The sequence below is a fragment of the Amphiprion ocellaris genome, chromosome 8 (assembly GCF_022539595.1).
Source record: "Amphiprion ocellaris isolate individual 3 ecotype Okinawa chromosome 8, ASM2253959v1, whole genome shotgun sequence".
Taxonomy (NCBI): domain Eukaryota; kingdom Metazoa; phylum Chordata; class Actinopteri; family Pomacentridae; genus Amphiprion; species Amphiprion ocellaris.
Window position 1 is genome coordinate 32,519,015 of NC_072773.1, and position 144,179 is coordinate 32,663,193.

At 39.8% G+C, this 144,179-nt stretch overlaps 2 protein-coding genes and 1 long non-coding RNA gene across 4 annotated transcripts in view; 1 reads left to right on the forward strand and 2 right to left on the reverse strand.

Annotated features, from left to right (window-relative positions):
- The first annotated feature begins 11,818 nt into the window (after positions 1 to 11,818).
- On the forward strand, positions 11,819 to 21,048 carry dclre1b (DNA cross-link repair 1B). The gene is made up of 4 exons (XM_023285846.3): positions 11,819 to 12,577; positions 14,590 to 14,755; positions 15,690 to 15,872; positions 17,269 to 21,048. Exons 1-4 carry the CDS (start codon positions 12,380 to 12,382, stop codon positions 18,429 to 18,431), a joined length of 1,710 nt encoding a protein of 569 aa, XP_023141614.2. The 5' UTR covers positions 11,819 to 12,379; the 3' UTR covers positions 18,432 to 21,048.
- An 18,467-nt stretch (positions 21,049 to 39,515) lies between these two features.
- cpne5a (copine Va) lies at positions 39,516 to 120,703 on the reverse strand. Of its 2 annotated transcripts, XM_035955310.2 has the most exons (21): positions 119,802 to 120,702; positions 105,972 to 106,012; positions 105,078 to 105,124; positions 97,800 to 97,903; positions 96,773 to 96,812; positions 95,806 to 95,820; positions 95,570 to 95,646; positions 79,297 to 79,360; positions 75,210 to 75,313; positions 74,887 to 74,991; positions 72,765 to 72,806; positions 72,197 to 72,272; positions 70,229 to 70,282; positions 69,646 to 69,707; positions 54,755 to 54,801; positions 53,542 to 53,723; positions 50,764 to 50,891; positions 48,314 to 48,416; positions 44,320 to 44,377; positions 44,017 to 44,090; positions 39,516 to 42,324 (listed from the first exon to the last, which is right to left on the reverse strand). In XM_035955310.2, the coding sequence occupies exons 1-21, from the start codon at positions 119,909 to 119,911 to the stop codon at positions 42,136 to 42,138; spliced, it is 1,722 nt and encodes a 573-aa protein (XP_035811203.2). In that variant the 5' UTR covers positions 119,912 to 120,702; the 3' UTR covers positions 39,516 to 42,135. The 2 variants fall into 2 exon arrangements, with proteins under 2 accessions (XP_035811203.2, XP_023141615.2); XM_023285847.3 differs by lacking the exon at positions 95,806 to 95,820 and having other exon boundaries at positions 119,802 to 120,703.
- Positions 120,704 to 142,261: 21,558 nt separating this feature from the next.
- LOC129349415 (uncharacterized) overlaps positions 142,262 to 144,179 on the reverse strand; it is a 10,829-nt gene continuing 8,911 nt past the window's right edge. Inside the window, exon 4 of the long non-coding RNA XR_008602416.1 lies at positions 142,262 to 144,179. This exon is cut by the window's right edge and continues 2,560 nt beyond it. This is a non-coding gene — a long non-coding RNA (uncharacterized LOC129349415).

A 144,179-nucleotide genomic window follows, 5' to 3' on the forward strand; every position in this document is an offset into this window, starting at 1 on the left:
TATATGATTTTTGATTTGACAGTTTCCAACCTGAACATATCCTTGTCGAAACACCGGCCTCTCATCTTAATGAATAAATGTACTACAGAGCAACAGCAGAGCGGTTTCATCTTCCCTGTAACCTGTATAGTCTGCTGTCATGCTATCAAACCAGTGAATGCTGCAGTGCTTCAGCGTATTTCTTTAACTATATGCAGCCTTTGAAGTCTGTTAACCCAGACAAGAGTTAATGGAGACAAATGAAGGCTTGCTGTTAAGCCTCATTATTGGAAATCACTCTTCTGTATAAATTTGCAGCTCTGGGCGTTTAGACTTCAGAGGGATCGTCTGCAGTTGTCTTATACATGCAAGGTACAGCAATTTAGTGCGTGGAGGAGTCATATTGGTTATTTTATTTCATCTGAATGACAGACTGACTGAGCAGCTAATTGGAGACGCTGCCTTTTGCAACCCAATGCAATAGACCTGTAATAAAAAAAACAGCTTTGTAGTCATGTAATGTTCGAGCCGTGTTGACAAGGCATCAGAACGGAGATGAATCATCTCTGTTATTTGATGTTGTGGTGTTGTAATGAACAGCACTACATTTCAAGACACTTGTAATGTTTTGTCCAGCCCTGGTTATATATGGGTGAGGGGGACAGAGCAGTAGACAGGCGTCGCAAACCAGCTCAGGACATAAACGCTGTGGTATGTGGCATCGGTCAATGCCAATAAACGTTAATTAAATTGGAAACATCTTTCAATGCAACGCAGTCCTGCATAACAGCACCACTAACTAGAGCTTTAAAATGACCACAGAGCTGAATCATTACAGCTGTGCAGTCAGCAGAGACAGTCGAACTCTCCACAAAGGCTGGATTCTAGCATTTTTCACAGGGTATAATAGACCGGTCAGTCAGGTCATCGGGTCCTGTAGGTTCATGTTAACAGGACGACTGTGGTCATGTTTAAGTGTCCGGTACTTGCTGCAGTCCACTCTGCCTCTGCCTGCAAATGAAGACCCAGCATGACCTTTAAAACTGTTGTATCAGCCCTCTCAATCCTCCAGAGCCGGAACATGTGCTGTGATTCACCTCATTTTAAACTGGCTCTAATTGATGCTGAGCAGGCCATCCATAAGCATTAAATACTGGCATCTGGCTGGTGCACTGGCAGAGCAGAGAGAGATGAGATAAAAGAGCATTTTTCATTCACTCCCCTCTCTGTGGTGGAAGCACTCTAGGATGTTTACCTGAGCCTTTTGCTTTTTTCATATGTGCACATCTGGCTCTTGTACGGTGAATGCAAATTTTGTCAACTGTGGGCTCTTGAGTTTGAGTTTTACCCGTGGCCTTTTCAGGAGATAATAGAAATAGAAGATATAGTTATTAATAAATATAATATAAAATATAGTTATTACAACAATACAAAGGGAATAAATGTAAAATTTAATCTGTCTTTCTGTCTAGATAGATAGACAAGTTAAACAAAACAGCTACACTAGCTACAAAAACAAACCAAAAAAAATTAGCTTTGTGGATTTTTAGTTTTTTATTTTACAGATTTTTTTTAGTTTTCATAAATACTTGAAAATATTAAATTGTAAAACTAGAATGTTAATATAAATTTATATGTAAGATAACCCCCCAAAAATCCCTGCAACACAAATGATATGAGATATTAAAGGGAAAAAAAAGGCTAGAAAAATATTTAAGGCTACAAAATGACTGCGTTTTTACAAGATGATTATTTTCCATTAATTTACTGCATTTTTTTCATTCAGAAAATGTAATTTCTGTTTGAAGATGACTATTTTTTATTTTTACAATTTGCTGCAGTTAATTATATATATATTTTAAAAAGACAATAAATACTAACAAAGAATGAATTGCTTCCTACTGTGTAAACTACACTCTAGAAGCTGCTGTATGTCTGGCAGCAGTCGCACCCCTTAATTACCTGCACACTTCATTGCATTGCAGATTTCTTTTAAATTAATATAACTGGCATTTTTCTCATTAATGAAATGAGTAGGTGGGTGCCGCTTTGTTAGCATTTACAGCTTTGGGTCTTTTTCGGCAAGTCTCTTCAAGCTTTGCACAGCTGGATTCTTGCAGTTTATCCCAGTTCTTCCTGGTGGTTCCTGTCAGGCTCCATCAGTTTGGATGGGAAACATCTGTGAACCACCACCTTCAGGTGTCTCCACAGCTGTTCTGTGAGGTCTAACTCAGACTTCTGAGTCTTTCAAGGACAGTCAGAGAATTGTCCTGAAACCAATCCGACATTGTCCTGGCGGTATGTGATGGTTCATTATGGTGGTAAAAGTTCTTAACAGAGGGTTCCCTCGACTCAATGACTGGGTTCTTGTCCTTGGAACTTTATATATGCAGGTGTGTGTCTTTTTGTTTTAAAGAAAATTTTTATTTGCAATAATGTTCTTGTCAAGATAATATAACATTTTAAGGTCAGCATTCAGAGGATGTTGTCAGGAGCACAGATTATGTTCTATGGTGACAAAGAAGAAACTTTCTCAAACCAAAACTTAAAAAAATGTTTCCCCAGTGTTATTGAGACCTCAGATAAGAGTGTTTGCTAATGTTCCTGTGATGTGATGTATTAAAGGTAAAACATTTTGTCTTCTTTTTGTTGAAGGAATGCTGGTTTTCTGGATTCAACTGATGACAAATTCTTGATCTTAATTTACTTAATCCACGCGGTAGTCCGATGCAGCTTTAAAAGGCAATAATCAGATAATTGACCAGACCTGTGACTCTAAAAGTCCACCTTAAAATGCAGCTTTATTCTAATGACACGATGCCACTGATGATGAGCGAAAGACAAGAACAGACTGTTGGCATGTCAGCTAGAGCTGTAGCCAGACACTTTAATATCCATAACTCCACAATTTCTCATCTAATAAATGGTTTTAGGCATCATGGTACAACAGACAATCTGCCACATGATGCTCCGGATGTCCAAAAACACGATGATGTCCCCCAAAATGTCTGCCAACCTCACTGAGCTCTTCAGAAAGAGCATGACAATGTTGCACGAGCAAAATCGACAAACTCATTAACTCCGTGCTTCACAGATGTGTGACTTATTACTGGCTTGTGCTTTCTGGTCAGTGACCTCACTCTCCATCTGCCTATTTTCATTTCCAGTATGGTGCATATTTGGTAGTTTCATGCTTTCATGCTTTGCTTGTGTTTTCATCTTATCAATTAACGCTCCCCTTGTGACAATGAGATGTAAATGTGGTGTGTATCACGATGTGGGAATTTCAAGTAAATTGCTGTATGAAAAACAAAGCAAAACAAGAAGGGGAAAAAAGGAGAGAACTGAAGCCAGATGAAAAAGGTTGCAGTTGAAAAAGACAACAGAGGCATCTGGAAAAAAAGAGCAAGAATAGAAGCATCCTGGGGATAAAAAAACGACTGGGAGAGATGCCATAAAAGTTTCTTTTATGTCAGCTCAATTGGAGCTGCATAAATAATTTCAACCATTTTCTATTGCACTGTGTGAATCCACAACTTTGTAAATGATAACAAGAGCATAACAGAAGTGGGTTAGCCAGAAAGCAAACTAAGAGGAAAAGCAGAGGAATCATCTCATTTTTGTGCTGAAAACCCTAAAACTCATTTTAGTTGGCCCTCAGCCATCTTATGTCACCTCAAAATATCCACTCATGCATGAATAAGAACTGCATCGTCAATGTGGTGACAGCATAGTTCGTTCATAGTGACTGAATTCACTATTTACCTTTTATTTTTAAATCTGTTGTCCAACCGAGACACAGTCCTTGAAACCTCATCCTACTTAATCCACAAACAACCTCCTCGTTTGTTCTCTTTCTCTGTCTTCCTTTGCAAATATCCTCAGATTGTTAATCCACAGGGCGAGTTAAGACTTAAACTGCTATCAAAATGAGTGGTACTCACCTCATATTTGATATTTACAGACGTTGCTTTTAAGTGATTGCAAATCTCATAGATAAAGGTCACATGAATCGCCACGGTGGCAGAATATTTTCAGTAAAGGTCTGGGGAACCTGCAAGGCTTTGTGATAAAATTAAAACGTCCCACGGCTTCACTTCTCGTTTGTTGCTGCAAAATGTTCCTTCATTGATTATACATGAATTGCTATGAGCTGCTTTTTACACTATATTCATATTACGGAGACAGAGCATTGATCGTCTTGCAGTCCCATGAGAGGGCAGCGGCCATTTAATTTACTGCAAATCAGTCGGTAGCTGCAAATACATGGGAGTGTCCCCTGTAGAACGGCCCTACTTCCACATAGTAGATATAACGAGGCAGCTAATGAGGAGTTGTTACCTAGTACAGATTGACACGCTGACACCTGGATTTTCATGCCCTGTTAATAAACTCTGGACCTTTTGGCACAAATACTCTCATCAATTTAACCCACTTGACTGAGCCTCAGGCCCGCTGTGTGTTTGTGTGGCGCCTCATTAGCGGCAGGGCGGACTATTGTTCCGATGTTTGTCTGTTTTACCAGCCAAACTGTAATAGGCATAAACAAGGTTACCCCCCTCATTTTTCTGCAGCTGCTCAGTGCCAATCCCTTCAAGGCTGCTGTAAGCAACTAACCAACAAAACACACACCACACCTCCACAGCCACCCACAACCATAGCAGTTTCTATATGCTCCCAACGGACCATATCGCTACGAAGGTGTGAAACGAGAAGAGAAGTACCCAACGGTGAAGTCTTGCAGCCTCATGGGTGCAGTCACAATGCTGGCAAATAATCGAGCAGTCCTTCTGCAGTAAATGCGGCCCTTTGCGATCCTGTTCCATACATGTATTATTCACATGGGCACCACTTTGCTAAATCATGAGCAAATGCATAATTTGTCATGCACATTGATACACTAAACCATATTGCGGCTCTGTGAGTACAGTTTCTTTGGGGCCTTTGTGATCAATTATTCATGACGTCTTTTATTATGGTTTGGTGTACAGGGTACCATTGGCACGAGTTAGTGCTTCTTTAGATCTGTAGCATCTGTTAACAAAAATACAACTGTCACATCTGATAATATATAAATTGTAATTAGAGATCTTCCCTGAGACAATGGTTGTTGCTGCCATAACCACCTTACATGGAGAGTTTTCTTGATCATGTTCCCACATTCTATAGTTTCATTCAAACCTTGAAAACCATTTTTCCCAACTGTATAGCTGTGGGTCTCTTCAAAGTAAATGATGCTTTTACCGCAGTTTTTTTCTAACCATCATCTCATCTTTGAGCCATTTTAATCTACCTGCAATATTAGTTCTCTGCTGTAGAGAGAGAAAGAGTGTCTTTAAAAGCCTCTTTTCTTCCTTATATCCAATTTGATCTATACACCAAAACACTTCAGTGGAATCTTGTCCTGATCTATGAGAAAAAGAACACTGAGTAGTCCATAGTCAACAGAACTGACATGAAAGCAATTGAAAAATGGTCACAACAGCAGCAAACCAGTCGAGCGAAACGTCTTACATGCACAATCTGAAGCCATGTATATAAATCTGATGGCGGGACGGTCGCATTCTTCATCGCTCATGTGGAAAATAAAATGATACACGGCTTGATGTTCTTGTTGACAGTGTATTTGTGAGGAGTTGTCAGCTAGCTGTCAGGGTGAGTCGCGTGGGGATAAGTGGAGCACTCTAACAAATAAACCTGTCTGCTACAGCAAAACTGCAACAAATCTGGAGATTCAACAAAAATCTTTTCTTTTTGTTTGTTTTTTACGTGAAAGCTTTTACCTATTGCTTGGGGCATGAATATCAGATTTGTCTGCAGCAGAGAGAAATTACACAGAGCATTACACAAATTCAGCACAGCACCAGAGACACATCTGTAGCATCGATGCTGTAAATGTTACATCAGTGCTGCGTCTCCACCTGCATCCACCTTTGTCCTGAACACCTCTGACCTCTGCAGCACATTCATTTTGTACAGCCCCACATTGAATCACTGACCATAACATTCTCTGTCTGCTAGCCTTCATTCCTCACCAATGTACACATAAATTGTATACAAATTGATGTCTTTTCATTATTTTTACTGAACTACTCTAAGCAGTGACTGTGAGCTGGTAGATGAAAGGTATCAAGACATTTAATGAATGCTATTGATTATGCATTGAATGTGGATGTCTGCACTCCACATTTCCTACAGATTGAAGAGGTAATTGTATATTTCTAGGATGCGTAGTGTGAAAAAAAATGACTGGAAAAGTACCTCAAAGCCTGAATCATTTCGCTTGCTTTGAGAAGCTTAAGAACAAAATGCATGCTTTTAATGCCCCGACTCCAGTTACAGAGTGAGCACATTTTAGTCACTTCACATAAATCCAAACATTATGGATTTATACACTCCAACCTTCAGCTACTCCTGTTTGTTTAGTCCAGTGCACTATAAAATTAAATCTGGGTGTGTTTTTTAACATTAAAGCGAATGCGCTTGGTGTTTCAGCATGATTCATATGTAGTTTTCATGAAGTTCATTTGGTTATTCTTTCAATATCAATTTATTAACTTTCCCTTTTGGAAGCACAGGTTGCATCTCATTAGATTAAAGGCTGAGATGGCTGATAAATTGACCGGTGCCCAGCCTCCACCTACAGAGCAAGAGAATTAATGACCGTTCCCAGCAGTATGAAGCTTATTAAGACGGTACCGTCTGTGAGAGCTTTCAGTCCTCATGATTTCCTCCCACCCCTGCATCATACCAAGAGAATTTCAAAAACACTTGGAGCCCTCCAGGAACACAATTAGAGTCATCTTCCTCTCAGTATGCAGCGCTGCCGTGACAGCAACCCACCAGCACATTGCTATACATTATGCAGACCCTAAAACTGCACCCTTCGTGGGTCCGTGGGGGGTTTTTGCACCAGGCTGCCTGCGTGCCACATCACCCGGCTCACTCCCTGAAAGTCTAATGAACTGAGCCAATCAAATCTCACGAATGAGAGGGGGAATCAACAGCATTTTGTGGCTCATCATGGCTCGGAGCCTGGCTGGAAATAGCAGCTTCTCCACCTCTGACACTGGGTGTTGTTGCAGCAGTGTGGAAAAGAGGGTGGTCACAAAGACGGGCTCTAAAAGCGGGTTAGACAGCAATCATCGCTGCCGTGCTGTGGCATTGTGTAAGTGTTTGTGCTGGTGCATCAGAAGTGACAAACAGCAAGAGCACAAACAGAGACATCATGGAAACCCCTATTGAGGAGCTGAAGAGGATGAAGTCAAGAAAATGAAACAAAGACACATCAGTGCAGACAGACGGAGTGGAACCAGGACAGTGACAGAGAGATAAAGAGAAAAAGCCAGATGGAAGTGAAGAGTGTCTGCCAGAAGGAGGATATGTGTCCTCACCAGCTTGTTTTAGCCAAACTTCCTCTGCGCCCCCATGGGACATTTTCAGCTTCTCACACGTGTCCATAAATATCTCTGCAGGAGTGTGCAGCACCACTGCATCATCCCAGGGGGGATGTAAGACATAAGCTGCCATCACCTTGACTGCACAAATTTGTTGACTCAGATAAATGGAGGTAGCTCACACTGCTCTGTATTTATGTTGAATTGATTAATAGTGATGTCAGGGATAAGAGAGAGAGAATTTTCAATGCAATTCATTTCACACCCACAATGCTTAGAACAGGTCAAAAAGAAAATTTAGTTAGCTGCACATGAGAAGGTATACGGTCACTTTGGCATGCCGATGTCAGTAAAAGCGCGAGGAGGATTTAAAACTGTTTTTAATAACAGCAGTGGCAGATCACAGACTGTGCAGCCATCTGCTTTCGTGGCATCACTGTTGCTGTCTGAAAGCACACTTGTCTGTTTTTTTTTCCTGCATAACAACATGACAGACAAGAAAACTCATCTTCCTGACCGTAGCAACCTTTGGCATCAGAGCTACTGATGTTTTTCCTGTCACCATGGTTATGCTCTTATCATTAAAATAGAATAAAAACAGTGCAGCTTGGCTTTCTGCATATAAATTGCTGCTGCTGTTAATGAGGATTTTTAATCATTTGAGGAAAATGATGCAGGTTAATGATATTATACCATGTAATGATAAAATGTGCATTCATTCATGAGTGATTTTTGTGGGTATACAGCATGTAAGTTATCAATATTTCACTCCAGTCAAGACGCTGCTACTGTACTGCAGCTGTCAGGTAGGTGCTGCATGGGAATTTCTGTTTTTCTGATGAATTTTGCATCAGTACTCTAAAAATAAAGCAACAGGAGGATTATTCTAATTGACCATCTTGCGCCTTGACTATTTGAAGTTACCCCCAACAGTGTGCAATAATCTAAGGGTATCCCAGCTGTCTTGACTTATCGCAAAGTGTAAGATGTGAACAGTAACAAGGGCTCCACTGATTTCCTGCAGAGGTATTTGTGTATGCATGAGTGTGTCTGTGGAGAGAGATAATTAACTGTAAAGCAGGGTGTGATTAATGCGCTCCTAGGTATGGGAAGAGGACACACACTGTGCGATAAGAGAGGACTGTGCTGCAATCCCAGGTATAATCCTGAAAAGTGAGCAGTGTGCAAACAGAAGGGTGGATGGGGGTGGGGCGCTACAATGGCTGCTGTCATCGCCATAGCAACGCCCCCATTTAGTAGTACCCCTTTCCTCGTATCAGACAAAAAAAAAATAAAAATGATACAACTGTCAGAGATAATTGGCTGAGATGATGTTCAGGATGGTTACCTGCACGGTTATACAGTATATTTATATAACTATCACAAATATATACTCATATACTATAACAGGTGAGTCAGTCTGTGGTTTTAGAGAATCTATCATTCAGTGTCTCACAATCACATAAACACCATTTGAATTGTGTATTTTCTGCAAATAAAAAGCTTCCATATATGTGAGAAGGATGATTCTGTTGTTTGGTTGTTGGGCAAATAATCTTCTCCTTGCATTCAGAATATCTTCTAATTTAGGCAGCTTAAAAATAAATCTACAGACTCATTTTCTTTTCATGGAAATCTAATTGTCATTGCACAGCTGTTTGCTCTCTGTTGGCGCCATCTAGTGGAGAGTAGAGCACATTTCAACAACTTTCAGCATGTGGACACTTTTTTGTTGAATAAATCAAACTCTAAGGTGAATAAAACAGCACAAACTTTAATTTATGGTACAATGTGTACAATCTAATTAATCAGTTAATTAATTAAATGCGTAGCCTATATGTAGGCTGTTGCTTTGTATTTATTATTGTTTGTTTTTCATAAGGTATAGACTGAAACCAATCAATCAACTTTGACTAATGTAATTAATAATCGGATTAACTATATTTGCACAACACTTACCAAAGACAAGTTTATAAAGTGCTTCATCGAGACAAACACAAAAAATACACAACAAAATTGTGACATTTCATACATGCATGAATCAGCTGTGACTCAGAAGACCTTGGACTTGTGTCATTGGTCCTCGCTTTTTTTGCTACACTGAAAAAAATAAGTGTTATAATAAGTGCTAACTGGTGCCAAAATTTTGTCTTTGCTGTGATGCTATAGATGAAACAGAAAATCTTTTAACAGGAGGTGGTTTTGAAGAGCCATTTCTGCAAACAGGTCTTGAAACAACCCCAAAAGGTACTTAAAAGTAGCATAAGAAAATGGTTTCTTTAGGTGCTATAAATGACTCACTATTAGGTAGAACATAGACCCTTAAAACCTTCAATTTTAAGAGCAAACTTGTGGATCCACTCTAAAAATAAAAAGACACTAAACACATTTGACAGTTTTAGAGACAGTGAACTTTCATGTGTGAAATGTAAAAAGAAACTGCAGAATTTCTACATGTTGCATTATAATACATTTAAATATTGCATCTCTTGTCGAGAAAGTCCAGAAAATTTTGCCCTTTCTGTGACAGATGAGAGGAGCACAACTCCATCCTCCCATCCTCATCAGAGGCACTACAGAGATTGTTCTGACCAGGAGCATCTCTGTCTGGTTTGAAGCCTGTAAAGCCTCAGACAGGAGACAGAGAGCAGTGAGGACAGCGGAGAAAAACTCTGCAACCTCACTTCCATCCATTTAGGACATTGCACACAAACACGGTTTGACCACCAGCATCATTTACGACCCCACACCCGGCCTCATCATGGACTGTTTACCATGTTGCCCTCTGGCGAGAGGTTCTACAGCATGTGGAGCAGAACTGTCAGGTTCTGTAGCAGTTTCTTACCTCCAAGCCTAACCCTAACCCTGTATTTCCTGCGACAGATGAAGAGACATGCCCTGCCACAGCTGTTGATCCAGTTCTACACTGCAGTCATCGAATCTGTCACTGTGTGGTTTGGAGCAGCCATACAGCAGGACAGAAACAGACTACAGTGCTCAGTACTGACTGCAGAAAACATCATTGGACCCCTCTGCCTTCCATCCAGGAACTGTACTCCACTAGAACCAGGAAGAGGGCAGGGAACATCATCAGAGACCCGCTCATCATGGCTATAAACTGTTCTCCCTCCTCCCCTCTGGCAGGCACTACAAAGCCATGTACACTAAAGCCACCAGACACAAGAACAGCTTCTCCCCCACTGCCATCACCCTAATAAACAGCTGAGCCATCCCTCCACACCTGTCAATGGATATGTACATTATCTTTTGCACTAAGAACAGCATTCTCTGCTTTTTGCACTGTATTATCACTCTAGCAATTACCATTTTGCACTTCTGTGTTTATATATTCCTTCTTTGCTTTGTAAATATCTGTATATATTCTGCTATATTTGTTTTTATTACTACTATTTTCCCCCTGTTCTTCTTTCTATAGTTTCTTTTATTACAAAAAAAAAATAGTACTCTCTTTCTGTATTCCTAGGGTGACACCAACAGCCGAAACCCATACATTGCTTGTATGTTGTGTACGTACTTGGCCATTAAAGCTGATTCTGATTCTGACTTGTAGGGTATGGAATCACAGGAGTACCATAATAAAAGAGAAATCTGTTAATAAATAAGGAAATAAATGTGTAAATATAAAGAGGAATAAAATAAATAAATAAATCTGTTAAAAATAAGAAAATAATTGTGTGAATAGAAAGAGAATTAAATAAAGTAATAAATAAAAAATTAAATTTGTTAAAAAAAATAAGGAAATGAATTTGTAAACATGAAGAGGAATAAATAAAAAAATAAACAAAAGCAATGACAAAAGGAAAAAGCAATGGCAAAAAGGAAAAATAAAAGGAAAAAACAAAGGGAAAAGCAAAGAGAAAATTTACCTTTATATTTCCATATTTTTTATTCTGTCCTCTTGATATTCACACATTTATTTCCTTATTTTTTTAACAGATTTATTTTTTTATTTATCCTTTTATTTATTCCTCTTTATATTTACACATTTATTTCCTTATTTTGTAACTGATTTATTTATTTTTTATTTATTCTTCTTTATATGTACACATTTATTTCCTTATTTTTTAACAGACTTGTTTTTATTTTTTATTTAATCCTCTTTAAATTTACACACTTATTTTCTTATTTTGTAACAGATTTATTTTTTATTTATTCCTCTTTATATTTACACATTTATTTCCTTATTTTTAAACAGATTTTTTTATATTTGCTATTTATTCCTCTTTATATTTACACATTAATTTCCTTATTTTTAACAGATTTTTTAAATTTATTCTTTTATTTATTCTTCTTTATATTTACATATTTATTTCCTTATTTTTAACAGATTTGTTTTTATTTTTTATTTAATCCTCTTTAAATTTACACATTTATTTCCTTATTTTTTAACAGATTTGTTTTTTTATTTATTCCTATTGATATTTACACATTTATTTCCTTATTTTTTAAAACACATTTAACTTTTATTATGACACTCCTGTGATTCCACCGGTAGGTGGCCGTGTGCTACAAACAACAAGACAGTAGTTACCGAACAAAACCAAAGAAGAAGAAAAAGGAGGAAGGAGGTGTTGAAGCTATAAATTGAAAACAGAAATGGCGGGTTGTGAAAGCTGCTTTCTGCACGCTGAAAACAGAACGACTGACCAGCTGATTATGTTCCACTCGGTTGGAGGGTTTTTAAACATCAACAGCGTCGCGAAGCATTAAAATAGCATGTAGCTAAAACATGCCAACCAGAGTTGCAGCTGTGTTTATTAGCAGGAATTCCTTCCAGTGTTGGCTAACTAGAAGGCGACTGTCTTGATTTTTTGTTTGCCAACATTATCGCTGCTGTTTTGGCTGTAGTTTAAAAAGTACACTTTAACAGCCTTACTGTGGTCAAATCTTTACGGAACACCAGTGCGACAGTCAGTTAGTCGAAATAACTGAGATGCGCAGCTGCTAAACATCTGTTAAGAGTTACTAGCTCCGGAGAAACCATGTCCGTTAATGGGAAAGTCATCCCGCACACCCCGCTGGCTGTAGACTTCTGGTATGTTCGGAAATGTCCAGGCACCCGGCTGTTCTTTCTGTCTCACATGCACAGCGACCACACGATAGGTTTGACCTCCACCTGGAGCAACAGGCCCATCTACTGCTCCCCGACCACCGCCACCCTGCTCAGACTCAGGCTGCAGGTGAGTGAAACATACTCGGCACTCTGTGCATCACATTGAACAGGTGGACTGACTTCTTCACGCAGGAAAAATAGGAATCAGCTTTAACGATCAAGTACAAGGAATTGGGTTTAAATAGGAATTAAAAAAAAAAAAATCTTAAAAAATGAGGAAATAAGTGTGTAAATATAAAGAGGATTACATAAAAATAATGAACAAATCTGTTAAAAAGTAAGGAAATAAATGTGTAAATATAAAGGGGAATAAACAAAAGAATAAATAAATAAATCAGTTAAAAATAGGAAATAAATGTGTAAATATAAAGAGGTATAAATAAAAGAATAAATAAAAAATAAGTCTGTTAATAAGGAAATAAATGTGTAAATATAAAGAAGAATGAATAAAAATAATATGGAAATATAAAGGTAAATTTTCTCTTTACTTTTCCCGTTGTTTTTTTCTTTTTGTTTTTCCGTTTTGTCGTTGCTTTTCCTTTTTGTCATTGCTTTTGTTTATTTTTTTATTCCTCTTTTACACATTTATTTCCTTATTTTTTAATAGGTTTATTTTGTAAAATTTATTCTTGTATTTGTCTTTATATTCGCACATTTATTTCCTTATTTTTAACAGATTTATTTATTTATCCCTCTTTATATTTATATATTTATTTCCTTTAAAAAAAAAAAAAAAACAGATTCAATATGAAAAACAATATGATTGAGTGTACTATATTAGACTTCTTAGACTTATCGGACCTGCTGTGTATCGAGCTTCTTATGTCACACGTGCAGTAACCAGTTTTGCAAAGGTTACATTGAGCATCCACTTGTGCATCATTGGTCCTTCGGCAAACCTCCACATTTTAGGAATTTCGATATCGATATTTCAATGGCGTCCCAAGATTGATTCCTGGGTCATGGGCAGGAGGACAGAGGAGATGAAGAGGCTCAAAATTGTGAAATGGGATTTGCCTTAAAAATTTCCACAGCAGAAATTTTAACTTAGCACATTTGGGAAACCACATGATGGCTCAGTCCCAGCGAGGCATGACAGTGAAACAGCAAATGCAAGAGCAGAACCTTCTCTAAGTGGAATGCAGCTGTCATTAAAAACATGTGATTTCCCTTCTGTGACATGTTGAATAATATGCTGTAAAAAAGGTTATATCACATCCGTTTCACTTGATTCTGATGAGCCAGCTTAGCGTCTCCTCAGGATTCCTATACACAACATACCCATTGTTAAAGGTACTATTAGCAGTCATAATGATCACAAGTTTTCCATATGCTATGGAAAAGGCCTGTAGTTGAAACCTACAGAATATATGGTAAAGTCTAGTCAGGGTCCTAAGTTTGTATTCAGCTAATTAGTGTTTAATTTAATGATGATGTATGTCAATGTATGGATGTATATGTGTCCAAAGTTTCTCATTTAATATATTTTAGTCATTATTATGAAGTCATTTCCATTTTGAATATTCAGTAAATATGTCTAACATACAGAAAGGTGACTAACTAAATTACCAAAACACCCAGAATATCTTAATGTGTCGAGCTGCTATCGACCAGAACAGATTTGATGCTTCTTAGTATAGATTCTTCATGACTGTCAAACTCCAAGAGTTTCCATCATGTGATGCTTTAGCGGTCTTCCTTCAGTATTCAGCTGGGTTTTGCTGTGACTGTGAAGGCCACAGCATAAGATAACATAATTTTCCTACTCCTCAAAGCATTTCCTGACCTTGTGCTTGTTGGCAAATATCAGCATTTCGTGCTTTGGTGTTTCTCCATTCATTTATTCAAGGCTGTCCTTGAATTTGTCACTAACCTGTTGCTTTAATAAGTAATAGGAATTACTCTCAGAGGATGTATTTCTATAATTTTTTGAAGTCGACAGACTGTGTGACATATATTTTTGTGTAACATTGAATGTATTCTTGAGAAAATTTGAGGTTACTGGAGCTGGAGGGGATATATTGCAGCACTAAGATATTTTTGTGTTATTCTCCACTGATCATTTCTATTTCTGCTCAGGTGAAAGAACAGTGGATCCATCCTCTAGAGCTCGGTGACCCACACCTGCTCCCACTGGACGACATCGGCAAGGAGAGGCTCACAGTCACACTGATAGATGCCAACCACTGCCCAGGATCTGTCATGTTTCTCTTTGAAGGCTACTTTGGCTCTATCCTCTACACTGGTGAGTTTCTCTGATGAATATTTTCTGATGCTGAGTTTAGTTACACACTCCCGATCAAAATCTTAAGACCAGTTGAAAAATTGCAAGAAATTGCATTTTCCTCTGTTGGCTCTCAAGAAGTTTCTCAGTAGAGCTTCAAAATGCAAAAAGAAGAAATGAGAGCGAGAGGGAAAAAAAATTTGGAGCAGGAAATTTATTGACAACAACAATTAAACTCAAACATGCTTTTGTTAGCTGATCAAAAGTTTAAGACCACAGCTTTTAAAAGCCAAAATCGGCACAGAAGTTTGGATTCCATGCCATTTCCTGTCAGATATTCACACTGTCATGACCTCCTGATGACAACGGTAAAAAAGCTTTCTGTCTTTGAACATGGGAGGATTGTTGAGCTGCATAAGCGAGGCCTCTCGCAACGCACCATCGCTGCTGAGGTTGGACGCAGTGAGACGGTCATTTTGAATTTTTTAAAAGATCCTGAGGGTGGAACAAAAAGGTCAAGGGGTAGACCCAAAAAAATTTCACCAGGGCTGAGCCGGAGGATCCGATTGGCTGTCCGTCAAGACACGGGACGATCTTCGACCCAAATTAAGGAATCAGGAGGTCATGGCAGGGTGAATATCTGACAGGAAATGACATGGAATCCAGATTTTTGTACAGATTATAGCTTTTAAAGACTGTGGTCTCGAACTTTTGAGTTCAGTTGTTGTTTTCAATAAATTGCTCAATTTTTATTTCTCTCACTCCCATTTCTTCTTTTTACATTTTGAAGCTCTACTTGGAACCTTCCTAAGATCCAACGGTGCAAAATGCAATTTTTCAACTGGTCTTAAGATTTTGATTGGGTGTACTTGTTTTTCTTTTTAATTTTTTGTGTTGCTTTCTGACGCCATGTGGCACTGTATTAAATTAAGTATAAGCTTTTTCTTAATTTCAGGTGACTTTAGATACACTCCTTCAATGCTGCGTGAGCCTTGCCTGAGGACAAACACCACTATAGATGTCCTGTACCTGGACAACACCAACTGTGACCCCAACCGAACTCTGCCAACCAGACAGAGAGCGACTCAGCAAATCAAAGAGATCATTCGCAGGCACCCTAACCACACAGTTGTTATAGGTGAGTTCATATAGTCATTAAGAAACACGTATTTTACACATAAATAGCTAGCTTTCTTTAGATGGATAATTGGTCATTTTTCAGGTAAGTGTGTGTCAGATAATTTGTGATTTATTGTTGCCCTATGTGCCGTCTTTGACACAACTTTGTAAATGCACAGCTGTATATTTAATATGTCCAGCCATAGAATTACCTTCAGTGCAGTTCAGTTATATTTGTATAGCACCAAATCCAAACATATGTGATCTCAGGTCAATTTTTGTAGTGAGGTCCAGACCTTACAATATACTGGACCCTGACTTGTATGAACATTGAGCTTCCAGTACCTGGTACATCTGAGAAATTTGTGTTTATAACAATTGTACAAAAATTATAGAATTATTCCTCAGACCTGGTATTAGGCTCAACTTCAGCGGCTGAACTACAAAGTCATCAGATTTACTCAGCTAATATTAACGTGGTGCTACTTTGCACAGTGTTCCAAATGACTGTTTAAACACGATGCAGTGGTGAACTCCTGTCTGCTGTATAGCAAGTTTCAGCTCATTACTTGGCTCTCCTGCCAGCAAGCTGCACCATATTGATTCACAGTCAGAGCTATCATAGCATCATTTTCGGGCACTACCGGCAGCTGTTTTCAAGGAAAAGCACCTAAAAACATCCACTGTACAGACTTGTTTGCTGCAGGCTTTGCAGCAAACAGCAGACAGACACAGTTAGCAACTGGGTGGTGCACATAATGGTGCATTCAACCACCAAAGACTGGTATTTCTGTCAAGAGTTAATAGAGAACAGAACGGCTAGAAGATGGTGAACTTACATTTGCAAGGCTTGTTTGCATGGCAGCTCTGGCGTGTGAGTGTGTGTGTGAATGGGTGAATGAAAAATACATTGTAAATCATTGTGTAGCACCTAGCTCAGGTTATAAGGCGACATACAGGTGCAGACCATAATGTTCTGCCTTAACTGCTGGAAGTTGTTGGTTCCAAAAGTCACACCATCATCTTACCAGGTGATATGTTCGTGCTATATTCACAACTTGTTTCTGCTGCTTCTACATGGAGCTTCAAATACGATGATTTTTTTTTGGATTGTGGAATAATCTGTCGATTATTTTCTGTTCAATCACTTAGTGGTTTTGCTTATAAAATATCAGAAAACTGTGTCATGTCAGTGTTTTCCAAAGCCCAAGATGATGTGAGAGTAGTAAAGAAACCAGAAAATATTCAGTTTAAGATGCTGGAATCAGATCATTGTGACTTTTAAAAAAAAATAAAACTCAAATGGATTTTTAAGTAGTTGGTGATTAAATTAATACTCGACAGGTTTAATTTTTAAGTCCTTGTTGTTGCTCAGTGCACTTAGCAGACACACAGACCCTCATTCTGTCTTGTAGGCCTGTATACGCTCGGTAAGGAGTCGCTGCTGTTGGAACTGGCAATGGAGTTTAAAACCTGGGTGGAAGTCAGCTTTGAGAGGATGGAGACCCTCAAAGCTCTAGAGCTGCCTGATGTCTTCACTACTGAAACGGGTGCCGGTCGTATCCGAGCCGTGGATCAGTCAGAGATTTGTTTTTCCGCTTTGCACCAGTGGAACAACGAGCAGCCCACGCTGGCCATCTTGCCCACCAGCAGGCCTTTGGTCTCCTTTCACCCCAACGTCCACGTAGTGCCCTATTCAGACCACTCCTCCTACCAAGAGCTGGAGGATTTCGTCTCTGCCCTCAAACCTACCTCCCTCGTTCCCATTGTGGGAAACTGTGTTCCTGGAAGTCTCTCTGCCTTAATGCAAGGTAAAAAGCGCCATGATATCCTGGTGCCCGAGTCAGTGCGACGCTACATGTTGAGACAGCCTGAGATTCAGCTCAGCTTATCGACATGCACAAGCCTTCAACGCAGACGCTTCCGACCTCTTGATCCCAAAGGTGTGATATTTGAGTCTCCTGTAAGGGGATCTAGTAGGTCATCTGAGGAAACATTGGAGGCAGAACGCCTGGAGCAAGATGCATATGAGGAAGAGATAGACACAGAAAGTAACGAAAAGGATTCTGACTGCATCCTTGTAGACCTGAGCACACAACTGAGCCCTGACAAAAACAGAAGAAGAGACATGTGGAACCTGAACATCGTTCAGACAGTCTCTGAAGAAATGATGACGGCAGATTTGGTACCACTCCGTTCATTCACCCAGAGCAGCTTTTCTCCAGTGGAGATTCTAACCAGCACCAAGGCTTGCATGAAGCCTGTCAGGACCCCAAAAAGGCTTTCTGAAACTGACGCCAAAATAACCAGTAATCAGCACAACGGACATGGAAATGTTCCGAACAACCACACGTCGTCAGATGGAGATAGCATGAGTCAGCACAGCAAGGCTGATCAGAATGACAGCGTGACGTTATTTCACAACAGCCACCATAACGATTCCAACACTGCTTCCAGCTCCTCAGTTGTGCTGCATCATGAATACACAGAGGAGCTTGAAAACAGACTTTTAAAGAATCTGCCCTTCTCAGAGGAGGACATTAAGGGTCATGGGCTTCTGCAGAACAGCTTTGTGTAACACTTTCCCTTCTCGCCTTTGTATGATTCAGACAAGGAGACACGTATTTGGCAAATTTTTCCTTCTTTCAAAGGCCTTGTTGTGTTTCTGTGAGTTAAAATAATGCACTTTAAATAAGTGTTCTTTCATTGCTATGTGTATTTTATTATTTTCTTTGTAGTGCTGCTATTCTTTTGCTGACTTTAAAGAGAGTTGCGATCAGAAGGTCTTTGGACTGAAACAGTTAATGTGATTGACTAACCTTTGCCCTTACTTTTGCCTCCTGATTGGAAAAAACAAATCAGTGTAATTTATGTTTAGAGTGTTTTTCCACTTTTCTGAGTTGGCCTGCTGTAGCCACACAGAACAACAAAGACATTTGCGTCACAGCTGCTTGGTGGGACGATCGACCACAGCCAACTCTTGCTGCTTTTGTCCAGTGAACTGTGTTTTAGACAACAGAGTTTAAAACTGTCTTTGTACTTTTAGAGCTTCCCTCTAAATCTGTGTGATTTAGAATTGGGTTTTACTCACGTGTCCTTGTTTGTACGGATATGAGCCTTAATTTACTGGTTACTGATGGTTAGCTGATGTTGGTGGCACAGCTCAGCATGACTAACCATTCCTACTGGAAAATCCCTAATTGTCACAATGTAGACGTGTACTAATGACGGATTTTTGCCTTCACCCACCATCCTCAAAAGCTTCATCATTGTTTGTGTTTCAACTGTGATCACCTGAAAATCATGATCAGTAAATTTGGGACTTCTTTGAGTCATCAAAGGATGGAATTTTTGCATCAAAGTGAGTTCAAAGCCAAAAGTCTGTAGATCAGTTTTAGCCTAAAACTTAAAATGAATTGAAAAAATGTTAAACACAGTCATGTTTTTGCCTAATTCCATATCAGCCTTTTCACTTTCACTGTCACTTTAATGTTTCCAGTGTGTGAGAAAAGTCCTTAATAGGGTAAAATTGTCACTGTGGGTTTGTGTGGGAAGCTACATTTAAATAGGAATAGTAATGTTAAAGATCCGTCCTGGTTTTGGTGTAATCTGTGTTTTGCATTTTTAAGCCAAGAGGTTGTTGCTACACTGGTAGCTGTGATTGTTTTTGTTTTAACTTTGGTGGTTGGTGGTATTTAGCCACCATGACAATGTTCTTTTGTCAGTTAATCCACTACTAAAGACAAATTAGTATGAAACTCTGCTCAGAAGAATCCAAAGTGTTTTATCCCCAACTTGAACTTGGGGTCATTCAGACAATTTCACGTTTTCCATGGAATGTCATGTTTTTATTCATGTGCTAACATAACTGCACAAGGGTTTTCTAATCGTCAATGAGCCTTTTAACACCATTAGTTAACACAATGTAGCATTAGAACACAGGAGTGATGGTTGCTGGAAATGTTCCTCTGTACCCCTATGGAGATATTCCATTAAAAATCAGCCGTTTCCAGCTACAATAGTCATTTACCACGCTAACAATGTCTAGACTGGATTTATGATTTATTTATTGTCATCTTTGTTGAAAAAAATGCTTTTTTTTCAAAAATAAGGAAATTTCCAAGTGATCTCAAACTTTTGAACCATAGTGTATATAATCTGGTCTTGATTGAATAAAGTCATCTGGATTTATATGTGAGTGAGCAAATTTGAACAAATAACACTGAAAAAATTGTGAAAAATCACCAGAAGGTCCTTGAGACTTGACACTGTTTGAAACACTTTGTGAATATCTGTGGAGAGTTTTAGTCTTTCAGGTCACGGTGATCCTGGCAGCTTCAGTAAAAAGGCTTGTCTTTTAGGTTTGTTTCACCTTTTGTCTTCTCTTGGATGAGAGGTGAAATATCTTCAAGAACATTAAAGGGAAGTCCATTTGAAGCTGCTTGAAGAATGTGAATTAACTTTGTCCCGTTAAAACCAATAGGTGATTTACCTGTTGAATGGTTTTCCCATTTCTGTCTCAGTTCTTTACAGGAAACTCAGTAATAAAGATATGAAATGCATCTAATGTAGTACCCTGACTACCAGCAAAGTAATTCATAAGGATCATGTTTTAAATATAATTAGTAAACTACTGCATTGTAGCAAAGGACGGTGAATAATCGACTGTATGCAACACTAACTGTGGCGTCTTGTTGCTATTAAAAAGAACAAAAAAATTGATGGCCTTTACTAAACCCCTGTGACTTTAAGTTCGCTGGTCTGAATAGCTGCTGACCTTTAGTGTGTGAAGCCTTCAGTTTCTCTCTATTGTTTGGTGTGAATTCTCTTTACACATGGGAAATGTTCAGCACATATATATCAAAACAATGTACTTGGAACCCATTTATTGCCGCTTGCAGCTGTACTCCCTAGTGTTAGACTTCAGTACGCTATAACTGCTATGGAACTGCAAATATTGTGAAGCATTTTTGCCTTTTTATTTAGGAAAAAATAAGACTTTAGTTTGTATTTTGTGCAAATAACTAAAATGTTAACCTACATATTGTCTTTTCTAAACACTCATTTTGACTACTCACTAGCATGAAAGATTTATTTCTTGTCAAAGAAGATAATGGAACACTTCGATACTTGTAACTGTTAGATACATATTGAATACAGGCTCCTTTTTTCAATAAACTACACTTTTCTCTGCATATGAAGGTTCTTTGTTGTCTCTTTTAAAATAGGTGGTTTTAAGCACCACTTGCTATCACAGAGGTTAGTTCAGCCGATTCTGCTGTAAGCTAAAAAGGCAGTTGTTTCCTGTTGCAGTGCTGTTATTCTACCCTAAGATGGCAGTAGTTTGCTAAAGAACTCAGCAGATGCTTTTTACTTGATGTCTTCCCTCTCATTAAATTTGGGTTTTATGTTTTTGCAACAGATATTATTCACATAAAATATAAAAAGTCATGTCTTTTGAACAAAATCTAAATTTCCCCCTCGCAGTTTTATACTAAGATAATAATCATTATATCACATGAAATAATGAAAACGTTACATTACAGGAGTTAGCACATACCACCATGGCAACTGAATGTAGAAATTACCAGACGCCTGCAGTGCTCTGATTGAAAACCAAGCTTTGACCAGTTGAATCCCCATAAGACTGGATTATTGTATGAGAGCAGTACTGAAGCATGAATGCAGCACCAGCAGACTGCAGAAAAGGACCAGCTGTCTGTTCTTGTAGTTTGAAGCTCTGCGTGCTTTCTGTTACCCTGACAAAGACAGAATCCACTAATGAAGCATCACCTGAACCTCTTACACCAAAATCCTCATTCCAGTAGCACTACAATCCACAGTAATGAATGGACAAATGTAAGATGGACACACCAGAAGATCAAAACTCGAGCAGCACATTGAGCAGAGTAGCAGCTCTAAACAAACCACCTCAGATCCAGCTGTACGAACATTTTTTTTATCTTCCCATGTCCCATAAGGCTGCACTCTGAAAAAGAACCCTCTGTAAAGTCATCTGTGTGTGAAGTTCAGATATCTCTGAGGTATCGTGTTGTGACATTACAACGTCAGCATCAGTGGGTTGTCACGGTGACATGAGTCTCCTCATGAGCTCATAAAGGATGAATGGCCAGATCCTGTCACTGCATGTGGGAGAACTGGCAGCTCGGGGCTCACAGGCAGACAAATACTCATAACGACTGCTAATGAACAAAGTATTCACTAATACAACACTCTACAAATACTCCTAAAAATACCCTTACCAGTAAAAGTCATGCATGGAAAATCTGCTTAAGTATAATTCAGTAAAATAAAGCACTATAGTTAGTTATTTACAGCCGAGACTGAAGGTATTTAGACAGATACACATAAACTACAAAAAGATTTCCATTTTGTGAGATTTTATATCTATTTTTTAAACCAATCTTGATCTGACATATATCTCAAAAACCTAGAAGACACAAGGCTAACAAAGTTTCAACTTGTGGCTAAATGTCTTTGCTTGTAGGAGGGCTGAGTATAAATGGAAGAAAAACGAGCTCCGGGTTTCATATAAAAGTTTATATGATTGCTGAAAGCGTTGTTGAACCTCTGTTTAGACAACTAAGGGTCAATAGTTTGCAAAACTAATCGATAAAAACTCCCAAAGACCTATAATACAAACTTTTTACTTAATCAATTGTAGGTTAGGTTCACTTCGAATTGTGCTTGCTTTTAGATAATCTCATTTTCCACGTCTAGTTTTTAGCTTTAATTTTTCAATTAGGCAGGTAAATCTCCATAATTGTTTATGCGTCAATAAATAATTGAATATGTTTTTATTAAAGTTTAAAAAAAGTTTTTATGTTCGTTATGATCATGTCTTTACAAATTCCATAATTATTTATTATGGAAACAATCAGTTATTAATAAAAAATGACTGGATATCACTAAAATGTCAACTAAATAACTGCCCCAAATTTAATAACAACCACCTTCTAATGAGCTAAACAATAATAAAATGAGCTGATTCAAAATTGTTTTGATTGTGTTCCTTTTATTAAGTTGAGATAATCATGACAGATATTTCTTTTTTGGTAATATATCAAATTTTATATGGAAAATAACAAATTGTATCTGTGTCTGAGAAATCACTTTCCCCATTACAAAAACACCTCTCAAGGAAGTGTGTTAATTCCAGATCACATGACCTGCTCCACATGATGTCATTTCCTCCTGAAGAAAAGACTGGCCAGACTCCAAGGCTTTCTGAGTTATTTAATATAAAGTAGTGTGTGAGTCAAGTCTGGATTTATGGCATGTCAACAGGTTTACTACAATATCTTTACAAATAACTTTCAATTTAAATTTTACTCAATTGTATATATAATATTTAGAAGAATCTTTCTCTAAAAATTCCATGTGGTGTTTGGTTATAGGAGGCTATGTTGATTTTAGGTCTGAAAACAGCAAAAATGTCAACTATGTTACAAAAAGTCCTGCAATTATATATTGACCCTTATACTGTAGGGTCTTTTTTTTAATGTAATTTAGTCACCTAAATTAGTATTTTACATAACATTTGTATTTTTTAAACTGTAATATTCAACATACTCATGTAAATTCACATCATAAATCACACTGATGGCCTTAACCTCAGTATTTAGACTTGTTAGGTCAACTCACAATACAAGTCTTATTTCTCTTCTGGAAAGCACTTTGACTCAATAGCTGTTGTTTTAAATTGGTTATATAAAAAAAAAAAAACGTGACGACTTTTGATTTGACTTTCTGTCCAGTTACCACTGAACATTACACTTTGATCAGGCTGTGCTAAAAGACATTCTGTATTAAAACTCTCCACCACAGTTCTTTTTGTCTTGATGTAAACCTACTGAAATTAAACCTGGCATATCAATGCAGCATCCGTAATTTTATCCTGGCTGTCCTGAAGTACAGAACCTGAAGAACAAACAAGTGTCCATGTGTAGAACTTACAGTCTGGGCTGCTTAGCATCATTAGAGTATAATTACTGTTGTTCACATGTGTATGCAACATTTTTTTGTTGTAGCAGCTCAAGTTGGAGTTAAAAGTAATTTATGCAGAATTGTACCTGTTTTCTTCAAAATTTAGGTCTCAGCACTTTAAATTAAATTGACTCTTCAGTTTAGAAAACATGGTTGGACAAAAGCAAGGCATGAGATACCTTCACATGCTTCTTTGAGTTTTAGTCCAAACATCAATATAATAAAAATACATTATTATTGAAGTCTAAAATGCTTGAAAAATGACACTGTCAGCCACATAGCTCCCTTATCTAATCATTTAATCGTCACTTGTAGAGACTATCAGTAGACCCTCATACTCTGGTCTTATCTATTGCAAAGTTTCACATTTTATCAGTTGTTTGTAGGAAAAGTAGTGGAATGAAAAAATACAGTATTTCTTGAGTAAACATACCCTTAACAAAAATATAAACACAGCATAGGAATGATCATTTTTCTGGGCTTAAGGAAAAGCTAAACATCTCATTTCTATTGTTATGGTTGAAAAAGTGTTTAGTCAATTGTGCACAAAATGTTTTTGAGCTGTTCAAGTGGTAACAAATTCTCAACCTTTATGTTAATCAGCACTCTGGTGAAGGGCTTTAAAGTGGCTTTATAGAACAAGGATCAGATTTCAGACACTCTTGACCAGACCACCTTAAAATGCAGCTTTAGTCAAATCGCATGATGCCACAAAAGACCTAAAAAATAGCCAGGCACTTTATAGACCATGGACGCCCAACTTGTTTTCCAAGTTGGGCGTCCAGATAGTTTTCTTCTGACTAGATCCTTGCATGTGCTGTATCTACTCTCAGATGTACATCGCTTTGGATAAAAGCGTCTGCTAAATGAAATTGTAGAAATTGTGACTCCATCGTTTGTTGTCTAAGAAATTGTCTGACAGATAATCTGCCACATGATGCTCTGGATGTCTGACAACTAGATCCTGTCTTTAAACATCTCGACCAACTTCACCGAATCCTTCAGTGAAAGTGGGACAACGTGAGTGCCCAGATAGCTCAACTGGTTGAGCAGGTGACCCATAAACAGGACCTGTAGCGGTCATGGGTTCACATCCAGTTCATGGCCATTTACTGCGTGTCATTCCCCGACTCTTCTACCCACGTTTTCTGTCTCTCTCTCCGCTGTCCTATATATAAAACATGCATAAAGGCGAAAGGCCGAAAAAATAACTTCAAAAAAAAAAAAAAAAGTGAATCTTTCTTGGAAATTTTTGAAGACTCCAAGTTTTGATCCAGAATTGATTTTTGACCATGTGTGTGACAAAGCTTCCTGATCATCACTGGCCCTTAGCAGGCAGACTGAGTCACAACAGTTTCCTGCCGCGACCAGCTAGCAGTTTGGTAGAACCATGCTGGACTTGTTTTTTTCTTGGTGTAATAAACAGCTGTCTTGGAGAGCTTCAGTTTTATTGCTACCTGTTTCTCACTCATGCCAATTCCCAGCAATGCCAAGATGGCTGCCTTTGTGGCTTCACATAATTCTTTAGTTTTAGGCATTATGTGAGAGCTGACAACTTCTGAGTTGTGCTACGGCTTGAATGTCAGCAGGAAACCACTCTAGACCTTTGCATGTGCAGTGCTGCTTATGATGTGAAATGTCCTCTTATATATCATAGGAATACAATGAAGCTTAAACATGTCAGATAGGACATAAAGTATTATGGAATCAGCTACATTTTTGTCATGCTCTTTGTATTCTTCAGGTAATATTCCTTTGGTGGTACCAGGCATTAAAATGAACAAGAAATTGATAAAACAAGGGTGGTCTAATCATTTTTTCATGACTGTATATAGTGGCACATAAAGAAAATACAAATACCTCAAAATTGTAGTATAGTGCAGTACTTAAATGACGTAAATGGACAAACACAGTGGTTAGATCTTATTGATGCTGTCTGCACCTGACAGAGAAGCATCACAGGACTCCCTCACAGGTCAAATGTTAAAGTCAGTGAGACCCCCCCACCTTCCTGTGCATGACCAGGATGCAACCTGCTCTGTGGGGAGCCAACAAATCAGGTCACAGGACAAATAGGAACCACGAATGAATTGTTTCAGTGTGCTGATGTGGAGCCTCAGGTTATAGCCATTTGCAGTCTTTCTTGGCAGCAATGGGAGGATAGACTCTTGTCCTCCTGAGATCGGTTGAATTGTACTCAGGACGAGACAACGCCCCAGATTGAATTTGCATCGACATTCCTGCATATTTAACACAAACCTGCTTTTTCCCCGCAGTCCCAAAATCCTATTTTAAGCCAGTGCGCTTGTACTGCAAAAACAGAAAACATGTTTGTGACTTAAATAATAATAATAATTTGGGGGTGGAGAGGAGAGAGGAGGGATGCATTTGCTTTTTCTTTTTTATTTATTTTTTGCATTCAGAGAATATGAAGCTCTGGCAGTGAGGGCAGGAAATGAAAGGAAATGGAGTGTCACATGCCCCCACAAACATCGCAGCAGGGTATTAGGGCTAAAGTAATGGATTCCTCACACACACCATTACTTCAAAGTGGAAATCATGAGGACACTGCCACCTGCAAGGCCAAGCCCTCTTACCAGGAGTAAAACTGCTCATAGAATAACGCGGCTTTTGCAAGTCACTCAACTCAAATCAATGTATGTATGAAGGATGACAGTCTGATTAGCGCAGATTCCAGCTACTTCGTCGTGCATCTGATAGATCACATGTACAAACAGAAATAATTGCTGGTCCAGGTGTACGCCAACAACAAAATTCACCCAGAATCCCAGTGTGGCTTCTCTCCTCTCCAGCTGTGTAATTTATAGCTCCGCTCCAGCCTGACATCTCAGTGCAGTCTTCATCTGTTACCGGGGACAGAAATTCAGCTCCCCTCAAGACCCACAAATACTAAAAAAGTTACAGCACATGACAGACGAGCACACCCAACTTCTGTTTTAAGTATCAAAGCACTAAATCACAGAGAGTCCCAGATTCTGGCCGGCAGACTCGCTGCTGTAAAGCCTTTGAACTGGACACTGGGATGATTTGTTCATAATTTATTTGCATGGATTTTACAATAGCTGCATTGTTTTTTGTTTTTTTTGTTTTTGTTTTCCCCTCCCTGTAGTCACATAGCTACCCGTCCATTTTCACTGAAACTCCTATTTTATACCACATGCCTTGTCTCACCTACAATTTATCCAAAAGATTCAAAGAATTTTCATATTTTTCTAGTAATAATAATAGTAACTTTATTTATATAGCACCCTTAAGAACAACGTTCACAAAGTGCTTTGACAGTTAAAACATGCAAACACAGAGATAATCAAACAAACTATAGGAGACAAGTCAGAGCAGTCAATTAAAAATAAATAGTAAAAATAACAATACATTAAATGAATAATTTGCTAGATCGGCACACATATCAAACAAGGGAACTGGGTAGTTTGAAAATTACAGAACAAGATCGAGGGTTAAAATTAAAAATCCAAAAAATAGAGAATTAAAGAATTAGAGAGATGACATCACAGCAAAGAACCAGGCAGCTAAAAGTAAAATAAAACAAGAGAGAACATCTGAAATAAACAGGATATAATATAGAATAAAACACTAAAACTAATTAAAGCTAAAAGGAAACCTCACAGATAAAACAGATTTATTTTGCATCTATCTATCTATCTATCTATCTATCTATCTATCTATCTATCTATCTATCTATCTATCTATCTATCTATCTATCTATCTATCTATCTATCTATCTATCTATCTATCTATCTATCTATCTATCTATCTATCTATCTATCTATCTATCTATCTATCTATCTATCTATCTATCGAATATAATATATAATATAATGTAAATATTTATTACAAATGTAGAATTGTATAAAAATAAAGACAGGGGTAATAATAAAGTGAAGCATTCCTATTCCACACTGCCTTGTCTAAAATAGATATAAGGCACAGCGTCTAGAAATAAAGAACTACAATGTAAGTTGTAGCTATTTTCATGAAGTCAGATATTATTTTCTGTATCTTGTTTGGAGTTGAAATTCATGTCACGCTGTGTTGTTTGTCTGTTATGAAAGGATGGCAAGAAGGGTCCCCAAGTCTTACAGCATTTCTTATTAAAGCGACTCAGTGAAAAGCGTAGCATCTCCTATTTAAGGCAGGTCATTATATCTGGAAGCCAGTGACTCAGCGTGGGCAGAGCAGCATCTTTCCATGAGTCAGTCACCTTCTGAGAGCGAGGTGAAGGCAGCGTGAGGAGCTGGTGTCAAACGAGGATCATCTCCATCAGTAATGCCAAACAGAGCTACCAGAGGGTCTAGTTTCTCTTCTTGCATAAACGTCTCTTCTGAAATTTTTGTAAGAGCACAGCTACTTATATTTTATTTGTCGATTTGGTCCATGTGTCTAAACAGCTTATTCATTACTTTTAGCAATTTATTTCAACCATTTATCCTCTTTTGGTCATTTTTCTGCTCATTTAGATTCAGAGTGCATGACGACTATTCAGCAAACACATGATGTTCAAGTAGCTCAAAGCTGAATTAAGATGTTGATGCAAAAGTAACCTTGAAGGTGGATTTGTGGTTCTGTATTGGTGTCTGTTTGCATAGCTCCACGTGCACAGAGTGAAGTATTGTGGGAAATAAACCACCACAGTGGCTACAGATAAACGCTTCCATGCAGGTCTACAATAAGCCAACAGGTCCCCTTTAGAAACACTAATTGGGTCCTTTCAGTTGAAAGAACTTTTTTTTTAATATATATTATAAAAATGTTCTGAGATAATTTTGCAATGTTTTAGTGATGTTTTCAGCTTGTGAAGGTAGAATAACTGAAGTCGTAAAAATGTTTGAAAACACTTTTGACTGTTATGCTCAAACGCTCTCAAAACTTGTAACACCGTCAACATTGTGGGAATGTTTTATAGATTCTCTAATGTTTTATATCAGCAACACACCCAAAGTATCCTCAGAATATTGCAACGAGAATGTTTCACCTTTGCTAATACATCACAGTACAGTACCGTCTCATAAAGAAGGTTCTGTCGTTAGATGTCTTGATACCATCTTGTAAACATTATATGAATGTTGTGTTTAGAACATCCATTCTTTGTTATCATTGGAAAAACATTTAATAGAGAAATATTTTATAACGTGTTTCCTTGACAAAAGGGAAAATGTTTTATATTTACTATATCGCATTACAGAAACATTATACAACGTTACATATATGAAACATTCTGGAAAACATTTTTTTGAATGTTGGTTTGAAAACGTTCCTCCTTTTTTATTTGTTATCCAAAAACCTTCCATAACATGTTTCCTCGACATCATCCTGTCAAGCACTGTCTGTCATCTGAGATCTTGATATCATCTTGAAAATATTTTCTACCTGTTGGCTTGAGAACTTACTTTCTTATCATGGAACATCGTAACAATGTTTTATAGAGCAACATTTAACAATGTAACAAAATGTTCTCACTATAATACATCACATTTATCACAGAACACTACAGGAAGAATCTTCCACCTTTGTTGATATACAACATTACAGAAAAGTTTAATAAAAATCCTCTGAGACCTTGATAACATCTTGAAGGTGTTTTTCAAATATTGATTTGAGAACATTCTTCATTTGTTATCAAGGAACACAATCTGTAATCCTGACGACATCCTCTGAATGCTGACGTTAAAACATTGTAATAACTTCATAGAGAAATGTTTTCTAAATGAAAAATTTTTTTAACCATCACAGGAAACCTTACTTGATTAAAAGTTTTTTTGTTGTTGTTTTTAATTATTAGAACTCGGCAGTAATGTCAGCCGGTGTTGTGGGAACGTTTCCTGCTGGCTGGGGATGCAGGCGTTTATCAGCACTGCTGCTGACTTCTGATACAACAGCCTCACTCCATGAATTCTGTTTTTCTGCAGTAGGGGCAAAAGCAAAAGGACAAATAATGGCACAAGCATAAGAGTAGCCGACCTGTCCAGCTTTTTTACAGGATTTTGACACTGCTACCAAGTGGCAGTGGACCTAACAGGTGGAAGTGTGTGTGCAGTTGCATGTTTTAGCCTGGAAGTGAAACTAGACCTGGTTGACAATCACTGTCAGATCCAACTGTAGTACGGAGTGTGGTATTTCAGCACCTTGGACAGCACCCAGTGAATGCAGCCATGAATAGAAAATCCACCGTATGTTAATAGAAACTGGGGAGTAGTACAGGTTAGAAAGTATTACATATGAATGTATTTTCCACAAGGATTGGGTTTGAAGGTTCAGTGAAACATTTATCCATGATGCAGAACAGAGTCCTCGCCCCCCAGTGAAGCATCGCATCTCGACTGCACGAGTTAAACCAAACATTTCAGACTGCTTGACTTGATGCAGGACTTTCCCGGAGCAACAGGACGATATTTTAACTCCAAAAAAACCCCCTCTTATTTCTCTTTTCATTCGTCTTGTAATGTCTCAAATTGCTGAGTCTGTCAGTTATTTCGAGCCTCTTCAAAGACGTTGTGACGGAGCTGTGTGGGAGACAAGCAGCTGCTCAGAGCTCAGCATAGGTGACATCAGAAGAGCAGCACAAGTCTTTCAGCAGGGTGGGACACACAATAAGGACGCCACTGCTTTCTGCACTTTGTAGTGATTTCTCTCTCGGTCCCTTTTTCCCCGACTGTCGCAGGGAGTTGGAACAACAAACTGTGTCACACCCACACAGCAGCAGAGCCTGTTATCTTTTCGCTCACAGTCTACCGCTATTTCTGTTGCCCCTGCCAGTGTTTTTGTGCGCGGAGGTCTACACACACACACACACACACACACACACACGTATGGCAACGCATGTGTTTGTGTGCTTTCTGAAGGGGGTAAATACACAAGGATGAGGAGTAAAAGGGATGAGACTAACCGTAGTAGTCACAAAACATCTCTGTTGACTGGAGAGGAGGCAGAAAGGAAGGATTTGGGGTGCAGGGGTAAAAGCTGCCAAACTCCAAAAAAAAGGCAATTATTTTCAGAAATGTAGCGTGTGTCGTTTTGTGACTTTCAAAGACTCTCTTACCCACAAACCATCATTAAAAATGGGAGTTTTCCGCATCCTTATACCGGAGAGATGTGTGCAAATGGATATCATTAGATGCTGCACAGGATTTTCTGCATGCATAGTCGCCAGAAACTACAACATTACTGCGTACAGTCTCAGTCATTCATCACATTCTCTCACATCAAAAGAGCCTCAATCAGACAGCCTTGAATTCACAAAGAGTTTTCTCATTTACTCTCTCTTCATCCGAGGAGAAGTCGGTCATTACTCTGCCTCTGTTAACATCCCATAAGGCCATCGTAGGGAGTAACTGGCTCACACAGGTTCAGATCCTGCTGCTTGTGGATGACTCATAGGACAGTGTTTCCCTATGGGGGGCTCCATCTTCTCCTCCTCAGTCCTACTGTACTCTTCTTCTCTCTCCTGCTGTCTCGCCTCCTCGCTCTGTTCGTCCTCCCACCTCTGTGCTCCCTCTAATCTCCTTTACGCCACATTACAGCCCTTCCTCTTTCCATCTCTCCACCTGCCAGCCTTTCAATGCACCCCTTCTCATCTTTAAAGTCGCCATCCTCCCCCATGATGATGTCCTCCCTCAATATATATATATATATATATATATATATATATATATATATATATATATATATATATATATATATATATATATATATATATATATATATATATATATATATATTGTCTCCTCTCTGCAGCCATACAGATTAGACTGGCTCCAGGTCACCGTAAGAAGGTAATCTAGGGAAGGATAGTAAATGCATGCAGCGGGAACAGCAGCAGAGAAGCAGCAAATAGAGCAGTTGTCAGTGAAGGGAATTACTATCCGAGCGCTACGTGAAGCTACCACCTACTTTCACTTATTCTAAATCTGGTCAAGTCGAGCGTTGGGTGTACTTTTCAAGATGATTCTAAATGGCACATGTCAACCAGGGAGCTGCTCTCCTTGCTGAAATGGTTTATGGCTGGTGGCAGCACTCAGAAATGTAACGGCCCTTTGATTTGCATGAGGTGGACTCATTAAATCAGCCTTCTCCTCCCTAAAGAGCAAAACAGCAAAATGAGGGTTGCATGTGCCATGATATCACTAGAAGTTACAAATATGACCAATTCTACAGGTGCACTTTCAAGTTTACTAAATTAAGTGACTAAATATTTTCCTCTTAAAAATTTTTCCCATCTTTTATTTGTCTGCAACTTCCAAAGCTGACCCCACAGTCAAAAAATTAATTTGATTTGTGAATAAAATTATTGTTTTGGCATTTTTTTTCTCTCAGATCATGCAAAAATAAATAAATGAGTTTAATAAATAGTTTTTTTGTTTAAAGACTTTTGGTTTATTTGGAGACTATCAAAGTTGTTCCTGATTGATTCAATTAGTGACTAAGTTTTGAAACAGTTTAGACAGCAGTCTGTGCGGTGTTCAGGCAATTAAAACTGCATAGACAATCAGTTTATTAGTTTCGGACTCTGTTATTTTTTAACCTTCTCAGTCTTCCTGTGTTATGTTGGTGTACAGAATCAAATGAAATTGCCAAAATATCCCTGACAGTTTCAATTTTGTGCTGTTTTTGGGCCATAATGGAAATGCATTTTTATGGGGAACAGGCTGTTCCAGCTTGCAGCAAAAATAAGTAAATAAGACTTGCTGTGCCACATGTAATGATATTCAGGACAGACTCCCCCCTGAGAAGCCAGAACCCCCGTACTGTGAATACTCAGCGCTTTTTTCTATTTGCTGATATCATTAACGTATGTGGTCAGTGTGTATTAGCATTTGATATTTATTTCAAAGTTACTGCAAAACCGAATATCTCCACTTAGTTTAAAGTGAGCAGGTCAGTAAAGTATGAAACTATTGGGTGTCTTTTCTGTGAGTTTGACCTAATAATTAAGTCGATTCATCACAGTTATTTTCTGAGTGGACGCCTTTCCCAGCGGACAAATCTGCAGCACATTATCTCATATGGGTGGTGATAGGAAACCACCCACTGCTCCACTCGTACTCCATTACAGTGCACAGAAAACTCACTTATTCCTATAATACAATTCCTTATTGGACGCCTAATGGTGATTTATAGCCAATGCAAGGGGCGGCCAGTGAGTTGTGGTAGTGGTGAGTGGGTTTGTGCTGCCGTGTTGTGGCCCCAAGGTGAGAGGAGTTCATTTTGAACAGCAGAGCACAAAGCTCACTAAGAGCGACAACATACAGTACAGTTAGCAGGAGAAGCATCCTTCCTGCTCACTCCAAATCTGAAAAGAAATAGCCGTATGTTTTCATCTGACCTGACCTTAGCGCAACAAATTGATGGCTGCTGTTCCACCTTCCACCGCCGACTCGAGGCTGCTCAGAACCCGAAGGCTGTTTTAATTGGCTGACACACCATGAAGACATCTGGTTATGGGTGGTTTCCAGGTCAATACTCAAACTGCAGTCCACCCTGATGTCTGATTAGTCAGGGAAAAGTTTCTGCACACCTCCCTCCTCACCTTGTCGAGCAGATTATAAACAGACACCGAGTCCTGAGTGGCAGGCTACTTACTTTATTGCTGCAGATTCTCTGTCAATTAATACATTTTTAAACAGTTTAAACAGCAGTTTATTTAGTGTACAGGCAATTAAAACTGTATAAACATTTAGTTTATTAGTTTCAGTTATTTATCTTCTTAGTCTTTCTGCTTTGAACTGGGACGAAGAATTGAATAAAATTACCAAAATATCCCAGTTTTAATTTTGTGCTGCAAGTTTTTTTTATGCATTAATTTGTTTACATTTTTACTTTAATAAAAAATTGGACGTCTTAATTTTTAAAAAATATTTATATTTTTATGATGTATTATTATTATTATTATTATTATTATTAATAATAATAATAATAATAATAATAATAATAATAATAATAATTTGCATTATTAATGCAGTGGTGTTTTGTGTTATATTTGAGTTGCAAATGAGCATTTCCCCCTGTATAAAATCAGAACTTGTCATTTTTCTACTTAGTTTTTAGATAGATTAGCCAAACAAGACATAATGCATTACTGAGGGAGGTTTAGAGGTAATGATAAGTACATTTGTTTCTCATCTTTAACCATGTGCTTAATATTTAACAGATTTCAGAGTCAATCTTCTCATCTAACTCTGAGAGAGATTCCCCAAAGTGCTACACCATTCCTGGCCAGACAGGCTTTTAATATGTATTTTCAGCAAAATGCTGCCTGCCTGTACCCCAGAGTGACTGGTGTTATATATTCTTAGCAGAGTTCTCCTGTGAATGATTCCTGCATATTATAGCCTACATGTGATGTTATATACAATATAAGTAGCCTTTAATTCTATGCCATTAGCGCTTGATTTTCTTCCTGGCTGCCAGTTGGTGGTTATTGTTCAGGCACCAAGAGGGTGGGCAGGGGAGGTGTTGGCTCTATCTTAGGCTGGTAATTTATGGCTCCAGCTGCTGTCTCCCTCTCCCCAGGTGGACATCTTGATTTCTCAGCAGTACATCTAATTACGGGGGAGAAAAACACATTTCTGAGGGGAGCACATTCTGTGAGAGGGCAGCGCTAATCCCTGATTGGACACCAGTTTCCCACAGGAGTAAATTTGTAGATACAAATCAAACATCCTATTAAGAAAAAAAATCTTCAGTAAGAATCTCATGGCAGCTATTTTTCTCACATATGAACCCATAGTGACAGTCTTATTTATCAAAAAATATGATTGGTGAACTTCATGAAGTTTACAGTTTAGTTTCAAGTGTTGTACATTCTGCGTCGTGTTTGAAAAATGTTGCATGGAGTCTTTGTTGCTGCAGAGAGCTGCATGAAATCTGGTGAGCAGCTGAGTGTAAAGACAACAAATTTGATAACAAGAAATTGTAGAATCAGAAAGATCAGACTCATTACAAATAAGTTTGTGTTTGTAATGAGTTCTCGGGAGGAAAATCCGATTTTGAAAGCAGATTTCCACCCAGGCAGGGATGTTTTAATCTTACTATATGCAGATCTGATAAGATAGTTTATCATTTAAGGTAATGAGATAAATAGGTATAATTCTCAAACTGAATATTTTATTGAGTTTCAATGCAAGTCCCACTAGAAGTTATAGAAGTGAAGACTTGAGCACAGCACAGACCATTGCACTGAGTCTGAAACTGCCATAAAGATAAATTCCAAATCCCCATGCACTTACCAATGCAGAGTAGTCAGCTCTGTAACTGGACTGCAAGTATACAAAGAAGTAAGACAACAACATGTGCCTGTGGTGTCTATCTGTCTGTACATTCATATGGAGGTGCATCCAAAGCCTTAATGACCAGTTCATTGTTTTACTAATACGTACTTTAGAAGCAAATAGTGGACATGAATGTGGTTCAATTCAGAAAAACCTGAAATTCCTGGGAATGCTGCTGAAATGCAGGTTGTGACACTTTGTACGTTTGAAAGGACATATAGCAGAAGCTAGTTAGAGGTTTTGCTGTAGCCCCGTGTCAGTAGGATTATTTCTGATGTATGTCGAGCGAGTTCACAGGCAGCACAGGATTTCTGGAGAATTTAGAACTTTCCTGCTGTGTTTGGGCAGCAGCTGCTTCAATCACAACTTTTTTAATGAGGAGTTATATAGGTGTGAATGATGGAAATTCTCTTCATATGGTCTCTACTTATAACAAGCATTTGTTCTGAGCAGGATTTGTTTTCCTGGTACATGTGTAGTCTGTGTGTTTGCAGTCCAGACAGTCCTCACAGTCAGGGCAGACTGTGGCAGACTTCAGTGAAATATGAAATTCGTGTCATGCGTACACTTGTAGACATGTGAATATGGAGAGAGCAAATTGGCCTTGAATCTACATTAGCTGCTACTAGCATAACATCCCCAAATCTGTGACAGAATTGTTGATGCTCCAGCTGCATTCTGGGTAAATTTAGGCACCATGTTTTGACAATAATGTAAAGAGATTTTTTTTTTACATTCGTAATTATTCTTATATCTTGTTTTGCTGCATCTGTTGTGATGCTTTTTGTCATAAATTGACATGAACAATTTTGTAAAAGAGTTATGCTAAACAGAACACTCTACCAGGCAACTGGAAGTTAAAAGTACATCCATCCATCCATTTTCTTCTGCTTATCTGGGGTCGGGTCACGGAGGCAGCAGACGAAGCAGGTCATTTCAGTTGTCCTTCCCCCCGGCGACACTTTCCAGCTCTTCCTGGGGGATTCCGAGGCGTTCCCAGGCCAGACGAGATATATAAACCCTCTAACGGGTTCTGGGTCTACCCCGGGGTCTCCTCCCAGATGGACGTGTTCGGAAAACCTCCAAAGGAAATCTCTCTGGACGCATCCGAATCAGATGGCCAAACCACCTCAACTGGTTCCTTTCAATGCCAAGGAGCAGCAGCTCTACTCCGAGCTCCCTCTGGATGTCCGAGCTTCTCACCCTATCTCTAAGGCTCAGCCCAGCCACTCCGCGGAGGAAGCTCAGTTCAGCCGCTTGTATCTGCAATCTTGTTCTTTCGGTCACTACCCAGAGTCCAAGCTGCAGCGTTTTGGATCACACTCACTGCTCTCTTGTTTTCTGCCACAGCAGGCAGCTGTTTTCAGCAAAGCTCTAAAAAGCCAGTAATCCAGCAGCACAGCCAGAAATCACATTGTGAGTGGGCAAAGAGAAAATCAGTTGGGCCTACCTCCAAGACCCTTAGGCACAGTACTTTAGGAAGAACTGCCATGGAAGGTAACTTGTTAAAGCACTGGTGCAGCCACCTGCACAAACAGAGAGAAAATCAAACGACATCTGATGGAGGGCAATGCAAAAGCCTGGCCAAATAGCCTCAGAAAGCCTCACATGTACAGAAGCTCATCCTCTCCTCTGGGGCCACAGAAACAGCTGCAGAGATGTGTCCATAGACACTATCAAGTAAAACAGGCAACCCAGTGGGGATATGAATCAACAACTCACCTGGAAATACTGAACTGTTGGTCCAGTTTGGTTGGTTTGTATTTCAGAGAAAGTTTATATCATATAACCATGGGCTGCTTACATGCAACCTACGGTCACCATGCCAGTGGTGTCTGTGAGAGGAGGGATATTGCTGTTATTATGGTGTTCGTTCTGAAAGTTTTGTAATTCTGGCATCACGTTGAACGATGATGAAGAAAATAGTACACCTTTTGAAACAGATACCTTGTAGTGTCACGTGTCACTCCATTCCATTTCCCACGGTTATCCACTAATCTTTCATCTTTTGTTATTTGTTACTGTCTGTCAGACCTCCCTCTTACCTTTTGTTGTCTGCCAGACCTCTTGGTTCAATTACCTTCTGTTCTTCTCTGTATTATCCTCTGTTACTGATTAGCAACCATATGCAAATGAACCACTATTCACCCTTGTATTTACGTACAGCACCCTCCCTACCCTCTGACCATCCCTATAAATTGTGAACTCTGCAGATGTTCTGGGTCGGCTTACCTTCACAGACTCATGCTCTGTGTTGGTAAGACCACCATATGCCGGAATACCATTAAATACCCCACTACAGCAAACTTTGAAAGACTAAGAGTGAAATTTCTTCGACTACAGTGATACCAGCATGTGGACAATGTCTAGTTTTCCTTGTTCATGCATTTACACCATAGACTGTACATGATCTGTACGTGGTTTTGTCAACTTCCTCACAACATTGACGTAGGTGCTGGTTGGTCATGTGAGATGGCACCGCTATTCCTACGTTTTGGTAAATTACACTTTCCTGTACATAGATAGGCTCATTTACAAGTAGACTGGCCTTTCTAGTCTTGATCAATATGATAAAAGACTTCATTTCTGAATTCTAATGTTGAAAACAAAACCTTTAAGTTGAATACCATACTTTAAGTTGGTGAATTTTATGTAAACAAGATCTGATTCCTTCTCGATCACTGATATTTTTCTGGTTAAATTAAATTGTGCATAGATTCCTCACTCTTTTGGTGAACAGAAAATGTAAATGTACATGGTCATATTTTTAAGATTTATTCTTTGTAGACCCTGATAAAGATTTAAGAGTTTGACTATTTTATTTGTATGTGTAATTTAAATGTAATTTTAACTCTATTGATTGGCACAGTTGTAATTCTACACAAAAACTGCAACTCTACACCCATAAGCTATATGTTTGCAATATTCAGTAATGATAAAAAAACAACTTTTCCCTGTCTGATGGTGTTCAGCTTTAACAATGCCAGCTGAACTTCAACTTTTTCTCTTCCTCACATCATCAATGCACTTTGTCTCACTGTTATTTAGACTCGAGGCAAACTACAAGCTCCCCTTTCACTGCTCTGAGCTGTAGACTGCAAGATAAGGAGGATGGATAGATCAAATCCTGACAGATTTACTAAATGTTGCTGCTCCGGCTTTCTGTTAACAGCCACTTTTAGAACACGGTGGAACATTTAGCAGCTAAAAAGTTTGATTTTTTCCCTCAGGAGTTGTTGGAAGATCAAAAGCTGAAAGGAGACTTTATGCTGGACTTTGCTCATAAGATGATCATTTGAAAGGTTATGTGAGTGTTAAGCTAATTAAATGTGGTTATGAAACAGCTTCATCTCATAGTGACACATCAAAAAGCCAGCCTGTATTCTGCCAAAGTTGTCAATATTTTATTAATCTTCAGTTAAGGCAATCCATTACAAAGCATTTCACAAACCACAGTATGACGACAATATCATGTCCAACACCTGGTTTGGAAATTATTCAGCATGCAAGTCAGAGACCAAGAGAGGTATGTAAACAACCTGGGAGAAAACAGGAGCAGTGGCGAGAAGAACCCATACAGTATGTGTCTCATAGGAACAGAATGGAAAGAAACCAGAAAAAGCGACATGCTGCTGGTGGTTGTTATCTCCAAATTACATCCTAAGAAACAAACGAAGCATGTGGCAGATGCACTAATCAGGTGAAATGAGGGCAGACTACCAGACTTTCCGCCACTTTGGCACAAGCATGCACATGGTCTAAGGAAGCCAAGTTCAACAACTGAATACATGTTGGCACTGAGTATTCTTCACACGGGGCTTATGTACATAATTAGAATTTCTAAAAGAAGGGAAAAACAAAGTCATTTCCACTGAGAGAAAAATAATTCTGTTGTTGGGGGGGAATAATTTAATGTTTAGCAATTGCATAAGTGTCATTACTGTGTCATTTTCATATTTAGAGATGATGTCTTAACTACTGAGAATAGTCGTTTTCAGATTTCCCTGGGGGGAATCTTGCAGAGGTTACAGACCACAGAAAGAAACAGTAGCTTGAAGAGCCAGAAAAAGCCATTTTGTTGCACATGAACTGACTTTGTGTTGCATGAGATAAGTTTGAAAAGTGTGCTCGACACCTCCAGTTCACATGTTCGTTTCCTCTTTTCTCACAGACATTTGCAGTCACATTCACAGTAGCCGAGCTGCATGCTGATGCTGATTTAACGAGCATCACGCCTGCCAATGTACTTTCACTCATTAATTTTCTGTGAGCAATGAAGAAAATCCGACTCACTTTGAAAATTATAATTTAAAAAGGTTACTTGCAAAGTAACATATATGATATTTATATATGATATATGATAAGTTAATCATAGTTAAGGTTATAATGCATAAATATATATTTCATGACAAGCATATTCAGTGTATACTGTTTATCTTCCTTTTGGTATGCATGGCTTTCTGTAGAGGTATACTAGTATTTATGAGCGGTTACGTAAATAAACTTATTGACCTCTTTGCGGTTCTGATGAATGAGTGAATTTGGCAGCAGACTAAACTCTGCTTTGTCATCTGAGGGAGAAATGCCATCGCTAATGAAAAATTTAAAAAAGGAACCAAAAAAAAAAAAAAAAGAGGCCAAATATGGATCTGGGCTTGTGACAGAAGGAGTTCAGTGTCTCTGGATTGACTTTCTGCAGTTTCATCGGACTCTTTCTGGGAGTCAAAAACAGTAAGCGGCTGACACAGAACCGAACATGATATATGTAAACACATTTGTTCCGGACACGAAACTAAAACCCAGCAGAGCTTCACATTCTCAGAGAACAACACATCCATGTAAACGCTCCTGTATCATTCAATGAAACCCCTTTTCAAGTACAAAATAAGACTGAAAAAATGCACAAGAAAACAAAATAGGACAAAAATTAAACCCATTTCTCAATGAAATCCATGAATGTTTACTTTTTTCCATGAGGCGATGGAAATAGCCACAGATGAATTGTAAACAAGTCTTGACTTTGAATATAACAAGGCTTGGCGACACTGTTGACTCTCATTACTTCAAAGATCATTAGTGAAGAGCTGTCAGTATAAAAAGTACAGAAGACTGGCGGAGACAGTGTGTATCAGAAATAGACCTAATCTTGCAACAGTTTTTAGCATCTCCAACGTTTTCTGCTGTGTGTACATCTTAAACATGAGACCTGCTGCTGCTGGCAGAGTGACACCTGGGAATTTGGATATGTTTCCATATAATAGGCACATTTGGATCGAGATATTGAGTGACTGAGAGATAGTAGTGAAAATAATGGCCATTATATATATCAATAACTCAGGATGTACGCGACTGGGCCGCGGTGGCTGTAACTGTCTTACAATAATAAATTTATACACAGTCACTAAAATGAAAAAGTCATGAACAAACGTGTATATATGCTGACAAGTGGATTGAATTGCAAAACAAAGCTGTGCAATTGTATCTTAGGTATTTAAATAGTATCCCACTGAGTTATAAAGGGGGCTGTTGTGCATTAGTGTGAAACAATTTTATCTGAGAACAGTCAGTGTTAATGGGAGAGAAGTGAAACACAACACAACCGAACAACCAGACTGAATATACAAAGATGGACTCGTTTTTTTTTGTTTGTTTGCTGCAATCAGTTGTTTTCTTTTAGATCACTATGAAAAGCAATCATATATCTCTCTTGCAAGATTTGTGATTGAAAAACAAATCAATTTAAGGAGGTAAATAAAGGGGGGGTGGTTGTTGACATCAGTATTTCAAAAGTACATTTGAAGGGTCGAACACAATCCCAGCTAATAAACTGTAACCACAACAAATATAATGGAAGGAAAAACAAACAGAAAGTCGGCAAGTAAGATACGGCAGCAGGACTTAAGCGGTATAATTTTCCTCTTTGCATACTAATAGGGAAAGCAAGTATGTGCTTTGAATCTGTTTCTCTGTAAACACACTGTTTTTGAATGATAAATATAGGTTGATTTTTATATATCTCAGTATAATATTTCTCTTATAAACATTCTTCCTGTTGTCATGCTTTTTAAAATGATTGTAGAAGACAGTGTATGCTGAAAACATAACTCTCCGTTATTTTCATTGCAGTTGCTTCTATCAGCTTATCAACATTGTTTGTGGTTTGTGCTTTTTATTTGGACAGTAATTAGTGCATTCTGTTAATATAAATATACGAAACACGTACATAGAAGACATGGTGCTGAAAAAATCAGTATGGCAACAGCTCACAGGAAGGTCCTCTACATTACAGCTTGCCATCCAAAAATTATCCATTAGTGAAAATGATTCATACACTGCTGAATAGGGTTTTTTTCTTTAATCACATGCTTTTATATTACAGTCCTTATCAAAGTAGAAACGGGGGCTGTTCTTTTTAGAACACTGGTCAGAAAATATAGGATGGAAAACTACAGGGGAAATATGACTTCAATCCCCTCCCTCTCTAAGGAATAAATTATTTCTGCAATAAATAAATAAATAAATTAGTATACATATGATTTCCTAGTTTAACACACACCGATTTCCGAAAGGTATCACAAACTTGATACACACTGGCACGTCCTAATACATTTATGCCTTCAAACAGGCCCTCTCTACGGGTTTACTTGCTATCCATTACATCACCACTTTGACAGGTTTGACAGCGAACAACTAAAACCTCCTTTTACATCGGCCCCCTCTCAGCGCTCTCATCCTCAAGCACTCAGAGAGGACAAAAACATGAAAAAAATAAAACCTCTCTGTTCATCAGCAGGTTTGCCCCCTACAGCGGCCTCCCTGCTCCAAACCAGAATGGAGTCTCACCGTGCGTAGCTGGATTAATATTTACGGAAGGGTCTCGAAAGCATTTTCCCCCTCAAAGGTGGATGCAGGTTCCCGTCAATCTTTGACCTCGTACCCGCCCAACATAGAGCTGTGTTGGGGTCGGGGGGATCACACTGGGTTGGTCTGGGGGTCGTCAGAGGGCGAGTAAGCCGGAGGGACGGGGTTGGGTTTGATGGTTTTGCTCTTCATGTAGGAGATCAGCTGGTCGGGGATCTCAGCCAGTACGTCTTTAGCCAGCCGGGCCATGCTCAGCACGTGGTTACCTGTACGGTCCATGTAGTCTCTGAATGGGACAAACTGTTGCAACAGGGAAAATAAAGGAGTTACTTCTTGAATAAGTATGCCATCTTGCTCCACACACTGTAAAATTTGTCTTTGAGCTGCAGTTGAAGCGCTGTTTGAAGTGCTAACAGTTAGATGTGCTAAATGTTAGCAACCCTGAACACAAGACAACAAAAGCTGAAGTTGAAGTGCTGTCTTGAATGAATCTCTTCTTATCATACTTTCTACATACTGAATCTTTCAGTTTTGTTTTACAGTGCCCTCCTTTGGAAGTTTTTCTCCTTTAATTTTAACATTGAATGCACACTACCTTAATACTGTAATTGTGGCCAAAAATGAATCTTCTAAATACTGTCTTGAAGGGGGTGAAGGCAGTCACTCCCTTTACATTTTAATAAATTTGCAGAAATCTGTTTTCTACAGTTCTACAATTTCATTTAGCCGACGCTTTTATCCAAAGCGACGTACATCTGAGAGTAGATGCAACACAAGCAAGGATCTAGTCAGGAGAAAACAACCTGGATAAGAGCCATAAAACAAGTTCAAGTATGTGTGTTTTCACTTTGATATGAAAGAGTCTTTTTAAATCAGATTCTTGTCAAAAAAGACAAATTAAATTAATGATGATTCAATGTTTAAAAACAGAAAAATGGGAAATTTTCCAGGAGAAATTGAACATTTTGTACAGTCTTGTTCTAGTTAGCATCAACTGTGCTGCATGTATATTTCCCACAGTATAGCTTTGTGTACATTCTTCCATTTACTTTGTGGACTGAGGACTTGCTTGAACAACACACACCAGATAATTTCATGTCCTCCTTCGTCATTACTGAGCAGGAGACGTGTTCATGCTGTCTCTTTCGCTGTGACAGACAGCAGGGATTGCGCTGAACAGAACACTTCCAGTGGATATTTCTGGATTTGTGTTACTGAATCGCAGGAGACTTCTGAGTCTTCCTTCAAGTCCCTTAATGTCATTTTCCCTCTCAACAAGCAACCAAAGTCGACCAATCAGAGCTCTGAGTGTCACCATGAGCTTTGTCTGTAGCAACAGTAGCCCTGAAGTGTAATTACATTTTTTAGAAGGCTATCTGGGGCGATACATGCAGAAGCTGTGTACCTATGCCAAACTCATTAGAACTCATTGGTGGCACTAGAGAGGTCAGGTCTGTAAAATCTAAAGAGATTAGCCTCTTTAGTGCATGAATGTGTTTGGAAATATTTGCATGTATTACTGATATGAGACTTTATGTTAGAAACAGGTGAAGAGGAAAAACAAGGTGAAAAGTGTTCACCCAAAACATTAATGGTTATCCTATGTGGACTAAGAACATGTCGAGTAGATCTTATGGAAATCAGTCGCTTATTTTCTGGTAATTTGTGCACAAAGTTGACATTTTGGTCTGCATATGGCCTGCTGAGAAAAAAAAAACCCTGCAAAATGGAAAGGCTTCATGTTTGATAAATGTGTTTGGTAAATGTCATGGTAATGTGCTCATTGGATTTTGATATTATGGAGATCAGAGGGTCACCAGACTGATTAGATGTTATTTCCTCAGGACCCTGACAATCCATGGCATATTTCAAGAGACATTTTGCTTTGGAATTAAAAGGGAAAAAAAGAACCAAGATTGACATCTACCGTACAGGCATGGCCACTAATGAGCCAAAAAATGACTATTAAGCACAACATTAGGAGCATCTTACCTGCACAATGTCTCTCTCTGCCAACTTCCCCCGCGAGGAGATTCTGATGTCGTCACCATCTAGCTCAACCATGGCTACAGAGAGAAAAAGTTTTTATTAAAAAATAATCTCCTGTGTGACTTGGTGTCCAAATGGTACACAAATTTATCAAAACATGAGCCTGGAGGGAAAATATTCTCATTCTGTGCATTGACCAGATTCTTTCAAGTACAATAGTTGTTATTCTCCTGTGAAAAGTCAGAGCTGATGGAGAGTCAGCAAAGTCATATCTTTCTCCTGACAAACTTTAGTTAGTATTCTCACCATCAAACTCAGCTTGGCCAACTCCAACAATGATGATAGACATGGGGAGCTTAGCTGCCTGTCATGAACAAAGAGAACAGACAGTCAGTTGTCACTCACATGCCTGGAATATAATATTTTCTGAAAAATAAAAAAAAGAACCCCAACATAAGAGATTTTATCAGAGCATAGAGGGGTTACATTCCAAATTATGTGTCTTTTTTCAACCAATGCACATCTCATACTGCAAAGTCAGTATTAACTTGCAAGCCCAGATCCCCAGAAAAGCCACAGACAAACAAAATAAAGGATAAGACAAACGTGAATTATACATAGCATCATAGCAGACCGTGTTTCACATCACATTCTCTTGCACAGTTTGTGTCGTCAAGGGGCCAAGAGAAAACACAAAATACATTATTCAACTCAGGGGGCTTCATGGCATACATCAGTTAGCATGTAACAGAGTATTTCAGCTAACAGCTATACAGGTTTATAATGGAGAATATTTTCCTGGTTGAACTACACAAGGTTACATAACGTTCGTGCAGTTTATAGAAATCCCACACACATCACTGGCATTATTTATTCATGACTTTTGCATATAGAAATGTTTGAAATACTGTTAATATCAGAACAGAGATGTCCTGCCTATTCAACGCCAGTCGAAACAAATGTGAACCCTACGTGATAAAGGTTTCATAAGGCTCATTTTCTAAACACTTTGTGGTGTAGAGGTTCCTGTTCCTGCATGATATCAGACCACAGCCCCGATGTGCAGAATGTGAAAGCTCTGGGATGGATGAATGATATATGCTTGTGGTAGAAATGCATTTACAGGGGTAAAAGTAGGTCAGCTTTCCTGGAAAAACCTCCCGAGAGGAGAGGCCTGTCACAGATAGGAGTAAATAGACTGAGAACGACCACCACCACCCCCCACTTCATGCTCTCTATCATTCTTCTGCCTCCGTCTCTTTTCCCATTTTGTTTTTCCCTCCACTCGGCTCATTCCTCATGACCATCTTCCTCTCACACAAAAATACATTTTCTGTGCTCCCCTCTTCCAGCAGGTCAGAGCCCACAAGCGTATACCTATAAATGCCAGACCAGATTCTGTATCCAGAAGTGAATTATTCAGCCTACACCATTTGTTACTTTGCCTGTACTGTAGAGTCACTCAGGGGATCTGTCTGCACTCAAACCCCCTCCTTTTCACAGCATACAACCACAATAAACATCCAGACACTCTGTAGGTTCATTTCATTTAAAATTAAGTAACGATAGAAGCGTTTGACCCATTGACCAGGAGGATTTAGCACTTAAATAATTTCATTTTCTGACAGATAGACGTTTCCACTGCACTTAAAATAATCCAATTTGTCCTGTATATGTAACTTTTTTGTTTATTTTTTAAGGTCATATTGGGGAGTGTTGCTGCATATGTGAGAAGGGTTGTCTAAGTTTACATTTACATGTTGAAAAATGGAAAAAAATGGCAGCATGGAGTAGAAAAAAGCCACTGCAGCCACTATTCATCTGTGTTTAAAGCCTGTGGCATGACTAGAATAATACCCCCAAACCTGTGATGAATTTGTAGGTGGTAAATTTGCATTGCGGGTAACACAGATGCAAGATGTTGACAAAGGAGGAGAGTATATCACTGGTTCTGCTTCATCAGTTTAGATCCTTTTTGGGGAAACAAGCTGACTAGTGACATTTGACAACATTATAAAGCAGGATTCATTGAATAAATTCTGAAGTGGTAGAGTTGTCTTCTTCCCCTGCAGTAGCTTCAGTGTTAAAAAAAATCTTTTATTCTGTCCATCACTATTACATATTCTGTATCAGCTTGTTCCATTACATCATTGGAGCTATAAGATGACACTGAGTGAAATACTGCAACCCCAACACTTCATGTTTTTCTGGATGCACCATTACATCAAATGAAAGTACACTACTAGTCAAAAGTTTGGACACACCTTCTCATTTAATGGTTTTTCTTCATTTTGGTGACTATTTACATTGTAGATTGTCCCTGAAGGTATCAAAACTATGAATGAACACATATGGAATTATATAGTAAGCAAAAAGTGTGAAATAAATCTAAACATGTTTTATATTTTAGATTCTTCAAAGTAGCCACCCTTTGCTTTGATTACTGCTTTGCACACTCTGGGCATTCTCTCCGTGAGCTTCATGAAGTAGTCACCTGATGATACCTACAACACTAAGTATATTGTCAACAAGCATCAAAGTTGTACACTACCAGTCAAAAGTTTGGACACACCTTCTCATTTAATGGTTCTTCTTTATTTTCATGACTATTTACATTGTAGATTTTCACTGAACTCCTCAAGAGAATGCCAAGAGTGTGCAAAGCAGTAATCAAAGCAAAGGGTGGCTATTTTGAAGAAGCTGAAATGTAAAACATGTTTTGACTTATTTCACACTTTTTTGTTTACTACATAATTCCATATGTGTTCATTCATAGTTTTAATGCCTTCAGTGGGAATCTACAATGTAAATAGTCACAAAGATAGGACAAGAAAATAAGAAAAAGCATTAAAGGAGAAGGTGTGTACAAACTTTGAAATGGTAGTATATTTTAGATGTCTTATGGAATATTTCCCCAAAATCAAACCCAACATTTTGTAGGTCTTTGGAAATGTTAAACTGTAACACTGAATAATTAATTCAACAAAATGTAAACTGCTGGCTTAAATAAGAATTTTGACAAAATAAATACGTTCAGTATCTCTTCTTGTTACAATCTGTGCAGAACAAGTAGCTTATTGTCTTATTTTAATAGAAGCTTCACAAGTTGGTGAATCTTTAGCCTTTTCTGATTCAGAATGAATAAATTCCACCAAATGAAGCCCTTTGAGTGTTCCACAAACTTTAAAATATTCATGGATTTTATGAAAGTAGTGGTGAGCCAGTCTTGCATCCAAAACATCAAATTGACCACTGCAGACTTAATCTAATACCTGCATACAAATTAGTGGTGAATAGGTCAGACAGTTACTCTCTTTTATAATTTATGATCCCAAAATGATATCTGGAGCTTAAAGGAAAAACATCAAAGCAAGGAGATGCAGTTTGTATTTACCCCAGAGGCTGTTCTGTTGGATATGTGAACATATTAGTCACTGAAGGCTTAAGCTGTGCTGGTTTGGGGAACAAGGAAATCAGAATAAATACACCCGTACAGTTCGGCCATTAGCATTAATAGCAAAATTACCAGCCAATATCTACTCTGTGCAATGTTTAAAAATAGCACCAAAGATAAAGCACAGTCTATAAGAAAGCAAAAGATGCAGACATGAGTGTTGCACATAACTCCTTGTTTATGATTCATCTCTCCAGGGCAGAGTGAAGCAGGCCATCCAGTCTCTAGCTCTGTACGGCAGAGGAGGCAGCAGCAGAGTGCAGAGCAGCAGACAAGATCTTAAAAGGAAGGTGTGGCTGTTCGAATGGTGTGATTAACAGTCGCAAATTCCCTTTAAACCCAGTCTGCTGGGGGTCGGAACGCCGTGTTGCCGTGAGGGTCTAGCCGGTCGATGGATTCCAACTACAGGTGAGCTGCAGTGTTGTCAGGACACAGCAAATAAGCAGCACAGACATCATAGGCATTAGACAAACACAGTAAATTCTAGCATAAACTGACAAGCTGGTGCCTCAGTTAGTGCTCCGGTTTGGGACGATGACTCTATTAAAGTGAACCTATTGGCCTGAGAGTGAATCTCAGCTGAGCCCCACAGCCTCCTGAGGGTTTCAATAAGAAGGAGAAATACTGGACATCCGAGCACATGGGGGGGTGAGACAAGTGGAGCAGAAAACATCCCATAAATCCTCAAATCTAGTGCTACTGGCTTATAAACCGTCAAAGTAACAGAAAACCCGAGAGCGGTACCATAGTAAGATAAAAAGGACCTGCGATGCCAACAGCCTGCAGAGCTGAAGACAAGGGAGAGAGGAGTGAACCTCTCTGGACTTGTATCAGAGCAGCACTTACATTCACTATGGCCTCCTTGGTCTGAGCCATGTCGGATATCACACCGTCAGTGATGATGAGCAGGACAAAGTATTGGGATCCATCCTGAACCGCTGCTGCATACCTGGTGAAAGAAATCATCCGTTGGAAAAGATGCAGACAGATTGCATATTCACGGGTTTACATAAAACTGTGGCCTGAGAGAAGTGAGTACTATGTCAGTGTCAATACATGAAAAAAACATCCCTCAGAAACAAACTGCCCCTCTGCCCAGTGTGCGACACAGAAGTTTAATATAGGCATGTAAAGCAGTAAAGTGTGTTGTGTAGCTCCTCACGTCTCAGAGGTCTATCCAGACACTATTACGAAACCCATCAGAGACACCACAGTGAGTGTGGCCTAGTTTCAAACGCCCATCGCTGGCTGCCCTATGCATAATTTATTAAACTGTTTATGCAAGTGCAGCAGTCTTATTCTTTCAGAACATTATTGATTGCAGAGGTCTCATTTGACCAGACTTGATGAGCGAGAAGAGGGGAAATAAAAAACGTGGTGGCTCATCGCCGGAGCCAAGGACAGGTGGGAGGTGACCCCTCGCTCTCGCCCTCAGCCTGCTAAATTTGACGTTTTAATCAGAGACTGTGCCCAGTCAGTGACAACAGCAAGAGCGATGTCTGGTGTTTAGCAGATTAAGCATACATTTGTCTTCCTCACTTGCCTCCCAACAATGTGGAGCGCATTCACTGGAGGCAGCTGAACATTACAGCTTTGTAGTAACTGTAGCACTAAACTCCATTCTGTATTATAGATCCCAACACACACAGAAGTGGCGCATTTAAAATATTAACCATTTAACAGCCTATGGTACAGTTGGTATACAGTATACATAATGCATCAACACCTTTCACCTCTTCAGCAGCATTTCTTGCTTTCATTAATTAATCAGCTCTCAGCTTGTGATGCATGAAAGTATCTGAAGTGAACTGAGCGCAGCTGCTCAAAAGAATTGCATGACCTGCTCAGCATCTGATGCTAAGTGCTGTTTTTTGGTCAGGTAAATAGCCATTTTAATCTTTTCATCAGTGCTTTTTTGGATGACCTGTTTCAGTTATTCTGGATAGTGAAGCATCTCTCAAGGCCTCCACCATCTTTGTGAAAAAGCATTTTACTGCATTCGTATTATTCTGCACCCTTCGGGCATGAAGAGACTGTATGAAGTGAAATTTTATAAATACATATACAATTGCTTTCAGCCGGGACTATTTCCTGCCATAATGCTGCATTTTTACTAAGCAATAAAATCCTTAGAGGAACTTTTAGTTATTATTAATTTTTATTCCTCGAAATCTTGAAAAAGGTCTGCAGGGGACTTTTATCTTTTAGGATTTTTATTGGTGGATTTTAAATGGAAGTGATTTAAGCTGCAGATTGTGCTTCCAGTTTTCTCGACACCCTTAATACCGAGCTCTTTTTTTGCGTTTTATTACTTAGCTGGGCACATAGTAGGATTTTAAGCACTGCGGAAGTCGCTGAAGGTTATATGGAATTTTAATCAAGAAATATGAAAATCTAATGGTAAAATTTCGTAGACTAGTTTTGTCTTTAATTTCGAGGTATCTCTTTGTTATTGAGGACGTAATCAGTCTGCTGCAAGATGAATTTTCATGATGTAAGTGTTAAGAAAAGCAGAAATACATGTAAATACTGAAATACTCAATTAATAAAGTGCACAAAGGTTGGTCATTAATATACAAGTCCAAGCCAAGTTCGAGTTGTTGTGCACCTACACCTTAATATAAAAAACCAACTATTGTTTCTACCATGACATAATAATTATGTTTTTTAAAGATTATTTTCAGGGTTTTCCTCTTTATTGTAAGGGGAGCTGAAAAGAGAAACATGATAGAGAGAGGGGAAATCATGCAGCAAAGTGACCCAAACCCATTCTACTGCAGTAAGAACTCAGGCGTAATGTCTGAGGTTTTCAACATCTATGGCTTTTCAATTTGTCTTGTGCACGTAGTCCATGTGCAGTGACAGGAGGGTTGTCATGGGGCACTAAAGCATGTAGTGCCCCTTTGGATTAAAGCTCATTTACTGAATAGTGTGACTCAGAAACACATGTCATGAAAGGCTACATGACATGCAGCCATTTACCAGCCTCCTGCCAGTCATGCCATCTGAGCTTCCCACTTTGACCACATTATGTGTCTAATACATAATGTAGCAGCTGAACTCTACGGAATCAGGGCCCCACATGTGCCTGATTATCATTTGTATTCATGTCAGCCTGGCAGCTGATTGTCTCTTTTCCCTTTATTAGTTCAGCTCAACTCACAGAGAAACCATCACTCACTGTCTTAATACCTCCGATGCTGCGGCTGCCTGCTGGAGATTATTTACAGACTGACTTTCAAAGAAAGCACTGCGTGCTCTGATATATTCTCTGGGACCGATGTTTGTGTTTGTACCTTGCCACGTGATTAACAACAGGAGCGAAGTTGGTAGGTCCATACAGCTGAACCGTCTTAAGGCTTTGATGGTAAGCTTCAAGAATCCCCTCCATGCCGTTGCAGTACGGGTTCTCAACGTTGCCATTCTGAAAGAAACAACAACAAAACATGAATGGTACAAACCATATGATGAGAAACAATCTTCGTTGCCAATGAAATCACAATGTGAGGGATAACCTCCTTAAACCGTATTCATTTTTGACAGTTTGGCCAATATTTGTGCAATACTTCTGTCACTGAAATAGGAAATGCTCTTTTAAGATGCATTTTCCATTGACTTTTTTGCACAAAGTTACTTTTTTAATGTTGAATACAATCTTTTTAATTTTTCCCCTTTATGGTAATTGTCCATAAACACTAGTTTGACAGTGTTGTGTCAAACTACAATGAGTTAAACTTGTACTAATTGGATTTTGTGGCCACTTTGGGGCAGCAGAAACAAGCTGTGAGCACTGGTATATTGTCAATGTTTAAATTTCTATGGTGAACTTGTTAGCAAATAGTTGATATTTTACATATCCAGCACTTACACACAATATCACTCCTTTAGCTGTTTTTCAATCATTTTTTGTTCGTTTTATTGAATTCTATCCTGCCCTTTTAACATAGAAGAGTAAGTATTTGTTGTTCCAACCTGTGTCATCTCTACAACAGAATATGCACTGTATTGGAAATGATAAATGTCAGATTAAGAGTGGAATCTTGGACCAGAACAACACATCACTAACAAGCGTGTTTGCATCACGTAGAGCCACATACCTGCATTGCATAGTTAATGAGGTTGTCAATGCTGCTTGTGGATTGTCTAACCGAAGGTCTTGGTAAAGTTGGCGGACATTTTGAGGGACAGAACCATGTTGTCGAACATCCAGAGCATCATATTGCAGATTGTTTGTTGTCTGGAGCGGTTTCTTAGATCACAAACGATGGCTTTTTCAACATTTAAGTGTCTGCTAACATGTCATGCTAACAAGTCCTTCTCATCTGTCTTTTATCATCTGTGGCATCAAGTCATTTGAATAACGCTGTATTTTCAGGAGGCCTTTGATAATCACATGTCTGTATTGGTCACATTATCTGATCTTTGTCCTTTAAAGCCACACTTGATGAGGACATAGTTTAACTTAAAGGGGAGAATTTTTCCCCAGTTAAACAACTTAAAAACTAAACTTTTTCCAACTATGACAATAGAAATCACCATTTTTTCGAAGTCAGAAAAGATGAGCATTTACAAGGTGCATTTATATTTGTCCAGTGTAACATCCACCATCTCCTCAGGGAAACATATGTCCTTTTAGCTGCTAAATGCTTTGCTTTGTTCACCAACCCGTGGTTAACTGTGTGCTGCTTGTTGCTCAGCAGGTAGTCTAAAATGAAATGAAGCCAGTGAAGTTTCAGTCTGGGGAGCTTCACAGTGAGCCGAAACTGTTTTAAAGATCTGTGATTCTGACTTAAGAAGCAACTGTAAAGCTAAAATATGGATGCTTTAAGAGAGGAAGCAACTTGTGCCAAGACCATATAAAACCCTGAATACAAAATAGAAGACAAACATTTCCACAAATAAGCGCTCCTCTAAATAATCCGATATTCTCAATGCAATTATGCAGATCAGCATTGCTCCTGCCTATATTGCCCTCTTTGGTTTTCTCCAGGAGCACTTAGGATTGTGATTAGGTCTGGCTCACTCTTCTGACAACCCGGAGACTTAAGTGCTGCCATTGTTTTAATTAGCTTTGCACATCACGACGTTACCCGCTGGTGAAACTACAGAAAAAGTAGACTTTAGCTGAGAGCACAAAATACTGTGCCCAAAGTTTTGAAAGCTGCTGATGAAAGTTTCTTTTTCCACACAGGCAGGATGGTCAGTCTCCCTCTGACTCCTCAATCAAACACTGTAAAGTAACGTTCTAACATGAAAAAATAGAATAGAATCCATGAACTTATGCCTCCAGTGGCCATTATAGTCAGGGGTTGAACTTAAACTGTTGGATTTTTCGTTTAATTAGAGGCGACTCCATGCTCCCCCTCAGACGCAGTGAAGTAGTGATTTAGTAGTCTCAAGTACCACACATGTTGTTCTTCTATAAAACATACAGCACAGAGTTTCTCTTTGAGGGCTGAATGACATTTTCAAAAGAAAACAAACACTTTTTGCCCCCAGAGATGTGCTTCTCAAACTTTGCTTCAAAGGTTAAGTTCCTCAGCTACAGGGCAAATTTCTATCCAAACATGTAAGAGATATTTCACCCAAGACTGAAACTTTACTTTGAAACTCGCCTACATGACTACGGCATAAAAGAAGAAGGCTTCAATTATATGGTGAGATGAATCTTAATTTGCAGATTTTAATGGAAACATGGAGTGATGCAGACGTTACCCTGTAGACACACTCCTCATTAGGCTGCACTGTGCACCAGCCAGAGCACATTAGCTGGCTGAGAGAAGCTAAATTGATTTAAGAATCTTTCAGCCTTACAGAACCTAATTTGCACTATAAAAGATAAATGGAATTCAGTCAGAATTATGCATGTCAGAGATATACAGTGGCAGGATTATTTTCAAAATGCACACATTCATATTGCACCTAAAAAAAACACGCTGACCCATATATGGAGGGAGAATAAACTCCACAGGGAGGGCCAAAATCATCTTCACATGGGCTTACGTTCGTTTTATCAAAAATTCTCACGGCGAATTACAGCTTCAGCGTCAGAAATAATCCAATGGTTTACTCACCAGTGGAAATTCATGGGAAACCCTCCCATCAGGGGGCAGCTTAGCACCAAATCCCAGCGCTGGGAACATCTTATCACTGTCATAGTCCTGGATGATCTCCCCAACAGCCTTCAGGGCCATGGCGTAGGCATTCATCTGGTATGGGTTCATGTAGTGTAGTGAAGTGGACTGGGATGGATTTCCTTTCAAGACAAGAAGAGTCAGAGTCAGCGATGCAAACCAGCAGACTGAGAGCGAACTGACAGCTGCAACAGGAGAGAAATGAGCGGACCAAAACTAAATTGGATGTCTCGAATCAGAAGTGGGCCTCGACCTGCCTTGTTAGCAGTATCGGAATTCTGTAAAAAAAAACTGACGGCTGCTGCATGAGGATAAGAGCATATTAATATTTTCTGTTCCTGGATTCCTTTTAATACTTGGAATAAATCAAATGGTCAAAAACGGTTAATTATAAGCAGAGAAAGGAAGACACTGTCAGGAATCGGACTGAACTGATCTTCAAAGATGTTGTTTCATGATGAGAACCTCATGCTAAGTCCACATCATGTTGGATGGACACAGTAATAACACTCTACAGCGCTACATCCACTAAGTTTGGTTTGTAATTACTTTGAGATAGGTACTTAGGAGGAGATAAAACATCTGTATTTTCTTGGCATGAGGTGCCAAGTATACATCAGAGCTTTCAGAAACAGCTAATTTATTCAGTTGCATTTAGTTTTCACAGGTCAGAAACTTGTAATTACAATGACTCTGATGTGACATGAATGTGACATTATGGGAAGTCCTTAAGTGGGGAATTAGAGTGACAGTTTAGCAGATTTGATACTTTCCTTCCATTCATCCATCTTCACTTCAGATGTTTTAATTGTTTCTGTTTTGAGCATTTCTTCATTTGTGCAGATGCATGTGGTTATAACGTGATCATGCCTATTTATTAGTTGTATTTTAGATTAGACACACTTTTTTAAACTTTGCTAAATTCTCTTTATAATAACAGGCATTGTGTCCTCTCTCTGCCCCAATTCTGATGCACCTGTCAAAGTCTAGCATGCCAACACTCCCAATAAAACTACTTTAACTATATAAGAAAGAGACACTATCATAAGCAGGGAGAAAACTCCAGCCCCTCGTTGATTCATGAAAAGTGTCACAGTCATACATGGGATGGCAAATGGAAGCAGAGTGAGCTGAAGGTAGTGGAAACACTCACCATTTGATGCCGTGAAATCAATGGCCACCGTGAAGTGAATCTGAGTCCTGGAACAGATGAATAGAGGAAAAGGATGCTGTTAACAAAAGAGAGGTAGAGAAACTGCAGTGTAATGAAGCTCTCCTAGGTTTCAGTACGATCTCTGCTCTGCTTCTCATCATGCGACAAAACTAAACCCCAAAACAGTGGCGATGATACACCTCCTTTGTCGACTTTCACAGCTGCCGCAACACGGGACCTAATCAAGCTTTTATTATTAAACCCGAGGGTGAAACATACAGTACTTATGGTGGAACTGTATCCACTCTTCTGATCTTTGAATCTTACTTAAAGATTTAACACCACAGTGGCAAAAACACAAACACACCCGCAAAAATCTGGATTAAATGATAATGGCACAGCTATTTCCCAAATGGTTCCCACAAACATATAATGAGAAGCTGCAGCTGGCTGAAGGATTAACGTCACACTGTGAAAAGATATGAGTACAAACAAAGCATGAGAGCCGCAAAACACAAATATGTACATTTACACAAACCAGCTTCAACCTCAGCCACCGTCACATTCGTCTGTATTGCCTTCGGTCAGCTTGGTCACTGCTGTGTGACCAATAGGTGGAGGTCTTCCATTCACCGCCTCACGGCTGAAGAATCCGCCTTAAAACATTTCCAGAATCTATTGGATGCTTTTTTTTATTCATGAGCCCATAATGATAGCCAAAGCCTTGAAAATAAACTAAACACGACCTAACTAGTCTCCGCTGGATTTGCCTTTTTCCCCGAGAGAGACAAATGAAGAGCAAAGGAGAGGGAAGCTTGGATCAAAGTGTGTGCTCTTTCATTGTGATTAACACTGATTGCCTCTTCTTGACTTCACCTCCATTCAGAAAATTCCCACAAGCACAGTATTGGAGATAATGGCGACTTCCTCCTGGGGAGACTCTGACCTCAGCTCATTAATCAGCATTGAGCCGGACCGCTCAACTGACAAAGGGGAATTGTTACTGTGGCATGCTGCTCAATTTGAAAGTCTCTGCTGATTTATGTGGTTACTTTTGAATGTTTGACTAGAAAAGCGAGGCGGTGAGTTGGATTCGAGGCCGAGGGCAGGACAGAAGGAACTGACACGTGAGAAGTTTCAAATTGCCAAACAGATCATTAAACAGAGGTCCGTCCTTTGACATTAACTGCTGCCACGAGTTGAACTGTGATTTATTTTAACAGAAAGTTTACAGGGACAAGAGCTCAGCAGTGTTCTCTTTCCAATTAATTAATCAATTAGTCACGTACTGTGGAAATCAATTAAGCTAGAATGACAAACATTTTTTTGTGATCAGCTTTTGAATTATGAGCAGCTGCTGTTTTCTCTGTTTCACACAATTTGAGTATCTGTGAGCTGCACACAACTGGTCAGACATAAGCAATTTCGTCCTTTTAATACAGTAAATACCTAAAAATGAAATAATTGTCATTTTAGCAATCTAACAAAGAAAAAATTAAATTAGCAGCTTGTTAGTCATCTGTAGTTTGCAGGTACAATCTTAAAATGTGACAAAATCCTAATAAAACCCCAACAGAGGGCATTTAATCACCTGGATGTACATCATCTGCAGTTTACGTATGCAGACAAGCGAGAAAGTGGTGTTTCCAGAGAACGATTTACAAAAGAGGACTCTACAATTCCCCATGATTATAACAGATTTGACAGATACTGTGGCTTTCCTCAAGTCACTGAGCTTTTCAGTATCCTGGTTTTATTGACATTTATTGGTATTTAGTAGTGGAAAACAGGAAATTTATTCAAACCTCACCATTTTCAGCCTATTACCTACTGCATTATACTCAGATTTTAAGATTCCAGTGACTCTGCTGGGCTCCATATCAAGGCTCCGGTAGTAATTAACATTTATTCAAGTTCAAGACAACCAAGTCCGTAAAAATACATTTAAACCCAGAGGAAGAAATCATGGTGTTTCCCTGCAATCAGCTGCATCAGTGTGACCCCTGAGCTCTGATGCATTAATACACCACAAACATCACATATTGCACATTAAACCGAGGCACATATTTATTTCAAAGTCATGCATATTCTTATATATACACCAACACAGTACAAATAGTACTCTGGAGAAAACCAGACACTTTTTGTAGGTGCAATTTAGGTGCTGAGAGCAAATTCTGTGGTGTAACGTAGATGCATGAACTCAGCAGCAACGAAACACAACACTCTGCAGCAGGTAACATTGCCATGACAACAGTGTCAAAGATAGGAAAATAAGCCACAATTAAACTTCGTTCATCCGGTGGACAGGATCGCTGTGAATAATCCAGCTAGTGTATTCAATGTACACTGATGATTTATTTATCAACAGGAAAAAAGACACGAGGTACAGGGATTGATTGTGTCTAAGAGCTTTTCTGAAGTGACAGTTACACATATCCAACAATTACTTGCCTTTTTATTTACCCTAATTCTCCCAAATCAAAAACTTCACTAAAACCGAGTGTTTTATTTACCTGATCCTAACACTACAATAATAATATCGTATTTTCAATACCCACACTGTTCTAGGAAAAAGATCGATCCTATCTATTCATCTAATCTAGTCTCTTCAGCTTTACATCCATTCATATTAAGGTTAAAGCTGCTTTATATCTGTAAAGTAGTTTTCCATTAACACATTCAGGAGTTAAGGCACTTTTAGGGACTTTCTATTAGAGAAAAGTACCGAAACAAACAGCAGAGCAGCAGGTTCACGGACACACAGAGCTTCACTGCAGGAATGGTTACATCTCTCAACAATGCGGAAGTTTTAGGCTCCAAAGGTAAAGCGGAAATTAATTCAAAAATAATCCCAAACATAGTTTTCATTAAAAGAAAAAGGGAAATTCAATTATGTTGTTCTGACCCCCATTTTGCCTTGAAAAGTTCAACTTATGGCACTTGCGCTGAGATTTCTTGGACCAATTTAAATTAATTGCTTCAACTGGTGACACACAAATTAATTAAGTTTATTCAAATTAGGCTAACAAGTAATAATAAAAACTCTGATTGAAGTTAGATGTACTGAAATGAATAAACACTCATTTATTTCAAGTGTCCAGGCTCATTGAGTGGGATAAATTGAAGATAAAAACTACATTTATCAATTTCAAGTGAATTAAACAGTTACATCCTGAAACGTTTTTATCATGTTTTTGTCATTAGACATCAGATGCACAATGCTAAAGGAGCAGTAAACCTAATTTTCTCACTTTTGCTGACATGACAATACCAGTTTAAAGGCATAAAGTGTCATTTGATGTCGATAGACTCCGCAAAACTGCCGTTACCAAAATAGAAAGATCAACGTGATTCATTTTAAAAACTACTGTTCTTCAACTGCAGCTCACTTCCATTCTTTAGACTGCAGGTACTTGGATGGTTGACTGATCCAAGCCTCTTTCTTGGATCTCAGCTGTCTCAGTATCTTCTCTCTCTCTTATGTAATCCCAGTCTGACTCGGTGAGTCCGACTCGACTGTGACTCGGTGTACGTTTGTATGTTTGGGACCAAGCAGACGCCTCCCTGATGGTTATTGTGTAATGATAAGAATGTAAACATCTAAAGTACCTCAAGCTTCTGCACAGTACTTTTGCACAGCAGGGATTTGTTTAAACACCGAGCTCAAAAAAAAAATAAAAATTTGAGACTAAGAAATCAATATGGATCAATGTTGACTGATGCTGCAGTATTGTCTGCTTTGTTGGTCCCTCTGCAAACAAGCAATAGCTGCTCCAGAGATGGTATTTTTATCCTCTGCTATCCGCAAATCTATAGTCCTTCAGAGCAGGTTATGTTTCAGTCATTTTTCAGACACTTCTTTGAGTGACGCATCGCTCAATAGACTAATTTATGTACAATCATCATTTCCTCTACTTGGCCAGGAGTTAATAAATCTGACACCAGCCTTTCAATGGCCTCATCCACTCTGATTCCGTACACATCCTTCAGAACAGTCCGTCCAGTGATTCCCCTTCGGCTTCACTGTGTCCTTTCATATCACCACTCAGCGTGTCAGCTTCTCGGCTTTGTTCTCGGCTAGAATGATAACTCCCCCGACCAGTTTGTACATCACCTTGAATTACTGCAGCACTCTAAAATAGCTAGAAAAGCACCAGTGTCGTGTTGACTTTCCCCCTCCACTTAGACAAACACCATATGGCAGGAGTCTCTGTAATGTGAAATGCCTGCAGTCTTGGCAGTTTGGATGGGGAGGGATATCGTATGTAATGTAAAACAGTGTGACGAAGAATTCACCTGCAGTTCATGAACAGTCTCATCAGTATGTGCTGGAAATAGGCCAACGTGGAGAGTATGGCTGGTACAGATGAGTGCAGTAGTTTAAATGTGTGAAGAAATGCAGGCAGATGTTCACAAGGATGTAGGTTTGGTTTCAGAGACGTAGGAACACAGTGAGGAGACTCAGCCGTCATCAGTCTAAAAATGAATTCATTCTAATTGTGTTTCTAGTAGTTTCTTTAGCTATGTGAAGGAGGGTAAGAAACACCTCTCTGTATATTACGGTACAGTTCAACAGCACCAAGCTACGTACTCCAAGGTGGTCGTGAAGCTGAATCAACACCTCACAAAGGTGTAATACAGATGTTTAATTTAAACATGCAGAGAAGCTGGTGATGCTTTTCTCAGCCCTGAGCAGGTATTTATGTTAAAGCAACATACAGCTTCAAATACACTGCCTGGCCAAAAAAAAAAGTCGCACATTCTAATATTTCATTGAACTGCCTTTAGCTCTGAGTACAGCACTCATTCACGTGGCATCGTTCCTATAAGCTTCTGCAACGTCACAGCATTTATTTTTGTCCAGAGATGCATTCATTTTTCACCAAGATCTTATATTGATGATGGGAGAGTCAGAACATTGTGCAAAGTCTTCTCCAGAACATCTCAAAGATTCTCAATGGAGCTGAGGTCTGGACTCTGTGGAGGACAATCCATCTCATGCTCCCTGATCCACTCATTCTCAATGTGAGCCCCATGAATCCTGGCATCATCATCTTGGAACATGTCCATGACATCAGGGAAGAAAAACTCCATTGATAGAAAGACCTGGTCATTCAGTATATTCAGGTAGTCAGCTGACCTCATTCTTTGGGAACATAACGTTGCTGAACCTGACCAACCCCAGATCATAACCCTAACCCCCACAGGCTGGTAGACACTAGCCATGATGAGTTCATCACTTCATCTGCCTCTCTTCTTACCCTGATGCCCCCATCACTTTGGAACAGGGTAAATCTGGACTCATCAGATCACATGACCAACCACAGATGATGGTTCTCCACTATCCTTCAGGTTTTAATAATGCATTGAATGGTTCTTAACCTGATTGTAGTAGTTTCAGAACTCTCCTTAGTTGTTTTCTTTGCTTGATGCAGGCCAATAATTTGACCCTTCTGAGACAGATTAACATCCTTTCCATGACCACAGGATGTGTCTTCCAACATGGTTGTTTAAGAAATGAGAAGCTCCTCACTGCATCAGCTAGAGTTAAATAAGTTGTTGCAGCTGAAACGTATTCATCACTGCAGTAATTATCCAATGGACGACTCTTACCTATTGGCTTAGTTAAATCCAGATGGCGACTTTTTGTAGTTTTACCATTAAAGTGTGTAAAACCTGAGAGACAATATATAAGCGGTGAAATAACTGGAAGCAACTAAAGTAAAAATACTGACATTTTCACCAACTCAGATCTTTTCTCATCTGGAGTGTTTTCTGAAGAACGGTGGTCAGAGAGATTTTTCAAAGAAAATCAAGCAATCACTACAAAACTAATGTTGGCAAAAGTGTGCTGCTAGTAAAACCACATAAAATAAAAGTTGATTAGTTCAATTCTACACTGTAAAAAAGTCTATTTTAAAAATTACTTTTTACTTACAGATTTTTTTTCAGATTTTCTGACATGTCTAATATAAAATAACATTAAAAACCTGTAACACCTGAATAACCGAGAAAAAATCTTGTTAAGAAAACTTCATTTTCAGTTTTTTGACATTTAAAGTAAATTACAGTTAATTCACAGATTTATCATAATTTCCTTTTTATTTAGTTGTTGAAGCTATTGACTACAAGTTTAACACTGTAAATGTATTTCTAAAATTAGACATATCTAGTATAATTTTGCATAGATGTTTGTTAAATGACAGATTGCTTGAATAATTATAATTTCACAACAAAAAATATGTAAAGAATGTGCATAATATCAATAAGCACTGTTAATCAGTTAATATACATTTGTTTTTGTCAATATATACATCATTTATCATGTGCAAGTATATGTGTGTAAAATGTCATTGTTTCTACACGTGTAAGTAACACGTCTATATAATAAATCACATCATTCAGCACCAAAAAGCCAGAAAATACAGAAAAAATATGGAATTAAAGAAAACTATGTTTTTTTTGGTTATTTTACTGTATTATTTGGAAAACCAGGTTCATAAATGCTACCATTTTCCCCCCTTTTTTTATTTTCACAGTGTAACTGGAAGTGACTCAGGCAAATTATGAACATTTTCAGCAACTCAGATCTGAATTAATGAGACGAGTGAGATTTTATAAAGAATATCCAGGAAAAACTACAAAACTGATGTGGGGAAAGAGGGATTTTGTAAAGCTTCACACAGTATGAGGCAGTAAGTGTGACTAAAGGAAAGTCTAGATCAGGGAGTTCAACACAAGTGAGACTCAGATTGCTGAAAACTGTCATGACAGTTTCTGGTTGTGGTGATTCCCTGGATAGAAACGAACACAACTGTGTCATACATGAATGCAAAGTGAAGTGTTCTGCTTCTGAACACGAACAGTGCCAACAGTGGCCTGATGTCAGAACGAAACCCAACAGGTCAGCACACAGCCGCTGAAATCATTTAACATCAACGCCGTCTCTCTTTTCTTTTTGCAAAGCTGAACAAATAACAAAACTAAGCTGCTGCACTACAATATAACTTTGTAAAAGAACAACTGTCACGGCTGAGAAATACCTCTCTGTTTCTAATAATAAGGGAATATCAAAGGGCAGTAAGAGTAGAAGAAGACGAAGGAAAGAAATGTTCCCGTCAAAGAGCAATTTTACAGTCTGACCACAAAGCTAACCTAAATCAAATAAAAACGACAGCATCACTTTCTCCCATTTCAGGACAACAGGATATTTTTGGATGAAACTATTAAACCTTAATAAGATCTGAACACAATAGAGGCTCCACACGAGCCATTACACGGCTGATCTCACTGCAGATTTAATTTAAAAAGAAACATTTCAACATGCGATGAAAAGAATATAAATCTTTCATTAGGGGCTCTGAATCAGAGCCGCATGTGGCTTCTGGACTTTAATTACCTCTATCTGACTATATCTCTGCCCCAACTGAAGGTTAATGAAAATTAATGAAAACCCAATTCACAGTGAAACCAGTCAGGATGCAATGGCTGGTCTGGAAAAAGAAATTGCTTTTTTCCCCTCCACTTGAGAAATCATCTAAAATGCATCATGTTAGTTATCACCTGTTAGAAAAGGGGAGCAGTAAAGCAAACGCACCTGAAAGGAGAGAAATCAATAGCAGAGATCTAAAATATCCAATTTGTGTCTCATATCATTTTTTTTTTTTACAGCCTGCCGCTCGGGCTCCCACTCATATTTCTCATCATCTGTCTGAATGACAGCGTTGGCAGGCATTCACGTTCAGTTTTCTTTTTTATTTTCTGTTGCTTTTTATACATTGGTATGCGTTGAAGGGAAAGTCATCTCTTTCACCCTGCGAGTACAGATGCCAGATCGAAACTGAGCGATCCGCAGAACAAACACTGGCTGTGTGCTCTGCCAGAAACCCCATAAACTGCATCTTTTGTTCTGCGACGGCGTGAGATTTAAACAAAAGTAGAATTAGATCTGATTCAAAAGCATGTTTTTTTTTGAGCGGCAACATCTGTTAATGGGAGGAAAACCATCCCGCTGCACATCAAATACGATTAAGCCGAAAGAAAAGCATTCATTACGGTAAATATTATGTTATGCGAGAGTTTGCTCACTTAGATAAGGTCTTAGTTTTATGACTCATGAGTTGCCAGTTTCCCGAGATGCTATAAAGTGAATTAAAACAGCTACACATCTAGTACTTAGTGGAAATGTACATTTAATCTTCTTTGTTTGACCATCCCAGAAGAAATAAAAAAGCTTTTAATCGCTAAAAGGGCTTTTTTTGTTATTATAGAACTGTGGTTCATTTTTCTAACATGAAACAGCAGCAGTTTTATTAATAATTGCACATATGAATCCAAACTAACTTGGCGATTGTTCAGCAGAGAATAAGCTCAAACTAAAGACTGATAAGACGTCGCCTCAAGGTTTCCCAGCTTAATTGACCAAATCAGCAGCTACTTTTCCTTAAGTCTCTTCAGTTCTGCATTGTGAGTCAAATGTGTCATTTTCCGCGGATACAGTTAATCTTTGCCATCATGTATAAGCAGCACTGTTCAATCCCTCCACCGCTAGTAAGCTTGTTTATTTTCTTCATCAGTCTGTGCAATCTGCTCCAAGCCAACAGTCTGTTAAATGCAAAATCTGCTAATTTTCCTTTTCTTGTTTGGCAAGTTAGGTCATTGATGGGTGGGGAAGTGAAATTAGAGGCATTTGTAACAGTAGAAACTGTTTTTTTTTTGTTTTTTTTTTAGGCTATTTGATCCACTTTGGAAAAAAAGTGCCAACCGATGAAGTGAAAATACTTGGACAACAGGAAAATGAGTGGGGTCAATATATAATTGCAGGACTTTTTGTAACATAGTTGACAGGTATCATAGTTGACATTTTTTCTGTTTTCAGGCCTAAAATCAACATGGCTGCCTCTAACCAAACACCACATGGCATTTTTACAGAAAGATTCTTCTAAATATTATAAATACAATTGAGCAAAACTGAAATTGAAAGTTATTTAAAAGATATTGTAGTAAACCTGTTGACATGCCATAAATCCACACTTGACTCACACACTACTTTATATTAAATAACTCAGAAAGCCTTGGAGTCTGGCCAGTCTTTTCTTCAGGAGGAAATTACATCATGTGGAGCAGGTCATGTGATCTGGATTAACACACTTCCTTGACAAGTGTTTTTTAATGAGTAACTTAAAAGTGATTTCTCACACACAGATACAATTTGTTGTTTTGAATATAAAAGTTGATATATTGCCAAAAAAGAAATATCTGTCATGATTATCTGAACTTAATAAAAAGAACACAATTTTTGAATAAGTTCATTTTATTATTGTTTAGCTAATTAGAAGGTGGTTGTTATTAAATCTGGACGGTTATTTAATTGACATTTTAGTGATATCCAGTCATTTTTTATTAATAAGTGATTGTTTCCATAATTATGGAATTTGTAAAGACATGATCATAATGAACATAAAAAACATTATTTTTATTTTTTTTACTTTTAATAAAAATGTATGCACGATATATCCTATGGACTTCAAAACTCCTCCAATTATATATTGACCCAACTTTTTAAATCATTTATTCAGTAAAAATATCAATCGATGCAACATTCTTTTTTGGCCTCAGAGGCTTTTGTTGCCCACTTTAGCAGAAATAACTTCTTGCAGGCATTTTGTATAGTTGTTCCCCAGAAATTTTTGACACTCCTCCAGGTGAAATTCCTTCAGTTACAAGGTGTTTGAGGGTCTGTTTCAAATTGCCTCACAACATTTCAATGTTTTTTTATTGGCTAACATATTCCATAACCTTCTTTTTCTTCTTTTTGAGCCGTTATTTAGTGGATTCACTCGTGTGCTGTGTTATCTCTTGAAGCGTCCACCTCTGGTTCATCTATCAGATAGATGGCGTCCTGTTATCTTCAGGCACTCTTTGATGTGATGCAGAATTCAGTGATCGCATGCTGCCTGTTTCCTGCGGCAGCGATCAACCCCAAACCGTAACATTTGCACCACCACAGTTGGTTGTTCTGTGTTTGCTTTGGACCAAACACACACATCCTCTGTTTCTGTTGCCAAACCACTCGGATTTTGGTTTGCATTATTCCAGAAGTCCTGCTCTTTGCGCGTGTGTTCATTGACAGCTGCACTTTTGCTCATATTTTCTTTTTTGGACAGCTTTTTCCTGGCATGACTCCCATACAGGTCAAATTTGTACTTTCTCCTTCTGATTCTAGATGCGGCACTTTGACACCGACAGCTGCAGAATTACCTGCAGATCCTGTGATGAAATTTGGGTGTTTTTTTATGTCAAACATTGTGCTCTTGGGCTGAATTTCCACGGTCAGACAGTCCTGGACAATTTTTTGGAAATCTATGCCACTTGTAGATGATTTTCCTTCACAGTGGAATGATTTATTTCAAATAATGTGGAGATCATTTTAAATGCTTTGCCAGTCTCTTCAGCACCTCAGATCGCCTTAGAAAAGTCATTAGAGCTTGATATAATGGCACCAGACACTTCAACAGGAAAGAGAACAGCAGATTCTCAATGTCTGAGGTTTAAATAAGACACTTTCCAACTGTCTGAGGAGATTCTGATCTGTGGCACCTAATCTGGAACATCTAAATCTAAATGTAGGGTTTTACTTACTATTTCCAGTTGACTGATTTGTTGTTTTTATTTATTTCAATTATTAATAAATGACAGCAAAATGCTCTTTTTGCCTGTCACCTATTTGAGTGTATCATCTTTACTAGGCACTGTTTTAAAGAGGATCAAGTATTTGCTTCTCAGCTATGTATCTACTTACTTTTTCACATGACTCTACATGGTTCTCAAGACTTCTGGCTTTTATCATTAGATGGAATGTATGTTTATTTGTTAATTAGCTTCTGCCTCAGTGGTCTCTTGTCTTCCAGGACACTCCATATGTCTTTATGTCTTCCAAAAACAGAGACAATTGAACAATATTGCAGAAAAATGTGGCATGTGGTTGTTTGTATGAATGAGAAACACGCTGTAAAAGCTCTTTGTAGAGCCTCGCTGAGGTTTAAAGCTGTTCTCTATGCGCAGACTCTATGCAGATATATCGATCACTGAATTACTTTAATGGATGTGTGAGTTAATTTCTGCATCCATGCGGTCCTTCATATTTAAGAAGCAGGGGTGCTTCGGGTGCAGGGCGATTCATTAACACGATGAGTCTGAGTTAATGTTGCGTTAAATCTTCAACATGTTGGGGATTTACTTCAATGTATCATTCTCAAATTAATTTTGACAGCTCGGTCTAACGGCAGACACCACTTCTATGTTGGTTTATGTTCCACTCTCTGCCTCCAAAGACAATTTGGCAACAAAACCAGAGAGAAGACAAAAGACAGAACCTCATTCAGAACAGAAACAGAGGGCGAGATAGCCTTGAGACAGAAGCAGATGGGGCTATGAAATACCGACCCAATAATTGTCATATTTTTAATGGTGTCTTCCTGACAACTCTTATCTCTGTGGCTCATTGGGAGTATTTTAATACACAATAACTTCCACTTTTGAGAGCACTTCTCAAAGAAAACACTGGGGAGACAATGACAACAGACGGCTGCAGCTCGAATTTCAAGATGATGTAAAAGACCTCAAGAGATAAAAGCAAAGGTGCCGGAGAGATTTTCATTCAGAAAGCTCATCTTTTTTTTTTTTTTTTTTTTGAAAAACTGCCATGTTGTTTAAAAATAACTGCCTTTTTCATCAGCTTCTCTCTCAGGTAAAGACAGAATAACTGAGCTTTAAAACCTGAAATTGTGTGAAACAGGAAGATAAAGCAGCTCTCAACATAACGCTTCACTCCCCTCACTGGGTCATATTAATTAACCGGCTAATCTGTCTGGTTTCTGTATGAAACAGAAGATTACCACTTTTCATAGAACATGACAGATAAAAAGTTGTTTCAAGCTTTACACTGATAGCTGCATTAAGAGTGTTCTAATCTGATTCTGGAGAGCTAAATTTAAATAACAAAGATCGACCCACAACGCCTTTTGACTGGAGCAGCGCTTACTTTTTGTAATATTCTCAATTAAAGCACAGTTGAAGTCATGTTAATACCTCAGTTAGAATGAAATTTCATTCACTCACTGAATTGCAATAATTTTTTCACTGAGCCTGCATAACAGAAACTGATATTGTTTGGGTAAGTTTTCCCCAACTACTAATACATGAAGTTTACTACTGAATAAAGGGCAAAGCTCCTGACAATAACACCAGCAGGGCTGTGTCTTTATAAAACCTCGGAGGAAACACACAGAAGCAAACCAAACAGACTGTTTCTGCTTGAAAGGTCCAGTTTTTAAAGAAACATTTTCTTTTGTTCTATGTTGGATTTGTGTTTTTTCCTTAGAACTCTGTTGGCATCAGCCTCTAGTTTGGGCAACATTTTCAATCAGGGTATCTTTGATCAACAAGTTAGCTGTGATGTCTTTCTCCCTACATTTGGGAAATTTTACCACCTGAGGCAAAGATTTCTCTACTAGACTTTACTTTGTGGTATTTGCTTCGATTTTCTCCTAATGACATTTGTGTTTCTGCAGTTTTTCTGGAGTTTAACCTTTGCAAAAAAAAAAGTTCCATCCATTCATCCATCATCTATACACCACTTAATCCTCATTAAGCTCATGGGGGGGCTGGAGTCTATCCCAGGTGATTTAGGGCGACAGCAGGACACCCTGGACAGGCCACCAGTCTATCACAGGGCTACATATAGAGACAAACAATCACACTCACTCACCTATGGGCAATTTAGAAACACTAATTAACTTCATTATGTTCTTGGAATGTGGGAGGAAGCTGGACAACCTGCAGAAAACCCACTCATGCACAGGGAGAACATGCAAACTCCACACAGAAAGATACCAGGAAGCGAACCGGGGATCTTCTAACTGCAAGGCGACAGTGCTAACCACCAAGCCACTGTGCAGCCCCCTCCCAAAAACCATTTGTCACGTTAAAAATAGAAGACAGAATGTGTTCTTAAAACATTTGCAAACAATGTAAGATTAGAAACAATTGTTCAGACTTCTACTATTTGATTAAACTTCTAATATCACACATATTTGTAAAAGCTGCGTGTTATCTTTCACTGGTGACTTCCAAATGTCATGCAGAAGAAAAAAAAAAAACACTGGAATACTATGTGCACATGTCCTAGTATCACCAAATTTAGGTTACTGCAAACAGGAATAATTGTTTATCTGGGTTTTTGTCACTGATGTCAATGATGCTAAGTTGTACCAACGGAGACACAAGTAAACAAAAAGCACCCTAGAACTTGAGACTGTAAGTGAAAGCAGCGTGTTGCATTTTTATTTGGTGTATTAGTATTTGTAACCCTATTGTTTCCCCTCTTCCTCCATTTCTCTGCAGCGTCTCAAGGACAAACTGGATCAGAGGCGAAAAAGTGGAAAAGGTAAGGATGAAAACACTGTTTTTTTTGTATGTGTGGGTGCAGAGAGTGTGTGTCCATTTGTGTGAGCTGGAGGGAGACCCAGCAGGACAGATCTGGGACACTCAGCAGCAGAAACCTAAAACCAGGGCAGCTACTGATCCACTGAGAAACATTTCCATATGTGACAGGTTGTCCGCCCTTAATTAAGCTCTCAGATCTTCTCCATATTTTATCATAATCATTCGTATTCATGCCCGCTGTAGTTGTGGCGATGGACATGATCGTCTCCTCTGCGGGGGGGAAACGTGGATGGGTGCTTCTACTGCGATGGTCAGCAAGGAGACAGGAAACAGGATGAGTCAGGGGAGAAGAAGTAATGCATTTAAAGCTGCTGCATTAAACTTCGCAGCAGTGATTTTCTACCTTATTTCCATGTATTAGTCACAGCCATGACATGTCCGAAATCCCCCCAACACCCTGTACATTCTGCTGTAAAATCGACTTCTATTCTAAAACCAGATTTATGTGCAGCAGAAAGAGTTGAGGCAGTGTTCACCAGTCAGTAGCACCAGCATCTACAGCAGTGAGCAATAGTAGCAGGAACATGAAATATGTGGCAATGACTTTTTAACTGGACTGTTTTTCTTGAATCCTGCTGCAGACGGCAGAGCAGATGGATCACTAGTGGGAGCCTGAGATCTCTTTAAAGTAAACAGGGACGAGAGGCTGGTGGCCGCCATCGTTTATGCTAACATACGATGCCGTGTTCACATCATATATGTCATCTTATATCCCCATACATGTGTGCATACTTAAACAGTACATTTTCGGTGTCTGTCCATTTGAATAAGGCAAAAGTTTGGTTGTTTAAACAGGGATCACAGCGTGCAAGTGTAGCTAAATGTTTCTTTGGCCTGAGGTTATGAAGGGAAGGTCTGTTCTCTAATTTTAACTGCCGTGCTGTTTCAGTTGTTTTATTCTTTGACCAACTTCACACCAATCACTCAGCATATCCCAGATGGATGTTTATAAAACTGATATCTGAATACTAAACAGGATAAAAAATAATTATAGATCCCCATTGCACATTTTAGGACTCTACCTAGGGTATCTGATATGATTTTGTCAACAAAAGTTTAGGAAAAAAAAATTTAAATTACATTCACTCCTCTTCCTTCATCTGAAAATCCTAATTAAGAATATGTTACTTGTTTCCTGCTTCATTGTGAATTGCGTACGTGTTACTGAAAGTGAGAAATTGTAAAAACCTTCAGACATCACATTCTTCATTCTGCACAATAAAACCCAAACACCCAAGTGAATTAGGATTAAGCAAAAGTGGAGGGAGACTTTAAGAGATCTTTTATAGTGTTAGACTTTTTGTGTCATTATGGAGCCTTCAAAGGCAGTAAAAACAGCGTTCACACATAAACAGTAAAAATGGAACAGACGTTGGGCTCACCCTCCTTTGATGTAATCCAGGAAGGTGTGCTCTTGCTCCACAATGAATGATAACAAGGACACCTGTGGGGGAAAAAAAGGATCCCATCTGATTAACTCATGCTCAGTAATTAGGGAAAATAAAATGTAGCAATCTACACATTAACACTGACCTCTGCTCTAACCGCCCACAAAATGACTTATCCACGCAGAGCGATTCTGACGCCCGAGCAGCTTATTAGCATTACAATCAGCGAACATGAGTGCGGCTGCTGATCAGCATGATGGATAACTAGTCACAGACTTTAATTACGGAATCGCAGCGTACAGCAGGAGCAGCAACAAAGCTGTGGCTCATTTCTAAACACCCATCGCTCACTTTTTTTCATTTAAAAGACATCACCCCATCTGAGGTCATGTTTTTCCATCAACTAAAATTCACTGTCTGGATCATAAGCTCTGAGGATTGGAACAAAAACATTAAACAGAGCTGAACTGCTTCGTGCAATCCACTTAGAGGAAAGTTTCAGATGAACAGAAAAGCAAAAGAGGCAGCAGTTTGAGTGCAGCGGGAGATTTGCTCTTATCTCAGATCTCAGACTCACCGTCCCAGAGTTGATGTATCTCTTTTTCTTTATTTTCTTCTTGGCATTCACCACCTGGCATGAAGGCAGAATAGAAAACGAAGGATAATGATAATGTAAACTTGCAGCACAATTCTTTATATCCACCCCTGGGCAAGTAATAAAAACATCTTTGTCCTCCTACTCCATGTCTGTAAGGGTAATGGAGCATAGGGAGGGAATCCAATAACTGCAGTAGGTGAGAATGAGATACCATTGATCATGCCTCGCAGCAAGGCTCCGATTATTCAGAGGGATTTTTATAAACACCTGCACTGTCATGTAAATTTTGCTTTAGCAGCCTTAAGGACAGTGGTACACACGTCCCATATCTCACCCCGCTAACAAACACAATAACAACCACATACAGAGTGAATTACATTGTTTGCAAATTCACAGGTGTACAAGAAAGTGTAGCGCTGGCAGATACATGCACAAAAACACACAAATATTAGGGTGATAAGCACAGCCAGCTCAGTGATTACAGCATTCCCTGCTTTAACTGAAAGTTAAGTAACGCTTGTAGCCAAAAACATGTTTGCGACCGTGAGCGAGGTCAGATATGTCCACTGCTCATTCTACAGGTCTGCACACAAACAAAGCCCAAGCCTGGAGGACACTGTGCTGTGTAATAAAAAAGTCTCCTTCTTTCTTCTCTCTCCTCTCCTCTAAAGCTAGTTTCTAAAGCTTCTCCTCAACTTGTCCGACAAAGATGATGCCTCATAGCACCGTTACCACCACTCAGTCACAGCTGAATTCATATTACATCACAAAGGCATCGCATTCAATTACACCAACCTCCGTTAACACCAGGCCTGCTGTCATCTCAGCTCATGGAGTTAATGTTTGCAAGCCATGTGTGCGTCACGTTGAGTGTGCAGAAATCTGAAAGGAGGTGAAATCTGCAGCCTGTGACCTATTCAAATTCTTTATTTGTCAAAAGTGAAAAGGTAGCGTCATGCCGTCCTAAAAGCCATCTGAGGTCAGTGACCTTGCAGAAAGTGCACCAAGAAAACGGCTGTAATTCATTTACTAATTAAAATGCAGGAGGGTTTGGTGAAGGGTAATGGATGCACTTCCTTCTGCGATGTCAGCAGTGTGAAAGGGCAACTCTGCAAGCCACTCACTCCGTCTGTCTCCATCTCTTCCAACTCATCTCATCATCCTGCGATACTCGCCCCCTTTATCGGCCCTGTTCTTTTCTCAGAACACCTCCATGACTGATTCAGAGCTTCATGCAATATGGCAAGTGTTTTAATGAGTAAGGGCCAGTAGGAGCCTCCCAGTGCTGGACAGTGATCTGGCTTTCTGAGCACTATCCAGAAAAAAAAAAAAAAACCAACAAAAAACTCTAATCAGCTGTACAGTGGCATTGCATTTCCATTCGTATTCTCACCACAGCAGCACCATTGCTCAGCTGGTCACTGCACCACTTAACCTCTCAGATGCTTAATGCCTCGTAGGACCGGTGCAGACAGAGGAGGCTAGCAGTAAATCTCAAACAGCTACAACTCTGCTCCAACCTGCAAGAGTTTCCTGTCATTAAACTAACCTTGCTGGACCAAAGGGTGCACTGATTGGCTTTTAAATTACAGTGGGATTCTCACTCTGACACCCAGAAATGGAGCTTACAGTAGGTTTGTGAATAATTTTGTGGCAACGGTCCTCCTTGCTCAGCCACCCTTTTGTTTGGTGTGCTTGTCTTGACGTGAGAGTGGATGCACACATATCTTACACTGAACAGACAGATGCTGCACTCCTTCAGAACTGGATATAAATAGGTCAGTTTCACATTGCGACCTGAATTCTACCTCGGAGCAGTTTGAGGCGAAGGAACAACCACCATACAGCAGTCAGAATGTGAAGTGCAACAGCATCCAGTGTTTAAAGGTCCTCTGCTCTGAGGGAAAACAGAGAGGCTGATAACAGTACCGACTGTCTTTATCTCACCTCGTACACGTTTAACTGGCTCTGGCCTCGACACAGCTCTTTGTAGCTTGTAGTGAATTCGCCGATGAAATCATGGCTGGTAGAAAGAGACAAAAAACTGCATTAAACCTGCAGAATTAATTCAGATACAATAGGTACACGTTGAAGATAAATGTAACTGGAGGAATTACACCAGAACTGCCAATGCCAGATGTATTATAGCAATACATTTAGAAAACGAATTAAAATTAATAACAACTAAGTCAGAGGTATTGTGATGATTTCCTACTGAGTGTGAAGATTTTCTGCACAAGTGCAAAGTGCTATTTCCATTCAAGCTGAAGAAAAAACTCAGATTGAAGGCAAGATACGACAAAGGTTTCATAAATTGCATAAATTACTTTTTAATCAGTTCATAATTGTGAATGTGCTGCCAGTGTGTGTGTGTGTGTGTGTGTGTGTGTGTGTGTGTGTGTGTGTGTGTGTGTGTGTGTGTGTGTGTGTGTGTGTGTGTGTGTGTGTGTGTGTGTGTGTGTGTGTGTGTGTGTGTGTGTGTGTGTGTGTGTGTGTGTGTATTTGCATCCATTACCTTCCGTCTCTGTCCCAGTCATATACTTCCACCTTGATAGTCCTGCAAAACACGTCAAAAGAGGGGCAAAAGCACTTGTTTGAGAGAGCACATTTATGCAGTGCATGAGCTACATTCATAATGTCCTTGAGGGAAAATTTCACAAAGCATTTCTGAAATGACACAGCACCAAACAAGCTATTAAAGCTCATTAATTGTGTGCGAAGGGTGAATTAAATCAATCAAAACGGAGCCTGCTCTGTGTTCTGCATGCAAAGATGCAAACATCTCTCTGAAGATCTAATAAAGTCGACAAAAATGCGTTCTTTCTTCTGAACTAGACAGTCCTGCACACTGGGACTGGTCCAGTTTTAAAATGCATTAGCTAATAGCAAATCAATGCCAGTCTTGGTAAAAGCAAACATTTAACCAAGACTGAGACAAACACAAATTCAGAGCTTATTTGGCTTCTGTCTGTTTCTGTCATGCATCAAAAAGCAAAGAAAAAGTTTTTAGCGCAGGTTGACAAACTGGCATCAAGGATTTTAATGAATTGTTTATTATAGGGTTTGTGTATCTCACAGAGAGGTTGATAGAGTTTGGGTAAAGCATCTTCTCAGCACATGCCAAAGACAGAAGACTAACCTCTTGGGAAAGAGTGTATTTTGTTCCCAAAATAAGTTGGAAGGTGAAAAACCAAACACGTAAGCCTGAGAGAATTCTCCGCGAATGAGGAAAGTGCTTCTTCTTTTCTTCTTGATTTGATGGAAATCCTGGTGGCTTTACCACCCCTCATTCCCCCATCAGCTGCTGTCAATCATGTGTCAGTGGGGCCAAGAGGAGGCAGGTTGATGGAGGGCTTCCCTGTTATCCTGCCCTGAGCTCATTCTATCTGCATTTAGTGTTACTTTAGCACCAAACATGTGCATTCTGTGTGGTGTAGAAATAGATAAGGACAGAATTGTGCTGTGAATAGGTGCTAAAACAAGCTGTTGTCTCAGTCGTAATACTGAGTCAGTGCATAACACAGCCAGATATTCACAGTCAGAGTGAGAAAATGATCTAAGCTTCCTTGTAGTTTTGACTGACAGATAAAAAAAGAGTGTGTTTTGACACTCGGGGCCCTTCACAGCAGGTGACTCCCCAAGGAGGAGTCAAAAATCAAAATACGGATCAGGGGCAGCGCTGCAGTGTGTCCTTAGCGCTTCATCAATCTTATTTCAGTTCCTGTACCCAGATCATGTCTGAGTGGGAAAAAGGAGAGATTTCACTTTCTGATCACAATCGATGCCAGATGAGTACAAGAGATTTACTAGATTCACATAAGGCTCAAATACATGACTACTGAGAGCCAGTGGACACATCATCAGTGTTTTTGCCACAGATTTGCACAAGAAACATGGATAAGGAGGAAATAAAAAGTCCAAAACATGAGCCTTTATCTGAGTCTCTGAATCACTGCACATACTTCAGGTCAAAGCCAGGCTACGAGTAATGATCACAGAGCAATTATGTTTTAAACAGAATTTAAACTTTGATTTGTAGTAAAGCATCGGATCAAAACGAATGAAAACTGTAGTGCTGCTGTATAGATGTTGGACAAAGAGCGTGTCAGGAAACATCACAGCACAGCAAACTGCAGGTATTTACAAGGAAAGCCAGGGGACCCGAAATTGCTGTAGATTTCTGTTGCCATCAAAATCCTCAAAGGGAATCCGGCGTCTTTCATGCTTCTGCTTCATCTGTCTGACCCAATTAGCTTCTCCGGGCAGGTGAGCAGAGATGAGATCGAAGCAGAGAGCCTTTGCTGACGCCCAGCGTGGCGAGGAGGGCAGCGTTTGACGGCTTCTTTGACAACCTCTGCACGCTCACACGGCTGCCTGCGTCTACACACTTTCATGCTTATGCTCACACACACAGCGAGGCCTCACTGTCCTTCCAGCCACCTGTCAACATCTATAGAACGACAAGTACAGCCACTCTCCCTCCCAGTCTCACTTCTTTCTTTTTCTCTCCCTTGTTTTTTTTTTTTTAATTTTCCCACCAAAACTCTTCCTGCTCCTTTGGTGTTCTGCAATCAGTTGTGTCTCCGAGTGTGTTTGTGTGTCCAGAAGGTTTAGTTGTCCATCATCATTGCACCTACCTCTCATAGTCTCCGTTGCAGAGCGCCCTGACGGGGATGGAGAAGGGCTGCCACACTGGGTTTAGTGTGCTCTTCACCACCTCGGTCTTGTGACAGATGGTGAACCTGGAGATGAGGGTGAGCAGGGATTTAAAATCCTCGAGCACACATCTCAATGATAAAATCTCCTCGCAGGAGCACGCTTTGCTTTGGGACCACGTCTGCACAAATATATCAGTATGCAGCTGAGTTCAAGAGGTCTCAGCGTAATTCTCTCGACCTTGGTTCCATTCCTCCCACCTGGCTTTTAAAAGCCAAAACCAGAAGGCAAGAGACAAACTCACGTGCCATCCTCATTACTTCTGTAGAAAACCATGAAAGGATCCGACTTTCCGAAGAAGTCCTTTTTGTCCAGTTTGTTGGCACAGAACTGCATGGTGGCGTAGTCCTACAGGACAGAGGAAGAAATGGTCAGAGAAATGCAAAACAAAAAAATGTGGAGGACACTGTAGATCCACGCTCCTGCTTCTGATTGCCTCCTGTTTGTTTATACATGCCGTGTGCCAAGATATAAAAGCACTGAAGCACCAAATAAATGCAAAGTGCTGACTGAATCCTAATAAGAGGAGAGTCAAACCAACCAGTAGTTTCCCAAACCTGCAAATGCATTCATTACCTTTTTTTTTTTTTATAGTATAACTCCTGCAGAACAATGTGGATGGAATAAGGGATATGAAATTGAAAACACCATGTTGTGCAGAATATAATAATAGTAACAGTATGAGGCGGCATGCACGCACTCAGAAATGGATTCTGCACATTGGTGGGGGGGGGCTGTGTACAAAAAGGAGATGGAAGGTGTGAGAACAGCTAATGATACATTAGAAAGGCTGGTATTATCATAATTATACTCATTTAGGCAGCATTTCAATGTCCACTGCCATATCAAGGACAATGAAAATGCCCCATAATGCTCTTATTTCCAGAGAGTCTCCCTGTGGTCAAGGCATTAGTCTGCACTGTATAATGATGAGGCTGGATAGTGAACACACTGGACAGGTAAATGTCCACTTCAGGAGAGAGTCTGCAAAATGATCTGCATCACTTCAGCAACAACCTTCATCTTAACACTGATGGAACCTTTTTTACAGCCTTGAAATCTTCCACATCTGCAAGCCTGATGATGACATATTGAAGTGTGAGATACCAGAAGAAATCCAGAGCCGTCAACCAGCAAAAAGAGACGCTGTTTTTACCCAGCTGGTGTCCTGGGCTTTTAGGTTTTAGATCTGAATCAGCATGGTGCTGTGCAGGGCCTCTATTGATTGCTCTGACCCACATTGGGGGTGGCACGCTCTGACCTGCCTCTCTCTAACCTCCCATCACATCGCTTTATGCCTCGGACGCCGACACAGACCTGCCAATATGTTGGAGGCAACCGCTGTGAGAAAGACGGATGCCGCTGCACAGACAGCTGCGAGCTCATTTGTTTGCTCTTTCAAATCGTAGTTTGATTCCCATCAACGCTGAGAAAATGTTTAAACAGAGGAAAAGCTGATTAACACAGTCAGCGGTGGCAGCTAATTGGGCTGCTGTGTATCTAGTTTCATTTCTGTCATTTTCAGCTGTTATTTGTGTTTCTACCCACTCTGCAATTATATGTAGAGACCACGTTCATGTAAAATTGTCTTTTTCCAATTTGAATATTTGGAAAACCGAGTTATGGAGCCATAAACTGTGTATTTTGTGCCTGAAGAGTGTCAAGCTCTCCCTTGTTGACTTTTCACAAAAACATCTCATTTTCCAAGTTCCCATTTGGTGGATTGAAAAAGAAACAACGCATCATGTTAGAAGAGTTTGCTTGGTCAGTTTTTCAAGCCCTTAAAAACAGAACCGTCCTATAACTGTCCTGCTTCGCCGTGACACAGCCTCTACAATTACACTGTCATGGCAGCACGGTGCCCTAAGCCTTCATTAGGCCCAGATAACACATCCCCACTCCGGTGCCGAGCAGTGTTCTCTCATTAAGTGAGGAAAAAGCAGAACATTCATTTCAGCCACTGCGGTTTAGGAGCAGCAGGGGAATACTGAGTGCAGTCTGCATCCTTCCTCCTATTCCTCTGCTCTATCAAGATATCACTTCATGGGGTAAGTGGCAGAGCTCTGCATGCTGTCACTTTCAGAGAGTGGGACTGGTCTTTCAAAGGAATACAAAGCAACGCTGACAATACTCGAATTCCTGTTACATAAGCTTATGACATCCTCAGGATCTCTGACTGACTGTAGTGAATCACCAGACTGAATCATGAGCCATGAGAGGATTATATGAACCAGAAATTAGCACAACTCCTGCGAATGCTTCACGCATCGCTCTATTCGGTCTGGTCTTTTTCTATTATTACTGGTAGCCTCAGGTAGAGGAATTTTTTGTCAACGTGAGAATCTGTTTTATCTATGCACAAAAAAATAAAGAAAATGGAACTCAAAAGAGTGGGGGGAAAAAGCTAAATTCCATTTTGTGACTGCACTGATCAGTTTGCTTGAGGAAAATACATGAAACAATCCAAAATGCCGATAATAATTAAGGCTTAGTGTGAGTCAATGAATAGAATAGAAATGCTTTATTCATCCAGTTTATCTTTTCAGTATTCAATATCCCGTTCACTTCGCCTTGTACATATACAGCTTCACTTTGCTTTATATATTTATTTTGTTCATCTCTATCTATGTATATATTGTATATATGTATGTATAGAGTATGCGCAGTGTGATACATATAAATACCTTGATTTAACTTTATCATGTACAAGTCATACAAACTGAAAAAAGCCTTGCTCTTCTAGATCCATAAACAGACACTAAAGTGTTGTGCAGTTCACTTAAATTTACATCAGCCAGAGCTGTAGCTGGACCATGAGGAAAATCTAAAATTGAGCCAGTCAGTGCTCAGCAGTCACATGTGCCAGAGATAACAACAGCCAAGAGGAAGCCTTTGATCCATGTTGTTCTGCTGTTGCTCTGTCTAATGACACCTGGCAGATTCAGCACCAAGGAGAGCGCCAACCCACCTCCTGGTTAACAGTCCCTGTAGAACTTCCACAGCGGATTCCCACTCTGTTGGTTTCAGTTTCCCCAAAAGAGAGCCGCATTGTTTACCACAGCTGCCTCCATTTATTGGTCACTGGTGGACTATAGAACAAACACAATCCAGATGGATGCAAGCAGTTCCATCCTGCTGTAATTCACAGATGTGCTGACAGCAGCATCCTCAGAGTCGTCGTCTGCAATCTGTCTTTTCCTTCAGTTGTTCTTTACTTAGACCCGAGTTGTTCCCATTCAGGGTTAAATTCTGTGTAAACAGGGCATGTCTGGAATCTTTGTCTCTCTAAGTGAATGTGGTAGAAAGGAAGTGGTCATTTGTACCAGTAACGATGATTTGCATTTAATTTAGTAAATCGCTTTTTTGAAGTGGTGCTTTGCGGCGCCGGTGCTGCTCCTATCAGTGCAGATTTCAATGCACCTGATGACTCACAGCAGCCCTTCAGTGACTGTGAACACTGACACTTCAGTCCAGCAGGACAGAATCAGTAACAGTTATCATGGCAGCTTCATTATCAGCACGGCTTATCCGTCCCACTCCAACAGGAGACTTTTTATTTGTCAGGGAACAGACGATGGTGAGTAAAACTACAAGAAAACCTCCAAATCAAAGTCATACAAAACTAGTATGACAGAAAGTTAAGAATCCTGAATCATTAGTTGCTTACATGCACTGGGGCATCATAAAACATTTATAAAGAAGCTCCCTGGATTGCTGCTGAGTCTCTGAGGGAGGCCGGTTGTTCTGGTCAATAAGTCTTGCTACTTTCCCCTGCTCCACTGGCAGCAGTATAATGTGATTATTTACTATCTTCATTTAGCAGTGTTGAAAGAAAGCCAATGGGCATTAGTGGACACAGGTTGTTACGCAGACTCATGGATTAACACACCGCACATAGAAGCAAATGCCTGTTTTAGTGATTGGAATGAAGGCGGTCTCATTAAATAGCCATTTAAACTCATAGTATATTCACTATGTACACAATTTCCAAATGACAAACGCAGTCGCACAGTTACGCAGCATATCCTGCTCGTTTAATGGGGACATTTATGATGCAATATATCTTACTGAAGTCGAGCATATTAAACATCCCACTTCACTTCAGCGGGCTTGTGAACATTGTTAAACATGCATTATGCACCGATTCCCCACAACACATACAATTTCACAGTGATGTGTCTCAATCTATCAGTACATTCAATTAAACTCTGATGCACCGCTGTTAAAAGGCCCACTTCACGTCAGATTAGTGAACACGGTATAACATTTATTCCAAAATGCACGGTGTAAACAAATTAAAAAGTATGCTGGTTCAAACTTTTTGGACTTACTCTGCAGTTTCCCAGCTCCTCTGCAGATAAGATGATGGTTCCACATTTCTTCCCTGGGATGCCGCTGTGGAAACAAACACATGTCGTTCACAGGAATATTCACAGAGATCCACTTTTTATTTTTATTTCAACATCTGTAGCTCAAAACAGAGAAGCATTATGTTGCCATTTTTCACATGTAATTTAATCTGGCCAATAAACAGCTCCCTCCTCAGAATGAAATTGGTCAGTGGCTGATACTTTCTAGCAGCAGCTTCTGCCAAATCTAGAGAGTCCAGTTATCATTTAAGAAGCAGCTTCAGTATCAAACCACAGTTGAGGAGCCGGGTTTTAGTTTTGTTCCACAGTTTTGATCTGACACCTCCTGTATGCCAAGAGAAGCGGAAGTGTTCCAGACGCAGGAATACCAGTGATAATAATGACTCTAGTTTGTAAGGCTTTATTTTACAGTCACATTTTATTTCAGGCTCATAATGCATTATGACCCCATATAGAATATTACTTTACCATGACAGTTTGACAGCTCTAATAAGCACATTATTCTTGTCTCACCACCTTAAGTGAATCAAAAACAAGTTATAAATACAGGATTTCCACTTCTTTAGCACAACGTGGAATAAAACTGCTGAGACAGAACTCCTCTGATCCTCGCTTGCTGGCACCACATTAGGACTTTAAAGCTCGGCAGATCTGCGCCTTGTTTACCGCTGATTTCTGCTCCAGCAGATGATCAAGACGTATCGCAGCACCAGAGAGGTTCCCGGCATGTCTGTGTTTCTGTACATCCCCTCCTTCAGTAACTGGCCAATCCAGTGGAGACAGCTTTGCTCCAGAGTTTGTCCTAAGTGTTATTCGGCTGTATTTTTTGAAGCGGAACAAAATGATTTTCTCTTTTTGATATCCAATCTCTCGACATCCACTGAAGCTGAGAGATGAAGGCAAAGACGATTCCACCCAACACAGAGAAAGACGCCATATCTACTTTACAATCATACTGTGGCACTCCAGCAGCTGACGCTTGTGTCATCTTTCCAGATAAAGAAAGAAATTACACAAGAGCCCTGCTGTGGCTGTAGCTGGAGACCAATCATTAGAAGGTCAGACCTGCTGCAGATCCTCATCAAGCTGTGACAACTGATCTGACTGACAGTTATACTCGAATCCTTACTGCTAAACAAGAGGTGGTCTTTGACTACAGCGACATAAGCTTGAATTATTTACGAAGACAAATCACAGCACAGACCTGCAATGACTGAACTTTCAATACTGGGGTTATTCCAGGGGAGTATTAGGAGATGGTGTGGTTTCTTCTCTGGAAGCGATTGAATTGTTTGTCAGACATATGGAGTGTTTTCAGTAACCTCTCTCAGGTTTTCCAGGCAGTGAAACGTTCCATATAAGCTTTATTTAATACTTCGGTTCAAATCCACCGATCAAAACATCCAACTGCTACATAATGAGGCAAAAACAAGGCGGTCGTATTCTCACAGGGGAGACCCACTTCATTTTAAACCTCGGTCTTCAAGGCCTGTAGAGATCAGTCTCAAGGTGAATTAACTGTCCTTGAATTATTGATGCTTCGCTCCAAGTCGCCACTGGCAGTTTGATGACACCTCAAAGAGCCAGTAAAGCCCCCTCACACCAATGAGGCCAGTAAACCCCGCACACTCCACGGGTCAAATTATCTTCCAGAGGTCGCGTTAATGACTAATGCTCCTTTCAAACTGCAAAATGAGATCCAGTTGATTGGTAAAACATCAGCTCCAGACACCTTAAGATGCACCACCCTGCTCTAATCTCTGCAGCAGAGAAGAGAGAGCAGGTACCAAAAGGGCAGCGGTCTTTTAAATTAGGCATGCATTATTGAGCGCGGCATTTTCCTCTGACAATGACTAGTTAACATGAAGAGCAAGCAGACGGATAAATACAGTTCCTGCCAATTATCCATAGCACATGACTTCCTTTTTATTTCTCTGGCTGTTTGTGCGAGCTTGAAGCAGCTTCTGTGCTGAAATGTGACTGCTGGTGATATGAAGTGTCCTGCATCAAGAGTCCTCATTCACTGACGGTTCCTCAGTGGGAAAACGCTTTGATGATGAAATTATGTGAAATGCGCCGCCATGGTCCTCCTTCCTGTACTATCTGCAGTGAACAAGGTTTACAGTCAGCCCGCTGTGAGGAACTGATGGAATTTAATCAGCTGGTCCTGTAATTGTGTGTTAAACTTGAATATTTCATCGACTCCAGTCGAGTCAAGCAACGTCAGGGTGTTTTATGATGTTTTACAGTTGGGCAGTTGGACTAAATAACACGGCAATGTGACAACTTTAGTGGTTCATCATGCATATGCAGTACACATTTCATTATATTACTTGTTACCTACGTTTAATTGCCAGCATTGCTATTTACTCTTCTAGTCCAGCCTCATATTGGCTCACTTATTTAATTTAAGGAATGTATTGTACTTATATGTTATTGCTTTCTACCTTTCTGCTCTGCATTTCTTATGTTGTGTCATTTTTTTCTGAGCAATATCTGGCACAAAAATTTCCTTTGGGATTTATAGTTTTATCTTATTTTATCTTGTCTTGTTTTTGTTCCTCGGTGGGATGAGTTATTTCAACACAAGTCAAATGGTCAAATATAGTGTCCCGATGTTACAATGCAATCAAATTATTCCATAAGTATCTATATTATTGTCATATTTTTAGCACAACAGACAGAATTTCAGGGTATTATGAGCTGGCCCAGTTTAAATACACAGTAGAAATGAACAACAGTGGAGAAAGAAGCAGCAATGGCATCTAAAGTCAGAGTTAAGCGCAGAGACTTGAATAGAGTTTTGATCTGCTGGACTTATTCTGCGAAGACTGATGACAGCTTGTTATCATCTGTGGCTTCTGTGCTTCCAGAGAGTGATTAATGTGATATAATAAAGCCTTCCTGCATCTCAGGAATGCAGGTGACTGCACTAACCATATGCTAAGTAGCTGTGATGCTTAATACAATTCACATTTCATAATTCATACTCGGCACTCGGCAGACACGGTGCCATATGGGCCTGACCGATCCAATGCCAGTCCGTGATGCGTATTGATGCTGCCTGCGACCCTCCGTGGGCCTCATATTTACGGTCAGATTAGCATCATGTCTGCTGTTCCTCCTCTTCAACAGAAACCCCCGTGATCAAACAAAACTTCACGAGGACAACAAACAAGTAGAGACAGAAGTGAAACAGGGCCTAGTAGCACAGAGGCTTCCTTTACCCAGAAAGAGGTGGAAGGAAGGAAGGAGCACTGTCATGCTCAGAGCTCACACCGAAACACAGAGTTAGCAGCAGCTGTCTTGACAGATCCCCTGTTTGATCAACTGAATGGAAAGAGATCAAGCAGCATATTTCAGCTTCACCACAATTACTTGGCTGAAGTTTCTGATACCGCTGTTGTGCAGAATACCAATGAGAATACTGGGTCTCTCTAAAGTTGCTAAGGGAGAGTGCATTCGCGCCATTTATTCCTCCAAAAAAAAAAAAAAAGCATCACAGATTATCACGCATGACATATTACATTACGGATATTCGGGCGCGATGTATGGCGGCTATAATTTCCCATCTAGAGGCAGTAGCTGTCGTGAAATGGTGATTCACAATGCGTGTATTCTCCATTGCCTATCAGTGCAGAGGTGGGGTGGATGGAGGTTGGTGAGATTAAAGTCCAAAGAGGGAGAAGGAAGCAATTGTTGATGCTGTTCACATTAGGTCATTAAGATGAGGAATGGTCTTGATATTTAACAACGCCGCAACGTGTCCTGCATACGAGAGCGAGGGAGGGTTATCTGCTCAACAACATGAGTGAGAGCCCACGAAGACGAAAATGATTTTCCTCCACACTGCAGTTGTTGCAGGGTGGGTCCTCATATTTTCCCATGACTGCAGCGTTGCCATGCTCAGGTGCGAGTTATTTTTGCCATTATAAATGAAAGATGAGAAGAAGCAATTGTCCAGATCAGTGAATCCAGGGATAAATTAACCAATCAAGCCAGTTTGAGGAGAGTCAAAGATCAACAGAGACGGTCGGCAGGCAGATAATCTGGCTTTGTGCCACAGTAAACATTCGGGGGCAGTGGGCAGATCAGAGTTGAACAGAATTAGACAAGGTTGCCAAAACTATATGTGGGTTCAAATGGGATTATACCACTAATCCCCTTGATCTTCATACACCGATAAGCATCCATAATCCCTCACCTCACCAGGATTAAAAAAGAGAGAGAGAGGATGAAAAGTGCACCAGCTAATTCAAAAGGACATCAGAATACCTACTGTAGTTCTCAGAGAGGAGAAGAGATGCAGCTTCCTACTGGTTCTTCAGGAGGAGCTGGTGTTAGTGTTGAAGGGAGGTAGCTACAGGCAACCTGTGCTGAGCTCTTTGAAGCTTTGTTAGAATGAGCACAAAGCAAGTAAATAGGGCAAAAAAATGTGCTGCAGAAAAATGTCACATAGTTATATTTGAAATAAACAACCACCAGGAAAAAATGTGCTCGATTTTTTAACAGCAGAATTGAGATGAGACCAGATTACCATAAATACCACCTATAGATAATGACCATCACCACAACCTCATTAAATGAACCTAATCCTCTTATTTATATGCTCACTAATTGTACACACTGAATATGAAATCCGATTAAATTATTTCCCATTTTACGACTCGTATAGTGATGTAGTGACACCATTGTTGACGTTCTGATTACCATAAATTACAGCACGGACTTTAATTAGTATAACAATGTTTGATTTATCAGGATTCTAAACAAATGAGGCTTTCATCAACCACCTGCAAGCAAGAAATCGCTTGTTTTGACAGCCAAAGAGAGGATTACGACAAGCTGTCAATCAGGAGGAAACTTTCTCTCTTCAGTCGAGTTCGCTCAAGTTCATCTGTTCTCACCTGCCAATGAGAGAAAAGCTTGTTTAGAGCCCATTTCAATTCCCCACCTCTAGCAAGGAAAGAGCATCCCTCTGCATAAGAGGCCAGAAGAGATGTTTAAGTTGCATTTCATCCAGCTTTTCCACTGCAGACGTGTGACATCAAGTCACAGATGATTCTCTTCGTCGTTGTCGCTGCACCTTAAGCCTGACAGCACAATAATGATATACATATCATGCTGCACCGGGCTGCTTTGACCTCCGCTGTGGTGGTTACTGCTGACTCTAGATTGCAATCTGTGCACCAACAGATTGTTTTCAGGTGCTGAGTGGATCATAGGAGCCTTAAAATGGGCCAGCAGAGCCTTACGGTTGCTCTTTCACCTTTATAGCAGATGCAGCTCGCAGTCGTGACAGAAATGAACACTGTGGGCTTCACAGCGCAATATAAATCAGCCAGGCTTATCTAGCGAGTAAAAACCTCCGCTGCCCTCGCCTGCTCCTGCACCTAAAGGCCTCTATTATTAGCGTGAAGACAACACTCTATGGCCTTATTATCTACAGAGCTTTAAAAAAACCAACAGCTTTAACCGCCGCAGTACATATATATGTATATGTATATGTATATGTATATAAACGAAGCCTTTTTATGGCAGAACAAAGCAGATTTCCGGATGCTGTGTGATGCCAAAGTCCTTGAAGAGCCATAAATGGAGCTTTTCAGCTGACAGTCGAAGTGAATGTGTGGGAAGGCCAGGTGAGCAAACAGTTTAGTCTGAGAGCTGCTGAGAAAGGAGGCTTTTTGTTCCTTGTGGAGCCAAAATGGTAGCTAATAATAAATCCCCATTTCATCGGACAAAAAGGGCTTCTTGTACACTCGGCACGGTTTGGGTTTTCCATATCTAAGCAGGAATACACATTATTAGAGAGGGACCCTTGTTAGCATTCAGCCTTGGAGCCCAAACTGGCATTTAGCGAGGCAGCACAATGCTCTAATTGTGTGTGGTGTCCCAAGGCGGAGGATGCTGATTACTGTAAGCCGTCTAAAACACTTCACCTCCCCGACAAGTTAAACAGCCAAACATGGGGCTGAAAGTCAAAGTACCTGCTCCAGCTTCTCCGTTTACAGTATCAAGAGTGCTTGGATTTGGGGTTTTCTAGCTTCACCAGCAGTTGAACTTTTTTTCCACTCCCACTCATCATTTAAATCTGCAGTTTATTTCATCTCTGTGGAACTGCTGCTGCGTAGCCCCGAGTCAGTCAGCCAATTGCATTAACCAACAGCTTTAAAAGAACAGCGTCTCTGAAGTCGAGATGAGACAAGCGATGCCCTTTGCTTCGGTTCTCCCTCAGAGCAGATATGGTGAGTTACAGAGCTCAGGGTTGACACAGTAGTTTGAAATCTTGTGAGCATGACGTTAAATATTTGATCTTTTAATATATATTTCAATTGTTAATTCTGATTTCTGTGCGATGTCGCATTTGTAATTGAGTTTATGTGAAAAGATCCATCTTAGAAATGACCCTTCATCAATCCTCTGCTCCAAACACAGATTGTTTCACTGTAACTTAATCCTGCAGGTCTGTCAGGCTTCAGATTTCTCCACATGTTGAAGAAATGCCCACAATACCCACAGTCACATCCAATATTTATAGTCTCCGATGGAGAATTTAAAAAAAATAAAAATTCTATTTCAGAGTCACAAGAGGTAAAGTGTAAGCCTGGATCAAACCGTGTTTATCCACTCGTACAATAACAGGCAAAAAAAGAAAAAAAAACATTTTCTACCATTAACATAAACAATTTCTCTTTCAAATAATAGCAAACATCTGTAAAATAGTATGTATATTACTGATGTAAATACAGTAAAAAGTGATTTAATCTTACATTTTTTAATCAAAGTTGTGAATTAAATTATGAAGTGTTTAAAATATTCCTCTTTTGTTTTTGATTTTTCTGCAATTTTACTATTATTGGTAATTCAATTAAAAACTGGAGGAATCTGTATAATAAGAGGATAAAAAAAAATGTCTATCCTTGCTGGAAGGAATTTCTCTTTCAAATAACAGAAAACATGTGCTAGACAACATATATATATATACTGTATATGGATTTAAATACAGGAAAAGGTGATTTTAATTATATCTTTAAAAAATAAGACAAAATCAAAATTGAGAATTAAATTAGGGAGGTTTTTTTCCCTTTTTACAGTCAACATGTAAATTAATCCTTCATGTTTATGCACACATGAGCATGTCTAGCTAACCAGCAAACCCTCAGAACTCCAAGCATGTCTGTGCCTTTACTGCAAATTTTTCACTGCGATATACAATCCTGCACCTCTTTGAAAACAGCTAAACCATAGCTACAAGTAGAGGGAACTCAAAAGTGTCATCTGTGCAGTGTGACACAGTTATAATGCCATAAATCAAAAAGTTGAATTTCTTTGATTATTTATTTTAACAAAATTTAAAACACCTGGAACATGTACAACATTTGTGCCCACTGATGTCACCATTACTAGAAAAAAGGTGGCTCTACAAATTATAGATATTTTGTACTCACATATTAATTTGTTTTTTTCCTCCAATTTGCAGCCTGCAGTTCTGCTGAACAGTCTCTGAATTTTTAACATGTGACTGTTTGTCACATCTGCGTCAGTCATGGCTTCACGGTTGTACCAAGAAGTGCAGATATTTTTGTCTTTTACAGAATCTGATTTGTGCCAATGGGTAATTTGAGACATGGAGAATAAATTGGTTTTGATGAAATGTCAAAAGTCATTTTATGATTGGATCTGCTTAGGTTTTGGGTTTTTTTTAAGTTCAAGCACTGTCAGAAAGTTTCCAAGTTTTTATGGTTTCTGGCTCTGATTAATTGTGTCATCTTTGAGATTTGTTAAAGATAAGACATCTGGAGGGTTAAAATCAACACCAGTAACTATGCATGATATCAAACACCAATAGTTAGCACATCTTCCATTCACTACATTAAAAAAGAGCTGGACTTACACCCAATGTCTGTATACAGCTGAGAAGTGGGAGGCGCTGCTGGTTCCAGATGTGTTTTTCTCACTCTGTATTCAATTTTGACTATAAATGGTGTCCTCAGTGTGAGTACAGATTGATGTTGTAGCCTTAAGCCTTAATTATTTTGTCTCCCTTCCTGGGAAATCATGTTCTTTCCATCATTTTGGCATTGCAGAGCTCTAAATACTACAATATCCATGACCTCTGGTCACCACTGCGTTGGAGAAAGCACTGATCCGTCACAAATCAAAACATCGGGGAATTCAAAACTTGTTATATCCGCAGTTGTTGTCAAAAGTGAGCCGATCGAGGCTGTAGATTGTGTTTTTTGATTTCTCAACAGAATAACCGCCAGCAGCTCTTGTGATAAAATTTCAAGCTCAGTGATGAGAAGTTTCCTGACAGAATGCACCTTGGGAGTTGCAGTTAGTATCTCCCTTTGTTCATTCAACTGTTCAGGTATGTTGTTGCACATTTATTAATCATTTGGATCATTAAATAATCCCATGTTGATTTAAATGCTTCAAATGACAGTCAGCTATAAGGCAAAAATGAATTAGAGCTTTACTTCTGGGTTCATCCCAAATCCCTCTTCCCACTGTGGGAAACTCCACGATGTCTGGATGCAACATGAGTTGAAGCTAATATTAGCAGATCCGTGCTGTTCTTTGAAAGATACATTAATCAGTTCTGATACTAAAGGTCTTTGAGAAAAAAATGATGTGCAAGCAAGTGGGTAAGTAAAACATTTAAACAGCCCTATTTAAGAAGAATTACCTGGCTGATCTTACATTTCCCCCAGTTAGACTTAAAATGCTACAACCAACTACCAGTAAAAATAGACTTTTAGCCCATGTGGCCTCTGAGTTTCCCCAACAGTTACATATTCTGTAGCATAATACAGGACTGTTATTTTGAAAGTCAGATCAAATGTTTAACCCTCGTGTTGTCCTGCGGGTCAAAAAGGACTCGTTTTAAAGTTTGAAAATGTGGAAAAAAATGTATTTTCACAGTGAAACTTCTGATGTCCACATTTTCAACATTTTTGGTGGAAAAAAGAAATGTTAAAAATGTTTCTTAAGAGCATTCAAAAAAAAAAACTAATAAAATCCAGTGAATTTTGCTGGATTTTGGTTGATTTTTTTGTGAATGTTCTTAAAGAAAATATTAGAAATTTTACTGATATATATGGAATCACTTTAGATATTTTTAGGATTTTTTTGGAAGATTTTTGCTCATTTTTTTGAAAATATTTACAAGAATTTTCTTGCCAAATTTGGGGGATTTTTTTTTTTTTTTAAAATAAAACTTTTCAGGGAATCTTTTAAGGAACTATTGGAATTTTCTTCCTGAAGGTTTTGCAAATTTTCCGGAAATTTGTGGGATTTTTTTGCTGAATTTTTGAATTTTTTTCAGACAAGGAAACAATATTTTTTGGTGCCCGTAAATGAGGACAACAGGAGGGTTAAAAGTAAACTGGAAACAGTGTTTTCAACCAAATTATAGATCATAATTTCATTGCCTGGGTAGCTACAAACTGTCCTATAGCAACAGTTGCTATGACAGCCGGACAGAAGAATGATGCAACTTTTACAATTCTGTAATTTCATTTTTATCCAAAGTGACGTACATCTGAGAGTAGATACAATACAAGAAAGGATGTAGTCAGGAGAAAACAACCTGGATAATTGCCACAACACAAATTTTTGGCTAAATCTGTTTGAATCAGGGATCCATGCTTGAACAAATTACTATGAATTTTGACTGTGTATGTAACTAAGAAGTGGAGTTTAGGGACTGTCATTTACAAGCGTATCTGTTTCAGTGAAATCCCCATCAGCTACAACAAAGACTAAAAGATGACACTTTACCTCTTTTTCATGACAGGTCCGAAGACAAAGTAAAGATTTTTAGCATAATGGTGTCAGCTGGACACCAATAATCATGAATGGTTCTTAATTTGTCTTGTCAGAAAATCATTACTTTTTTCTCCTTCAGCCATTGGGAGACTGTGAGCAGCAGAAATACAGAACTGAAGTGAAAATAAGCGAGACAACTGCCGTGTATGGATTAAAAAAAAAAAACAGTGCAATATAATGCAACCTAACCTTCTTTAATGCCAGTAGAGTAAAGAATAAAGTTCAGTTCAGTTAGGTTAGAAAGATTCACTGTAGTATTTATCATAGTGTCACTGTGTTAAATTGCATCACATGCCGCTGCTGTATTCGATATTTAGTTTAAAACCAATTTATCGAGCTGGAAACTCTTTTTGAGGCGTCTTAAACTTTGACTTGTTTTGGCAGAGAGTTCAGTCAGCCATTAAAAGTCTTGTTGATTTGGTGAAAGCAGAACCAATCTTCATTTTAACAACATCATTATCGTCAGTGTGTTCGCCGGTTATGATTCAGCATCACTGCACTGGTGCGAGCAGATATCTAATGATGGATATATAATGTGTCAATCCAGGCTTAATCTCGAAAAGTCAGTATTGATTATTGTTGTTTAGGCCTCGTCACACATGTCAGATCCAGTTTGGAGCCAGTTGGAGCTTCAGTCTGCACCAACTGTGTGAGAGAGACTTTGTGTTTACTTTCCTCTCAGCGCCTTATGCTGCTTTATGGATGATGCTGGTTTCAATATGGATAAAGCAGCAGAACAAAAAGACGAATGCCAAGCGAATATATTCCTTGGTAGTGATTTTTGTTTTATTTTTTTTTAAAGGTGTAATTATTCTCACCAGAAAGCAGGTTAGACATGAAAACACATTGGCTAGTACTCGCATTAAGTGATTTATTCTCACACCAGAGAAAACAAACTGATTCACAGAAAAGCTGCGATTCAAAGAGAATTATCAAATCCAATATTGACTCAGATTTTATCAAATACGTCACGTTATAATCAAACTGATTTGATCAAAACAAGTCAAAATTCATGAGAGAATTTATCAGCTTAACTACACTTTCATCTCTTCTGATTTCATTATCTCTTTTTTAAGCTCTACGCACGCTTAATGTAATTTCTGCCTGGCCTTTGACTTTGAAGTTTTTCATCCGCTGTGGTTCAGGCTCTGCTCAGCTATAAATACAGATTTTACTACTTAATATATAACATACATTCAACTGCATTTATGGGAAGGGCTTGCAGAAAACACAGGGACATAGACTATCACAGAGATAATGGAACCAAAGGCATAAAATCAATATTACATTAAACCTTTAGGGTGCTTCCACATACAGGGAACATTCTAGCAATGCGGGAATTTAACTCAGCACCGTTGTTTTCACATATATGGTGTCACTATGTACTGAAATGTGTTGTTAATGTAGTATACAGCCTTGATAAATCCTTTGCACATGCAGTCTCTTACTGTACTGTAAATTGTGCAAGCATTTTATTTTATCTTCCCACTCCTTCCTATTCAGTTACCACTCTGTATTCAGTCTAGTAGAAACAAGAGAAAGACAAGATTATTCCTTCTGATGATGTGTTTTCTTTCTCCCCACAAGTGGGAAGCAGTTCAGGTGAGGCTTTGATGTGAGCTACGCCTCTCAATTTATTCAACTCAGCATGCATATATTATTTTATACATTTTCCACAAATCCTTCCTCTCGCTCGGCTCCCGTGGGTGCAGCCAGCACACCCACAGCCGTCATCGTGGTTTTGGTTCATTTCCAACTTAAAGCATGCAGTAGGGGGGCCACAGTCGCAGCAGGCTAATGAGTTTAACATGCTAATGTTGTGCTGCATTCGCACGCTGTGGTGTGTGGTATAATTCACCACACTGACAGAAAAGGTTACAGCCATTTGTGTAATGAACGTCATTATCATGTTACCTACACAAAATGCTGTATATTGTGATTCCTTCCTGCCGGCTATACGCACAAGCTGCATCACAGCGAACATGTTCTTCAGTAAAAGGTGCCGTTCACCTGCATCAATCATTCAGGGCTGCATTTCTTCCTTTTACCAATAACTTTGATGCATGCCTCTCATTAAAAACTGATTATAAACTAAGGGATTTGTACCACTGTGTCACTTCACGGCTTCGTAACTCACATTCCTTCCGCTGGCATACGTTTCGATCTTAATAATGGCATGTGGGGGAATGGCATCTGACCTGTTATTTTCCCCGAGACAAATGAGTCGGTGGAATTTTGCTCCAAAGCGAATGCCAGAACATTACATTTGTCCCCCTGTGTGGAGCAAATACAAATTCAGAGATGACAGAGATAAATTATTGATCCAGTGTGAGTAGCAGGTTATGTTCCTGCATGTACACAATGTGTCCATCACAGTGTGGGTACAGGGAATACTTAATGCACACAGGCCCCAGCAGGCAAGCCAAAATTCAGTTCTCACAAGGTACATCATTTATTTCTAGTGGTCAAGGCTTGATTTTTTTTATGCCTTAAAATTATGGCTGACTGGGGCTTTGGATGAAACTTGGATGAGACGTCACATTTGTCGAGATGTTGCATGAGACTACACTATCAACATCTGTGCCTGTGTTGCAGGTTTTTGTGTCCACTAGTAGATGTATATTTGCATTTTGTCCACAGAGCTTAAACTGAAATAAGAATCACATTCTGTGTCAGTCAGAGGTGGGTCTGCAGCTACCGCCATGTGATGTAACAGCGATTTTTCATAGTGGAAAAAGCAGCAAGTTCTAAAATCGGATAAGGTGCATCAGGTCAGGAGTGAACCAGGACTATGGTTGTTGTTTTCTTCAATATTCACACGGCTTTCACCTTGTATTGCTGCCCTGAGTCAGACTGTCAGGCAACGTTCTATTGCAACGTCCTGAAATGTCTGACAGAGAACTTTCGGCACAAACAACCTAAACCGTGTCACAGAGTGGTGATTATACGCAGTTTTATTTAGCTATAGACTCACAGACACTTCTTCCTCTTCCCCAACACGAAACTGAAGTTGAAAGTTCACCATTTTGACACAATTTAAGAGATTTCGAGCTGATTGCAGATGGTGCTTAACGTGCTGGATCACTGCTCAAAGCGACTACTACAATCAGGATGGAAGCCAAATTCAAATTAGTTTAGATTTTTGAGTTTTATAGGCATCAGTCTCATACCTTTTTTAAAAAATCCTCAAAGCTTAATATTTTACTATTTAAAGTATAATATGGTTTTTGTCAAATCTAATGCACAGAATCGATGTGTCACATGATGTAGTGTCAACAATATTGCCTCTTTAAATCTTCATTCTAAATATTCCATATATTAACACACTGCAAAAAATGACAAACCTAGTATTTTACCATTTTGCTAATCCAATTTATCAATCAATCAGTCAATCAGTCAATCAATCAATCAATCAGTCAATCAGTCAATCAATCAGTCAATCAATCAATCAACCAATCAATCAATCAATCAATCAATCAATCAATCAATCAATCAATCAATCAATCAATCAATCAAAATGTATTTGTAGAGCACTTTACAACAACATAACAGAAGACCAAAGTGCTTTCCAACAGCATAATAAAACAAAACAATGCAATTTGGATTACTATAAAACCATAGAACCCATAAGAAACATAAAACTATGAAAACCATAAAAACCGTACAACAGTCCGAGGGTTCGAAGGCACGTCTAAATAGGTGGGTTTTCAGTCTGGACTATAAAAGTCTGGGCTTAAAAAAAATGTATTAACATCGGGGAACAGTTACACCTGGGAGATAATAAGTGAAAATAATAAGTAAAAGCTAGTCTCTACACTGTAACTACTTTGGGTTTTTAGTTAAGTTTTTTTTAAAGTTTTTACTCCTGAAGCAGCACCCTGGTCAGTTTTCTTGAAGAGTCCTGTCAAACTTATCACATCAGCCTGGTTTTAGTAGTTATTTCAGTAATTAGCAAGTTGGCATTCTATATATATTTGGGGGAACGTATGCATTTGCACAACATTTAGGCTACTTCTGCAAATATCCTGCTGTAAGACTATAATCTCTGAAAGAAAAAAACTGATATGACAGAAAAATATTTCAACTTTAGTAAATGGATCAGACTTTTACGGTGAACCATCAGCATAGATGGAGCTCAGGATTCAACCTGAGGGCCACCACTATTTAACAGATAATTGAACTGCAGCTTATAAACTGTGACTCTGTGTGACGGCTCACCTGCCTGAAGTGAAGAAAAATGCACCGTGGCATTATCCATTAGATCCCGACTGAGCTAGGCTTCATGTTAATAAGATTGCTATTATTTTGGTTAAGTCTTTTGTTTATTATTAGCTCTTTGAACCTCGATGTACTGCTCAGTCCTGTGTGTTTGGCAAATACCACGTGTCATTTCTCACTGTGGTGGGTTCGTCCTAATGAAGCCCAGAGGAATGTTAATGTAAAAAGTGACCTGCATCTGAATGTCAGATTGACATCAATTTAACAGATTGATGAAGCAGCGATGTTAAATATCTCACGTATATCTCAAGGGCTTTGGTGAGACAGCTGGCAGAAGCAGCTCCTCGTCTCCAGAGCCAATGCTCTCTCGCTTTCCATGTTTTGTGCATCCGTCTCTACTTCTTTCTGTCAGTAAAGGCTAACATGCCAATATTGTCTTCTTACTTCCTCCTACTGACCTGTGAAAATCCTGCTTGATCGTATATTGCATAACTGTATTGTGTAGAGAAAAAGGCAGAAGGAATATATGTTCCACTTTGCTAGTGCTTGAAACTGTTAAGATGCAGCCATGTTGGGACTCACTATAGTTTTGGGGACAAAAGTTTAATCCCAATAAAGTAAACAATACACAATTAAGGATTAAAAATTGGGTTTGGGGCTAAAGTACGAATTAGAACTGGGTTAGGTTTCGGGTAAGGGTTGGGGAGGCGAGCAGCTGTTATATAATGTTAAGGTAAGACAAGGATAAGTCAGTATAATGTCCTCGCAAGTATCTGGGTGCTGGATGGAGGGATGAAAGGCACGGAGAGGCAGTGAAGGAGAGGTTTGGGGGAACAGGAAAGATATCAAACACACAATGATGAAAAACGGGTCAGGATAGGAGGGAAAAAAAATCTGGTGGAAGGTGAACGAAGAAGAATAAGTGAAAGATGAAGTGTGGAAAATAGGGAAAGGGGTGCTGATGTGCTTCTTAAGCAGGTCATTGGATGCAGTGTGCCTTGGGAGGGCTCCTTTAAGCATGACTAACAGATTTCCTCAGTCCCTGCAGGAGCCATTCCTCAAAGCTACAGTCCAGAGAGGCACTGTCACTTCAGGAAGCATGACAGGGAAATGGAGCACATATCCATTAAGCAACTTCTTTGCTATCGTCTATCACAGGAGGGGAGGAAAACTCCATTACCCATGGTGCTGTTTAGCTGTTCAGAAAGTGCAGGCTGAAATAAAGCTGTAGCCTTAACTGAGTGTCTTCAGGAACATAAAATCAAGAGAAAGCTGCACTTTTCTAACCACAAGCTTAAAAAGCTTCCATAAAGACTAATTTCTTTTGTGGAACGACAACCAGATCATCATCATCAGCCTCTCAGCGGCGATCAAGGTGCCCTGCTCAAGCTGTGGAATCAATACTTTTCTGCATCATGTCTGCCCAGGGCTCCTGATCTGCCTGCCTGTTTCTGATGTGGGGTGTGAAGTCTGCTTTCCAGCACACTGGTGAACACTGCCTCTTGATCCTCCTCATCCTCTTATTCAGCGCTGAAGGGCACTGAGCTCTGTAATCCACCGCCACCCGTCCCTGGCAGAGTTCATGGTCGACACCAAAAAGCCCTGCTGTTCTCACAAACCCACCCTCCCACTGCATTGCCTTTCACAATCTTTCGCACACAAACACACAAGCCTCATATGTTGTCCTCCTCCTCACTCTTAAAAAGAAACTCAAAGAGCCACGCACAGGTCTGTGGGCGCCAGCGACTTCAGGGTTTCATATCTCCCAATTTGCAGAGTTAGTGCCACGCGTCTCACGCTGACTTCAATCCACTCTTCGTGCTAGATCACCCCCCTAATGACAGTAATTGTCTTGAGGAAGCCCCCGGTCATGTTCAATTACCCATTCCCATCCCGGCATACGGGTCTAATCTCACACTGTAATCTACGATACAGATGGCTCTAGAAGGGAGGCGTATTCATCACCGCCTCGCCTTTGCTCCAACTGCGTGAAATCCAGCAGGAGAGCCACATCTGACTACACTGAGAGGTGGCACTGAGTTTTCATTATCTGATAACATCTGAAAACTTGTGTTTGCAAACTTACAACTGCTCTATTTGTCTGCTTGATGGGATAACGGATGTAAACATCTCATCTGGGAGGCTCTTATTCTGTAAAAGAGATGGTAAATTGGACACTCACCCCAGTGGTTTCTCCAAGCGGCTGGCAGGTGAACCAACAATCTCTCCCAGCGTACAGTGGACCTGTCCCAGGAAGTCCTGCCATGGGGAGGAGGGCATAAAGTGGGATGGAGAGAGACGTAGGATGGGGATAGTCAAGCGGGTCACGGGGGGTAACAAGGAGAGTCGGTGAGGTGTTAAGTACGATTGTAAGCAATTGTACGGTTATAAATTAGGATGTCTGAGGCAGACACGTACGTTAAAGTCGGTTGGCTTCCGGGGTGGAGGAGGAGGAGGAGGAGGAGGAGGAGGAAGAGAGAGAGACCAGGCAGCAGCAGTGACACAACAGAGCATATCATGGAACAGAAGACACACGACTCAAATACCAGACTGTCATCAAACCAAGTGCAAGAAAGAAGAATAAAAGTGGATATGTGGAAGAGCAGACAGGCAGAATGAGAAGCTAACGAGAGAGAGAAGAAGAAGAAGAAAAGGACACTGAAAAGCGCCAGAGGAGGAAGGCAACGAAGGCTTGGGGAACAGTTTGTTTCCAGTAAAATGGAACACAATGCAAACCCACAACAATAAAAGCATCACGTGATCGAGGCGTATTTGATGATGAGGAAATTTTTGGTAGTATGCAAACCAAGTGCTGCAAATATATCGTTTGGTGTCTCTGCTATATGAGTTTATTTATCAAAGCTTTCAGCATAAAAGATGGCACTAACATACATTCACCTTAATGAGCTGTTCTCCTGAATGTATGCTCTTGGATAAAGCACTGCTGCTTCCAGACAACAGCTGTACTATTTTTTAAATGCAACTACAGGCTATCTTGTAAATCACAATCTAACAGGCAAAGAGCACCAGAAAGCAAACAGGGAAACGTGTTGAATAGCTTTGATAATGATGTGCAATGCTTCATTTCTCAGTTTAAAAAAAAAAAAGGTAATGAGGGTATGCCAGATGCAAATGAAGCTTTGATTATTATCGCTCTGGAGGAATAATAGAACTCATTTTAGAGTAGGATGGAAGGTAAATAAAAATAAACAACCTTTTGCTAGATGAAGCACAGTTCACTCATTATTTCCAAATATATTTGAGCATCTAGATGCCTCAAACTTTGGTTTGCATAGAACCGAAACACACGTGCACTGAGAAATCAGTGGCGGAATACAAAAGTCGAGTTCCTGATGCACACACAAAAAAAAAGTTCTTCACTTACATGCTTCCCCAGATCTGGACTTTTAGAATCAATATCATACCTGAAATTGCAAAGAGAACCACAAATCAAAGGGGCAACACAACAGAAGAGCTTACGAATTATAGCATGGACATTTTTTGCCTGTCAATCACACACCTGGGTCGTTGGGGGAGCAAAAGGGAGACGGTCGGGGAAAGAAACACGTCAGCAGTAATGTGGCAGTTAATTAATGGACTCATTCTATAGTTTATGAATGTAATCTCCGTGCAGCGCCGGGGGAAACATACTGAAACAATCTACCAACGCGAGAAAGTTGTGAGCATCTCCCAGTCAAACTTAATGTAAAAGTAATTAAACCTGAGTATGCCCCAGCTCCCACCTCTGTGATAAAAGAGAGATGTAAATGAGTAGCACTAATTGTGAAGGGGAAGCACTTGCTGCTTTCCTGTTGCAGTGTTGCACCATGATAGCACAGTACATGAATTCATGAAATCCTCAGAGACCTCAGTCCTGGATACGTCCCAGAGGTCCATGAGGGACTTCATGCTTGAAGGCTGTGGATTTTTGGAAGCATATGTCGTCTGTTTAAGAACATAATCCTGAGTCTGTTGCTGGGAAACCTTAAAGATGAAGCTGCCCCTTCCTGACCCTTTCACTAGTGTGGCCTTTTCAAGAAGAGAAAGGCAGGACAGGGGTCTCTGTGAGTTTTATGAGACTTGGTTTCATACGTTTGCTTTGCTTAGCAGCAGGGAGATTAAGGATAAAACTTTATATGAAATATTTATCATCTTTATACCAATCTCCCCTCAACGAATGACTACTGAGAGACCGCACCAATGAATAATTCCTCAGGAGAGAGCCAAGCTGAGGAAGAGGGGAAAAAAAGAGAGCGACTCAGGGAGAGAAAATGAGAGACAGGAATAAGGGAGGGGGGATTAGAAGAGATAGATGAGGTGGAAGATGTTGAACATATGGCAGAAAAGGGTGGCACACACCTTGGTTTGTGTCCTCTGAACAAAAAGAAGTAGATCAAATGGAATACACTTACACGTCAAAGCGTAGGTTCTGCTTCTCCTCAAAGAAGTAGTCCAGGATGTACTTCCTGACAAAGTCTGGGTTTAGTGTGTTGTCTATCACCTCTGTTCTCCCAAACTAGATCAGGAGCAAGAGAGAAAAAGGCAGAAGAGAAAGATGTGAGCACAGAGCTTAGAAATGACACCACGCAGTCATTTAGACTCCACTTCTACCTCTCTGTTATTTCGCCAATCTATCGTCCCCCAGCAGCCGTGTGAACTCCCAGCTTTGGATAAGATCAGATTTGATTAAAAGAAGTCAACGATCGCACGGTGTCAGCTCTGCTTCTGCACCACTTGAGCCTGAGGAAAGCATTTTGTTGAGTCCAATTACACTTGTTTAATTAATACCGCATGTACGCCGCTGCCGCTCTCTGCACCACTTCAAAACCAGGAGTGGAGGATTTGGGAATGACGAGACAAAGGCAGAGAAAAGAAGTGACTTTTGTATTCACTAAGGGGAATGAACACAAATCATTGGAATCTCCTGTTGGCTAGCACCAGGACGAAAATGTAAAGCGGCAAGCGCAGACACTAAAACACTATTTCATCAGTGTTACAGAGCAAGACCTTCTGATGAGTTGATGTGCTGACAAATAAATCAGGAGAAACAGCGTTGCATCCCCCTGACACACACACACACACACACACATTAATTGTCTCTAAAATGAATAATTCAAAGTCAGAGAACTGACGTTGAGCTGCATAAATAAAACATCCCCAGTAAAAAAGTGTAACCGTAAACTGACACAGTGAATTAATAATAGCAGTGTTGGGGCTTAATGAGGAGATGAAACAGCAGGATTACAGGCTCACATTTTTTGTGATTACATCCATTGTGGGGTAAAAACTCAAAGTGAGACCGACCAGGGGGAGCAGACGAGTAACGTGACGGCCGTGGAATACTTTTACCGCATAGAGGCCGATGCTAATGCAAAGACAGTCAGGCTGGATTGTGTGTAACATGTGACAGTCTGAGAGTGTGAGTTTGCTGAAGTGTAGCCTGCTGTCAAGCTTTAAAGTGTGTCAGAGCCTATGAAAGTTTAAGTATTGTATGGCACCAGCTTCTCTCTTGCTTTTTCTGTCAGGAAGTGTGAGAGCTCCATTCCATCAGATGTGAAGGAGGTGAAGTCTCCACCGGGAAAGCAGGAGCAGTAATTGTCATGAGCTAGGACGTTGCGTGGCATTGCATTACCAGCATCAGAACCTGTGCTACACATGTTTTTGTGCACGTTTGCCATTTTTCCATGGAGCTCAAATTGAAGAAAACACCACATTCTGTGTCAGTCGAACCAACCGGCATGTCGAACATCATCTGTGGTGATTACAGGCAGTAATACAACCGACTACCACCGAGAGAAGTGTGGTAGATGAAAGTTTTAAAAATACTGAGGAGAGACATTACTAAGATCTTTTATCTACTGGAAAAAGATCTGAATTAATCGCCTCTGCAGAAAAAGAAATCTTGATGTGCATATACATTTTTATATTATTGGTAACCTCTCACTCTTTTCCACTGTCCTCACCCTCAGGCTCTCTCTGCCTATTAGAATCCTCTATCCATGACTTTTTGATCGTTCTAGTTCTCCAATAGAAGATCAAATATCTTCCACTATTTGCGATGGAGGTCTGGTTAGCCCCTTTAGATGGTTAGGGACTTTCTGTTGTCTTGGAAACCACATTCTGTTTATGACTCAGAACAACAGTTTTCATGAACGGAGGACAAAGCTTGGAGCACACCTGGACTATACTCATTATTTTCTTCGTCAGGAATTATTCCCTCTGTGTTGGTCTGTCATCGTAGAGTTCTACTGTAATGTCCTGAAGTGTCCAATGGAAAACATTTGCTGCAAATCACCTGAACTGTAACATGATGGCATATGAGTAGCAAATGCTCTATGCTCCTGGTCACAACAATATGATTACACACTGATCTTTGGCCACAACAACATATTCATCACTCTTCTTCCACCCCAATTATCAAAATAGACTTAAAATGACTTCTTTCTATTCACCCAAAGTGGTAAATGGTCTGTACTTATACTACCCTTTTCTACTATAGTCGTACCCAAAGCACTTTACAATGTTTCCTATTCACACACACACACCACAGGCGACTTGAACTGCCATGCAAGGTGCTTTCCTGCCATCAGGAGCAACTGTAGGTTCAGTGTCTTGTCCAAGACCCCTTCAGCTTGTGGCAGGTCTGGGGATTAAACCACCAACCTTGTGATTAGTGGACAACCAACTCTTCCCCCTGTGCCACAGTTGCCTAAAATGAAAACCAAGTTAAAAACTGCCATTTCAACGCAGTTTAAAAGATTCAGCGCTCATCGCAGACGGTGCTTGACATCTAACAGAACTTCCAGGGAGCCTTACAAGCATTACAGCAGCACTGTGAGCTCTGTATCATTGTACAAGGAGACCACTTCACTGGCAGCCACATTTTAATCAGGTATATTTTTTGATTTTAATAAGCACGGTCTTGTAACTTTTTCATCATCCCTTGTAGCACATTCAAGTTGGCCCCAGGCCACCCTTAACAAACGAGGAAGACTCTGCACCAAAGCTGCAAACAGCCACCCAAGGAAATAACAGATCTCCCGCTCTACACATTATCTGCACTTTTGGCAAGTACACGGGCAACCTGTAAAGTCAAGGTTGTGAAGCACTATAATTAACTGTCAAAAGAAAAAAAAAGAACTCCACTAAAGGGATATCTGGGCAATAGCCGTGTGCATTTCTTCCCCTCCAATAACCGTAAGTAGAATAAATTGTGAGGCACAGTGTCAGAAAATTGATCTTGGTAAAAAGATTAGGAGTTTGATTAGAAAAGGAAAGGGCAGGCTTGAATTTGGGGAGGTTATATTGTGGCAGCTGCTTAGTTGAGTGAAAGTGGAGGAGAGAAGAAAATCTGTCATGCACCAGGAGTAATTACAGACAAGGGAACTGGAAATTAAGACTTTAAAATCGTGAGGTAACATAATGATGGGCTGCAGCTACAGTTTTATATATTAACCACAGATGCTGACAACAATTAGTCATGCTGACACGGCTCGCAAGAGGATTTGATGAAGACATCCTACTGAAATCAAAATACAATGTATCCATAACATTTGTTTCTGTATTCTTGTGTCGATTAGGAATGTTAATGAGCAGCAGCTGAAGGGGGAGTTTGCCCCATAAAGGAGTAATTGGATTACAGATGGTTGGTGGCGAAGTGAAAGGTGCTGCTATCGGCCAGCTGCAATCTACTCCCGGGGGAACAAAAACACATTACTTGACAGGGGTGCAGGAGGGGCACTTAGCTTTATCAATACCGCCCAGCTTGACTCTGCTGCTTGCAAAGCCACCCGTCATGTGCACCGAAAACAAATATCTCTGCACAGGCTGCACCCACAGTTCGTAAGCTCGAGGTGGGGTACTGTGACTGGAGGTGACAGGTGTAGGAGGCTCTTGTCGCCGGAACGCTGCACTTGATGCGTCTACATTTGCATGCTAACCAGTAAAACTACCTTCTGGCTCATGTGAAGAATGTCATTGCACTTAGGCTTGCTTTCTTGTGAGTCAAAGCTTTAAAAGACATGAGAGAATAATTATCATCCACCAGGTTTGAGCATTGAGAGAAATTTCCTGTACAAGTTAAGGGTAATTCAAGTTCTTTTAAAATCTTATCTTCAACTATATTTAAATTTGGAGTACATTGAGGTATGAAGTCCTTCTTTACAATGCAGCAAAAGCTAAAAAAGATGCAACAATAAAACGTCAAAAGGCAAAGTTAGTGGAATAAAAAAAACATTGATTAGTGCATTTGAGCTTGAAAAGCAAATAAATCGACAAAAACAAGTGCAGCTGGAAGTTAAATAGGATGAAATTAAAAACCTGAGTTGCCCAAAGGAAAACAATGAATCCAAATTCAGATTGTTTTGCAAGTTATGCCATGTTGCAGGTGCATAGTGGGGGAAAAAAAACAGGACGAAAATGAATCTTGAGTACATGGAGTCACCAAAGGGTGTGATCATCAATGGAGACGCCAAGAAATTAGGAAAGCACAAAGTTACCTTAAGTCACTACTTGTTGTTTTATAGCATATTCACTGTTTTTTAACATTTGGTTTCTGGGTTAATATGGATTAGATTTATCCTTTAGTTAGTTATTGTTAGACTTTTTGGACATTATGTCAGTGATGGTCCTCACAAGGAGGTCAAATACCAATGTGTTTGTTGTGTGTTGCTTTGCCGTGTAAAGGTGAGATTTATTGCTCTCATCGACAGTAGCTGACAAAGTATGTGGACTCTTAAGCCACACTTATGAGGATTTATTGCCTGATGATGTTTGATGTTCAGCTACCATCAGAAACCCAACACCTTTCTAAAGTGGGATATACGGGGTCTCTGTCGCTCTTTCTGACAACCTAGAAGAAGCAGTAACACTAGAAAACAGCAAGTTGGTTTCTCCTGAACCAAAGCTGATCTTGGTTTTATTAAATGAAGGTAATGATTTGAAATTAAACAACACTAATTATACAAAAGTAAGAACTGAGCGCAGAGGATGCTACTCAAAAAAACAAGAAACCATTTTTTAAAAAAGGAGTTGTTTTTTTTAGACAAACACATACTATCTGTTAATGAAACCAAAGCTCTGAAATTGAATTCCTGATCCAGCCTACACTCACTAACCAAAGCAGTTAAGTACATGTAAAAATGGGAGAAGCACTCTTATCTTGTGTCTAGTGGGATTGTTTTAAAGCAAACAAAAGTCCTTAAATCCTAGTCAAGCCTCTGCCAGGCAGCAAGTGTCTAAATGGTACAAAACAGTCCAACAAACCACCACACAAAGAGATTCCCAGGTGAGCTGTGTGCCACACTCCAGCTGCCACCAAATGACCAATTGACAGCTTTCAAACACAGGTAGACTAGATTGGAGTGGTTTGATTGGAGACCAATAGTTGGGTGAAGGTCCAATTAGACGAGGAGTTGTAGGAGGAAAAGGCACCAATCACCAGCAGGGACTTGAACATAGAAATTTGCATACAAATGCTGAAAAGGTTAATCCTATAAAAGCTAGAAGCAACTGTAACGCTCATTATCTTACTTTACTTATTACCTCAGTATCATTGCAAGAGGTACTATTTACTGTTCTATTCTAGTATATTTTTAGCTTACTTATTTCATTTCTAGTAATGCATCATACTTATGTCTGCATTTAAAACTGCATTTCTTATGTTTGGTCTAAAAAATATCTGGCTCAATAATTTCCTTTGGGACTGATTAAGTTCTATCTTATCTTAGATAAGATCATCAGGCTTTCACACCTGTCACACCCTTTCTTTTTCTACCGCTTTTTTTAGACTACTTTTTGAAAAATGTGTCTTTAATGGATAGTTGCAGCAGAGATGGATATAAAATGTGTGGTAAGAGAGCAAGGAAGGTCATGCAGTAAATGTCCATCCAAGAATGTCGACATTTGTGCCATGCGGTAGAAGCCTAAACCACTCAGATATCAGGTCGCCCCTTTTCTACATCTCTTTCTCCAAATGCAACACTATTGTTATCTCCCTAGAGAGATCGTCTGAAACCTTCCTAAACAGTAACACATCCCTGCCCTTTATAGCAGTCAGCTTTTCACACCAACACATACTTGGTGTCAACAGACCATTAGTAGGCTCTTAAAAACTTACGATTTTCACAGTTTTGCAGGTACAAGCAAAGTGTTTTAGTATTTAACGTGCCGTCCTTTAACTGCTTGTCAACATCTGGATGTGGAATCAACCAGTTTCTGCTAAAGATGTGGTGATGTTTCAGAAGCTTTCAGATCATCCACACTAGAGCTTCTGTTTTTTCTTCTTCATCTGTAGGTGGGGTTTAGGTCAGGGCTCTGGAAGGCCACTCAGTTGAAAATATCCTTTCAACAGGCGGCTGATATGCTTTGGATCATTATCTTAGCTTATGAATGGTTTCTGCCGTATCTCTCTCCCTCTGTAGCCAGACTCCTTTTTCTGAAGGTCTGTGAATGGAGTCGTATCTGACAGTTGTCTTTATTCTCAGATATGATCCCGGCTCCTGTTTCTCGCCTGTTTTTCTTGGTTTTCCTGACATTATGCAGTCCAATCCACCGCTGCACCCACTGGGCCAGGTATGTTCATTCTGCTCTCAATCTCAAGTCAGTGTTTTACCTTTTTCTTGCAAGGAATTTCTTGATGAACACTGTGGCCTTCTTTGAGCAAACAAATGATGTTTGACCTTTTCTCTGAGCTCGCCTCACATGCCTTTGACATTTTTGCAGATTCTTTTTAACTAACTAGATCCAAGGTAATTTATAGTGGATGTATGAAGGCAGTTGCCCTTCAGTTCACACAAGAGACACCAGCAGAGTAACTGCAGGCGCAGCTCATCACATTAACGATGGACATGTTCCATTAGGTCTGACAATCAGAGCTTCTCCAAATTTTTGTTGCCATCATCAAGCAGCAACCTGAATCATTCATTTTAGTGGGAAATATTTATTTGAAATTACACTAAATACCAATTCATTTAACATTTAAGGTTATTTGCTAATAGTTAACTGTCCAAATGCTACTTGGTGCCACTATATACTGAAATCTGTGTTATCAGCCTGCACAACTCCAACCTATGAATTAAACCTTCCTGCTTTTTAATACCCACCAAAAGTTAAAGCTGCAAACTTGACTTTGTATTGAGAGATCCAGTGTTGTGTTGCACCGCAAAAGTCTATGTAGACTCAATAAGAACAGCATTATTCAATTAAAAATGATCTGAGCGTGAAAGCTGAAGCAAATATTTTGAAGTCTCAGAGTACTGTGATGTTCACAAGAGACGTTAGGAAGCCTGAGACCCAAAAAATAAGAACTGAGATGTAATCTAAGTTGCCATTTCTCTGTATCTCTTTACATTGAGATTAGAGGAAAACAATAATCCCAGAAGGACCTTCCATCTTGCTGCAACCTCTGGCTGCTTTATCTGCCTCTCTGGTCTAACAGCCAGAGGGGACTCTGACGCAGAGGCAAATCTTTATTGATAGCTGCCACCTTAATCAGTCTCAGCTAACGCAGTGCTGACCTGCACACTGGTGTTCACAGGGTCGATCAATTGCAAATGATTGGCACTCGCAGCATTTACCTTGAGAGAGGGAGAGCATGGCGGCTAGGGAGGGCTGTAAACAGAGCGGGTTGTCGTGGAGGAGAGACAGGCTGATTGAGTTGTGTTGACAGAACAGCGGCTGTGATCTCTTACCTCTCTCCATTGTTTGGACTCCACGCCCTGGGTGTATAACACCACCACTGAGAAGACGGGAGGGGGGTTGGAGGTAAGGAGAGAAACAGAAAGGGAAAGCAAATTAAAAAACGCTGTCACTAAACAGCCTCAGTCAAGTATCGTGCTTCTTTCAGTTGTGTTTGTTTTTATTCTGTCTATGGTGACATTCATCATTAATTATCCTGGCACACACCGACAGCATAATGAACTGCCAAGTTTGATGCTTCTGGCTTTGATGTCTACATGCAAAGAACGAAGATATATTAAAAAAAGGACTTACTAGAGCTCCTGGGACACAATTTAAGCCATGCAATCAAAACATGATTTCTTAACAGAGGGATTCTCCTGATTCAGATTTGATTTTGCGACTTCAAAATGAAGCTGAGGTGGGCGAACGTGGTGTGACCTGTCATTCAGAGGTTCATCTTCAAACGAATACAAAACAGGCTGACTGTGATATTTTCCCAGTAGCTTATTGGCACAGAGGACTTGAACCTCCTCCCTATTATTGTTAAATGTCTCCCCTCCTTTCTCTATCCTGCAGGGAATATCAAAGAAAATGCCTTTATGGCATTTCCCCATGTGTCTCACCAAAAGATAGCCATTTGTATTCAAAGGCTGCGTGGCGTTTATACCCTGCATGCATTAAGGTGCTTTAGCTCTCAGCAAGGAAAGGTTGTCACATTACTGTGCAAATGATATGCAGTTATTGAAGGAACACTTTGAAATAGCAGAGTAAACTGAATCAAAGTTAAGCTCAGCAAAAATAAAAAGTAAACCTTTGTTAAAGGAGAGGAGGTGTCACTGAACTATATTCTGAAGAGAGAAAATCAAAAAAAAGCTAAGCTGCAATCATTAGAGCTGAGAACTTACGTGGGTCAGATTTGGAGAAAGTGTCTCGGTCCAACAGATCTCTGCAAAAGAAGAAAACAGTCACAAATCAGAATCTCATTTGAGTTCAGCATGCGTTTATGTTACTTCAATAAATGTCAGTGTGATAGTCGTGAAGATGCGTCTTATTTTGCTCGCATGTGTAAATGCTCCCTGTCATGTGCAGTTTAATGACCAAATGCCACCGACAGAAAGCTACAAGATAATTATGTGGTCATTTAAAACCACTAAATCTAACTTCACATTAACTACACTGCCCTTGAGATTTCATTTTGCTAGTGAGCAGTGCAATAAGCACATTAAAGCTCTGTGAAAGGACACAGAGGTGCCGGTGAAAACATGGCTACTACTTACAAAAAGCTGTTTGCCACTACAGGGCATTTGGAGAGTTCATACCTCTGCCAAGGGTGTGCAATCCTTATTTTTTCACTGTGAATGCAGCAGTAATTTACAAAAACACGAGATAGATGGATTTCTTTCATTCGTGTCAGTGTAGAATGTGTGAATATAAAGCCTTCCTGAAAAAAAAGAAACAATCCAGATGTCCAAATCAAACAAAAAGACGAGCTAACAGGACTGAAAACACTGACTAACCTATTTTGCGTGGCTCAGTAATCATCAGAAACAGATGGACAGTTCATAAGTGACAAACAGAGTGCTGCAACCAACTGTGATTTAATTACTTAAGATCTTATTCGCAAGGTTTTTATATGGTGCTTTGGCTGAGGGATGGACAACATTTCAACAAACTGCAGGAAAAGTGCCAGACTGAGCAGCAGTGCATTTTCCTATGACTGGAGAAGCATTGCTAATACAATCCAATGAATAACATACAATAGAATGAGTTGATACACTCAGAAATTACAACTCTTATTACTATATTTTGATCCAATAGGCCCCGATACAAATTTCAAAGAGCCGTATCAATGCATTATTTCTGTGCTAATCGAGTGGAGAGTCACTTGGCTCAACCAGAGAGAAACTGAAATGAAGCTGCAACTGAATCCACTTCTTTTAATACGTCCAAGAAAGTGTGACAGTTAACGAGTAATCAGCTCAGCAGTGCAGCCGAGTCAGTATGAAGAGTGTGGCTCTTTGTTGGCCTCAATCAAAAAGCAACAACACAGACATTCACAGTAACGTGGTATCAATATATTGAAGAGGTCCATCGCTCTGCATCCATGGGCTAAATCTGATTTAAAATCCATAAAAGCCACCGGAGCTCAAAGAATGCCTCGTGTGCTCGTGATGGTAGATTCCCTCTGATAGCGTATTTGCACATCTCTGTGTCCATGCAGGTTATAATCAGTCACAGCATTCAGTCTAAAAAATAGAGAGTTTCTACTGTATATCAGATGAAAAAGTCTCTCCAGCTTCCTAACACTGATCATCATCCAACATCTGGGTCAATATATAACTGAGGGACTTTTGAAGTCCATGGGATATATCTTGCATACATTTTTATTAAAACTAAAAAAAAAAAATCTATATTTAGTTTTTGTGTTCTTTATGATCATGTTTTTACAAATGTCATAATTATTTATTATGGAAACAATCACTTATTAATAAAAAAAATGACTGGATATCACTAAAATGTCGACTAAATAACCGTCCCAATTTAATAACAACCACCTTCTAATTAGCTAAACAATAATAAAATGAGTTTATTCAAAATTTGTTTTGATTGTGTTCTTTGTATTAAGTTGAGATAATCATGACAGATATTTCTTTTTTGGAAATATATCAAAGTTTATATGGAAAATAACAAATTGTATCTGTGTCTGAGAAATCACTTTCCACTAAGTTCCCCATTACAAAAACACCTCTCAAGGAAGTGTGTTAATTCCAGATCACATGACCTGCTCCACATGATGTCATTTCCTCCTGAAGAAAAGACTGGCCAGACTCCAAGGCTTTCTGAGTTATTTAATATAAAATAGTGTGTGAGTCAAGTGTGGATTTATGGCATGTCAACAGGTTTACTACAATATCTTTAGAAATAAATTTCAATTTCAGTTTTACTCAATTGTATATATAATATTTAGAAGGATCTTTCTGTAAAAATGCCATGTGGTGTTTGGTTATAGGTGGCCATGTTGATTTTAGGCCTGAAAACTGCAAAAATGTCAACTATGATACCTGTCAACTATGTTACAAAAAGTCCCGCAATTATATATTGACCCATCTTTTTTTTCGAGCAGCCAGACACTCTGATTGGCTTGTTGGCTTGTTCAAGATAAGAGTCACTATCAGCATTAATATTCCTGCCTTTATTTTTAGTGCTTTTTTAAGGGAACATCCTTCTCACATCTCTTTCAGATTTCTTACTGCCTCCTGTGCAAGATCTAATAAACCACACATTACCTTTAAAACACAAGGTCGGGTCATCATCAATCATTTCACTCAACATTTCTGATGAAAAACGTTTTCTCGATGGTTTTCCACCACCTCATTAGCATACGAGTTTAATGCAGAACCCCATAAATATGTCTTGTTTCTGATCCCTGATTGTGAGCAGCGCCAATAAATAACTTGGTTCAGAATAATCCACAGCTCTTGGGGGGACAGCAGGATTTCAATGAATATAGATGAGAGTTCGGGACTGAATCCAAGCAACAGGACATCACTCACACATGTGCATGTAGTTGCGCATTCCTGGACACAATACCTTCTGTCACAGGGATACGTGGGGAGATGACAGATGCAGCTTGGTTGGGTATTAGCCTTGGGCTGACCTGACAACAGTTGGAAAATTGTCAGTGTAATTATCATTGGAGATAACAAAGCCATCCATGACTAACTGCCTCTTTGTATCCACCTGTTACTGTCTGGCATCCATTACCCTCCGACAATTAGCCTGTCCATCACCTCATCCCTTCTCTCAGTGTAGCACAGTGTGTCACTGGGAGAGAGGTTTAAGTTGCTCAGCTTCGATTTGTTCTCGCGGAACGTTTTTCTTCTTTATTCCGAGAAGAAATGATTGGTATACAGAATTAAACACCAATACAAATTAATCCACCGTCTTACTGCGCACATGGTAAGAGTACACACACCAGTGCCGCAGGACGGGTATTAGCATCGCAGATAATCCGTCTGCTTTCACCGAAGTAGCGCCGCCTGTTTCAAAAGTTAACTCCTTCCCTCTACGAATCTCAGTGGGATAAGAGAAGATCATTATCCCGAAAGCTCATGTAGAAAAAAGTTGCATGATGAAGATGAAGTTCATTGAAAGTAGGACAAAAGTAATTAGATACAGCTACTTTTCATTCACAGCACATTTCATGTATCAGCCTCATTTCAGACTACAGCACTTTGGAGATCTCTGTAGTGGTACAGTTCTAGTCCATGAAGAGCTTATTTTAACATATCACATCACTTCTTCTCTTCCTCCTTCATTAAGGCCTCACCACCTTCATTAACACTCTGAGTGCAGCAACCCCTTCATTTCAGCAGAACATTTAATATTTTATTGTGAGTGCAAAAAGGAGGTCATTATTAGGTGTAGAACAAACAAAACAACTAAAAAAAATTTCACTTTCACAATAGCTTTAAAGTCTTTAGGCATTTATTAAACCCCAAAAAACTCATCTCTGTGTATCATTACATAAAAATAATCCATGTATGACTTCAAATGGCTTACGCTGTAAAAAGAAACTCTAATTTTAATTTTTTAATAATGGAAAATATTCTGTTTCTCCTTGAATTGCAGACATTATCTGTAAATTACCAACAGTTAAATCTAATATTACGTCAATAATGCCGACTTGCATGTATTTCTCTTTATTTTTACAGATGTTTATCATATTATTTATACAATGTCTGCTTTCATGCATTACTTAAAGTGACAGTTATTACTTGTAATTAAATGGCTCTTTACATAAAGGGTTATGCCCATACTATGAATTGAACAATTACCTTTTAAATTTTAAGGTAAAGCTTATTAGATTTAGATTGATGTGTAGTTTCACATTCAAATTCTGTAGTTCTGGATAAAAAATCAGCAAATTTTTCTTCTTTACATCCAGCATAATGTACAGACTTACATTTTAAAAGTGCATGACTGCTTATATTTATGAATTTTGTCCTCTAGATATTTGCTTATTGTATTTTTTTATTAAAAAATGACTTATTTCTGTAAACTGTGGTCATCTCTTTATGTTGCAGTTCACGAGCCAAAAGAAGCCATTTTTAGTTTTCAATTTCTCCTGCAGATACATCTGTAAATATTTGGTTAATATAGTAAATTTTCATCTGAACAAATTCGGTAATCAATCAGTAATAGCGTGCATTTTATTTATCTTACAAAATTAAACCATTATTTAACAAACTCAAACATATATTTATACTTTATTAAAGCTGAGATTGCTGATAAAGCTCATAATGTAGGCCAAATCTGTAGAATAACCATGTTTCTCAACAAAATTTAGAATGAAAAAGTCTGTAAATCAGGGGTGTCAAACATGCGGCTCGCAGGCCAAAACCGGTCCTTCAGAAGGTCCGATCCCTCAAAGTGTAAAAATTACAGAGAAGACATTAAGTGCAGATTGTAAATTTGTAAAACTGTAAATACAAAATAATTTCTAGACCATGACAAGTTGCTTTGATCTTAAAGTAAAATATTAGATTGCTCATTTTGTCATTTTGTGTCTCATTTTTGTAATATTTTGTCTTGTTTTTGTTGGGGTTTTTTTGTCTTTTTTTGTCTGACTTTTATCATATATCTCATGTTTTTGTCATTTTGTTTCTCGTTTTTGTTATTTTTTGTTTCCTTTTTGTCTCGTTTGTGCTTATTGTCTCATTTTTGTTATTTTGTGTTTGCTTTATTCATTGTTTTGTGTTTCTCTTTTAATATAAATACTGTGTAGTAATTCTTCACTGTTGCCCTAGAATGTGCAAACATGTACTCTATGAGGTTCTCTCCTTTCTTTCCACCCACTGTTCCTCCACTAGCTGCAGCTCGAGCACACCAGCTCACCTGTGACTCAAACACTGTAAAACTACTAACAAAATGTCAAGTTGTAACATTGGCATATTTCTTTTATTCTGGAGGAGAATACTGATGCAGAAAGTCCAATCCTGCTAGTTGTCAGGATTGGTTCCTTGCGTTTGAAACCCTAAAAGTCTGAATCTGTGTATTGGAGTCTGCAGTTTCATCATCTCCAACAAAGTAAATGTGGTTTATTCAGCAGTGAGTTGAGCTCATTGCTACTGGTTATTCAAGTAATACATATAATAAGATCTTACTGAGAGATTCTGTGAATGCTGAGCTTAATGAACCAAATTTGCAAACTTTCACTGACTGTATAAACGTGTCAAAAAAAAAAGTGTTTAGTTCAACTAAAACCTTAATAAATGTTTTCACTATAGGCCGAGTGTGAAGGTGGTTTGACCTCTAAAGTAGCCTGGCTTAAAAGAATATATTAGGAACACAGTCTCCGTCTCGGTCAGATCCCTGGAGGTATTTTAGCAGCTCCGTGGTCCATGTGGCTGATTATTAAACTGAGAAATGTAAGAATTAATTGCCGAACCCACAGTGCCATATTGTCAGCAGTCCCTTAATTTTCCTGCACTTTCTTCAAATTGTCGAAATAATAATTGGCACCTTGGAGAACCTGGCATCTAATTCATTGGAAAGTGGTTTTAAATAGTCTCCGGTCTGGCTGGCCAATGAGCTGCAGCCTCACTGGGTCTTAAAAAGACATGACAAATGCAAGCTTGAAAGTCAAGTCTGTGGTTTCTCGAAGGAGGAAAAGTCTGTATATTACATCAGAGACAATGGAGATGGCTGGGAGGAGAAAGTGAAGGTTGGTTTGCATTTTCAAGCTTACTATGTGGCTTCACTTTGCCGTCTGCCCCGTGGCTCTCTCAGCTTTGACTGAGGACACACATTGACTTTCCCCTCACACACCACGGGGTCACTAGGTTTCCTTTTTGTCTAATACTCCCTTAAGCAGCTCTTAGGGGTCAAAAGGCTGGAGAATGAAACATTGGAGGTATATGCTGCTACACAGATGAGCCGACCCTTTACAAATAAGAGGAATCCCATTATTTAGACTGAAATATTCTATTATCCTTTAGGGAACCTTTGTATAAAAAGCATGTATGGTATACCATACATGGATGGATTCCCTCTTTTGAGACGAAACTAAATAAATTAAATCAACACCCGATAAAATTGAACATGCGGCTGTGTTTCATTATTGAAAATGATCTCTGCCTCTGTTGCATAACTTTAACGCCCATATGGTGACAGAGTGATGTTCCTTTTGTCTGGATCTCAGAAAAAACTCTGCTCCACTACATTCAAGGCACAATCTGGCCCCTTTATTAGTGGCAGACCCATCTGCTGACTTTCACCGTGATGGCACCAGGTGTCTTCTCCTCCTCCATCTGTTTAATTATTCAGTTTCAACCTGGGACCTCTCCAGGTCGACGATACCTGCAGCAGAGTCCTCCCTGGGCAGCCATCTCACGGGCAGCGACAGAAATCTCCGTCATAAAGCTGCTCTTCTGCTGCCATAATAAACAAGAGCGCACATACGCTGTGACTCCCTGTTTCGGCCTGGCTTTTGGTGTGTAAGTAATGTCCAACCTGGGAATAATAGCGCTGCTAATTGTGCGCTGTGACAGTTGGGAGTTTGTGCAGAAATGCCCACACTGATACTATATGGCTGTTCTAACCCTTGCTGAGCCCTTTGCACTTATTACTACTGTGAATTCAATTTCCCTTTATCTCTTTTGTGCACCTGATAAAGCTGCCCATACATTTGTACATCACAGACCGGCAGCATGAAGCATTTTAAGCCATACACTAGGAACCCACATTCCTGAGCTCATACATATTGTGACTTTGAAATGATTGCAAGTGACCATTAAAGAGAAAAAGAGAAGAGGAACCCTGAGTGGATTCAGTCAAGTGTGCAGTGCAGAGAGCAGGACTGACCTCAGCAGTGATCATGATAATCAAGCACACAAAGAAATTGTCTCTCTAATTGATGTTAGTGAAGGATGAGATGACTGTGAGAGCAACCATATAGTGTGGAAATAGAGAAATGGAGCGGTCTAATTGGTGGTGGACTCATATCAGGCCTCAATAGGTGAAAGTGAAGCACAGCAGGCGGCTGGGCACGAACTGACGAACGCTAGCCAGTGCTGCAAGTATTCAGAAGTAAAAGCACCTTATAGCACACACACATCTACTAGCATACACTAAATGACTGGGCTGGAGATGAACGTAATCTGACTGAATTCTCCTTTCATGAGATGAAAGATGCACAACAGCTCCTTAACCTTGTCTCTCAAAAGTTCCTATACAGAAAACTGCATTCTCAATTATGTCTTGAACCATAAAATCCAAAGGTTAGACTGTGACATTGCAGCAAACACTAAAAAGTTAGTATAAAGAGTCAGCAACTGTACTTTAGCTCATGAGACTGGGAATCCTGCCCCATCTAGAACCATTTTCCATCAAATTTGTCAAGTTTCAAGGTACATTTTCGCTTATGGGTCAAGTGTTGGCACCAAAAGCACCTCTAGGGTTTAGGAAAATAGCACAGTTTAGGGTAAAATATGTCTTCTAATAACAAGATTCTCCTTCACTGCCTTGGTTACTGAGATGATGAGTCCCGTCTCATCTGATATATGATTGGTTGACTGAAAAGGAGACGATGGCAAAGATACATGTTTTTGTGATACGTCACTAATACAAATGCTGTTTAGGCATAATGTAGAATAGGGCCGAGTTCCTTGGACAGCATTGAGCAAATGTATTGATTTAAAAGTTGTCATTTCTTTCTTTCAACTTAAACAACTTGTACAGCCGCATCAGTCTCATAAATTGTCACTTCTTGCTGTTTTTGCAACACCATTTTTCATAAATGTAGCTCTGCAACCAACTTGTTATGAAAGAAGACAAAATCTCTGTTCTTAATATCTACTAAGCGCTTATTGGTCAGCTGCTGCTCTGTTTGTGGAAAAAAGTAATGAATATCTCGACAAGACCAAATCTATTTGAAGCACTTGAATGGCCCATAACTGAGGTTTCAAGGTGTTCAAGATTTTGTGAATAAAACTTCTCTGAAAGCTGTATTTTCACAAGCTGTGTTACCTCTGAAGGGTAGATTTTTTTTGTCACTTTGTGGAGCCCTTTTCTACTTCCTGCCAAGTAAAAAACTGAACCTATTTTTAGAACATTTCTTTGTCTGCTAGCAACCTGGATTCTTACTGCTCAAATGAATGAAAGATTGTACTTGGACTTTCCGTGACCAAAACACAGCCTTGCATGTTCCACTTGAAAACATCTACCACAAATACATTTGGGTCAATATATAATTGCAGGACTTTTTGTAACATAATTGACAGGTATCATAGTTGACTTTTTTTTTTTTTGCTGTTTTCAGACCTAAAATCAACATGGCCGCCTATAACCAAACACCACATGGCATTTTTACAGAAAGATTCTTCTAAAATAGTATATATACAATTGAATAAAATTGAAAGTTATTTATAAAGATATTGTAGTAAACCTGTTGACTACTTTATATTAAATAACTCAGAAAGCCTTGAAGTCTGGCCAGTCTTTTCTTCAGGAGGAAATGACATCATGTGGAGCAGGTCATGTGATCTGGAATTAACACACTTCCTTGAGAGGTGTTTTTGTAATGGGGAACTTAGTTGAAAGTGATTTCCCAGACACAATTTGTTATTTTCCATATAAAATTTGATATATTGCCAAATAAGCTCAATCCAGATGGTTATTTAGTTGATGTTTTAGTGATATCCAGTCATTTTTTATCAGTAAATGATTGTTTCCATAATAAATAGTTATGGAATTTGTAAAGACATGATCATAATGAACACAAAAAACATTAGTTGTTTTTTTTTAACTTTTAATAAAAATGTATGCAAGATATATCCCATGGACTTCAAAAGTCCCTCAATTATATATTGACCCATTTAAAAATGTTTCAGCAAAACCTGAAATTTGACTGGCAGCTCCTCAAAAAGCTGAAAATAAGTACGTTCATTTTCTAAAATACACGTTTTGACTAATATTATATTTCCCCATAGTATAAATTTGTTGTATTTGCACTGAAACCTTGTGTTTACACTGCAGCTTTGTCCCACCCACACAGGCAGAAATGTCCCTGCTGGCTACACGGTATAACATGTCCACTCGGCTCTAAAGTATCTAACAGAACAACTCAGGAAGGTCTACAGAGATGACAATAACCTGACGATGAGTAGCCTGTTTAGCCCTTCAGCTAAGACTGTCAGCGAGTGAAAGAACTTCAGCGCATGCGGCAAAGTGCGGTGAAATCTTCACTCAGCAACCTGTCACACTTTGTACAAATCTGCCACCGGCTCTCACATTCCCCAGACAGGCTGCGATGTTAGGTCAAATATCCCCCGACACACCAATCCACTAACATACTCTGCTGACCCTTGAGTTTTTCTGAAAACTGAGAAAAGCAGCCTGATATCTGGGAGCCAAGAGGGACCGCTTTGATCTTTTATTGCTACTCCCCCGTGTTGACTTTTCCTGTCGTTCCAATCAACACTTTGACGACACGCAGGCGACATGTGGAGCGTTATGAACCTCTGGCAGGGCGAAGCAACTGTGCTTCCGTGGGATCCCCTCCTCTGCTGTCATACATCCCAATGAGAATATATTAATAACACTGACACCACCGCAAGCCTGGTGTCTGGGATCCAAACTCATTTTCACTGTGTCAGGGGTTCATGCATAATTATCTGCTTCAGTGGCCTGTGAGACTCGCCTGCTGCAATCTTAACATCCCCAAAACTACAGGGGGAAAAAATTAAAATATGCCTCCCTGGTGTTTCTCAGTCTCGATCCCTCCCAAAACAACAGATGCAGCACATCATTCACAAGCACAAACTGGAAGGTAAAGGCTGCGAGCTCGCCTCGGGTCAGTCTTAACCCAGAACTCGATATGAAAAGAACAACGCAGTCAAACACTGCAAAGTGAAATTTGTCTCCTACTCGAAAGATCTTTTATTAATATTTTATGCTCTTGCACAACGCAAACTAGTTCACTTCAAACTTGCTGCCTGCCAGCACAAAAACAAAAGGATGTTTCAACCAGAAAAAAGAGGTCACAGGATCTGACTGAATGGGTAACCAAGACTGAATGAGAAACAGCTTTTAGAACAACAGCAGCAGCAGTTACCAGCCATAACAACACATTCAAATAAACAATAATTCATCTCCACAGCTTGAATCCCAGTTGTTTGCTCGAGCAATTGTTTTTGACAGATCGAGCAGCGACGCCACACATCCTAATGGTCCTGATGATTTCATTAGGCCTCCCCCCTCTGCTGCAATGATTGCCTCGGGAAGAGACCCGATCAAGAAGCAGGCCGCAAGTTTTCAGACTGACCCCGGGGAGCAGCAATCAGTGGCCTTGTGCACTGGCGAACCACCTCCTGGAGGGCATTTGTCACAGGATGCGGGGCAGCCATGTGACCCGCTGTGTGTTTCAGCAGGTAATGAATCCCTCGGGAGCAGTGTGGCCTGGTTGAGTTAGATCCCCCCTCCGAGCGATGGAATGCATTGATTGGATGCAATGGCACTCTAACCAATCTATCACCACGAATGAACATTTACAATGAGCTCCAGAGCAGCAGCGGCAGCAGAGACCAGGAGGGGATGGAGAAGATGCACCAAGCGATGGGGGCTGATAAAGTTTGATGTTCAAGCTGTCAGTGGAAGTAAAGGTGGATTTGTCAACCAATTCCACTTTTAGCAGCATAGGAGGAGGACCGATAAATTCCTAAACGATGCACTCCGTCGTTGAATGGAACGACAGCAAAATTCAAGCTTTGTCCTTGTGCTTGGTGGGTTTTTGTCAGACTGAAGCGTTTATCATGTTCCCGCAATGATACAATGTCTCTCGGCCTTTCCTTTATCAAATAATCCTGTTATTTTCTTTCCCTCTCCTCTGGATGGTAACTATCTATAAAATGAGATGTGGAAAAAAGTAATCTTTCAGGAGCGAGATCTTTCCTCCCATTCCCTGTGAGCTGATAAGAGTTGTAAACCTTTGTCAGGCTTGTCAGGCTTATCGGCGTGTTTCCCCTCCCTCGTTCTGGTCGCACAGGAGCATAACGGTAAACAGTACATTTACAAATCATTACCAACATTCTTGCACATAGGTTTGTCCTGTGGCAAACCAAAGAGAAACTGAAGGAAAGAAAAAACTATCTCCCTTAAATGAAGCTCTGTGTGTTGAGCCTTTAGGGGCTCTGTGGGTTTTTTTGTCTGTGTGCACATTTCTTTTCCAGCATTCATTACTAAAAGTGTGCTTCACAGTGGAACCACAGAGCTAAAGCCTCAGTGTCCCTAAAGTCATTGTACATGGGAACTCTGAGACAGTCTGGTAAGCTGAGATATAGAAAAGGGCACATTCTACAATCCCAAAGTATTCACATTTACTACTTTCCTCATAATTAAAGCATGATGTGGCAAACCACATAGACAACTTACGAAACGTCCATCTGAGGCGCCTAAATATTAACTAATGAACATATTCATTACTGCCACATTAGAGGTGTGGCCACGGCAGGGAGAGCATCATGGGACAACTGGTCCTAACCCACTGAACTGGTGCTCAATGAGGCAGATGTAAGAAAAGAGGCCACTTCAGTTTGAAGAGCCGTCTTATCACCAAGCTGGAGCGTCGCCTTCGCAGCCAAGAAGCAGATGCTCCAAGTCTCGGCTCACTGGCTGACCTGTGAGCAAAACCAATCGGAGGCAGGGACGGGAACAATGTGCTATCACTGTGATATGCGCTTATTTTGATAAGCGGCTGTCTGCTTCAGTCTCTCCAGTTTGTCAGGGGGCTTGCTGCAATATTGGCAGAGGGTTATGAGAATGCCTGTAGGGCTGCGCGGCACAGTTCAATTCCATGTGCGCTGCAATCTCAGAGCTTTCAGGCTTACTAAATCAATTACACAGAGTTGTGGAGCCTGCGCCTCTCCCCAACATAACAGCCATTGTTTCAGTTTGCTGCTGTTGCATTTGGACCAAATGCTCCTGATAAGTGGAAGGAACAGCCGCATGCACGACCGTGTGTTTCAACTTTGGAGCTGTCCGCTTCATGATCTCTGAAGAAGTCATCTGAGGTCAGACTGCAGCAAACCTCCACCAGGCACAAAGAAGAACGGTCATTGCATCTAAAGCACACAATGTTTCAAGGTCCAGTGAAAGCAGGCAGGAGTTTTTTTCCTTTTTTCTTTTTTATCCAACCGTGTCCAGGAGCAAGTCTTTGGAGAGAAATTAATGACAGGCTAGGGAGCTGCAGATTGACAGAGCCTGAGGGCATCGGCACAGATCTCAGCTTAAAGTATGAAGGTTCTGAGGGTAGAAAAGGAACAACAGTGTGCACCAAGAGGGAAACAACACAAGTCCAGCAGCTGCTCATCATAAATGCCCCACAATGGATCAAAAAACACACAAACATGCAGCTCCGCATGTCAGCTTTTCACACATAGACATGGTTTAATCACAGGTTTACACACAGTTGAATATTTAGCGTTACATAATCTTTCAACTTTCACTTCTCATTTCTTCATCACCTCATAAAGTTTCATCCGTTCATATCCAAAATGGGCTCCAAGCTCAGCGACATGGCAGCAGCTCCGTTGAGTTTGTTCGACAACTTCATCATTTCACACCTTTTTTTCGAAATAGGATGAACAAGAAAGACAATCAGTCGATTTTCCTTCCAGGCAACTGACTAAGTGAATAATGCAGATGAGAGAAGAAAACGATGGCAGCAGAGTGTTTGGTTGATAAATGTCTCCCCTGTGGCTTCTCTTACTTCATTTACATGCATATGACACCGTATGTAGCCAGAAGGTACAAGGAACTAAACGCTGTGGATCGGGGCAAAATGACGCACAGCTGGAGAGGCCATGGAAACACAACATTTACACCAGACTCCATGAAAAACATTGATTAAAATTGCACCTCGTTGAGTTAAAACCACGGTACGTCTCAGCTCTGTGCGTCCAGAGTCTCTACCTGCAGGCAGCGGTGCCCCACCCTAATCTATCCAACCGAGGCTCTGCCTCAGCTCCGTGGATATTTTCTCCTCCTATTTGCTTTCATCCGGAGGCTAATGGGAGAAATGTTTAGTGTCAATATCTGGGACAAACTGGTGTCGTTGTCTGAGACTGACGGGCACACGCACAGCTTCACGCATGACACGCTGCCTCAGGGGGGAAACCTCTCGGGCGCGCCAATGAACTCCACGACGGTCGATATCTCCTGTGGCATGCCAGTTGACGCGCACAAAAAAAACCCACACAAAACGCACAGCAATGCAGAAGAAGTGTGACCAGATCTACCTGACTGAGGCTGAAATTTAACTGATTAGACAGCGAAGTGCAGATTTTAGCGCTTAGCAGGACAAGCAAACAAAACGCGTAAAAGTTGATGGACAGATTTGTGTTACGCTGACTGGCGTGATGCTGTGTGCATTTTTATTGTGAGATTACGGAGAAAACTCAGTGTTCAAGCCCTATATGCCAAAATGTTTCATGGGTGTGTGAGGGTGTTAAGTACATAGCGTTTTATTTCACGTATTGTAAAGTTTTTCTTCTTCAAAATGTTATATATCTGTATATTTCAAACAAAAATTTCAATTTGTGACAGTTGGACTACGGTTTTAGTACAAAGATCTTATATTTCACGTTACCCCTCACAAAACGTAACCAAGACGCGCGGAGCTTCCCAAACCTTGACGCATCAGCACACAGCAGCAGCAGCAGCAGCGCCGGACTCACCTGCAGGACACGGTGATCTCCACTTTGGTGGCCGGGATGCTCCCACTCATCGGGTCGAAGTCATGGACGGTCCCCGTGGCCTCCACTTTGTCCATAACGTCTCCCTCCATGTGTGCGGGAGAGCCGGGCCAGCACCTCTGGCCGCCTGAGTGCCTCTGAACCCGGAGAGCCGAGGCTGGAGAGTCGGAGCGCAGCGGACGGCCGAGCAGGAGCGAACGCGGTCCGGACAAAACCTCCCGAGTGCTGTCCGCTGGACGGGCAACAGCATGGAAAGTTTAAATGGAGACTGCAGCAGTGAGCCGATTGATTTTACTAAAAAGAAAAGTGGGATCACATGCCAGGACGCATCAAGCGCCAACTCCGCGGTTTTCCAGGCAAAGAATGAGCTCTTCTGCCAGAGGAGCTTTGAAAAGTAAAAGCTGCGAACTCCACCCCTCCTGTCTGCATTCTCCTACATGCGGGGCTGCGACTGACACTCGTTGCAGATTCCAGCTATTGATCTGCGGCGGGCGGATCGTTATTTTGGTCCAAATTGGTTCTAAGAGCCTCTAAAAGAAAATAAACAAGCATCGAGAGGCGTGAATAGCCATGGATTGGACTGTCTCACTTGTCATTAAAAAAAAGACGAATAAAGGTGAAATACTGTGGACTTAATTGAAACAACTCTCTGGAGTGACATTTTTTTAATGTTTTGGTTTAAGAATCCTGCAGGGGGTTATCCCTGAAATAAAAAAATAAAAAAAAACCTGCCTCAAAAATATTTTTTAAACAGAATCTTTAGTCCACATTCAACAGATTAATAGTCTATTTCCACCTAGTTAAATGACAATGTCTTCATTTTTACGCATGCAGGCTGCTTGGTGCTCTTTCAGCATCTGGACAGCTCCTCACACTCCTGCAGCATCTGGACAGCTCCTCACACTCCTGCAGCATCTGGACAGCTCCTCACACTCCTGCAGCTTCAGACTCCTTTCTCATTCATCTCGCCAATAAAATAAAACCTGACGTTTCTTTTCTCCCCCACATCCCATGTCTAGAAGTCTGTACTGGAGGCTGTGCTCTCCCGGAGGAGCTCCATTTCCGTTTAATCATTTCCTGATTGAAGGACGTGGTGAAATCTGGCCTGTCAGAGGAATAATTCAAAGGTAAACTGCTGTGGACGTGAGTGTGTGCATATATAACTCCCATCAAGTGCTGGGGACCAACTATACCACAAAAATCTCAAAAGGAAGGAATAACACTTATAAGGAAATCAGTCTTCATTTCCCCTGAAACACAGTAATCAGGGACAAAAAGGGCGACCAGCTCTCATATAGAAACTGCAAATAAATCCACTCTAAATCACCTATTTGTGCACAAATATAAAGCTGCCTCCATTTGTGGCATGTGGTAATAGTACATATGCTGCACACACTGAAACACCTATGTAAAGTCCTCACAGATGCTCCCGAAGCCATAGAATGTGTATAGGAGTGTCATTTCTGTGAAGCAAGCATTAGTACACTATAGCTGCAACACCTGGGAGTCAGACTTGAGCTGATTGGGGCGATGAGAGCTGCATATTTCGGACAGAGCGTCACTAGATTCATCATTAGTCATGTTCACTCTGTAATTAGACCCCACGGAGGCTCTTGGTTGGCTGATTTTTGTGCTCCCTTCAGTGCACTGTTCCCTGCCGCCTGCTGAGAGACTCTCCTCTGTTCCCACCCGCAGCCAGCCGGCTTCCTATAGCTGTGGCAGGAGTGTAATTATGGCTGTATGAACCCTCTCAGTGGGGAGCGTGTGTGTGTGTGTGTGTGTGTGTGTGTGTGTGTGTGTGTGTGTGTGTGTGTGTGTGTGTGTGTGTGTGTGTGTGTGTGTGTGTGAGAGAGAGAGAGAGAGCAGTGGTAACACCCACACCTGCCCTGCAGCAGGATACAGAGGGTCCAGCAGCAGTGGTGTAGCCCACAGCAACAAGAAAAGATGCTAAAAGCTGCATTCAAGTTGGCGGCCACCAACTTGATTTTGTCACCATTTCAGTCGGGTTGTTACTGCTGCCATGAAGGTCATAAAAGATATTACTGAAGCTCACGACAAGAAACAATGCTGTTTGTCCCTCTTTATTGACTTTTTAAAGGCATTTGACACTGTTGACCACATTACTTTAATCAAACGTCTTTTAGCTATAGGTCTGGTTCAACAAGCAGTTGGGTGGTTTGCAAATTATCTTGCGAGCAGAACCCAGGCTGTTCAGGCCAGAGCCTGAGCTCAAGGCTCTGTGCTGGGTCCATTATTATTCACTATTTACATAAATAATCTTGGACAGAATATTCCAAACTCAACTTTTCATTTCTACAGTAATGACACTGTCAGATACTGAGAGGCCTTTCAGTGTTTACAACTTGCGTTTGATAGAGTACAGGAACATGTTTTAAATGCAAACAAAACAAAATGTATGTCCTTTACTACTTCAAAAACTGTGAGATCAGCACTGTCTGGAAAAAAATTAACAAGAAATGGTCAACAAATAGAGTTAATATCTACTTTTATACAGCTAGGATTTTTTATTGATTTGTCTTTTAAGGGGCACATTCATGATATGGTTAAAAAAAAAAAAAGCCTGAAACTCTTATTAGGATTTTATTACAGAAACGAGTCTTGCTTTGCTTTTTGTGTGAAACAGAAATTGGTGGAAACAACCTTTTAGCCTGTTACTGACTATGGAGATGTGTTGTATGTGAAGGCTTCTGCTAATTGTCTTAGCATGCTGGATAGTGTGTAACATGGGGAGCTGAGATTCATTATCAGATGTGCTCCTTTCATTCACCATTGTGTTCTCTGTTCTAAAGTTAACTGGACATCTTTAAGTGCCCGACGTCTCAGTCATTGGTGTTTATTTACAGAACCATTCTGGATATTGTTCCTTCCTATTTGTCTTCTAACAAGGAAACATGGAAGTTTCAATCTCTGATCTATGGATACTCTGTTTATATTAGTCATCCCCAAAGTACAATCTGAACTGGGCAAGAAAGCATTTAGGTTTTCTGCACCGAATGCTTGGAATACACTACAATCTCAACTTCAACTTCAGGCCCTTGTTACACTAAATGAGTTCAAAGTTCTGGTGAAATCATTAGAGTATACCTTCTCCGTGTAAAAGTTTTAATGTTGTTATAATGTTGTCTTGACCCTCTTGCCCAGGTCTCCATTGTAAAGGAGATCTGATCTCAATAGGACTAACCTGGTTAAACAAATGCTAAATAAAAAAAATTCTATTTTGCGCATTTGGTCATTCCATCTCAATTCACCTTTTTTTTTTCAACTTCTCGCCTGACCATCGCATACTAAGTAAAATGTGTCAATTTTTTGGTTATGGTCATATGTAGTAGTTCATGCACAGAGTTACAATTGCTTATGTCACCATTTTTTGTAACATTATTTGATGCACGATGAGTTGGAAACCCATTATTTTTCTTTTAGCACAGTAAGATTTTATGTAACTCTTGTAGTTGGAACCACTTTAAGAGTGGTTTCACCTTCATACATGCTCAATGATTTGCCTAATATCGTCCATAAATGCAAAAAACCACATAATTTTAGTCAGATCTTTCTCGTAAAGCTTACCTCTGACTGGCACCATACTCTACACTGTAAGCTCTTATTGGTGCCAATCACAGGAAAAAAAATCTACTTCTTAGGGTGAAAAATTAGGGTTGGTGGAATATTGAATAATAGAAGAAATTTGCACCATCATATAACTGGTTTGCATAATTCTATCAAAGTAGTCTTGTATCATTGAAGACCATTTGGACACATCAATGAGCCTGCAAAATTTCAGGACTCTAGCTACATTATTTCCCAAATTATGGCTCTTCAAACATTGCTCCACAGACTCTACATATATATAGACAGACAGACAGACAGACAGACAGATAGACAGACAGACAGATAGATAGATTTAGGGATTTTGAGTCATTCTGCGCTGCGCATCGATTCATTGCGTTGAAATTTTTCATCAGATTAAATATGATGGTGGGTTAATTGGAATTAATGCGTTAATTTTGACAGCCCTAGTATTTATTTTATGATTATTGAATTTGCTTCGGGATCAATAAAGTACCTACCCACCTGTCTTGGCATGTCTGAAATAAATGAAATGAGATGTGAGGCACAGATACTGTATGAGGTAATGGTATTTATATTTCTTGTATTTAACCTAACCCTAATCCTAACCCTGCCTGCGATCTTAAAACAACATGTAATTTTCCCTTATAGAGGTGCAGCTCATGGCGTTAGCTAAGGCAGGTAATATGTTAATTTGTGCATATTGCAACATTAATGTTGCCATATGGAACAATATGTGTCAACATAATTCATAATTCTGAACACAGACGTGACTTGTGACTTTAGATTCAGTGTGACTCACACCATTACAAATAAATGTCAATAAATCCCATAGAAATCACAGAACTTGCCTCAATTATCACATTTTAATTAATCACATTAGTAATTCAGTGTTAGTTCTCAGTGGATCCTATGGAACATAACAAATAGGAAGTGTTAATAATAAATGTGTCACTCTTAATTTTCCTTATTGTAAACAAACAGGATGAAGTAGTATTGTTCAGTCAAGCTTTAATGTAGTCAAGTAAAGTCAAGCATAGTCACTACATGCCTTTCAAATTACTAATAAAAACTTAGAAACATGCACTTTTCTAACAAAAAAGTCAGGCGTCTTTTCTATTGTGTTATCAGCTGCTCTCGTTAGAAATTTAACTCTGAAAAAAATGAACACAAAACAAATAAAAGCCATGAGTCTGTGCTCCATTAAATATATTTGACTTTAGCAAATCTCCTCATGCTTCAAGTTAAACAGAGATCTGCGTACAGATGGTGAGCCGCCTCCCCACATATCTCTTGCTTGCTTGTTGCTACGTTTACTGGCACAAATTCTTTTCACACAGTCATATGTTTCACAACACAGCAAGAAATTATTGAGTGTGAGTTATCCAAAAAGCAAATTAGGGAATAATTCCTGCTGTTATATCTCCAGAAGTAACCACTCATGAATCTGATGTGGTTCACATATTGGAAAAGTAGGTGTGCATTTCACAGACACAGAGCAACATTAATAATTATCCAGAGTTTGTGCTTGTGGCCGCTTTACAAATGAAAGTCCAGTATTCACTCTGTCTTTTTATCCTTCTGACGTCCACCAGTTTCATAAACAGGGTGCGCAGGAAATGTCTGCTATGTTTATAAAGAGCTTTTTAGCTCAAAGGGCAGATGATGAAAGCAGTGACATGCAGACATATAGCGAATAAACCAAAAATAATGAGCTCAGAGAGACTCAAAAGCTCCATTTGGCTGCAGTGTTAGGTGATACTCCTGTATGGATTTATCATTAAAGGGCCCCTTTTACAGAACTCAAGTCATTTGATTAATTAAAATGCCATTAGATGCATCTTTAAGCACAATTTTCAATGCAGCGTTTCTACTTGGTATTCATTTTTCCTCAGTGATGCATTAAGCACAGGATCTGAATACTTGTTCTACCGCTGAATGTTACGACATACGGAAAGACATCTTGAGTTGAAACTTATGCATCTGTGCTGATAGCATTTCCTGTTTTCTTTAAACAACAATAAAGACCAAAACACTCTTTAAAGTCTAATATCGTTTATATTTTGTGCAGCATGAAAACACTCAATGCATCCGCTTTGAAATGAGCATCTGCTAAGCAACATATTGTCAATGTACCATGGAAGAAACACTGGAAACAAAATCCCCTGATGATTGCTGTTAAAAGTAGAATTTCACTTGTTTTAGTGTTATGCATTGTTTCAGTTTTTAGTGTCTCTGTTGACATGAAGGAAAACACTGTTCAAGGACGAGCAGGCCATCTGTGGCAAAGTTTGCTGTGTTCCACATACAAAACCACTGACCACTAAATCAATTAACTTCATTTCCGTCTGCCTTCCTTTCCACTGACAGTAAATGTGTTATAACGTAGGCAGACTTTAAGAGCTAAAGGCACAAATTAGCAGGATGCTGGCATCAGACAACAGCAGTGCAACCCTGCAAAGAAAATACTAACAGTGGAGCTTCTTGCAATCAACAAGATCTGTTTGTGTGAGACTTAAGAAAATGTGCTGATGCATCTGCTTCTAGTGTTTCTGTTGCATATATAGCTGTTGTTTTTCAACCGTGTTTGCATTTTCCTTGATTGCTTGGACAGTGTCTAGACTTTTTGTCTACAGTAGTTGCAACTACTTTCCCCACAGCATTCTAGAGATTACTCCAGCCACTGTAGTGTAATATTTTTTTGGTACGATGTGCTAAAAGTAAAAATTTGATATAATTTATGACAAATGCTATTAGACTGAAGACTAGAGTTATGTTTTGATGGTATGTCAGAAAAAGGTTTTGTTTGTTGTCTTGCACGAGCATAAACAAGCCTGATCCGCCGAGAGAGCACAGACAGATGAGCCCTGCTCATACTTCATATCACAGAATTTTTCTTTTTCCTTCAAATTTTGAGCTACAGACTGTGATGGATATTTCAGGGAGAAGGTCAAAGTTCAAGGTATAATGTAATGAAAAGTCAGTATATTTCAACTGTATGCATAGCACATGCAGCAGTTGGCACTTTGTAAGGATAGCTGCAGTACAGACTGAAAATAAAGAGAAAAGGTACACATTTTGGAATGTTCAGGGAATTTCAGGAAGGAAGTGCATCTGCAAAACTGAAAGATGGTGCTTTGGTTTTCAGCTACATCCATACATATGCGCAGCATGTTCCTGGAGAGGATGTGTCATGTAGTAACGCTTAGAGTAAGATGGGGGTTTTCCCCAGCGAGTTAGAACATGGAACATATGGAGTGATTGGGGAAACTTGGCACAAGAAGAAGAGCTTCACTGCCAGAGGAGGGGAAAAATAAAGGAGAATAAAATGAACCTCAGATGATATTCAGGTAATGTTGAAAATTTGACTGTTGCCATATAAATTTTTTTTAAAAAAATATTGCAGATGGATCTGAGTAACTCAAGAACTGTTCCAACACAGACTCTGCAGCTACTGCAAGATGTGAATTGCTTTATTCAGAGTGTAAGGACGGAAACAGAAAATAAGACCGCTCACAAATTAAAGAGTGTACAGCAGCAAGGAAACGTATAACAAAAAATAAAATTAGCAATGATATGAAAAAAAAATCTGTTCACTTCAGTTTAATTTATATAGCACCAATTCATAACATCTCAAAGCACTTCACATAGTAAAATAAAGGTCATACAATATTATATTATAGAGTGAAACTCAACAAATTCAAGGATTCCCTTTGAACTCGCATGGGGGAAAGTTCTCTTTTAACTGGGAGAAAATCTCAGCAGAACCAGGCTCAGGCAGGGTGGTCAACTGCCCCGACTGGTTAGGATGAGGGTGAAGAAGAGAGAGGAAAGAATAGCAGAAAGAAAACACACAAACAACACATAAGAGCACAATAAACACTAGACAGATTGCAGTATTTTGGATCAACTGTAGGTTTTTTCAGAGAGTTATTGGATCATCCTGACAATATGGAATTATAATTGTCCATTCCAGAAGGAGAATATAAATTCATTTACTAGTTTTTCAGCTTCACTCTGAGACAACCTCCTAAGGAAGCCTCCCCAGAGGCATCCGAATCAGATCTCCAAACCACCTGAACTGGCTCCTTTGACACAAAGAAGAAGAACATGCCAAGAACATATCTTTTTTTGGCCTTTAATATGTATAGGACAGTGGAGAAAGAGACATGAAACGTAGGTAGAAGAGTGGGGGAATGACAATGGCCATGGGCTGGATTCAAACCCATGCCCGCTTCATTAGGGACTATAGCCCCTGTTTATGGGTTGCCCACTCAGCCAGCTGAGCTGTCTGGGCACCCAAAGAACATATCTTTATCAGAAATCGTTCAAACGTTTCTTACAGTATCACTAGAGACCAAAGTAATCGCATCCAGAGTAACGGTCAGGCTAGTTTCTGAGGTGTTAGGGCCAAAATCTCTAGTTATGTCCAGGCCTTCATATTTTTAAGACATGCTTGAAATTTGAGCAACTGATTGGTTTCACCTGGCTTCATAGATAAATATAGCTGGATGTCACCTGCATAGCGGCGAATATTTATGCAGTGTTTCCTAATAATATTGACTAGGAGGAGCATAGTCCTAGCACAGAACCCTGTACCACTCCACAGCAAACTCTTGTGTGCATGGAAGAATCATTGCTGAACAAACTGGAATCCCTAATAAATATGACTTAACTGGCAAAGCGCTGTTCCTTTAATTCCAGTGACATGTTCCAGTCTCTGCCAAAAAGAATGTACTTCTGTACCCATCAACCTGTTTTTAGTGTAGACTGAGATTCTCACTCTTTTGAATTCTGAATCAGATGCTATTTTTCTGCATCACTCATAGAACAGCTTCTCTCTTCCTTCCATCATATATCAGCCTCGTCCCTGTGCTGAGCTGGAAACACATTTGTCATTCCACATCTCAGACGATCTGATCACTTTGTCAGCGCTGTGGCTTCTTTAAAGAGAAGGAAACTGGGAGCATTAAATCCCTCTGGTGCGATGATGTTCCAGTGTGTGGATACTTAGTCACACACAACGGTACAAACGAACAATGGATCTCAACTGAGAAATGGTGTTTAATCCATTGCTGCTCCATTGTACTGTTCAATTGGGCTGCACTGATGTGAGGTGGTTTCATGAAGCATGCAAAGACATGTCAGCTCATTCATCTTCTACGTGTCACAGAAAAGGCAACATGGGTTCACTAGAGGGGGCATCACAGGACGTGGTTTCTGCATGTGTGTGTACAAGCATGCGTGTGCATCACTGTGGCAGAGACTCATCCATTACATCGACTGAGCACCAAGAAATGTCGGCAGCTGCTCCCCTACCTTCACTAAAACACTGGGATGTGGGTTTTCTCAGTGTTGGTGACAGGAAACAGCCTTGTTTTACAGCGCTGAAGCTCTGCCACCTCCCTGTCAGGGAATCCATTATGTTAAGACGGAGATTCACAGTCCCATAAACAGGAGACATCCCTTATTATAGAGTGCAGTCGAGATATTTCAGGCTGTCACCTGCATTGTATGTTCTGGCTGGAAGCAGCTACAGAATTCAAGAGCTAAAAATCCCGCTGTGGTGTGAATCTCAAAAATTCTCCAGTGATAGTAGGGTGAGAAATACAGTCACAGGTACAGCTGCAGTTATGTAAGCTCAGGATCACAGCTTTGAAATGCTGTACACAAAACAAGGCAACCAAATCATTTTAATACAAAAAGAACAGAAGAAATTTGTTTGATATATTGAGAGCTGTCATGTGTGCAGGAATCATATAACCTTTCATAATTCCCATGTGTGATTGCGAGTGATGTAAAAAATGCCTGCACATTTTAATAAAAGGAAATAATACTTGGGGCGTTTCTCATATCCTGTGACAGATGTGTTGGTTAGACATCTGTGACAGCAGGGAGGACTCAGCTGTGTGGCAGACAGGTATCTTCTTCTCCACTTCAAATCCAAAGGGAAACTTTAACTTTCAATCCAGCTTGTCGGGCAAATTGTATAATTAATGCTGAACAGGGAAGTCGCAGCAGTTTGCTTGTAGCGTAAGCTCTGAAATTTGTTAGCTGTTTTAATTTCTGTCCAGGAGAGAGAAGACATCCTGAGCTGAAAGCATCATTATCAGCTCTGCACTGCGGATCCACTTTACCTCACAGACAGCAGAAGGGTCACTGGGATACCTGAGATGTGACAGATGAATCCTTTCCTTTGTGTTTCTGAACATTTCTCACTTACTTGTGTTCAGAGGCTTTGAATGCTTTGCAGATATTCTTTGACATGACATCACTTCACCATCTTTGTAGAAATATCTGCTTCACATTCTGTTTGCGGAGTGAGTAAATGGTCCAATCAATGCATGCAGTTGCCGTATTTAAATGCCAAGCAGGAACAGACAGTAATGATCCCCAGAGAAGTCATTTAAGGCTCCTCAGCTGGATGTGCCGCCTCCTTCTGAATGCCAAGAGCCCATAAACTTGTTAGAGACATAATCTGGAAAAGTTAAGGTCCCTCACATCTGAGTGCCTCTTGAGGGTTTCTCTGAATAGCATGGTGTTGCTGCACGCCTCCTTGCTTCACTTCACAAGCAACCCATCATCCACCAGCAGCCTGACCTAGATCCAGCCATCCCTGCGCTCAAACCGTATACATATTCATTGGGCTCTCTTAATCACAAGACAGCCCCTTGAGCGGAAGAGAAAACTCCCTAATTAGTTGCTATCAACTGACGGCAGCTCATTGTGCTGCGTTTGTCTTGCATGTCGTGTGTTTTTGTCATTGCGTCGCTGCTGCAGTTGTTTCCGAGGCTGCCTGTCATCCGCCATATCTGCGGTCACTAAAGTAAGGGGAGTGATGAGCTCCTGTGGCTCTCGTCCCGTTACATTATGCCTGGTAAACACATGAATAATGCTTGAAACTGCCTCCTCACGAGCAGCAGTGCTTCAGAGACTACACCACATGATTGACGGTCTGATTGAAGTTTGTAGCTGCTGGCTCTCAACGAAATAAATCCAGAAAGCATGCTCACCTTCTGCATATTGAGTTCCCCTCCACTGAAAATCAATTTTTGTACCTTGTTCACATGTTCATTTGGTGTTTCTCACATGCTAGAACACATATTGTGACAAAATAAGCAGTCAGCTGAGAATTTCTACCTTGAAACTGCAGTGTAGCATTGACCATCTCAAAAACACATCTGTAGACTTCTATAGTTTTATATGCAACAGACATAAGGGTAGAATGTTCCATATCATTGTTACTTGTCCAGAATCCATTAGAGTACCTTACAAAGTCAAAAATCTGTCAATTTTATTGTCAATTCTGCCATGTACAGGACATAAATGGCACTGAAAGGCCGTTTCTCTCAGACCTCAGTGCAAACATGCAAGGCACAGAAGAAAAAACAAAACAGACAAAGACTCTAAGAAACAAGACACTAAGAAACAAACAATGCAGTGCAATGGACAGTGCAATAGTGCAGTAAAATACTGCCTGGCTGGTATGCAAGTAGATAGTTACAGATGTCGAGTACATAGGTATTTACAGATGACAGTACAGTATATTTACAACCAAAAAAAAACCCCATAAAAATATATTGTAATTGGTGCAACAGTAGTTTTATGGTGTTTTTTATCAGAGTTGTAGGTGAGCTGGTGTAAAGGAGCTGCAGCGAACAGGGAGCAGCGTGTGTTAAACCAGGCAGGACGTCATAGATCTGCACATTCGACTGTGTAAGGCCACATCTGAGGACTTTTGAGGCAGGGAGAGATCATTTTTAGGGATAAACACTTCTAAATGTCTAACTTTGACACACGCAGATGAGTTTATCATTTAAATCAACAACCAGAAAGGGCAGAATCCCTTAGTTTTTCATCAGAATCAGAATCAGACGAGCCTTTAATGCCAAGTAAGTTTGCACACACAAGGAATTTGACTTGGTGTATAGAGCTGCAGTACTCAGCAACAACAACAGACAGTAAAATAATAAATATAACAGTCTTAATCTAAGAAATTCTAAATAAAAATGCTATAAGTATAAGAAGTACTGTGTAAATGTAAACAAAGTACTGTCAAAAAACGAGAGGCTTAACCAATAAATTAGAATACAGCTTAAATTACAATATTGCACATTGTTATTAAGGTATTGCACCGTAAAGATCTTGTACATGAGGTTGAGTGTTGTGTATGCATTGAATATTGCAGTGGTAAACTGAACCATAATGATCAGAGTCGGAGCTCATATCCAACACATGCGGTGGATTGCATCACTCTGCTGGTTGCATGAACATTTCAAACCTTCTTTTGTGTCTTTTTGGGTCTGTAAAGTCCACTAACAGGCCATAACATTGGAATAAATGTGACTCTGCAACAAATTAAATTATCATGGAAGAAAATACAATTTCTGTTGTTACAAAGTGCATTTTACAGCCCTCCAGCAATTTGTTATTGTTCTTCCATAAAGTTGAGGGACAGATTTTAAGTCCCAGTAGGTGCAACAGAGGCAGATACACTGATTTACAGTAATTCCACACTGTGGGTCAAATTATGCTTGATGCTACACATCCCATCATCTTGATAGCATCTTTACTAACAGCCTCTGTGTCAAGTAAACAGCTTTCAAGTGCCTCATCTTTCAAAGATTTCTGTTCAGAAATCGTAGTCTTCAAGCCAGAACCATAGACTGTAGATTCTTTATATGCAGTCTATGGCGAGAACTGATATATGTGTGTGATATCCCTCGACACATTTTCTCCAATTTGAAATTACATGCTGTGTGCTTCTCCCCACGACCAGGAAAATGAGTCTGACATGTGAAATTGGCGGAGCGCTCCTTCCGATTGCAGATTATAGGGGGCAAACACCTGCGGTCAGGTGTGATAAGTCAGGGGGCTCAGGTACCGACAGCTCCGAAGAGGATGGAGATGATCCCTGCAAATATAATTACTTGCAAAAGTCAAAACACTCAGAAACAATCTTTAAACGCAGAAAGAGCCAAACACAAAATTAGGCTGCAAAATAAGAGACAGCATCTTCTCTTCTTTGAGCCCAAAGTTTGACAGAAACAGACACGCTGGAGTTCTGATATCTTCAAAGGCTGCAAAAAGTGAGAATGTCAGAAAGACAAACAAAACCAACACCAAGTTGACAGCTTCTCGTTGTGTTTGCAAGAATGAATTCAAAACCAAATTGATCCTTGTTAACAAAACACACGATTCTGTATTTCTACACTTGTGAGGACAATGTTGTTCCCTGATGGTAATGAACTCACTTGACTCCTCAGTCCCCTCTGGTTTACAGAGATAGTTATTTTTTAAAAATGTTTTTAGTGTGTTTAATCTCATTCTTTTTGGTTTTCCACCCTATTATGGTTCACTGTCATCAGTGTAATTTTTGGCCAGCTATTTGCCATCTGCTTTCTGTTGCAATATACCTGTCCAGCCTCAAATGGCAGACAGACAAAGCTTGCAATTAGCAGATGAACATAATGAACTTTTTATCCTATTAAGAGGCAGAAATTTCCCCCAGGAGTCTGTGAAAATCAAAAGCAACACTAGAAGGAGACCTAAAAACAGGACTTTCAACATGTGGCCCAAAAACACAAACTCCAAATAAATGGTAATTTTTTCTCTGTACATGCTGACTGTTAAAATCAGAAACCGTCCACTGGAACAGTCTGCCAACCTAAAATCAATTCTTGAGCGTTTGACTCAAAACTGTGGCTAAATTTAATCCTTAAACCAAATGTAGAAGCTAAGACCTGCCAAAATGTTCTGTGGAGCTCAGATTTAGCCACACAAATATAGGCGTACAACAGCACCATCAACATCACAACTACACGACTAAACCAAACACCAATCAAGCCCTCGAGCGTGCACCAGAAATAGTGCACAAAAATTGATCTGAGTCTCAGACTGACTCCTACAAACACAGAAGTACAAGAAAACACGCACACACACAACGCTATTTGTCAGCTTCCACAGAGCTGCCAAAAAAAAAATAAAAAACTTTAAAAAAACCTAAATGAGTGTGGGGTTGACTAGCTTTTGGTAGTTCTGTGAATCACATTATTCAGCTTAATGAACAAGTTTATATTGGCCAAATGAAGAATTAATAGTAGTGACTATTCACAGAACAATGTAAATATTACTGGTAGAACAATGAAATATGACTTAGGACAACGAACTAGCAAATCACTGAGACAATTCAAAAACTTTACTGCAAAAGGCTGCCTTGAAATTTTAAGTTTCCTCAACTATTCTTTTTTTACAGTGTGGGTATTTACAGATGTCGAGTACATAGGTATTTACAGATGACAGAAGAGTATATTTACAACCAAAAAAAGCAGTAAAATATATTGTAATTGGTACAACAGTAGTGTTTTGGTGTTTCTAATCAGAGTTGTAGGTGAGCTGGTGTGCACGAGCTGCAGCGAACAGGGAGAGGTTTGCGTTAAACCAGGCAGGACGTCATAGATCTGCACATTCAACTGTGTAAGGCTTCATCTGAGGAAGAAAACACGCACACACTCAACACTATTTGTCAGCTTCCACAGAGCTGCTGTTTATTTTCAGGAGCCGAATTGCAAGAAATTCCTTCATTATCGCCGCCTGCTTGCATGAACCATAAACGTCACGGTGTCCAGTGTCAATCAATAAGAGAAAATGAATTGAATTACCTCAGAGGCAGGGAGCCTGAGAGGAATGTATCATCTGTTCATCTGCCCGATTCCAGTCGGCGGCATCATTTAAATTTTCCATTTCGGCTTCTTCATGCAACAGCAACACAACCACTAATCAGCGTACCTCGGGATGCTAACTGAAGCAATTTAGTTTGCGTTGACTGGAACTCAGCGGCTCCACTGCTCATCTTTAATGAAATCTGAATGATTTAGATGCTTAATAGAAAACCAGCTTTGAGTGGAGGTGCCATCATGACCATCAGCTGAGACGTACAAGCTTCCCACCCAAACCAGCCCACATTTTGACCTCGTCTATTTGTTCAACAAGCAGATCTTAAATACCGCACCACTGTAGCCAGGAGGGATGGACACACTTCTCTGCCGCCTCTGATCAAACGTGGCTCCCGGTGGCAGGTGGGAGGGATTTTCATCACAGTATTTTCTCAAAGCTATATCCATGCAAATCATTGCATTTACCCCCTGTGTACTGTGTGCGGTTCGGGCGGAGAGGAATACACAGCCAGCGATGTGTGAACGCTGGCAATGGTGAGGCTCACAACAGGCACAGTGCATCACCAATGGCTCACCGAGGAGAAATAGCAGGATTACACCCACACAGAGATCAGATGCAGGTGCAGGGGAGCACCGCTGAGCCGGAGCTACTGAGCAGATACAGCACACATTCTGAAACATTATCAAGAGTGAAGCAGAAAAGTGCAACAAACCCGTGCCATGCGTCTAAATATGACCATTGCAGTGCATCAGCATGTGACAGGGTTGGACTCCTGTCTCTGGACCTGTGTGACAGCAAGATTAATGTGACTCTACACCCTCTGCGTTATCCGGCCCTCGTGGCTCTCACATCCAGATAATGAGGAAAAACCTGCTCAGGAGCTGAAGCACCCCCCTGGTCTCCGCACACATGCCCACTGGTGCAGCCATCACAGCCAGAGGATGCTCCGAGCAGGATTTGCCATCATGGTTTTCCTCATTACGGGACCAGCGTGATTTTTAGGAGTTGATGTGCCTCTGCATGCTCGGGGAGGCCCGGGGAAGTCATTGCTGGCGGAGGAGAAAACCTCATCAGCGCTGAGTAGCGGGTAGCAGCACAGGCCTGCTGCGGTGTCGTTAACGCCTGCAGTCTTTAACCCCTTGAGCTATTTCTTTACCACCAGCAGCTGCCACTTGACAGTCTCCACAGATATGACAGCTCGCTCGCTTCCATTATACTCCACGGTCCAACCAATGAAGAGGCAATGAAGTGAAAACCGCTCGTGCTTTCTGCTGTCCTATAATGTTTACTGTCCTTCACACTTCCTACCCTCGACAGCTTTACATTTCCTTGACCCTCTGTGAAGAAACAGACATTTGGGCTTTGTCAGAAATCCTCCACTCACTCCCTACTCACTATGAAGGGACTATTATATAGTGAACTATGTAATGAGCTCCTTGGCAGAATTAACACTTTCAGACACTACTAGAGTCTCGGTGCTATTATTTACTGCTGTCACTCAGTTAAAGTGTATCAGATAAGATAAGATAAGATAAAGATAAAGTTCTTTATTTCTCCCCACTCCAGGGGAAATTTACATTGTTACAGCAGCTTTATATACAATATATACAAGGGTGGCAAAATTTTTTAACAGAAAAAATAAAAATAAAGTTTAAAAGTGCAGAGATGTGCAGTGCAAGAATGTCAGTGCAAATTTTATGGTTTGGGGTGGTAATGATGTAGTCCAGTTTATGTTAACATCAGCCAGTGATGCTGATGTTGTAAAGTCTTATAGCAATGGAATGGATGATGGAAGCGACCAGCATTTTTGTGATCATTTCATATTATGCTATGAGTATATTCCAATATTTTCAAATGAAAATAACTTTGATCTTTCTTTGTAGTCATCGTTCTGCTTCGATTAAACACGTTGATGCAGGTTATTTTTCAAAATTTGAATATTTTTGCGCCATAACTCTTGGGTTTGTCTCATTCCTGTTGTCATTTCAGCATATATTCAGTAGGAAATATGTCTAAATACTTCAAAATAGCTATCAGAAATGAGAACTGAGACACAAAAGAACAATGAACAATCTAGTATTTTACTTTATGATCAAAACAACTTGTCATGGTTTGAAAAATATTTTAAATTAGTTTTACAAATTTACAGTTTGCAGTTAATGTCTTTTCTGTAATTTTTACACTTTAAAAAGTTGTACCACGGGCCGGATTGGACCCTCTGGTGGGCCGGTTTTGGCCCGCGGGCCGTATGTTTGACACCCCTGCTATATAGTGAGTAATGAATAAAATCACACACAGGCATAGAGGGTGTCTGCTTCTGTGCTTTAAAAGAAAATATATCTTCACTGAGATTGTCTGTGCTGGAAAAAGAACAAGTTTCTCCTTTTTCAACAAGTGCCAACAGAAGTTCTTAGATCTTCATTCATGCAGTTCAGTATTTAGCCAGAGCCGCTTTATGTGCTGGAGCACATCTCCTCCTCCTTTGGGGGTAGAAGGGAAGCAGTTAACGGCTAAATGGCCAGTGGTGTGAAATGTTTGCTCTACTCTAAATCAGCTCATGAAGCCAGTATAAACCATAAAGAAATCTCTAGTAGAGACAAAAATACACCACAAAGGCACCGAACGTTACTTCATCTGAAATGTTGTGACACTGAAAACATTTCTTTGCATACCCAACAGAGTTCTTTGAAGCTCGATCCAGTCATCTCAGTTTACATGAGCTGGCATCATCAGCAGTCACAGTTTCATCAGCGTTTGATGTAAATAATGTTTGTTTGGATCTCATTCACTTGAACAACCTTCTTGAAAAGAAGAGAGCGCAAGATGCAGATGATACGCCGAATAAAAACAGGCTTTAAAGATTTGTGCATTCACACTGGAACACCAAGTGAGAACTAAGTGTATCAGTATCCTTTTAAAGTCGCTTCATTCCTAAGTGTGCTGTAAATGGCCAGTGATGTCCAACAGTGCTGTGCACAAAGGACTTGGAGGAACTCACAGCTGCAGCACATTAAAACAAAGTGCAGATGGTACAAAGAGAGCACTAGCAAAACCATAAAAAACAACAAAACAACAAAACAACAAAAAATAAGAGTTTAAATAGGAGGAAAACACATTGATTCCTTTTTAAAGGAACAGTGCAAAATTTGAGGAAAAACACTGGTCGTCGCAAGTTAGATGTCAAAGTCAAGTCCAACTAATCTCTGTACATCAAAGCCACATATTTAGACATTTTTTCCATTAAAATAATCAATTTCAGCCACATCAACATACCCATGACTCCACTCAAATGCTGTGAAACTACACTACTTTACATAATGGCAAATTGTAATATTAGATATATTCATCCATAGATGTTTGAACCTGAAACTGATTCTGAAGATGAATATTGATGCAGAAAGTCACAGCCAGCAAATGATTGGTTCATTATTTTTGTTACGTATGAAACCACATACTTCTGAGTCCGTGTTTTTGAGACTGTCATCAATACACTGCAGTGTCCAGGTGGAACTGGTCCAGCATGGGGATGACTGCTTATTCTGCTTATTATGTGTCATTAAAAAACACCATATGGACATGTTACCAAGGTAAAAGAAAAAATCTTTGGGGTCTTTAGGCATGAACCTGGAGTCAGCAGCTGGTTGGCTCAGCTTAACATTAAGACCATTTATCTTTTGTTCAGTTACAACACTGAACAATATAATATGTTAGAAGAATCTTTCTCTAAAATACCATGTGGTGTTTGGTTATAGGCGTCCATGTTGATTTTAGGCCTGAAAACAGCAAAAATGTCAACTATGATACCTGTCAACTATGTTACAAAAAGTTCCAAAATTATATCTTGACCCAGTGACAGTAAAAGTCTACCTTAAAATGCAGTTTTATTCAAATGACACAATGCCACAGATGACAATAGAAAGATGAGAACGGGCTGTTAGGGTCGTAGTCAGAAACTGGAATGTTCACAACTCCACCGTTTGTAAAGTAGATTGACAATCTGCCAGATGATGCTCTGAATGTCCGACAACATGATTCTGTTTCCCAAAATGTCGGCCAACTTCACCAAGTCCTTTAAGAAGAGTTGGACAACATTCCACAAGCAGCATCAACAACCTCATTAACTCCGCGTGCCGCAGATGTGAGAGTTGTTTGGATTTCTGGTCCATGACTCCACTCTTCATCTGTCTATTATCATTTCCAAAATAGTGCATTTTTAGTCGATTCATGGCATCCAATCTGTTGTAGAGATGCCGTGTATTGAAATAACAAATACTCATGAATGTATGTCAAAAAGAAGGAATGGAGTTAAATCAATTATTACATGCTACTTTTGTATTTTTGTTCTATATGCATTACAAAAACAGACATTTTGGGAGTTTTTTTTGTTAATTTCATGTACATTTACACACACAGTCTCAATATTTGCTGGAGGAAATGACAAAGTATCAAAAGCAGCTCAAAACTAGTCTTACTCATCTAATCAAACAACAAGTGGATCAGATGAATACAACCAAACGGGTTGGTTTACTAGTGAGCTTTAGAGATGCTGTGTCCCCCAGTTTCCAGTCTAAGACAAACTAATCTGCTTCTGGCTCTAGCTTCGTATTTAACACATGGAGCTGACATAACACTGGTACAAATCTTTTTATCCGACTCTCAGCAAGCAGAAATGCCAAACTATTCCCTGCAACTCCAAGTCGCATATCTTGCAATCGTTTGCTGTTACAGCCGCATGATGCACGGCGACAGCAAACACTGTCTGCTGTATACAGAGATGAGAACATGGGGAGAAAAAGGGGGGAGAGAAACAGACAACATGCCGTAAACGAACACACTTTTACGACCTGCGGGGTGAACTTGCAGAAGGAAAAGAGTGACACGGAGAGTGGGCTGAATCTGCAGTAAAAATGCTTCACAGTCCAATTAACAGCAAGAATTTCCCCCACAGCTCTCAGAGCACCGCCTCGCCAAAATTTTTATGTCGGGGGGGGGCGTTTGTGGGATGGGCTGGGGAGATCCTTCCTCCTTTTACTCCTGCTGTAAGGTTATATAACTGCTGGAGCATCAGTTGCGCATACACAGACACTCAAAGTGAAAAGGGAATGTGTTTAATATGCCATGACAAAAAGATAAATCCAATTGAGCACCTGCGAGCTAAAAGACAGAAGATACATGACTGTTCTGCTCAGGATGCTTGACAGACATATTGATGGTGACATTTGTAAAGGGCGCCGCACATCATGGCAGAAATTATAGGTGTGTTTTCTTTAATCCTTGGAGAGCCTTTGATATTATACAAGTGAGAGTATACACACACACACACACACACACACACACACACACACACACACACACACACACACACACACACACACACACACACACACACACACACACACACACACACACACACACAGTGAGAGTTTACACCCTCAGGTCTTTGCACACCACCGAGTCAACCAGAGGAGGTTAGACAAAGGGAAAGAGTAGCGACGAGATTCACCCCCCGAGATAAATATGCCTTCTTGTCACGCATGCCCTTGCATAACTGCACCCCTTACCTGATATCTCATGCAGGGTGTGTGAGCTCAGAGATGAAGCCCGGGCGCCGTCTCACCGATAACAGCTGTGTTGGGAGAGGCAGTGGCGGCGGTGTTTTCACAGTCTGTCAGGAGGACTGAGTGATGACCCCATCTCACACTTAATATCATGTTCACACACACACACACACACACACACACACATATTGGCTTCAATCCCGGAAACAAAGAGGGGCATCTGCAAGAGTTTCGGCGAGTAAACACATTATTCACAGATCCAAATGAGGAAGAGTGGGACGAGGCAGCGAGGGAATCACTTTTAAAGTCGGTGTTTGGATTTGGAAACCAACGTGAAGGAAGGTTTTGTGTATTAATGCATTAACTCAGTGGGATTCAGGAGCCAGGTCTCTTCAAAGAACATCCCACCACAAAGGATTCATGTAAAATACACTTGAGGTCTTTCTCAACATCAAAAGATAATACAGGAATACACTGCTATATATATAGCTATAGATTAAAAAAAACACCACAAGGCTCTCAGAAGGTATGCTCTATATTGATGTTTAAATAGATTTGTTGTCTTTTGTGAGCAGCTCTGTATAAAAACACTCCATGTAAATGTAAATGTGTTCACAGGGAGGACAGTGTTCACTGTCTGGCTGTTTGCTTGAGAGGAAGTATGGGAAGAGTGCACTCTTAATCTATCCTCTGTGCATACATTGCAATAAGTGAGATGACTCACTACAGTCAAAACGCTTAATGGCATACTGCCCCCTCTTGGACGATCTTTGATAATAAAAGTTTTTTTTTCTTTTTCCATCAGTGAAAGCCCACACTTTCTGTGATTTCATTTCTTCTTCAGTCGACCGTCTGTAGCTGTGGGGAAAAAAATCTCATTATTGTGAGACCGAACACACATTCCAGGAGTTGTAACCATGGCAGATGCCTCAGTTATCCCCAAGACGGCGGTGCTGGGTCACTGAGAGCGTGAAAGCCCCCTTTTGCGTGCTCTTTTCTCTGTCTGAAATAACAAGATGTGTCTAGCTGAGGTCTGGATCAGCTCCTGCTTTCTGCTGCCAAAACCACGTTGATTCTAACAGACATGGGATGAAAGAAAATTGGCCTCAGAGCTTGGCTGGATAAGCATCAATGAAGCTGCCGTGCTTTAATGAAGGGGAGACAACATTAGCGCGGGGTCAAGCGTCGGGGCGGCGAGGGGAAGGTTCGGGTTGTTTCTTAAACGCAAGCTGTTGCCGTGAGAGAGGCACAAAAAGTCCTTGTCCTGAGCAGAGCTGCAGCCATTACAACACCTGCAATAAACTCAGGGAGCTCATTATCTTCAAACATTGTTGCTGCAAGGAAGCAAAGCCACAATACAGCAGGGTCAAGGTTACTGATACAGCACAAGGGGTGTTTAGGAGGATATTACAATATGCACAACCCCAGTGAGATTAGAATGAGAGACATTAAGGGAAACTAGAAACGCACTCAGAGGCAGCTTGCCCTTCTGTTACAACCCTCCTGCATACAGATTCCAGAGACTTATTAAACTGAATACTAAGTGGAACAGTAACTAAATCTTATTATTCTCCTCGAACCATCATCAGTGGGCAGCACTGTCCTCAGGGCCAATCATAAGAGATCAGCGCCTGGGTTTAAAAGGCTGTTAATATTCAGACGAAATAATCTTCACATCTAATTGGCATTGGCACATAAAGCCGTTGAAGTGTGTTGAGAAACCGGCTGTTTGTTGTGAATCCAAAAATCAGCATCATGTGCAAACGCCAGCAGTTTGGTAGGAAGGAAGATGAGTCACATAAGATTAAACAACGTCAGAGCGAAGAAGAACAGGGCGGTTTCTAGAAAACACTGTGATGTAGTGAGCTCTCTGCCTCACCAGCAGACCTTAATCACATCAAGGAATAAGCATGTCGCTCATTTGATGAAAGTTGGCCATAAATGTAATAAAGCTGCCAAGGTTATTAGAAGTGCCACAGGCCATTTTACAGCCGCTCACACACCTCATATTGGATCATGGAGAGAAATATGATGAACCGAGGAAGTAGAACTTGCCCATTTACAAAGGACCAGGGGAGGTTTAATGGCTTGTGACTGAATCCATTCATATATATTAATACCGATTGCAATGACAACCTGCGGCAGCTCTCTGGACCCTCTGGAAATTCTCACACAGCCTTTTAGCAGTGCTGGACATATGAGCCACATGTTGCCGGTATGCAACATAAACCACCCTCTGAAAGAACTCTGTAGCCTCTATGGTAATTACAGTCATGAAAACAATTATTAGACCACAATTGTTTTCTTCAATTTCTTGTTCATTTTTAATGCCTAGCGCAACTAAAGGTATATTTGTTTGGACTAATATAATGATAACAACAAAAATAGCTCATACGATTTTAATTTAAGAGCTGATATCTAGACATTTTCCATGCTTTTCTTGATAACAACCAAAATCACTTAAGTTCTTACATCAATAACACCCAAATAGATGCCCAAAGTAATTTGTACTGCCAAAAACAGTGCTTTTAGGCATTCCATGTTTTCTTTTCTGTCTGTTTTAGTCACATGATGCACACAGGAGAGTTATCTTTTCAGTGTCATTTTTAAGGCAGGACACAACAAACTGTCATCATTCCTCAGTGTGTTTATTGATCCCGCCATTGGTTTCATGCTAATGCTGTTTACTTCTGCTCTTCATTTTTTCACTTGCCTGGATCACAAGACGGTGAATTTGCTGCACAGAAGAGATCATTTTAACAGCCTTAAGTTCACCAGACGCTGCATAAATAGTTCAGCTTTGGACTCATCAGATCAGAGAATCTTTTTCTTCATGCTCACGGATTCCTCTGGATGAAACCTGGGTGTAGTTTTAATACAGAAGATTTGTTCATTCACTGCCAATGTGAGCTTTTCTCACTGCTCCGTTCTCTCTTCCATTTTTCCCACGCTGTCAAAATCACTACACTTCCAATTTCTATGTCACTTCTTTGGTCCAACGATCAGCCTGTAAACCTTGGTTATTAAACACAGTGCAGTTCTGTCATTGCCGGGTTTTCTTTTACTCAGTTCTGTCAAATGGCATCTTATAATTACCTCTGTGTTCATGGGAAGACTCAAAGCTTTAAACATGATTTCATACATTTTCTCTCCTGTGTGACATTTTCATCATTGAGGTTTACAGAAAGTTCCTCAGAATTCGTGGCTCAGGATTTCTCCTGATATGCAGTTTGTATTGTCAGATTATATAAACGCAGGTGTGTGTCTTTCTCAGCTATGCCCAGTGTGGATTAAATTCTAGATGCATCTCAAGGATCATTAAAGCAAAAAGGATGCACCTGGACACAATCTTTGGTGCCATACCAAGAGGTCTGAATGCTTTCCTAAATGAGAGGTTTCAGTTTTAGATTAGAATAAATTTGCAAAAATTTCCAAAAATAATGTTTTCACTTTGGTTGGTTTGTAATGCTGAGTTTAAATCGAGGAGAAAAATGCCTTTTTTTTTCATTATTTTCAAATGAAAACTACAACTTTATGATATGTAAAAAGTGAAGGGGTCTGAATAGTTTCTTAGGCAACTATATGGTGAAATCCTGAGGATGCAACAGCTCAAGGTGCCTCTTCATCCACAGATTTATAGGATGCAGTGAATTACGGAATCACAGGAGTGCCAGAATAAAAGATAAATCTGTTTAAAAAAAGGAAATAAAGGTGTAAAAAAAAAGAGCAAAAAATAAAAGAATAAAAAATAAAATAAAAAATATGTAAATTTAAAGGTAAGTTTTGTCTTTTCTTTTCCCTTTTCTCTTAGTTTTTTCCTTTTGTTTTCCCATTTTGTCATTGCTTTTTCCATTTTGCCTTCACTTTTATTTGATGGACTGAGTCAATACCTGATCCACAGACAGTCTATGAGCAAGCGCGAAACAGGAATCCTGTGACCAAGGTATCAACTACTCACCCTGGACAGAAAGCCCCGCCCAAAGTCATTTGATTGACAGCTCAGTCCATCAAGTAAAAGCAATGACAAAAGGAAAAAACAAAGGGAAAAGGGAAAAGCAAAGACAACATTTACCTTTATATTTCCATACTTTTTAATTGATTTATTTTAATCTACTATTTAGTCCTCTTTATATTTACACATTTATTTCCTTATTTTTTAATAGATTATTTATTTATTTATTTATGCCTCTTCATATTTACACATTTATTTCCTTATATTTTAACAGATTTATTTATTATTTTATTTATTCCTTTTTATATTTACACATTTCTCTCCTTATTTTCAACAGATTGTTTTTTTTTATTCCTCTTTATCGGTGATCACACCCCAAGTTTATCCTTATCCTTATCTTTACACATTTATTTCCTTTTTTAAAAAATCAGATTTATCTTTTATTATGGCACTCTGATTTCCCTATGGAACCACTTTGATTCCATAGAGAATCGCCAGAAAACAAATACGCTGTTGCTGCAGGGTATTGTTTTCAGGGGTCATCCTCCTTCTCTCTCTCACCATTTTCTGTCACAGCTGAATGAGATA

What these genes read in the sequence shown, in the direction of transcription:
- cpne5a (XM_035955310.2), bottom strand. Translation starts at nt 119,911, where the DNA reads ATGGAGGGAGACGTTATGGACAAAGTGGAGGCCACGGGGACCGTCCAT. An exon ending in GAGATCACCGTGTCCTGCAG is followed by an intron (nt 106,013 to 119,801) that starts GTGAGTCCGGCG and finishes CTTCTTTTGCAG; the next exon opens with AGATCTGTTGGACCGAGACA. An exon ending in AGGAGCTGGGAAACTGCAGA is followed by an intron (nt 75,314 to 79,296) that starts GTAAGTCCAAAA and finishes TCTGTCCTGTAG; the next exon opens with GACTACGCCACCATGCAGTT.
- dclre1b (XM_023285846.3), top strand. Translation starts at nt 12,380, where the DNA reads ATGTCCGTTAATGGGAAAGTCATCCCGCACACCCCGCTGGCTGTAGAC. An exon ending in TGCTCAGACTCAGGCTGCAG is followed by an intron (nt 12,578 to 14,589) that starts GTGAGTGAAACA and finishes ATTTCTGCTCAG; the next exon opens with GTGAAAGAACAGTGGATCCA. An exon ending in TGGCTCTATCCTCTACACTG is followed by an intron (nt 14,756 to 15,689) that starts GTGAGTTTCTCT and finishes TCTTAATTTCAG; the next exon opens with GTGACTTTAGATACACTCCT.